This window comes from Mus caroli, unplaced genomic scaffold (genome assembly GCF_978045245.1).
Source record: "Mus caroli unplaced genomic scaffold, Mus_caroli_1 scaffold_7, whole genome shotgun sequence".
In the NCBI taxonomy this organism is placed as follows: domain Eukaryota; kingdom Metazoa; phylum Chordata; class Mammalia; order Rodentia; family Muridae; genus Mus; species Mus caroli.
Window position 1 is genome coordinate 33,705,630 of NW_028227262.1, and position 121,896 is coordinate 33,827,525.

The window sequence follows — 121,896 nt, forward strand, 5'->3', positions numbered from 1 at the left end:
ATGTGTATTTAATGTATAATATTCTAAAGATTTGAAACTAGAAGTGACTTGGTTTGGAATCTTGTCTTTACCTCTTGTAGATTTGTTGCTCTAAGTTTCTTAACCTTTTGGAATCTCAATTCCACTATGTATTGAAAAGGAAATTATGGCGTGTCCTCCACAGACTTAATGCCTAGAATTTAATGAATGACTAACACATGTAAAGGTTGGATAGGATCCACCCCTTGGTTAGGGCTTGACACATGGCAACTGTGTAGGATGGTGACTTATGCACAGCTGCCTCCATGTATGTTTGTGGGTGATGGTTAAGGGTATAAAGGCTGGGAGTCCAGTGGGTCCTCAGTCCATTTAATAATGAGATTGTCCCCAAGAAGAACCACACAAAAGGCTTATATTCTGTTGTCAATTCTGCAGGAGAAACAATGGGAAGAGAATGAAGCCTGGTTCCATTCTATTCAGCACATAGGATTTTAAATGATAGTGGAACGGCCAGAGCAGCAGCGGGGCAGGAGTGGTGAGCGGGGCAGCTCTGCAGCAGGCCAGCAGATCCCACCGAGTCAGAGAGCATCCTGTAGGTCCTGGTCTCCCAGGACTGAGTTTTCTTTGCTAGCACTCAGCAGTATTGGATTTTTCTTTTGTTTGGGGGTCAGTGGGAGATTGAGACAGAGTTTCTCTGTCTCACCCTGGCTGTCCTAGACCTTGCACTGTGTAACAGTCCTGGCCTCAAACTCAGAGATTTACCTGCTCGAGTGCTGGGATTAAAGGCATGCACCACCACTACCAGGATCAACAGCATAGGGTTTTAAAAGGTGTGTGTGTACATGCATGGGGGTGTGTGTGTGTGTGTGTGTGTGTGTGTATGTGTGCATATGTGAAGTTTAGAAGAAAACACAGTTTAGAATGTATGAACACAGAATAAATAAATAACTTCTGGGTGCACCTGACATTTTGTCCCGCATGAAGGTATATGTTGTGACAGCTTGGTCCTGTCTATTATGGTGTTGGGAGCTGGTGAAGGTCTGAAGAGGTAGGCCCAGTTGGAGGTTACTGGGACCCTGGTCCCTCTTTTCTCTTTCCCTCCCAGCTGCCATGAGCAGAGCCCTTTCTTCTGTCACAGTCTACAAAGCAATAGAGCTGGGAAAGGGGACTAATGGGACTGGGGGAGAAAGGAAGGGGACAAGGCCTGAGGAGGAATTGCTCAATGCAACTTGTACATACACTCATACACACACACTCTCACATACACATACATATACACACATATACATATCCTCTCACACACATACATACACATACATATACAATATACTCATATACATACTCATACATACCTACACTCACACATACATATACACAAATATACATAACACATACAATTATATATATATACATATATATGGAAATTAATTTTTAATTAAAATTTAAAGAAAGCAACTAAGGTTGCACTGTGTTCTTGGTCGGCTAGCACATAACCAGGCTTGAAAGAGACCCTGAGTGTGTGTGCTGTCTCCAAATGCACTATTGTCACCCTGCCCTTACGTAGTGACATGACCAGTGATGGAAGGAAGTCGCACAGAATTGCTTCTAAATTGTGGAATGGGAGCAAAGATTAAACAGCCCCGTGATTTACTTCTAGGTGACCTTCAGCTGAGGAGCCGCTAGTGGCACAGAGAGTGTGTCACAGGGCATTGTCATTTTGATGTCTGGGGCCAGTGGTTCCTCAAGCCACTATGTGGGTCTGATTCCCACTTGGTGAATAAACAGGGTGACATCATGGTGCCATGATCTCAAGGGACTGTTGGAGTTGGCCTGCTGTTTGCTGGTTGGGAGAGGCTGGCAGTGGTCCCTGGGGATGTTTGTCATCGCTACAGCTCATAGTCCTGTGGCTCTCAAGGGATGGGTGACAAACTGCCGTCTTTTGGTCCCTTCGGCCTCCTCATGGCCCTCTATACTTAGTCTGCTTGTCTCTACAGTCCAGCCAGAGTCCTAGCTGTGCTACCCCAGGAAACTTCCTGAGCATCTTGGGCCCACATTCTGCTCATATAGAGGGCAGAGGACACAGAGGCACAGACACACACAGACACACACAGACACACACAGATACACACACTACATTGCAAAAATTCTTCAAATGTCTATTAAATGGGAATGGCATTCAGTAACCAGTAAAGGGAGGAGAAGCCATACTCTCAGGTCCTGTTGGCAGAGTCTGCAGTAGCTGTTCATTAATTATGACATTGAAAACCAACACGTATCGAGCACCTCAAAGGGCAACAACACTTAGCATCTACTATAGTCCAGGTACTATAAAGCCCTGAAAGAACTTGTTTTTAACAGGAAAGCTAGAATTTGACTCCCAGATTACCTGATGACCAGTCATTATATGATGCTGGACCATGCTAACTAATATCACTCATGAGGATAAACAGGCATGAAGCAGGATCTACCTTGGGGAGGATAGATGTTTTATGAATGAAATCATGATGGGTTGTGCAAACAGTCTGGCAAATCTGGACCCTATAACCAGCAGCCCCCACAGGGTGAATGAGTCAGTTAGCTCTGCGCTGTTCAGTGGTGTGGCCAGCAGGGCAGAGCTCCTTAGAGGTTTCTCTGCGGCTCTGGGGTCTCTTGGCTGTGAGAGGATGGGTACTTTACCAAGCTGCCTTGGCAGTAACTGTTGAATGCAGTTTAGCAAAGGTGACAATGTCCTTCTCTTCAGGGGCAAGCTGAGCATCGTAGCTGGACAGAATCAAGTGTCCCTAACACTGGAAGGCTGGTGTGCTTGTCCATGTCCCTCCCCATCACCTGAAAAAGATTCTGTGCTGGTAAGTTTTTGTCAATGTGATACAAGCGAGGGCCATTTGGGAAGAAAGAGCCTCAGTTGAGAAAAAGTTTCTATTTGAGGCTTGTGGGCAAGTTTGTTTTTGTTTGTTTTTTGATTAATGATTGGTGTAGGAGGGTCCAGCCTACTGTGACTGGTGCCACCCCTGAGCAGGTGGCTCTGGGATATACAGAAATGCAATCAAATCAAGCCATGAGAAGCAAGCAGGTAAGCAATGCTCCTCCATGGCTCTGCTTCAGTTCCTGTCTGCTGGTTCCCATGAGCTCCTGCCCTGGCTTCAGTTAGTGATGAACTGTGATCTGGGAAATGTGAGCTGAAATCAACCCATTCTTCCCCAAGCTACTTTGAGCCATGGCATTTACCACAGCAATAGAAAGCTGCCTGGTGGCCTTGTTCTTTGGGTCACTCAGGGGAAGATGTCTGCAAAGCCCAGACTTATGATGAGACGTAGCTATGCCATTCTTTGCCAGAGCCCTAGATATTGTGTTGTCTGGTCTCTCTAACTAACTGTGAATGCCATTCCTAAGGCATCCTTTGCCAGCTTAGGGTAGGCATCTGGCCAGGCTGGGGCTGAGGGAACTAGGGAGGTAGGGAGAAGGGACCCTGCCAACCAGGCTCAGGATAGTAGGATTTCCCAGTGTTTCTCAGGCTTAGAGGACATACCTAGCAAGCTTCCTATGTGAGTAGTGTGAAGACTGGAGAGAACAGAATTTGAGTCAGATGTGCTCAGTTGCTGCTGTGGCTCCTCAGGAAAGTGTTGTGGATTGAGATGGTCCTCCGCACTTCAGCCTGGCTCTGTCAGGCCAGCTGTGCAGTCTTGGGGAAATAGCTGAACCTCTCTGAACATTGATTTGCTCAGATAAAAGATGGTGAGTGATAGCCCTGTCATCACAGTCATTGTAAAGGTGGACTTGGATCTCCCACTGTGAGACACTGAAGAGGGACATGGGATCTGATGTTAGATGCTTGGAGGAGGGAGGTGCTCAGGGTTTGGTTGTCAGGTCTTCAGGGTGTAGCCTCATGGTCAACATGCAGATGCCTGTGCAAAGATGGAGCCAGGGCCTTGGATACAGTTGGCTGGGTGAGTGCTTGTTTGCATGCAAGCGTCCTGGGTTCAGTCTCTGGAACTACCAAAACGACTACCAGATTTATAAAGAAGAGGAAGCAGGACTCGCATGCCTCTCCCTGCACACCTGGGGCCATGCACATGCACTTCCCACCTCCTAAATTATGAATCGAAGAAACCTTTCCTCTTCTTAAACCGTAAAAAGCTACACTTATTTATTCATGTGTGTGTGTGTGTGTGTGTGTGTGTGTGTGTATGTAGGCCAGAGGACAACTTGTACAGTTGGTTCTCCCCTTCTACAGTGTGAGTTCTGTGGATCAAACTCAAGTCATTAGTCTCAGTGGTAAGAACCTTTACCCAACAAACCCAAACCTTATTTCTTTATAAAATGGCCGTGCTTCTGACATTTGGATATAACAACAGAAAACTGACTAAGACACTTGGTTTAGGTCTTTTCCTCCTGAAAGCAACCAGTTCCTAAGACAACTTTTCTCTTCCCTTCCCTCCCCTCCCCCTCTCCCTCCCCTCCCCCTCTCCCTCCCCTCCCCCTCTCCCTCCCCTCTCCCTCCCCTCCCCTCTCCCTCCCCTCCCCTCTCCCTCCCTTCCCCCTCTCCCTCTCCTCTCCTCTCCTCTCCTCTCCTCTCCTCTCCTCTCCTCTCCTCTCCTCTCCTCTCCTCTCCTCTCCTCTCCTCTCCTCTTTTTTTCTTTGCCTTCTCTTTATTGTCATGTTCTCTTGTAGCCCAGGCTAGCCTTAAACTTCCCATGCTGCTGAGGATGGCCTTGAGTATCTGATTCTCCTGCCTCTACCTTCCCAGTGGTAATAAGATTACAGATGTTCACCACCACTCTCTCTGCATCCAGATGTTTACATCATCTCACTTCTCTTCCCACTCTTGGCATTCTCTGAGACTTTACTGAGCTAGAATGTGAATCTAAGCCCCAAGGCCTCAGTCACCATGTGTGTGTGTCATGGAGCTCTTTGCAGAAGTCAATGTTTATGAACATTCCAACCTAGGGGTTGTTTTACAGGGCTAATCCCAAGGCTAACTCAGGCTATATCCTGGAAAGTATTTTACAGCTAACTCAATACAGAGGATGCTTTGTTGAGATGGATGTCTAGGATGTCTTTGGTTCTGTGTACACAAGCTGAGATGTTCCAGTACCCTAACTGATGCTGGGCAGAACCAACTCTTGCCATCTTTAAGGCCAACATGCAAATAGTGAGGGGTCTCAAGCTGCTGTGGGTGTGAAGGAGCCATTCCTGCTGCTCCTAAAGGCTCATTGTGTTGGCCTGGTCATGTTTGGATCCGTAGACATTTCTTACATTATGAGATTGATTTATATTGAAGAGAAATATAAATAAACTTAAATATGTAGTTGGGAAAGAGAGAAGAAGGGAGGCAGAGAAGTAAAGGGGGGAGGAGGAGGGATGGAGGGCAGGATTGCTATCTCCTGGGAAATGCTTTTATCCCCCACGTTCATTGCTCCCTTCTGAATAAAACCCTGAGCCCTGAGTCTGTGAGAACCAAGTTCCCAGAAAGTACAGGTGGGAATGTGAGTGTGTCTGGCATCCTGCCTCAGTAGTAGGGCCCAGCAAGGGGTTGTGGTGGTGGGGGTTCATAATTTGGATCTTTGGGGGATAGGAATAGTAGCCTAGGCTGGCCTTGAAGTCATTTCTCCTCTCTCTGAGTGCTTTGCAAGCCTCCACCACCACACCCAGGTTATAGTCTAGATCCTGAAGTCTGCCTGGTGGCCCATGTTTTGAAGGCTTTGCTACTACTCTGTGGTGGTGCTGGGAAACTGAAGAACCTTTAGGAGATAGAGCCTAGCCAGAGCATTAGGAGTGTGCCCTTGCTTTATGTGTGTGTGTGCATGTTGGGACAGGGGTTGTGAATGTACCACAGCACACATGTAGAGATCAGAGGAAAACCTCAGGTGTCAGTTCTTGCCTCCTGCCCAGTTTGAGACAGAGTCACTTTATTGTTTGATCCTGTGAACATCAGGCTAGCCCGACCACAAGCTTCTAGAATTCTCCTATCTCCACCTTGCATCTTGCTGTGGTTGGTTACTAGGGTTACAGACATATGCTACCATGCCTGGCTTTAGGTGGGCCCTGAGGATTTGAATTCCAATCCTTTTAGTTGCACAGCAAGCACCTTACCCACTGAGTCATCTGCCCAACATATGGGATATGCCCTTGAAGGGGATGTTGGGACCCCAGCCCTTCCTTTCTCTCGTTGTGGTCTGTCATGAGGTGATAGCCTCTGCCACCATGCATTCCTGCCATGATATCTACACTGCCATGAGCTCAAGGCAACAAGGCCAAGTGACCATGCGCTAAAATCTCTGAATCTGCAAGTCAAAATAAATGTTTCCTCTTTGTAAGTCATTGTATGTGTTCATCACAGCATTAAAAGCTAGCTAGTGCAATGCTCAAAAAGCAGGAGAGAATATGCCATTGTGTGTGTGTGTGTGTGTGTGTGTGTGTGTGTGTGTGTATGTGCTGAGTGTATACATGTATATGTGTCTAGGTTCCCATATCTTATGTATGTATACATGGCAAGCACAAGGTATTAGTAACTTTTCTTGTATTTCTTTAAACTATTTAATTTCTTATTTCTAATTAGTTGTGTCTGTCTGTCTGTTTGAGGGATTTTACAGATGAGTGTGGGTGCTCTTGGGAAGCCAGAAGAAGGCACTGGATCCCCTGGAGCTGGAGTTACAGGTAGCTGTGACCCATATACTGTGGGTACGAGGAACTGAACTTGGGTGGATCCCCTGCGAGTGTGGCAAGCGCTCTTAACCACTGAGCCATTTCTTCTGCCCCCTTCCTCATTTTATTCTAACAAGAGCAACTTAAGCAAGGGAGGGTTCTTTCGGCTCATAATTTGTGGGTACAGTCCATCAGAGTGGGAAGGGTGTGACAGCAGGGGCATGGAGCAGCAGGTCACATTATATCCCCAGCCAGGAAGTGGAGGGCAGAGAATACCAGTGCTCAGCTCATGTTCCTCTTTTTCTTCAGTCTGGGACCCCAGCCTAGGGGATGGCACCACCCATAGACACACCCACTATGTGTTTCCATGGTGATTCTGAACTTCAAGTTGATAATGAAGATGAACATTTACATGTGTGAATGTCTATCACTAGCTTTGTGTGCATAGCTTAAAACCAAGATGAGTCCCAGAGATCTGTCCACAGATGAGTGACTGTACAGACTGTTGACACAACAGAGGCTTGCTCAGTAAGGGGATGGACGATTGATGTATATAACTGCATGGATGAATTTGCCAACCGATTACACAGAGACAAAGAGGAAAATCCCCCTAAAGACGGACCCCATCCTGCATAATTCCATAAATATAACATTTTGAAAATACAACATTTTAGAAATGCAGAATATATTAGTGTTTTCCAAGGGTCAGTGATGGTAGGAAGAGAGTGTGATTACATTAGGGGACTGGTTATGGTGGCACATGACTTTAATCACAGCACTCAGGAGGCAGGCAGGTGCATCTCTGTGAGTTCCAGGTCAGCCTGATCTACATAATGAAACCCTGTCACAAAGACAAAGAATCAAAACAACCTAAAGGCATATCAGGAATTCTTGAGCAACGAGCCATTCTATGTCTTAAGTGCTGAGATACATGTGTAGACCTATATATGTTGTGATGCTGTAGAACTGAACACATATGCATATACATATATATGCATATACATATACATATGTGTATATACACACATTATATATATACATATACACACATTATACATATACATACACATACACATATACATATACACTGCTGTGGTTGGCATATGTGTGCACCCATTGAAACTTACCCATCACAGTGATGGAATCAGAAGGTGGAGGCTTTCTGCAGTAACTTAGAACCTTCTTCTGTGAACTTAGGTACTGTGATATAATGAGTGTTAATCATCCACTTAAAATAATCTGGGATGACCTGGGAGATAGACCTCTGGGTATGCCTGTGGGGAATTATCTTGATTGCGTTAATTGAGCTGGGAAGAACGGCTCACTGTGGGTGGTACCATTCCCCTGGCTGCAATCTTGGACTGTAAAAGTAGAGAAAGGGAGCAGCAGCATTCATCCCATCCTTCTCTTCTCCTTGACTGTGGATGAGACAGGACCAGATACTTCCAGTTGTGTTGACTTCCCCACAATGAATGGGGACCATGAGCTGGAACCATGAGCTGGAATAAACTGTTTCTCTTAAGTTGTTTAGTCGGAGTGATTTATCACAGCAAAATATCTAAACTACTTAAGTAACAGAGTAACTTAGTTACTCAGGATCTTTATAAAAGGGCTTGAGAGTTATGAGTTCAGCTCTCCTGCCCTCCTGCCCGACACCAGGTGAACACAAAGCCAACAGGCATCATCTTGAAAGCAGAAAACAGGCCCTACCCTATTGGCCCACCAAGGCCAATGAGCCTTGACATTGGACTCCCCAGGCTCTTGTGAACTGTGTCAATGTTCAAGTCTTAGTTGTTTAGTTGTTAGAAAGTGGTACCCCGTGGGCACTGGGGGCGGGTTTATGGAATCTTAACTGCAATATTGTTTATCACAAGTATCTGTAAATCTAAAATTGTCTCCATTTTTAAAAAAAGCAGTGTGTGTGTGTGTGTGTGTGTGTGTGTGTGTGTGTGTGTGTGTATGTAGCAGTAGGGAGCCAAAAGCACTAGGAATCTGGGGTTTTATTTTAAGGGCTGTGGGCAACTGTTGAGGAATTTTTCTCAGGCATGACACATGTCTTCATTTAGCATCTATTTTCTGTCCAACACTAGGATAATATTATCCTGGCCTGACTTACGACTGTGACATTTAAATTTAAAATATAACACTCCCCCCCCCGCCCCCCCATGCCCTGTGTACTTTCCCAGATTTTCTAGGAAAGTAGTTTCAGGCTCCATGTACGAGCTTGGATTCTTTCTGCAGCAGAAATAACCAGGAAGGGTTCTTCCTCTCATTCCTTCCACAGACATTTCGTAAGCATCTGCAAGAAGCCAGGCTCCATGCCAGCCACCAGAGATTGCAGAAGAAATAAGACAGCCCTTCCTACAGTTCAGAGGCTGCCTTGTTAGCTCTCAGTGGAAAATAAAACAGGCCCCAGAAAGAAATGGATGGACCTGAGCCTCCTACATTCTAAAGTCAGGGGCAAAGTAGTAGAGTTAAGACTGTGGCCTTACAGGGTCATCAATGTCCCAGGTCCCAGGTCCCAGCATCTCTAATGGAATGTTTTCCATTCCCCATATGTTTCTTCTGACAGGTTCTCTCCTTAAAGATCAAGCTACCCTACTCTGGTCTTGAATTCATGGTAATCTTCCTGCCTTAGCTTGCCACGTGGGCATCTTAGTTCACAATTATAAGTGCATTCATATATTTTCTGATACTATAATGGAGTACTTGAGGCTGATAGATATGTTGATTTTTCAAGACAGGGTAAGGGTTTCTCTGTACTGTAGCCCTGGCTGTCCTGGAATTTGTCTTGAGATCAGCCTGGCCTTGAACTCAGAGATCTGCCTGCTTCTGCCTCCTGAGTGTTTGGATTAAAGGCATGAGCCACCATGTCTGGCTGAGGCTAGATATTTTATAAAGAAAAGAGGGTGCTATGCATCGTGTACACACCTGTAATCCCAACACTTAGAGAGTAAGACAGGAGGACTCTTAAATTTCAGGCTAGTCTGGACTATATGATCTCCTGAACAATATAGGAAATTCTGCCTCAAAAAGCCAAAGACTGGGGTTGTAGCCCAATTGTGGGGGTGTAGTTTACTTCTTGAAAAGCCCTGAGTTTTGGCCTGAGCACTACGAAAAATGAAGACTAAAGACTAGGAAAAAGAGAAGTAAGAGCCTCTCTTAGTCCACAGCTCTGTAGACTGGAAGTGCCTCATGAGTTCTACTGAGGACCTGAGACAGGGGCATTACAATGATTGCCAACAAACAACATGCTCCCTGACTTGAGATTCCTGGGTATAAGGAATAAAGGAATTTGGGCTTTTTGGAAGGGGTCACCCATACAATTAACTCAGAAGTAGAGTGACTTCCTAACTTGGCCCCGGTGGGCACAGCAGCCACTGAGAGCAGCGTACTCTTCCCACAGGGTGTTCTGGTCTGTTTGCCTTTGCTATAACTAAACACCTGAGTCTAGGTAACTAGTGAAGAACAAAGCTTTATAGACGTCACGGAGGCTGGAAAATCCAAGAGCAGGGCAGTGGCATACAGCTTGCCCCTGATTTGGGTTTTCTTGTTGCCTCTCAATATGGCCATGAGCTGGCCAGTGTGCTGACTCAGGGTTCTTCTGTAAAGCCCTGATGCCATCACCCGGGGCTTACCCTCCTGACTTCATCTAGCTCTTATTACCTTTCAAGATGCTGCTAATGTATGTGTGACCTTTCAGATTATGTTTTAGAGAATGAGTTTTTGGTGAGGAGACATGTCTAAACCTTAGCATTTGGCTGGAAGTTAGAGAGTTGGTTTCTGTTCAGTCTCTGTGGCCAACTGGCTCTATAAACAAGGGCATGAACAATAATAATCAGTAATATTGATTGACAGGGTTTCACTGTGTAGACCTGAATCTTACTCTGTAGATCAGGCTGGCTTCAGACTCACAGAGATTCTCCTGTCTCTGCCTCCCAAGTGCTGGGAATAAAGGTGTGTGCAACCATGCCCACTAACTCCCTCTTAATATGATTTCCTTAATACTTAATATGATTCCCCCGCCCCAAAATGGACATTATGATTTAATTGTGGTACTAGGACTCAAAACCAGGGTTTTTATTCAAAACTCCAAAACTTAGCTGCCTAACTTCTTTGTCACAATTTATGAAAATGGGGTTTACAAATAGATTCATAGGAATTTACGAGTTGCCTAGGGAAACCTTCCAATTTAGCTTTTTTTTTTTTTTTTTTTTACCTTTTTAAGATTTATTTATGTTTACTTTATAGGTATTGGTATTTGTCTGTGTACCATGCATTACCCCCAAAGCTCAAGTGAGCTGCAGACAGTTGTGACCCACCATGTGGGTGCAGGAAATGGAACCCTGGGTCCCCTGGAAAGGTAGCCAGTGTTCTTGACTGCTGAGTCATCTCCCCAGCCTCTCAATTTCGTAATTTTTATATTCATCTTTAAAGATTTGATATAGGCAAGTGCCAGGTCATGCAGAAAACTCCTCTGGCTGATTTCAGGCCTGGGTTGCACTGGCACAGGCTGGGCAGCTATCAAATGGGTTTTATTTGGTTGTTAGTGTGGGGTGGGTTTAGGCCTACCATAATAGCATATGTGTAGAGGTCAGAGCACAGCCTTGAGACAGCTCTCTCCTTCCACCATTACATGGGTTCCAGGGGATCGAACCCAGCTCCTCAAAAGGCCTGTTTCCCACTGAGCCAATCACAGACCCATGCTGAGCAATGTTAAGTATTCCAGCTAAACGATCAAAGATCACAGCTGGCTTCTTATAGGATGACTCGGGTGGAGAACAATCTCCCTAAGGTCAAGTTTGCACAGGAATGCATAAAATGTGCAAGGGAGCCTGAGAAAGGGATATGGAAGAGTTAAGTCAGTGAGGGCTCACAGTAATAAAAGGAACCTAACCAGGGTGTGGTGGTGCATGCCTTTAATACCTGAAAGTGGGAGGTAGAGGCAGGCTGACCTCTGTGAGTTTGAGGCTAGCCTGGTCTACACAGAGAGAGTTCCTGGACAGCCAGAGCTACACTGAGAGACCTTGTCTCAAACAACAACAACAAACACTACCCTTTCCCCCTAAAGAAACCCACATGAGCCCAGCTGAGTCACTCCTTCTTCACAGTTCTACACAGCAAGGGCACCTGCCATGTTCAGTGACCACTGAAGTCTGGTAGTTTGTGTCTATACTGTAACTATGTTTATGTTTTATAGGCATTTAAAAGCTGAAAGTCTCTGGGGTTTTCTCTGAGTTTTATGCTGTACATATTTGAGTTGCAGGCAAACAGAAATAGTAGGTCAGGCTAGAGAGAAGGCTCAACAGTTAAGAGTGCTTCCTGCTCTTCCTGAGGACCCAGGTTCAGTTCCAGGCCCTACACTGCAGTCTGTAACTCCAGCCCCAGGCGATCCCAGACTCTCTCTCCTTGCTCTAGCTTTGGTTGTGACCCTCTCCTGAACGTGTGGCATTTGGGAGCAGGAAGTTCGCTTTGTGCACCTCTTTCTTTGTAAGATCTGCACCTGGAAGCAAGTCTCCTCACCTTTTCTGACCAAATTACATAAAGACGTTGGGAAAAACCCTCTGCTGAGGATCCTGCAGGAGCTGCCCTCTTCCCTGCTCTCTCTGATGTGATGTCATCTGTTTCTCTTTCCTTTCCTTTCCTTTCCTTTTCTTTCTTTCTTTCTTTCTTTCTTTCTTTCTTTCTTTCTTTCTTTCTTTCTTTCTTTCTTTCTTTCTTTCTTCTCTCTCTCTCTCTCTCTCTCTCCCTTCCTTCCTTCCTTCCTTCCTTCCTTCCTTCTTTCCTTCCTTCCTCCCTCCCTCCCTCCTTCCCTCCCTCCCTCCCTTTCTCTCTCTCTCTCTCTCTCTCTTTCTTTCTTTCTTTCTTTCTTTCTTCCTTTCTTCCTTTCTTCCCTCCCTCCCCTCTTTCTTTCTTTCTTTCTTTCTTTCTTTCTTTCTTTCTTTCTTTCTTTCTTTCTTTCTTTCTCTCTTTCTCTCTTTCTCTCTTTCTCTCTTTCTCTCTTTCTTTTAGACAGGGTCTCATGTAGCCCAAGCTGGCTTCTAATTGGCTTTGTACCTGAGAATGACCTTGAACTTCCGGGTCCCCACCCTATTGGACCTCAAGCGCTGCCAGGGGAGTGGGAGGCACAAACAGAGAGAAAAGGGGACCAGAAAATGCTTTTGTGGTACAGGGGAGAGGTACAGCGCTGGTCCACACACTGTCCTCAGACCCTGTGTGTGTTCCTGTTCCTTTTATTTAGTTAGAAATGATTTACACATTTTTATTTCAGGGGCATGAGTATTTTCCCTGTCTGTGTACCATGTGTATACAGCACCCACATAGACCAGAAGAGGCTATCAGATCCCCTAGAGCTGGAGTTACAGATGCTTGTGAGCCACTATGTGGGTGCTGGGGTGGGGGAACCCAGGTCCTCCTCAAGAGCAGCCAGTGCTCTTAACCACTGAACCATATCTCCACCCTCTATTTTAATGTTTTAATGGTTAAGTGGAAAAGTTTAAACAGAGGTTAAAAGTAGACAGGACACCCTGTCCTGCACGCCTTCTTACACCCTCCTCCCGGTGCCTTTCTCAGAGCTCTGAAGAGGACCAAGCCAGGCCTGCTTCTCTTCCACACCTCTAGATACTCATCTTCTGAATTACATATACCTATTCTTTATGTATGTCCAAGCCAACCTTCGCTTATTCAGTGGGCTATGTAAGTAATACTCACGTACTTTTAAATTTTTTCCAATATTTTTCTTGAGTTTCTTAGACATTAAAAATGTAATAAGGACAGGGTGTGGTGAGATACACCCTGTTAGTTCCAGCACTCAGGTGGTAGAGGCAGGTGGGATATCTGAGTTTCAGGCCAGCCCAGGCTACATTGTCTCAAAAAAGGGACTGGGAGGCGGGAGGGGTTGGAAAGACAGCAGTTAAGCATACTCGCTGGTCTTGCAGTATTCCCGGCACCCACAAGATGGTTCACAAGCACCTGTAGCTCCAGCTTCAGAGAGCCTAGGCCTCTTCTGACCTCTTCAGGCACCATAGGCAGCTGATACACAGCCATACATTAAGGTTACACACACACACACACACACACACACACACACACAAGCATAAAACATTTAAAAACAGTAAAATAGATATAACAGTTCCCATTTTACCTTGTTGTTATTGATAAGAATGGGTCTTTTTGGGTCACCCAGGCTGGCATTGAATGTTTTTGCTTAAGGAATCCTCCTGCTTTAGTCTCCTGAACAGCTCAGATTACAGGTGTCTACCACCACACTCAGCTTCTAGCTCTAAATGGTGTTTTCATTGCACATATATACATATATATATATATATATATTATTCATACATGCATTTTATGTATCCTTGCCAAATTATTTTTTATTCCATTTGTAGCATTACCTGTAAGGCACTTTGCCACATGCCTAAGTTTGCCATTTAATAACTATTTCTGGCCACTGTGCACTGTCAGCCTGGGGCACTTAACACAGGACTTGAATTTGGTTCTATTTCTCCTGTTCCTTACAGATTCTCCCACCCTGTATTTTCCACGCACCTGCTTTCACCAACACAATGAAAACAGCCAGACTTAACACAGTCTGGAGGTTTGCCAGGCTTAAGTTCACTTCTGCTGATGTAAGGCAAGGAGGGAAATTAAACCCCGCCAAGGTCAAAGCTGGTCACATCCATGAGAAAAGCCCTTGGTCCCCATGATTTATCTGCAGAGCAAGGCTCCGTCTAGCCAGTGATGGAAATTAAAGATGCCCTTTAGACCTCTGCACCGACCCCAGAGGGAAATCAGTCAGCAGCCAACCAACACCAATGGTGTCATGAAGATCAAATGAGATAATGATGTATAGGGTCCTTTGCCCACCAGAGGCCAGAGTCTAAAGTGAGCCAAGCAGCTTAGAGTTCCAGTCAAGAGAGAAACAGGGAGATGGATCTTCACTGCATCCCTCTGCCTCTTCCTTAGCCCCTCCTGAGAAAGAAAGTAACAAGCCAGGGTCCTTTGTGGTCCAGGCTACTGCTGCCTTCTTGGGGCCCTTCCAAACTGCTCCTTGCTGCCTTCAACCCTTATTGGTGCATTTTGCAAACTTTCTTTATCCACTCTTTTTGGAGGTGTGTGGGGGGGGTCAGGAGGAGGGGGGTTGAGACAGGGTTTCTCTGTGTAGCTTTGGCTGTCCTGGAACTTGCTCTGGAGACCTAGAACCTGATCAGAGATCTGCATCCCTCTGCCTCTCTGGTGCTAGGATTAAAGACATGTGACATCACTGCCTGGCTTTTTATCCACTCTTAAGACCTGAACTAAACTAGAGTCTAAGTTTAAGACCATCTTTGAGAGGGAGTAAGGATGCTTATAGTGAAGTCTGAGACCTAAGTACTACCCTGCGTCCAACATAGATAAAGGAGAGAACCAACGCTTACAAGTTGTCTTTACACACACACACACACACACTCACTCTTAGAGAAAGTCTGGGAGCCTTCCTGGCATTCATTTATGATTTTCTTTTCAGGATTTATTTTTATTTTTAAATTATGTGCATTATGTGTTGTCTGTCTTGTGGGTTTTGCACATGTGAGTGCAGGTGCCTGCAGAGTCCAGAAGAGGGTGCCAGATATCCTGGAGCTGGAGTTGCAGACACTTGTGAGCCCCTGACATGAGTGCTAGGTATAGAATTAGAGTCTTCTGGAAGAGCAGCCAATCCTCTTTTTTAGATCCTGAACCATGAGTTTCAAAGGAGGAACTAGGAAACCTGAGTGTGGCCACACTCGAATCTTCCCACCTAGTGACTGTTGTACCTCATGAGGGGCCACAAGTCCCCAGCAAAATTAACTGTCCCACCTCTATTGTTATTCCATGCAGGATGCCTTATGAACCAATAACAGAAGGGGAAATAGCTTGGAACCTGGAAAACATTTTTTTTTTTTTCTCAACACTAAAGTAAGCTACTGATTGTTTTTATGGCGTCTTACAGTCCTTTCTCAGGGAAAGCCCTTGTGGTTTAGGCTGACATTCATTGTCTACAGCGTGCTTTCTGTACAGTCATCAACACTTGGTCAAAAGCAGCTGGGGAAGAAGGGGTTCACTTCAGTTTACAGCGTGTAGGGAAGTCAGGGCAGAGCCTGAATGGAGAGCTCCCCAAGGCTTGCTCAGCCTGATTCCTTATACCATCCAGGATCGACTGCCCAGAGGGGTGTTCCCACCCACCGCGGGGTGGGGGTGGGGCGGCTGGCACTCCCACATCAATCACTAATAAAGAAATGCCCCGCAGTCTTGCCCACAGGCCTTTTTCTCAATTGGGGCTCTCTCTCTCTCTCTCTCTCTCTCTCTCTCTCTCTCTCTCTCTCTCTCTCTCTCTCTCTCTCCTTTCTAGAGACAAGGGTTCGAGGGCAGCCAGAAGGCATGCAGGTGGAGCTTTGGTAAAACCAGCCAGAAGTCCAGCTTCCGTCTGTTTTATGAAGTTAGTGGCTGGTTATGCTAAGCAAATGTTTTCCTTAATTGTGGCAGTAAAAGAAAAAACAATGGAGAGCCCAGGGTTGCCGGGCGGGGGCGTGCCCGCTTCCCCCACCCCAAACATCTTCAGAGAATGACAGCTAAAAATTAAAACCAGGCCTGGCCTTCTCCGGGTCACGTGCCCTAGCCAGAACCTGCACCAATTGGAAGCATTTCCATTTCCCTCCCCCGCCCCTGCCCGTCCCACTGCAGAGCTGGTCGGTGGCCGCGCGAGTTTGCCCAGCGCAGCAAAGTACAACGCGCGCCCAGAGCGCCTTGTCCGCGGCTCGGATTTTCAAGCGTTTCCTCTTCACAGCTAGGGGGTGGGGAGGCCTCGCGTGAGTGTGAACGGGCGCGCGCGCGCGTGAAGTACTGGAATGGGAGGGAACCCAGCCGGCTCTGAGTGTTCTTATCCCAGACTGTCTTTCTGATTCTAAGTGGCACCCCGGCTCCCTACGTCCCAAGCCTGTGCGACCGCACTGTGCCTTCAGGTACGTGTGGCTGACTCCCTGTCGCGTCCCAACGGCTTTGGGCGTGGGGTTTGGTGACCAGAGAGTGAGGCTGCGTGTGTCCCCGTGTGGCGCCCCACGGAGCTGCCTCCATGTAGGTGCAAACGCGGAGCCTAGACTCCTGGGCGGTTACCGCCGCGCCTGCCCAAGGGCTGCAGAGATGCGGATCGGTGAGGGGGTCTGCGAAGGTGACTCGGTGCCTTGCGTGGCTGACTAAGCGGAATGATTACGGGAGTCAGGGGCACGAAGCGTGGGGAGGACAGTGGGGCGGAAGCCTGGTGTGAGCGCGTGGGGATGCGCCTGACTGGCGGCGGCGGGCACCTGGACACGCATCAGAGTGGCCGCCGGTGTTCACCTATGTGTCGGGAAGATGCGTCCGTGGGGCTCGGGGGCGTGGCGGGTGGGGAATGCTGAGAAATGCCGTGTCCACGTGCCCTCTGCCGCTGGAGCTCCTCGCAGGGAGCAGCGCGTCTTCAGCTACGTTCTGAGTCGGAGCTTTAGATTCCGAGCGCACGGCGCCGGAGGGTACGCGCCGCTCGTGGCCGTGCAGCGCGGCCCCGCGGGCTTACCTGGGCGCGGCTCCACCTGCCAGGCCTGAGGGGCGTGTCCGGGGCGTGCCTTGGGCGTGGCTCTGTCTGCCTGGAGGAGACCCGGCGCGGGCTGGCTGCGCCTCATTCCAGGGATTCCTCGCCCTCCCGAGCGAGCGCGCGTGTTGGAGAACCCAGAGAAGGAGAGAGAGGGAGCGCGTTCCCGATCCTGCGCGCCCCTGAGCGTGCTCCGCCTCCGTCTTTTGCGCCCCCGGCGGGGCCCGGCCGGCCCGAGGCGCTCAAGCGGTGAGTGCCGGGAAATCCTAGTCCAGGTCGGGTGACTTTAGGAGACAGGGAACCGACGCGGACCGAGGGCGCCTACTCACGCTCTCGGGACGGTCCAGCTCCAACTGACCCCGGTCCCGGGCGCGAGCACAGGCCCTGAAGCAAGGCATCCGCTGGGTCCGGGCCGCGGAGCTTCTGGGCTGCGCGAGGGCTGCGGGACCCGGCCTTTTCCGTACATTCCCTGCCCCTGCTCAAAATAGGGCTGCGCGATCTTTCTACACTGTGTGAGGCCTCCCCGGAAAGCTCCGGTCTTTGCCTTTTTTTTAGGGGGTTCTGTTTCGCTTTGCTCAAGAGTCTTGAATTCATCACACAGAGACATTGAGGTCTTAGGCGAGGATGACAGGACTTGCTGGGGCAGCCTGGTCGTTAGAGCTTTCCTGGCTCTGCGTTCACCGTTCTCAAGGAGATGATTAAAAAGTCGGTTTCACTTTGATCGTTGGTCCCGTTTGTCTGTTCCTCTTGTTTCCTCCTCTGGTTAATAAGAACCAGCAGCCTGATGTGGGGGAGGTGGGCGGTCTTGGAGCGTTTATCACAACCCGCTTTAACTTTTTTTTTTTTGAGACAGGATCTCTCTTTGTAGCTTTGGCTGGTCTGGAACTCGCTTTGTAGATCAGCTCCTCAAACTCAAAGAGATCCACCTGCCTATGCCTCTTTAAAGGCCTGAGCCACCACGTCCATCAGAACCCTCTCTTTGAAAGCTTCCACCCAGGCTATGGAGTTTTGACATTGTTTTTTCTAAACCCAAGAAGGTAGGCGCCAATTTGTTTGTTTGTTTGTTACTTTCTGAGAACGAAGTAATAAAACAATACAGGTCCATTTGCGATTTATGATTTGAAGGTCAGATTTGCATGCCATTCTGGCATGCCAAACTTTAACTCCTCTTCAGTCTCTGCGGTCATTGTTCCCCGCAGAAGCTAATTAGGAGTTCGCGCATGCCCACGAGGCCAAAAGAGTGGGACTAAGACCGTAGGGCTTGGTGGCGCTGATTCGGAGCTGATAGTGCATTCTAGCAAGTTCTCTCCCGCTCGCTCTTAAATGATGGATCTATGGGTACTATCCTCCAAAGATTCTGCACCCAAGATCGTTTGTAAACCCCCTCTCCTCCTTGTTTCAGTTATATTTGGCTGATAAGTTGTTTTCCTCGCTTTATGTTTTATTTTTTTTCAATTACTTATTTGGCTTTTCAAGACAGGGTTTTTCAGTGTAGCTCTGGCTACCCTGGAACTCCTTTTGTAGACCAGGCTGCCTCTGCCTCTCAGGTGCTGGGACTAAAGATGTGCCACCACACCCGGAATGCTTTGGGTTTTAACTTTGACAAAATTCATTTCAGGCAGATTTGCCTTGCCACCTGTGTGTGTGTGTGTGTGTGTGTGTGTGAGTGTGTGTGTGTGTGTGAGAGAGAGAGAGAGAATGCATGCGCGCGTGCGCGCGCTCCCCCCCCCCCCCCCCCCACACACACACGTGCTTAACATTTCTGGCCAGTCTGCCTTTGCTTTCGATTTTGAAGAGAATGTGAACTAATTTTTGTGTTGACCAGAGCACAGTTATGAAGACAATTCTGCTGTAAATAACTGCGTCTGCATTCCAGAACTGTGAATGCAGTAGTAAAAACAGCCCCAGCTCATTGTTTCTAGAGACTTGATTTCTTGCCCTGCCACTTGCTGGTTCTGCCCCAGTTAAATCCCAATATCCCAGATCTTTAACAGTCTGTATTCTTGTTTAATTAAACTTTTTGAAGATTTATGTTATATGTTTGGGAATTTTACCTGCATTTATACCTGTATACCATGTGCATGCAGTACTGGGAAGGCCAGAAAATAGCTTCACTTCCCTGGGACTGGGGTTGCAGATGGTTGTGAGCCATCATGTGGGTGCTGGGGATGAAACCAGGGCCTCTGCAAGAGCAGGCAGTGCTCTTAACTGCTGAGCCATCTCCAGTGCGGTTTATTTATTTATTTATTTATTTTCTGTGAGAGACTGATATTTTATTCCAGTACACCAGAGTTTCCAGAATTCCAGAAGAGTAATGTGCTTTGCTCAGACTTTGTGTCAGGCTTAGAAAGGCCTCTGAGGGGTTTAAAGTGCTTCATAAACTTGGTCCAGGATGCTGGTTCCCCAGCTGACTTCCCAGTGTCTCGAAGGTTTCAATACCTCTTGCAGACACGGCTTTGAGAGTAAAACTTTCACCATTAAATATTCTATAAGGGGAAGTTCCTTTCCCTCCTTCTGGAAGTCAGCCTTGTAACCTTCCTCTGGTGGTTGCCAAGACAACCATCCCAGCAGCAGAGTCCTCCTTTGTGTCTCCTAAGGGTGCCTTCTATAGATTATCTGTACAACTTTAAGAAGAAAAAAAAAAACCAGAAAAACGAATAATAATAATAAAAGCTGGGTTATGGGTCTGGGGATGATCAGGTAGGTGAAGGTCAGGTAGGTGAAGTCTTTACTGAAGGAGCGTGAGGACCCAAGTTCAGATCCCCAGTACCCATTTAAAAGTTGGGCATAGGGGCTGGAGAGATGGCTCAGCGGTTACAAGCATTGCTGCTCTTGCGGAGGACTGGGGTATGGTTCTCCACAGCTCCATGGCAACTTTCATATGTCACTCAAGTTCTAGGTGGTCAGATGTTCCCTTGGCTTCTGAGAGTCTAGCCAAAGATGGAGTTCTATACTGGGGGGCTGACTCTATCGTCAAAACAAACAAATTCAATTAGGAACTAGGAAGGTGCCCAAACATGAAACGTTTCCTTGGAACTTTGACTATGATTTTATAAAATAATGGCAGTTGTAAGTTCTGATAACAAGCCAAACATCTGGGAAATGTTCAAAGGGGATTAGGAACATGGGTGATGTTTTGTTTAGTGCCTGAGATAAGGCACTAACAGATAGGAGAACCTAGAGAAAGAGGAAAGTGTGGGTAACTTTCTGAAACTTGGTGTAGCAGCACACGCCTGTGATCCCAGCACTTGTCAGGCTGAGGAAGAAAAGCCTGTCCCCTGGGCTGCAGGTCAAGTTCTAGGCAACCTGGGTAAGGGAGACCCTATTTTAAAAAGTAAAACAAACAAGGAAACAGCCACCTCCAAAGGGACATGTCAGCTGAGGGTCGGTCGTGGCTCTAAGAGGGAACCTTTAGGGTTAATACAGACCTGCTTGTTGGAATTTGATAGATGACTAGGTGAGTTCAGGTGAGTGGTGCCAGCTGGTTGGCAGGAGTTTGTCCACCTGACAAACAAATAGCAATGAGAAGAGACTTAGGGCAAGGGATGGCAGACATTGCCAAGGAACGTAAGGAAGTGTTGACACGAGAGGGATGGGGCGGAAATCTGTGTGGGATAGAGTTTAATGGTTCTTTGGCAAAGGAGGGAAACCTTTCAGCATCTCCTTTGTGTGTCTTTTATGCCTCCTGTCTGGTAATGAGATTTAGCCGACTGCCACCATCCACACTTACACATTTGCCGCTCAACCGCAGTTTGTGTGTGACTGGCAGAGCCTGCACTGTGGGTAGGTGGAGGTCAGACAGGTTTGAGCCTCTCCAACTTCCCAAAGGAGTTTTAACTGGGTGATGCTCGGTCTTGTTCCAATGCTGGGTGAGCATGCCACGTTCTGGCCTGTGCTGGGGGGAGGGGCTGGTATGAGTACCATGATTTCTTCACTTTCCTCCTTTTTCTGGTGACTTGTTTCAAACAGCCTCTGAGCGTGATGGTGAGGGTGCATCAGGTCCTTCAGCTAGGGGGAGATGGTGTCCTTCCCCCCCCCCCCCCCGCCCCCGTGTGGAAAATGTGTCTTGTGAGAAAGATGAGGTTCTGGGATGTGTGGTAGAGCCAAAAGCTGTGAATTCCATGTTAATGAGCCTGCAGATGTCCAGTAAGAAGTGTTTAAGCAGAACTACACTTTGAAACAAGGCTGCCTATTAGTCAGTTGGCAAAATGTGTCTAGAGGCTGAAAGGAACCCCATTGAATATTTATGGAGTTTGACATTTTTTATTTGTTTTTATTTATGTGAAAATGTGTGCTTGTCTGTGTGTGTACCACATGTGTGCAGAGTCCATTGAGGCTAGAAGAGGGTGCTAAAGCCCACAGAACTAGACGTATAGATCATATGAGCTGCCATGTGGGTGCTGTGAACTGAAGCCAGGTCCTCTAAAAGTATGGAGTAAACTGCCTACTCAGCTCTCCAGCCCCAGTTCACAGTGGCTTCACAGAACTTCATTGTAGTAAGTTAAGAGAGCTAACTACAGTTACTAGTAGCCGTGGCCAGTATGGCCTAATGCTGTTGTAGATCCTGAGTTAGAAGACTTATCTAGGTTTTGACAGGCTGAGAATTGAGGCCAGAAGAGGGTGTGGGATCCCCTGGAGCTGGAGTTACAGGTGATTGTGAGTCATACAGTTCACTTTCATGTAGGCTGACGACAGTGTTGAAAAATGCCAAGAATTGGGAGTCTGCTCACGAAGTCTTCAGCTTTTAGACACAGTATGTCAGTGTGTGCCTGTCACATGGTGTACTCTCCATGGGTTCCCTGAGGGAGATGAATGAACTCCAGGCAGCAGAAAGAATGTATGTTGGCAGCAGGTAGCACTGCACAAGGGTCATGGAGTGTACTGAGTTTGGCTTTGCAGCTATGGCCACAATGGTTCAGGTGGCTCGCTGAATGAACTGTGTAGTCAGGGCTGAGCCGGTACCTTAGCTCAGGGTGGAACGGTTTCCTAGTGTACTTAAGGCCCTGGATTCTATGCTCAGCACTTTGAAAAAGCAGGGTGTTTTTTTTTTTCAGTGCTAATGGCATTGCAGTGACTGAGGTTGTTGGACATTGTATGGTAGCACTGTCTACAATCTGAGATCAGTGAGAAGATGAGACACAAGTCTCATCCCCTCCCTTTCTGTGGGGCTGAGGAATGCTGCAGAGTGGAGCCTTGGGCCACTGTAGCATGAGGAAACACTACGTACTTAAGCAGGACATTCCTTTAGGATTCTGGCCCAGAACAGTGCCCCTTTGTTCAGCCCAAGTGCACTGAGGTCTTCTGTAGCTAGGCAGTGGGAGGCAGAGACAACTATGGGTAGAGATGAATTGATGCAGAGTCTCCCTGAAGCTCAGCAAACCCTGCTAGAAGGGTAGGAGGGTGAAGCAACCTAGAGAATACTCATCTCCTGCAGAGGTGTCATGGGAGGGGCCTGGAGCCCTTGCAGGAAAGGGGACATACCTGGAGCAGCTGGACCACATTATAGGACCATGGGGCCCATTGCCAACAGTACTGGCTCGTGCTGTGCAGCTCATTATGGAGGTTAATAAGTACCTGGGAGAACCCTCATGAGGACTTTAAGTGTGTGTGTATATTTTAAATTCATAGGCCATGTGGGGATAATTCCTGTATTCCAGACATCTGCTCTGATGGATTTTCAGACATGATGATGTATAGACATAAGGAGATAGGTCTAAGTCAAAGCTGACCAATTCCCTGGCATCCCGGATGCTTCAAAGGATACCTATGTGGGTCAGTTGCCGTGCTTGGACATGCCCAGGGATGGAAAGCTGGGGTGTCAAAGGCTCCCCTGTAGATGTTCCTTAGTGGCACTCCTGCAGAAAGAGTGATTTTTAATAGGCTGTAATTCCATTGCGGAGATGGAGACAGGAAGATATCTGGCTAGCCAAGTTTAGCCAAATCAGCAAGGTCCAGGTTAGTGGTAAACCCGGTTTTGACAGGTAGGGTAGAGAGTGATTGCAGAAGACACCTGGTGCTGACTTCTGCCATGTGTATTGCATGGTCACCACACACAACACACACATATCTTAAAAAAAAATTAGTAAAAAGAGGAAGGGGTGGATGGGAGAGAATGGCTTGTGGGTACCAAGTTACAGAGGGGGAGTCATTCTGGTGTCCTGAGGTCTGACATTAAAGGTGAGTCCCACCATGCCCAGGCATGCTTTTAAGGGGCTGTCTTACTTTCCTGTTGCTGTGATAGCATATCATGGCTAGAAGCAACTTGAGGAAGAAAAACTTTATTTTGGCTTACAGGTTCAGAGGGCTAGAGACCTTGTTGCAGGGAAGACATAGGGGAACAGGAAGCCAGATGATCATGTGATCTTTTTTCTGTTTTGTTTTGTTTTGTTTTTGAGACAGGGTTTCTCTGTGTAGCCCTGGCTGTCCTAGAACTCACTCTGTAGACCAGGCTGGCCTCGAGCTCAGAAATCTGCCTGCCTCTGCCTCCCAAGTGCTAGGATTAAAGGCGTGTGCCCCCACTGCCCGGCGATGATCTTGTTTTTATCCACAAACAGGAAGCAGAGAGGACAGTAAGGTATGGCCACAGATCCTAGGAGCCCACCTCTCAGTGATCTGGCAAAGCTTGACCTCCCAAGGCTTCCAGAATCTCCCCGACCAGTGCTACAGTCAGGGAGCAAGTGTCAATGGGGTGTGTATGCACATTTCTTGTTCAAACCACCACAGGGACAGGGGGCCTGGAGAGAAGGTGAGGGGCTGGCCATCCCATTGGCTTTAGATATCTGCAGCAAAGCCTAGCACACACTGGCCTTTCTGTGATTAAACTGGTTTACTGATACTAGGCTGTGTTGACTTAACAAAGGGTAAATCATGAGAAGACAGGAAAAAGGGACACAAATAGGACATATATTTTTAGCAAGAAGAATAGAGAGGGGTGGTCTGAGAATGGCTGTGAACAGGGAGAGTGTGTGTTGCGAGGACTGTGGGAGCCGCAGTTGTCTGTGGTCTCTAGATTTGGTGACAGTTTGGCCATCTCTTCATCTCATCTTCGTTAGCTACCATGTGGTCCGCTGTGAGTATAAGCCACTCCCAGAGAGGGAATTCACCTTTTGGTTTCTGTGCTGTCTAAATCAGCTGCTATTGGATAGAAAGTGAAGAGGCCTGGCGAAGCCCTCTTAAGCTCTTGATGGCCCAGAAGGACACGGGCCCAACCAACGCTCCCACTCTGGCTTGTGCCACTGCTTCTGACTGGAGGAGGGTGAGCTGGCATCGGTCCTGGCAGAGGAATGGTTTAGACTGCTGATGGAACAGGGCTAGCAGGATCTGGGGGTTATTTAGCCATGTGCAGCTGGAGATTGGGGAAGCCATCAAGCATCTCCAGGACAGTTTCTAATGTGTGGCAGGAAATTCAGACAGCCTGACTGTAACTTCTGCCATTCCCATCTCCACCAGTGACCATGGTGGCTAAGGAAGGTTGTTCCAGGCTGGCAAATCTACATGGAAGGTGGACGTCGTCACTGGTGCTCCTTGGACAGAGCTAACCAGCTCCTTACCTTCCATTATGGAAATCTCCTGGAAACCTTCCATGACACATACCTTGAATTCCATTCCTTTACTTGGAAAAAAAAAAGTCAGATAGCTGTCATAATTCTGTTCCCAAGGCAGATGCTCCTGGCCCCTTTGGTGGCTGAAAAGGCACAGATTCTTATTTATTTATTTATTTATTTATTTATTTTGTGTTTTTGAGACAGGGTTTCTCTGTAGCCCTGGCTGTCCTGGAACTCACTCTGTAGACCAGGCTGGCCTCGAACTCAGAAATCCGCCTGCCTCTGCCTCCCAAGTGCTGGGATTAAAGGCGTGTGCCACCAGGCCCAGCAAGGCACAGATTCTTATTTTGGTGTGGAAGGGGAAAATGGCTTTCAGGTTTTGTTGTTGAACTTCACGTTAGCAATGAATACTGCTGAGTTTCAATCGCCAGCTTTGGAGTTGGAGACCCCTTCCTCTCTCACAGAGAGCTGACTGGGGATAAGACAGTCTTAGAAAATGAGTTGGGCTGGTAGATGAGCATTGGCTGTGACAGACAGACAGACAGACAGACAGATGGAAGGACACAGTATGACGCCATACATGTATGCTCCGTTCATCATGAATTATGCTTGCATTTGAGAGTAGCCCTGAGAAAGGCTACTGTCCAGAATGGGCTTTTGTTAGTGTCCACTGTGTTTTCTCACTTCACTGCTAGTCCAGGTGTCGGCACACCGAATGACGCTGTATTTGGTTATTACTACACTGTAGTGTAAGAGCAGGAGACAGCATTATGAGGCTGCACTTAGACTGTAGGCTGTGTTGCAGTTAGTTCTTGAGACTCCTGTGGGCTGAACTCAATTGTGGTTTGTGAAGGATGGAGATGAGCCAGGTAGCCACTCTGCTCTTGAAGCTGTTGGGCTGATGAAGGGTCCTCCAGGTTGTCCCTCCCCTGTCCTAATTTCTCCCATCTGTCAGGTCTCTGCCTCAACTCCCATGTTTAGGGGGAAAACCCTAGCTCACCCCGTGAGAAGCAGTCACTGATACTTGGCCTGATTTGTTAATTTTTCTCTGGTAGGGAATTATTTTCTCATTTTGTTTTTACTGAGTGCTAGGACATAGCCTTGCTCATCTGCTGACCTCCACACCCAGTCCTGGTCATCTACAGGAACATATGCTGGTATCCAGAGTTCATTTAATATTAAATACTTTCCTTTTGGTTCTTGTTTTGGGATAGGATCTTGGGTGACCCGGGTTGGCCTTGAGCTCTCTTCTTTTAAGAAGATTCTAAATCATCTCCAGGTGTGTGTGGCTGCTGTGGGTACATGCATGTGAATGCGGATGCCCACAGACACTGGAGGTGTTAGGATCTTCAGAAGCTCAGGTTACAGAGCTGTGGGTGCTGGGAACCACACTCAGGTCCTCTGCAGATGCAGTACAAACTCAACCCTGGAGGCATCTCTGCAGTCCTGAACTCCTAGTCTCTTGCCTTGGCCTCCCCAGGGCTAGGATGACAGTCTGCGCTCTCTTGTAGGCAAGCTCTGAAAGCCCACTCCTGTTTGCTCTTTTCTCTGTGTTCTCACAGATGTCCTTTTATTAGGCCGCTCAGCGGCTTTCTCCAGCAGCCTTTCAGAGCCCATCTCAGTCTCTCCAGGGCTTTGGCTCACGAACTGTTTGGAATGTCACACAGCTGTTTGTAATCCACCATCACCCTGGGCAATCTTCAGGTTAGCAGGGTGGCTGGTGGAGGTTGGGCAGAGACTCGTGAGCGGCCCTCTGTGCCCTGCAGAGGGTTCAGCAGCACTGGGACAACACAAGCAAAAAATCTGCTCCTCACCAGTTTGCTTCAGGATTCTCCAAATGAATTTATTGTAGAACACCCCACCTCCCCCCCCCCAACTCCCTGCTGTGGGTCAGCAAGATGGCTCAGCAGGTAGAGGCCCTTGCCATGAGACACGATGACCTGAGTGCTATTCCTAGGACCTATTCCCAGGATGGGGAAGACCAGTCCTCCTCTGACTTCCACATGTATTGCCATGGCCATGGGGTGGGAGGAGGGGAGGGAAGGAGATAAATGAATGTAGGTGCTGGGAATCAAACCTGGGTCCTCTGCAGGAGCAGCAGGTGTTTCTAACCACTGAGCCATCTCAAAGCAGGGCTTTGGAACCCATTCCTTAGCTTGAGTTCGAGGAGTGTCATGTGCCACACAGACCACAGACTCTGTGGAGGCAGCAGTTAGTCTTGGTCCTTTATTTAACACCAAGTACATATTCCGAATTTACCCAGTGAAGTCACACTGCAAGGTCAGGGACTGAAGCCTCCTTGGAGGCCTGAAGTATTTGTATTAGAAAGCAAAGTCTGAGTGCCAGGTACTGTGTGACCTTCATAGTAGGACGTAGTAAACGTTGACAAGTACTGAATAAATGCTGGGTGTCTAAAAGGGGCAGTTTCGAGCTTTCTCCCCTTCGTTCCTGAATTAATAGTGTGTGCTCCCATGATAATTGAATGTGTTTATTTGGTGGGGTTGTTTTATTCGGAAAGGGAAACTGATCAGAACCAGCCTCGTTCTTTAGGGATTTCTTCTCCCTATAAACCTCTTACAGTCTCTGCTTTTACAGTGGTGTCATCATCTATGGGAACAGTTCGTTCCACTGGAGGTCCAGTGTCATACAAGCATGGCAGTCTGGGCTGGGGTAAGGTCTGTGTAGCATGCCCGGCTGGGCTTCACTGCACAGGGCTGCAAAGCAAGCAGGCTCATAAAACACCATGCGCAGAAATTAGTGCCAGTTGTCACAAGGTATATTATATGACATAACACCTGGAGGAATTCTATTGGACTCAAAATTTGCTTTAACCCACCAGAAGGTTCAGCATTTTGGGCACAGACTGCAGATTCGAAGCTGCAGCTCTCTGGCCTTCCTGAGACCCTGGTAGTTGCTCCGTGTCTCTCAGCTAGGAAAGCGAAGGACAGAATAGTCCAGTTGTAGTTGTTTCTGCAAAGACTCATAAATGGCAGCGATGAGCGCCACCTCCAGACTCTCAGACTGGTGGCAATGCTGCCATCACAGACAGCTTTTGTTCCCCAGACTTATTTTTATGGGGTGTGTCTACACAGGCTCGCTATGAATGCACGTAAACATTTATAAACACTGGTGACACAGGGGTGAACATTCTCTCTCTCTCTCCTCTGAGCCCCAACAGGGCTTCTGGGCTTGGCAGTTTAACCCCAGTTTCCCTGCTGTCTGTCTAAGCTGTAGCAACTTTACTCTAGAAAAGAGGTTTGTGTTTGAGGGAGGAGGCGCTTGCTCGTTGATGGAGGAGTTTCCTTGCTGACTGCTAGAATTATCGTCAGTTCTCTTTTCAGTGCAGGGCTTGAACCCTGGGCATTGCGTGTGCTCAGCACACACTTCAGCTTGTAACCCCAGTGCGCTGTTAGCTACCAGAATTCCAGATGAGTCTTGCAAGTTCTGCTTATGTTGTTTTTGTTTTCCTGACCTATTCTTTTCCTCTGCAGGCTCACCCAGGAATGGAGACACCGTTGGATGTGTTGTCCAGGGCAGCCTCTCTGGTGCATGCAGATGATGAAAAACGTGAGTCAGGTCACCCGCTTCCTGCGCCGAGTTAAAACCGCCCACTTCTCTGCCCGGTTTTGTGACTGTGCTGGTGATTTTGGTTGCTTTTCCAAAAAGATAGTGGCATGTTGTCCTCATTCCCGTGCCCAAACACCCAGAGATGGCTTATTTGGCATCTTTGGGGGAGGTTTGGAGGATGGAACCCAGAGCCTGTTCATGCCAGACAAGTGCCTTACCTACCACCGAGCCTCACACCAGAACACATGTTTTAACTCTTTCTTTGGGTGTTAGGGCTTGAAATGTAACTTGCTCTCTGAGGATAATTCTTTCTTGAGACAGTGTCACACTTTGTAGCCCTGGCTAACCTGGTATTCATTGTGTAGACCAGTCTGGCCCGGAAGTCACAGTGCTGGGAAGAAAGGTATATACCACTCGGTACCTGATATTGAGTTTCATGTCCTTGTGGTGCACAGTGCTTGTTCTTAGCAGTTGGGCCAACTTTTCCAAGCCTGGTTCTATATAATCAAGGAGGGAAAGTGATGTCTGCCCATCAAGTGCTCTGCGGATTTGATGAGCTCGTATGTGTTGGTGCCAGCCTTTGCTTTTAGTCTCCAATGTCATCAAGGGGTCCTCTGTCCCCCTCCAGCTCCCCAGTCACCCAAGGTCATCATTTAGAGAAGTGATTGGACAAGATAGCCATCAAGTCACCATCCATCCGCTTACACAGTTCTCCATTATTGAGCGTTTGATTACTGGGGGCTGTGACTGAATGAATTGTGAGGAGGTGTAATTACCCCTCCCCAGGGGAAAAGAAGCTTTGGGATGCTGAGTGTCATTTCCAAGGCCACACCAGAGGCAGCTCTGGTGACAGGATTTTATCAGAACGTCAGAAAACTCCTCGGTGGCCTAAGATGGCAGCACACCAGGGTGACTTGACTAGCTGTCTGGGATGTGTTACATGCTGGCAATGGCTGATGGGAAAGTTCCCTCTAGGTTGAATTTGACTTTCTGTTAATACCCTAGGCTGGTATCATTCAAGACAGTGGTTCTCAGCCTTCCTAATGCTGTGGCCCTTTAATACAGTTCCTCATGATGTGGTGACCCCAACCATAAACTTATTTTTGTTACTACTTCATAGCTATAATTTTGCTACTGTGCTAAATCATAATGTAAATTTCTGTGTTTTCTGATGGTGTTAGGTGGCCCCTATGAAAGGGTCATTCTAGCGGCACAGGTTAAGAACAGCTGATTTAAGTCAATGATAAGTGTGACCCTTCGAGTGTACCCCTACCCGACCCTACTTCTTCTCAGGTCTCCCTCCTCCAAATTCATGAATCTTTGTTCTAGGATTCATTTTTTCAGGAACTTACCTACCTAGGTTCCAATTTCACAAACAATGCTTGTATAAGCGGGGACATAATGATAAAGGGACAGTCCCTTCTCTTGTAGAACGTAGGAACATATTTTTATAGAAGCTCAAATTATGGAGAAGGGGAGGTGAGTATACAGGGCAGAACCATCTTCTCAGAAAAAAAATTACTGCCAAGGGTGAGAGGACATCTTGCTTTCTGCCCACAAGGCCCTGTCCTGGAGGAGTTTCCCAGAATGAGAGTGTATCACATGGAGGGTGATCGGAGAGTAGACCTAGGAACAGTAAGGGACGTGCCTTCCTTCTGGTGACTCCCATTGGTTCAGGAATGGGCTGATCTGCTTCTGTAATCCTCTGTGTTCCCCACGTGGTTGTAGCTTGTTGGGATCAGGCTTTGCAAAGAAGAGGGGGCAAATGCAAAGATGTGTGTAATGGCCATTGACATGTAGACACTTCTTTTTGTGTGTGGTCTTAGGGAATGACCCAGGGAGCCTTACGGGTAGCACGCACTTTGCTGCTAAGCCACACTCAGACCCTGGCAACGTTTGGGAGGATTTTCTTGTGGTCTTGTTCTGTGTGGCACAGTCAGGTTGAAAGGACTCAAGACGTAGCATTGCATCTTCTACATCCATCCAGTACAGTAGTGGTGTATCCTTACGCGAGTGCCCGAGAGTTCCTGCAGCTTCGAGACACAGTGGACCCTGACACCCAGCGTCTCTCACTAGATTTCTTAAGACTTATCAGGCCCAGCCCAGTCGGACTCAGCTTACTCTGCCCTAGATTAATTCTATTTTGGCTTTTGTTATAAATTGCTCTTACACTCTAGGGGTGGTTAACATTCTCCCCAACACTTTTGAAAAGCCTTGTGTGTGTGTATAATCTGATTTGGGTGTCTCATTACGAGCACAGAGCTGTTCCTTGAGATCAGCTTCCCGGAGCATCGCTGTGACCCAGATGAGTCTCTGCTTTTCTTCGGCTCCCAGAGAACCGAAAACTTGGGGCCCTTTGGAGCCTATGATTGCTCTAGTGTTTGGGAACGAATGGAAGGCCTGTGGTACCTGATAGCTTTAAGGCTTCATGAGGTCATCCAGCAGAGAACAAAGGCAATATCCAAGGCACCAGCGAAAGTAAAGAGAGAAAGGGAGGTTTTGTAGTAACACAATAAATAGTAGCTTATCTGGGCAGCCTAGAAGGAATAAATTTACCCAAAATAATCATTCCGCCACTCATGAGACTTTGGTTAATTCCATGAGCAACCAGGGCACTCCTGGAATGTACTCAGTGCTCAGTGAAAATGCTATTCTTGTTCTCTCTGTTTGGGAGAGGCTCTCCTCTCAGGACTGTCCATGAGGCTGTCCATGAGGCTTTTTTTTTTTTTAGGTTTTTTTGAAACAGGGTTTCTCTGTATAGCCCTGGCTGTCCTGGCACTCACTTTGTAGACCAGGCTGGCCTCGAACTCAGAAATCCACCTGCCTCTGCCTCCCGAGTGCTGGGATTAAAGGCGTGCGCCACCACGCCCGGCTTTTTTTTTTTTTTTAATTCTTATTCATTTAGCAGTTTAAAAAAGTGATCAAAATAAAGGGACCAGGCACTTGACAGAATAATAGTACCTTTGTGTCTTTATTTTTGTATTTGTTTGTGTGGATATTTGTATATGTGTGAGTGTGTGTGTGCCACGGCACATATGTGAAGGTCAGAGGACGATGTTGTGGCTTTGTTTTTCCCCTTCTTCCATATGGCTTCTGGGGATTGAGCCCGATTCATCAGCTTGGTGGCAAGTGTCTTTTCCACTGCATTAGTTCTTCTATATTGCTGTGATAAAATATCATGACCAAGGTAACTTGTAGAAGAATGTATCTGGGGTTATGTTTCCAGAGGGTTAGAGTTCACAAAGGCAGGTACAGCATGGCAGCAGGAATAGGAAGCTGAGAGCTCTCATGTGGATGTGCAATTAAGCTGCAGAGAGTACGAACTGGAAAAGGGCAAGACTAAGACTGAACGCTCAGAGTCCACCCCCAATGACTCATTTCCTCCCACAAGGCCACACCTCCTAAACCTTCACAAATAGTGCCACCACCGGGGACCAAGTGTTCAAATGCCTAGGACCATGGAGAACATTTCTCATTCAAACTAGTACACCCACCATCTATCTTGCAGGTTCCTACTTTGGTGTCTTTTATATGGTACCTCGTCTTATTGGGATGCTTACAAAATGTGTGTTATTTTTTTCCTTGTGTATTTTAGAGTATAAGATTTCATAACTGGTTTGCTTTGATTGAAATCTTTTGGGTGACTCTTTTCTGAGAACTCTACTCCTGTGTTCTAGGGTGTGTCTTTTCTCTCTGAATGCCTCTCTTTCTCTTAACCCCTATGCTTAAAGAATGTATTAAACTATTTTAATAAACCCACCTCCACTTTAAAATAAAAGATCTTGCCAGGAAGTGGTGGTGCACTTTAATCCCAACAACATGAGAGGCAGAGGCAGGTGGCTCTCGGTGAATTTGAGGCCAGCCTGGTCTATGTCGTGAGTTCCAGGACAGCCAGAGCTATATAGTGCGACCCTGTCTCAAATAACAAAACCACCACCACCACCACCACCACCACCACCAAGAAAAAGAAGAAGAGGGGACAAAATGACAGATTGTGCCCCAGTGAAAATGCACTCGGCATCTTCTCAGCCTGGCCGATGGTGATGACTTGTATTAGCCCCCATATCAAACCAGCCCGTGCGGGGATGGTATTTGCCTCTTCCTCCTTGCTTTCTGCTCATTATCTTGCCTTTCCTCTCAATTTGTAGCTTTAGAGCAGTTTGAAGATGTTATACATGAGAGAGCAGTCCATGTCGTGCTTGACCCATGCCCTCATCGTGGGTCTGATCTGGGACGCTCTGTACAGTGTGGTTCCAGTAAGGTCCATTGTGATGAAAGTACGGTCCAAGGTAACAAACGGAGACCCACAGTTGGACAACCTTGAGGACATGTCTCTGCTTTAAGGACTTTGTCCTCTTACATACTAGGAGGCCTGACCAACATATGAGCTGTGGAAATGCTAACTGGGCCATGCAGCCTGCAGAAGTGGACCTGAGCAGATAGCCAAGTAGCCAGGAGGCAGTTTCAGTTGAGATGTAGTATACAAGAATTATATATAGGCACACCTGGGAGCTTGAACTCTGCCTGAACTCCGGCTCCCTGAAGTGAGGGGGAAAAATTGATCAGGAACCCCCAAGCTAGAGGGTGGCCATTTATTTTACTGTCTGTGTCTCGGAGTTAACAGAATCCTGGTTTCATTAATTTGTACTTCAGAGAAGTAAGATGTCAATATAGTGCCTTGTAACAAAAGACCTGGATCCTGAGAGTCCGTTGATTGGAACCTCTGCCTGCTGAGGGTGACTTCCCTTCTTTCTGCCTTATGTCCCAAGCAGAAGCACACACCATTTGGTGCATATGGTAGGCACTTAAGAAACATTCATTGGCAATAAAATTGCCACTGGAGTGTGACTCCTCTCTGTGGAATCGATTTTTTTAACACCCGTGAAACAGACTTATAGTAACCATTGCTATTCTGAGCCTCATCTCATTGTATTTCATAGCATACTGTAATTTAGGAAACATTTTCTTTTGATTTTTATTTTTTAATAGCAAGAACTCACAAGCAGGTTATCTTAGAAATGCCAGAGAAAATTAAGATTGTAGAAGCTAGATACCCAATTAAAGATTAAAACAAAAAAGAAAATCTCTCTCTCTCTCTCTCTCTCTCTCTCTCTCTCTCTCTCTTCCTCTCTCTTCCCTAGTACACCATCCCCACGAGGGGAACTACTAGCATGGAGTGATAATCCCAGTATTTTGGAGGTGGAGGCAGGAGGATCCGAAGTTGCAGGTCATTCTTGGCTACATAGCAAGCATGAGGCCAGGCTGGGCTACATGAGATCTGGTCTCAAAAAAACAGAACAACTGATAGATGAGGTTAGCCACTGCTGAGTATTGCAAAGTTCTTCCAGATTGGGTGTCACAGGGTGTTGAGGATCCATCTCTTGGTCTCTTTTATTTTTGGTGGTGTCTGGAGCATCTGCTATGGAGCTAGGCACACACTCCCATCACTGAACACCCCTCTACCTCCCAAGCTTCCTTTTGCTTCTTTACATAAACACAAGAGATGAGGTAGTGCTCTGAGCTTACTTAAGCCACTTTCTGGGCGTGGGCAGTTACCCTAATCAAATTTGCATCTCAGGCTGGGCATTTAATCAGAAGGGCTTTCCTCCAGAGGCAGCTGTTTAAAATCTGCTGTTTTTATAGTTTCATATCAGATCTGATTAGCATAATGAGTGTTAGAAATGGATCTGTGCTGTGAAGAAATAGAGTGGCTTGTTAATTAGCATAATGGGTGTAAAGAACAGCATTGAATGGCTCTTCAGACACTCGAGGCTGGGTTATGTTTCCTTTAGACAAATATTTCTCAACCTTTTAGAAACCCATGTTTTCCTTTACTACATATAAAACAGTTACAGGCTATTTTCATGTCATTTGCAATTCAAATGATAATATCAGGACCAAGGATCAATGGAAGAAGGCCTTAATTAAAAAATGTTTTTAAAACATTTTATTTTATATGTATAAGTGTTTTCCCTGCATGTCTGTTCATGAACCACATGCATGCAGGGTGCCCATGAAAGTCAGAAAGGTCCCTGGAACTGGATTACAGATGGCTGTGAGCCACCATGTGAGTGCTGGGAACTGAACTTGGGTCCTCTGGAAGAGCAGCCAGCACTCTTAACCACATAGCCATCTCTCTGGCCCCAGCGAAGGACTTTTTTGCCATTTTGTTGGCTGATCCCCCTCCTCTTGGTCTTTCTTCATCTTGAGGATCCTCTGCCTTAATCAGATCTGCCAGACCTCTCTGCTGTCTTTGTTAGATGCATCTTTTCCACCAGCTCTGGGCTGCCAGTGCCCCCTGCGGTACATGGTCTAGAAGTGATTTTAATATGCTCTCTGGTTAGCATGGTGTGCCCAGGACCACTTTGCCTTAAATCACCCCAGGGTTGGGGGTGGGGAGCAGAAGCACGGGCAGGCTGGTGCTCTTGCACAGAGACAGCCGTCTTCAGCTCAGCAATGTGAACAACCTTCTGGCTGTGTCTCAGTTAAGCTCTAGAGAGCTCAGGTCAGCTGTGGTGGGTGTGGCAAGGGCCTGGACCTGAATTTCCTTTCTTTTTGTAGAGACTGTCTGTTTATTTATTTATTTAGGTTTCATTTGCCAGCACACAGTGGCTCCAGCCAACTGACTTTTCATGGATTATGGGGTTAGTATTGTCAAATTGTGTAGTTGTTGAGGAAAATCTGTTTTCTATGCAAATGAGCTTTATGCAAAAATTATGCTAATTGATAAGTTTTAGAATTCTGTGAATTCTCTAGCCAGATTGGACTTCCTAAACTGGCTTCTGGTCTAGTCACAGAAGATAACAGTAGATTGTTTTCTTTCTTTCTTTTTCTCCCCCCCCCCCCCCCGCCACTTTGAAGTGCTAGGGATCAACCCTGGCCCTCACATGTGATTCAAGTGAGCCACCACTGAGGGAACCCTCAGTCCCAGTGGACTTCTCTTACAGCTCCCTCTTTTTATTTTCTCCCTGCGATAAGGTCTCATTACATAGCCCTGGCTGGTCTGGAAGACTCTGTGTAGACAAGGCTAGCCTTGAACTCACAGATCCCCTGCCCCTGCTGGTTTTAAAAGCAAGCCCGCCATGCCCAGCCTTACTGCGCTGTCATTGCATCCCTCCCATTCTATCTCCCCGACCTCCAAGTGTGAGTGATGGTGGCAGATGTCTAAGCATGGAAGGAAGATGCTCTGTGAGTCCTCATGTAACGCTGTTATCATCTCCATGAGGAAATTCATTCAGAGTGTGTGTCGGTATCTGTGCATGTATATGTAAGTGTGTGTGGGTGTGCCTTGGTGTTAGTACTGAGTGTGTGTCTGTGTCTGTGCATGTATGTGTGTGTTGGTGTTAGTATTGGGTTCAGTATCATGGTTTTAAGTATCCTAGGCCAACTTGCAGGAGTCGGTTCTCTCCTACCATGTGGCCTGGGGGTTGTCAGGTTGTCAGGCCTGGCAATAAACACCTTTTACCCACTGAGCCATCTTGCTGGCTTCAATTTAAAAAAGAAGAAAAAGAAGAAGGAGAAGGAGAAGGAGAAGGAGAAGAAGAAGTAGATGATGATTTTGATTTCAGAATTTCTACATAACTACATTTTAAAAGGTCAGCTCTTTCTACCCGTGTAGATCAAGCCCCTGCGCATCTCGAATGCGTGGCTTTCAGGTGCTAAGTCATTAGCTCCCCAGACTCGGAAATTAATTTTGCTGTTGCATATTTTTCCTTCCCATTCAGGTTTTTCTCTTGCTAAAAGACTAACGCTGTGTCCCCTCTTGTCTTTTGCTTTTCTTAGAGATGAATGTCACAGGCTCCCAGGATGCTTGTTGCCTGAGCGTTTGATGAGGGTATAATGTGTAACACTGTTACCTTCGAGTTCTCACTTGCAGAGAAATTGAATCAAGTCTCAACAATCGAACTGCTGCATCCTTCTTGGGCTTAGATTTACCTCAGCTGCCATTTCACTGAATTGAACTCTCGATTCCTTGTAAATGAAACGAATAAATCTTCGCCTTTCACCTTGGGTAAAGGGCCCAGGTTTGTTTCACACCGCCTTCTCTTCAAGCCTTCCTTATGCAGGGTGTTTCTCTCCTCCCTTTGTAAAATGGGGAGACTGATGGGCACAATGAACATGCTAGAGTTATACATGAAAGCATCGTCTTTCCTTCCTAGTCATTTCTTTCCTTCAGAGTGAAAAATGGGATGTCTGAGGCAGAGTTCCCCTGCATGGTTGAAAGCTATGAGCCCTATTCTTGAGAAGTAAACCCAGAGCTACGCATTCATTGCTCATGTGCTCATTTTGGTTGTAAAACAGTGTGGCCAGGGCCATGGCTTACTGCTACAGCACTTGCCTTACATGTGTGACGACCCAGGTTCAGTTTCCGGTGCCCCCCAACATTGTACTTTTCCTCTGGAAAGCCTTCATGTTCAGCATCCCTGTGTGTGGTCTCCGCTATTGGAAACCCAGAGGCCTGAGAAGCCTCAGGCCAGGGAAAGCACACAACAAAACAACAAAACGGAAGCCCATCTCTGCCTAATTCCCTCAGCCCTGTTTCTAGGACTGTGCCCTAATAGCGTAGTCTGGTATTTCCATCACTCACTGCAGAACTGGTAAAAAGGGAAAGACCCCTTCCAAAAAACACCCAAAACCAAAACTGTGTGTGATCCGCCTGCAGTGTTCTTGGGAGGCAGAGGGGGGCCCAGATCAGAGTGTAAGCCCAGCCTGGTCTACACTCACTGACTCTTTCTGTTCTCTTAGTTTCATATTTTCAGAAACAAAATTCTCAAGTAACAATCTTATTAATTATTATTTGAGAAGTGCAGATGCAGATTATGAAAAAGAAAGAACTTCTGAGAATGGGAGGGGTTCCAAGGGAGGAGTACCCTGTCATTATTGTTATTATTGAGAAAAGATCTCCAGTAGCCCAGACTGGCCTTGAAGTCACTTTGTAGCCAAGGATGACCTTGAATTTTCAGCCACCCTGGCTTTAAGTAAGCACACCTTTTTATAAAAGAAAATGGTTTATTTATTTTATAGGCATGAATGTTTCGTCTGTGTGTTTTCCTGTGTAGCACATGCAGGCAGTGCCTGCAGAGCTCAGAAGAGGGTATCGGGTCTCCTGAAACTTTAGTTTACAGATAGTTGTGAGCCACCATGCCGGTGCTGGGAGCGGACCATGAGTCCGCTCCATCTGCAAGCTCTGACTTCAGCACCTGGTTTTCTGTAGCACTGGAGATTCAGTCCAGGGCGTCCCGCATGCCAGGCAAGCAGTCCACCAATGGAGCTACATGCTTATTAGTGTTATATTAAAATGTTTATTTTTATTGTTAATTATTTGTATGTGTGCATTTGTGTGGGGGCATGTGCACAGAAGTGCAGCAGGTGCCTCTGGAGGCCAGGGGCGCTGGCTCTCCTGGAGATGGATGGAAGTACTGGTGGTTGTGAGCCCTCCTATGAGTGCTAGGAACTGAATTCGGGTCCTCTTCAGGAGCAGTCCAGACTCTTAACTTGCTGAGTTATCTCTCCAGCTCTCCCAAGACTTTTATGAACTGTTATTTTTATATCTTTTAAAAGGTTTGTATCAATTTACTGTGTCACAGACATTATTAATGGTTTGTATCAATTTACTGTGTCACAGACATTATTAATGGCCCCTGTGTTGGATATTTGATTTGCTTTTTCCCTTTTCTCTTCTCTTCTCTTCTCTTCTCTTCTCTTCTCTTCTCTTCTCTTCTCTTCTCTTCTCGTCTCGTCTCGTCTCGTCTCGTCTCTCTTTCTCTCTTCCTCCCTCTTTCTTTCTTTCTTTCTTTCTTTCTTTCTTTCTTTCCTTCTTTCTTTCTTTCTTAGAATTTGTGACTCAGTAGATAAAACATTCACTTGAATGCCTTGCTCTTTAGTTCTTTGTTAGTGCAATGAATGGCCTTTGGGTGCTATAAAGAGGGCTTTACCTGTAAGGCTATAGGCATTTTGGGGTTGTTCATTTTCATTGTCTGTGGGTTTAGAGCCCCAGAAGTGTAGCTAAGAGAAAGAGTGAAGAGGACCCAAGACAGTCCCTGAGTTGGGGAGACTGAAGCAGGAGGTCTGGGAGTTTGAGGTCATCCTTGGCTACATGGTGAAGCCTAGGTCAGCCTGGGCAACCTAGCAAGACTCTGTTCCAGAAAACACAGCAACAAAACAGGAAAGGAAAGCAGGCAGGGATAGGCCATGCCTTTTATCTCAGCACTCAGGAGGCAGAGACAGGTAGATATCTGCAAGTTTAAGTCTAGGCTCGTCTACAAAATGAGTTCCAGGACAGCCAGGGCTAGACAGAGACATCTATCTCAAAAACCAAAAAACAAACAGAAAAGGAAATGTATATGGTTTTCTTCTTTGTGTTTGAGAATTTCATTCACACACATAATATATTTTGACTGAGTCTCATCCAGTCCCTTGGCTCTGTCTCATTTGCCCACCCTCCAGCTGTCGCCTTTCATCTCAGTACGTTTTCTTTTTAAGCCATTGAGTCCACTCAGCTCAGCCAGTATGTGCACAGGACAGCGGTTTTATTGTTGTTATTGTTTTGTTTTGAGACATGGTCTTTTTATCTAGCTCTGGCTGGCCTGGGACTCACAGATATCCACCTGCCTCTGCCTCCCCAGCGTTGGGATTAAAGGCTTGTGCCCAATGGGAAAATGTATTTTTATGTAATGGAAGTGGGAAGAGTCTATTACGGTGCAGGAGTGAAATGTAGGGGTTATACACAGAGAATCCGAGCTGTTTACTGAGTCCAGCATTAACCTATTAGTACAAATTAGACTTTGAATAGGTGCTTCAGATCCACCCAGGGTAGTTTATGCCCTGTATCTGCTTTGATTGGAAATGATTAACCAAATGGTGTTTATTGCCTCATCTCTGAAAAGATCTAAAAATAGTTCCTATTGGCTATCCTGTCAGAGCAGTTGTCAGATGTTAGCCAGATTCCTTTTTGTAAGGTCGAACATTGTCTTATTTTGGGGCTGGCTTGCTTTGTGGCCCAGACAGGTCTTGAAGGGATTCTTAGACCTTTCTTCTCTTCCCCATTGTTAGGATTGCACGTGCGCTACCACACCCAGTGGCCCTTGTTCGGTGAGCTTCTGTAAAGGTTTATGGAGCAGATAACTTATATATATATAATACATTTATAGCTTTGCTTTCTATCCAGGGTTTTACCCTCCCGTGAACTGTTTACTTTTTAGCTAACCAGCTGGGGTATAACCAGGAACACAGCATGTTTCCTAGCTTGTCTAGGGCATGATGGATTGGATGTAGCCTGTGTACATTGTATACATTTATGAGAAGTCCAAGCTAGATCCCGAATTCAGTCCCCAGGACACAGTGAAGCTAAGTACCTGAGTAAAGCCATGAGCTGACTTCTGAGTCACCAAGCCAGCAGAGTCAGAGGAGCCGCACTGCAGTGCCTCAGGATGCTCCTCACAGCAAGTGCAGCTGAGCAGCAGTGGCCAGTGTGCTCCTCTGTACTGTGAAGAAACTGGCAGACATGCTTTGAAGGGCGTGTGACTTAGTAAGGAGTGAGGCTTCTCGCCTGATGCTACTGCGGTAGGATGCTCTGAAGCTACCTTGTAAACTCTAAGGCCTGCATTTCCAGCCTTTTCTCTCTGCCATTTTTGGGGACGGAACCCAGGTCCTCATGCTTGTTATGTGGGTGCACCCCACTAAGTAATGCCCCAGCCCTGGGATATCCTTTACTTCCTCACTATTTCCTCTTATTTTCCTCATTCCTTCCTCTTTACTTACCACGTTTTACTTTATCCTTTTAAATTTGGGAGACGGACTGGGGGGGGGGGGGCAACAAATGTTTATAAAGTCAGGAAATAAAGTATTGCCGGTCTTTCCTTTGGGGCTTTATGTAGTGGGTACATTGAATAGGTGGCTTGAGTCCAGTGGATGGCCGTATACTCATGCACATGTGGGCTGTGCTGATTGGATGAAGGGAAGTTGGGAGGGAGCTAGGATGGGGTGATGGGGGGCTGGAGGGAGGGCAAGATGGATTGGATGTAGCCTGTGTACACTGTATACATTTATGAGAAGTTCAAGCTAGATAAATGGCTCCACAGTTAAGAGCACCTGTTGCTCTTGCCGAGGACCCAAGTTCAATTCCCAGCACCCACCGGGTGGTTTATAACCATGGGTGACTCCAGGGGATCTGATGTCCTTTTCTGACCTCCAGAGAGCACCAAACATGCACATGGCATACATACATACATGCAGGCACCACACACATGTAAAATGAATAAATATATTTTTAAACGTGTATAATTAAAAAAATTGTGATTATTTTCAAAGAATAAAAAGTATTATATATTTTAAAGAAAATACCAAAACAACAAAAAAATTGTATCTGTGCTGAACATGTGTAGACTTTTTTCTTACTCACAAAGAATACAGTAAGAAACGATTGGTGCACAGTTTATACTGATTGAAGTTGTATTACCAGCCATTTAGAGACATCTCAGGTGCCCAGGAGACCTGCCATTATACCTAGCAGACTCGAGCACCTGTGGGTTTGGGTATTTCTGAGGAGTTCAGAATGCAGTCCCCTTCGGACAATGTCTGCCATCCACCCCGGGTTCATCTCTTTCTCAGTCTTCTGACGTAGTCCCTCCCTCCATCTTGTTACCCGTTTCTGTGTCCTGACCCTTCAGATGTCCGAGCCTCTGCTGCTGCTTAACACGCTGCTGAGGTTGTGTGTGTACCTGCAAAAGACTAATTGCCTGGGGTGGCCTCTGATGGCCATGTGACCCTGGAGAGTAATCTTTCTAAGCCTCAATTAAGTAAAAAGCCATGTCTGCTGCAAGATGGTATCTTCTGCATCAAACAGGGAGCTGCTCCCAAGAAATCTCAACAATGAAGATACCAGTAGACATTTCAGGGTGGGGGAAATATCACAAACTGCCCTCTAGATAAGGAGCGATAGGAAATTAATGGCTGCTAACAGAGGGGAGTCTTCTTCAAGGATGATTCCCCCCCCCCATCGGGATTCATGTGTGAAATTCTCAGAAAGAAGGAGAAAAAGGCACAGTAGCAGTGAACGGGGCTGAGGTAAGTTGAGGAGTTAAATGAGGCGGTGCAGGTGACTGTGGCTTCTAGAGTCGGAAAGGACCTACGTGGGGCTAGGCTGGTGTGCTTGGGTGACTATCATGCAAGCTGGGCTCTCTTGGGGTCCCTCTTCACCCTCATTCCCAGAGGTCCTTCATCATCTTCTGGGTTGGTGATTCAGGTTTGCTCTATTACGTTGCCTTGAGGAAGAGCAGAGGGAAGGCAGAGGCCTTTGAGATGCTCTGCTCCCATTGATTAACAGCTTGACTGAGCAGAGCGTTGTTGACAGCTTTCCTTCAGGACTGGATATATGTGAACATGGCATCTTCTCGCCTTGAGTATCTGTTAGGAAATGGGGAGCTTCAGACTCCTTTCCCTCCCTTTTTACACAGGTTTGATCCTGAGGCCCAGGTTGGCAGTGAATCTGAGGAGAGGAGAAAAAGATGGCTAGACTGGAAGCCAGCAGGTCCCTGCGATCCTCCTGGATCTACATCCTTTGGTGCTGGGGCTCTGCACATGAGGGACACCCTCATAGGGTACATGGGGCTTTTAGTTCTCCTCAGTTTTGAGTACACATTATATTTAACGTATAATACAAATATATAATTGAGTAATGTTAGAATATTATTTTGAGGGTAGGTGAGACAGGGTCTTACTAAGGAGCTCTGGTTTTCCTGGAACTCGCTATATACATCAGGGTGGCCTCAGACTCAAAGAGTCTCCACTTGCCTCTGCCTTCTGAGTGCTGGGATTAAAGGCTTGCACCACCATGCCCTGTGGTCTCCAATCTTTGAATATCTTGACTGTGGGTCAATGTTTATTTACTTGATGTTGGGATCAAACCCAGGGTCTCATGTGCGTGAAGCACATACTCTACCAATGAACTTCCCAGCCCTTTTGTGTGTGTGTCTGTGTTTAGGCACACAAGCATGCATACATGTCCACACAGATGCCAAAATATCACACTGCACATGTGTAGAGGTCAGAGGTCAGAGAACTTGCAGGGACTGGTTTTCTCCTTCTACACTGTGGGATCTTTGTCCTCAGGCTGGAGGGGTGCGCTCGAGAACTCAACCCATCTATTCTCTCGATTTTCTTCATTCTGCCTGAAATAATGGTACTTAGTAAAATAAATAAACAAATAAAAATTTTTCCCTCTTACTTAGGAGCACAGTTTGGCCAAGAAACATCTCTTGCTAGGGCAGATGTGTGCGAATTTGCTGTTTTATGTGATGGGTTCTGTCTACTTGGACAGCCAGCAACAGCTGCACAGTGCAGAACTCGAAGGGAGCCAAAGAAAGAGGGAGGTTCATAGGCAGAGAGATCGTTGGGTTGGTGGGGGTCAAGCGTTTTTACTAGAATTCTAGGCAGATGTTATTTTAGGAAAAAAAAAAATTCCAGGCATTTTTGGAAATCTGTTTCGAGAGGCATGTGGCTGGAATCCTGGGCTCCCAGCCAGGGTCTAGCTTTGTGGAATTTACCCAGTTGAATTTAAAACAAAACAAACAAACAAAAAGCAAAACCAAAAGGAAGGTTCAGCTCATAAACTCTCAGCGTGCGATCCCTCAGGGCGCTCACTGCCTCTCAGGGGCAGCCCCTGCCTCTGTGCTCAGAAGTGAGTCTAGGCTCTGGGTGGTGGCCTACTTGACACTGAGTCCCAAGAGTGGCTGTTTTGACAAGATCTGAAAATGATTATGTGCTGGAAACTCTGGGAAGTCCAGGGCTTTACCAAGGTAAGAATGCTTTTTTGATTTCCCCCACTGACTATTATTGCGAGATGGTATTTTGGTGTTTTCTTTCGGAGGTCTGGGGTGTTTATCTAAGTGCCCTCTTCTTCAACAGACTTCATTCATCTGTGCTTGAGGCCATATCGTAATCTTCCTAAGCACAGGATGGATCCTGGCTACTGCTGTGTAGGATCCACCAGAGAAGACTGCTCCGATGTGAGTGTAGGCCAGTAGAAAGTCTTAGCCAGAGGGCAACTACATCTCAGGAGGAGCTTTTAAACACAAAAACCATGTCTGGGTAGACATACTAAAGTTAAGAACAGTTAGCCAGAAGTGGAACTACAGAAGCTAAAAAGCAAGGTGAGATTTTCCCAGAATTATCGACTTTGATGGATTCGATCTTCATTTTCCTTTATGGCCTGGATGGTACTTCCACCATGGAGTGAGTTGTGCTACGGTCTGGGGCCCTCTTTCACTTACTGTCTTTAATTCACATTCACACTTTAACATACTTTCCTACCACCAAGGATGTGGGAAAATGGTATAGGAAGTTGACAAAAGTTATATTCATGTCCACTTTAATCGCAGAAAAAATAAGTGACTTTTTCTACTGTTTAGTAGAAGTATAATGTTCTTACTTGTATATAACATAGATTGAAAACCTGTCTGAGGCATGGATGTTCAAACACTTCATGCTGGGTCCCCAGTTACAGCACATTAAGTAGCACCCATGTGCACACATTCTGAAGGGGCCTCTGCAGCTCGGCGGGTTGGCGCTTTCCCACCCAGAGCTGGAGACACTTGAAAGGATAAGCATGTTATGCTGGAGGGAGCGGAAACATGTCTTATTTTAAATATAAAGAAACTGTCATGCACCTGGGTACTGTGGCTTGCGCCCATTATCATGGCTTCTTGGAAGCTGAGGCCGGAGGATTGCCTGAGATCAGGACTTTTAAGGCCAGCCTGGGTAATATAGCAAGTGTCTTTCTCTTAAATATGGGAGGCTATAGGTTGGATGGAGAAGGATGGAGAGAGAAAGGAAATGAGGTCTGGGGCTGATGGGATGCATCTGTGATGGGTCCTTACCTGGCAGAAGCAGGGCCCTGGGTTCTGCAGAACCAAACAGACAATGTGGAGGTTTCGCCTGCTCACGTACTTGCTTGGCATTGAGTTGACAGCAGAGGTTTAGAAAGTGGCTTCATGGAAGATGAGCTGGAAAGAAACAGCCGTGTAATGACGAATGTATGCTGTGCATCATGATGGATCAGTCTGTGTGAACCACAAGCCCAGCAGCAGTATGCACTGTGGCGTGATGGTTTAGTGTGTGTGAACCAGCAGCAGTGTGCATCGTGTCATGATGGTTCAGTCTGTGTGAACCACAAGCCCAGCAGCAGTGTGCACTGTGGCGTGATGGTTCAGTGTGTGTGAACCAGCAGCAGTGTGCATCATGTCATGATGGTTCAGTCTGTGTGAACCACAAGCCCAGCAGCAGTGTGCACTGTGTCATGATGGCTCAGTCTGTTTGAACCACAAGCCCAGCAGCAGTGTGCATCATGTCATGATGGTTCAGTCTGTGTGAAGCACAAGCCCAGCAGCAGTCCCAAATGATTATTAATGAAGCAGACAGATTCTTGTCACCTAGTGATGTTGGAGTCAGTCACTGATGGATTAACTCCTGACTCATGGGCTTGTGGTGACGCTGGTTTAAACAAGCCAACCATGCTACAGTTGTCTGAAATCACACAGGTACTGATGGGTAGTGGAGGAGATTTGAGGATGACGACTAAGGACCGTTACTAGGATTTTGCATTTACTGTACTTTTTATGGTTAGACTTTGCTCTTCTTACTTACTTGGGGGAAATTTTTATTGGGCCAGCAAGATGGCTCAGCAGGTAAACTGAGAACTTGAGCATTACCCCTGGGACTCACATGGCGAGAACTGACTTCTGTGAGCTGGCCTCTGATCTTCACACATGCACAGAGTTCAAGCCCAGAGGTTTAAGATTCAGAACAGATCTCTCTCTCTCTCTCTCTCTCTCTCTCTCTCTCTCTCTCTCTCTCTCTCTCTCTCTCACACACACACACACACACACACAGTCATAGGCAAACACTCACACACTCATAGGCAGACACACACACACTCATAGGCAAACATACTCAGACACACACACACACTCTTCCTTATTTATTTATATTTTTTGAGGCGCTCACTATATAGCCCTGTATGGCGTGGTAGGTGAATTCTCCTGCCTCTGCCTTCTGAGTGATTTGAAAACTACATTGGTGTAGTCTGTCTGGTTCCTTACTTTCCTTTCCTTTCCCCTGTTTTCCTGTCTTGCTTTCTCTCCTTATCTGTGATGTTTCCTGTAGTTTAAAGACAGGAAATCAAGATGGTAATGCAGACCTTTAATCCCAGCTCTTGGGGAGAAGAGACATCGGGGTGGATCTCCCTTGAGTTTGAAGCCAGCCAGGTCTATATAGTGAGTTCCAGGACAGCCAGGGCCATAGAGTGAGACCCTGTCTCAAACAAAACAAAACAACCTCCCAAAACCCAAACAAACAAACAAAACAAGCACCAACCAACCAAATAAACAAGCAAAAAACCAAAAGATAGGAACTTGATACCACAAGGACACAAGTCAGGAGAGTTCTGTTTGCAGGGAACCTTTGTTCTGGAATCAGATGACAAGCCAGTACTGGTGTCAAGCTCTAGAGTTAACCCTCCTCACCTGGCTTCCACGCTGGGCCTCCTCCTGTTGCCCCACCTGGCATCTCCAGCCGTGGCATCTCCTGTTCTGTTCAGTTGGTTTCCATGGACATTGTGTATGTCAGGCAGATGCTCTACCACTGAGCCTCGGCCTAGTCCAGTGCTGCATCTGTCTGCTGGCAATATACAAGAGTTACATTAAGACAAATCGAAATGATCCTGCCTGATTGTACAGCCTAGTGGGGAAGATAAAGCCGACAGATAAGAGGTATGCAGGATTCTGTCAAAGCACAGGCAGCCCTCTCTACCTTTAAGCAGGTTGAAGTGACACATTCTAAAGATGAAACATGTGATAATGTTATGCAAGACAGAGGGATGGTATCAGAAAACTCATCTGCCCTTTGTTGCTACAGAAAGGGGTACCAGCTATAGCTTCTGTCTCCAGCCACATACCTCTGGCTGCCGCAACAGACATTGGTGGAGGTGAATGGCTGAGAGTAGCTCCAAGTGGGTTGGAGATGCAGGATGAGTACCTGTATCCAGGATGCAGGTTCAGTATGTAGCGGAGGTCCAGAGAGAGTCTCTAGGGATGCCTGTGGCTCCTTTCTGCAGGGATTGTTGCTTAGAGCAATGGGAGTTGTTCAGTGAAAGAAGTAAAGGTGGGTAGGGAGGTTGGGCGTGGTGGAGCCACCTGTCATTCCCAACACTAGGGAGGCTAAGGCCAGAGGATTTCAAATTGAAGGGCAGCTACAGTGTACACCCTACTACTGAATACGTACCCAACCCTTTCTGTACTTCCTGAAGGTGACCTGGTACAGCAGAGGTGTCGAGGCTTCAGCTCTTCTACCCTCGTGAGTACCAGTGATACTCAAGCATACATTTAACAATGTTGCTGACCCATCCCTCTGGCTGGAGAGATAGCTCAGTGGTTAGGAGCACTTGCAGCTCTGGCAGGGAGCCCAGGTTCAATTCCCAGCACCCCTGTGGCTGTTTACTGTTTGTAACTCTGGTTTCAGGGGCCATGACACCCTCTTCTGGCCTCCTCAGGCACTGTACCCATGGTGCACATATATACATTCAGGCAAACGCTCATTTATATACATATAAATGAATTGAAGGGTTTTTTCTTTGCTGTTGTTAACAGAGCTCTGACAACTGGTAAATTTGCTGGCTCTGCCTTTGCATATGTCCCAAACCTGGCCACCTTTTCCTGCCCCCATTGTCGGCACCCGTGTTTTCATAAACCACCTCTTGCCTGCATGATTGCAGCAGCTTTCGTGATGCCCCCACTGCTTCTGACCCTATGCCCTTTCCCTCAGGTCTCAACACAAGCTACTCTAGAAATGTCGATCAGATTGTATAGCTCCTGCTCAGACGCTTCCTATGGGACGCCCAGGAGCTTCCCTTAGCTGTCTGTCCCACGCAGAGGCAATGCCAGAGGCCCTAGGTGATCTCTGGGCTAAGCTGACTTCTCTGCCACACAGATAAGCATCTTCCCCAGGGCCTCAGGGCCTTTGCCGATCAATGCTCTTTCACAGCTCAGAAAGTTCTGCCTTTACAAATCCCTGTAACTTTATGTGCCAGATGTCTTCGTGTGCTCCCTTCAAGTGCATCCTCTTATAGGGGCCCTCCTTGTCTCCCACTCTGACCCACTGCTGGAGCAGCATCTGTCTGGGATGCTGATCCTCTGCTGACAGTTGGTGTGCACAGGGAGGGAGCCAAGTTGGTTGCACCTTCCGGCTGCTCAGCTGGTGTTTCGCCCACATAGCGCTTTCTCACCTCTGGGTGTGGGCAGGCTGCGTGGTGCCCGGTGGCATCAGCAGGGCCGTGGGGTGGGGGTGGAGAGGGAGTGAGGCGTGTTGAGATCTGCACAGATGCGGATGTGGGCATCTCTTTGATTTTGGCGAGCAATGGTTAGAACTCGGTTTTTGTCAGAAATGTCATTTATAAAAAAGGTAACTATGAAGCACCTAAGGGGGAAGAAAAAACAAACCAACCTCTGGTGGCTCTTAAAAGAACACAAGGAAAGAGTGATGGAGGGCAGAGAGACTGCCGAGCTGTGAGGAAGAGGCAGAGAAGCACACGCTGACTGTGACGTAACTGTTCAGTTAGAGTTAAGATCGGTTTTCCTTTGTGAGAGTCATTTTGTGTGTGGTGCGGAGGGGACACATGCCCCAGCACCTGCGGAGGTCAGAGGACAGTTTTCAGAGGTCTGTTCTCTGCTTCCACCTTCCTGAGTCAGGGTCTCAGGCGGGCTTCTGCTACCGAGCTGTGTGCTTGGGGTCTATGAGCTCCACCCGCTGCTACTCTTCCTCCCCCCCCCCACCATCCCCACCCTCACCCCTGTCCTCCTGTCTCCACCTCCCATCTTTCCGCAGGAGCACTGGGATTGCAGATGCATGCTACTGCATGCCACGTTTTACAGGAGTCTCTGGAATTAAATCTGTTCTCTGGCTTGCACTCCAGAGCCTTTACCCACAGAGCAATCCCCCTGCCTATATAGCCCCAACGTTTAAATAGTACTCACTCATGTGCTATAGTTTGTGCTCTTCAGATGCTGAGATTCTCCTAGTATCCTGTGGCAGAGCATACTTGTAATCTCAGCACTTAGGAGGAGCTAGAAGCAGGAAGATCAGGAGTTCAAGGCCAGCTTGGACTACTGGAAACTGTCTCAAATATAAGACTGAAAACCCACATAAACCAAGAAGGAATACTGTAATGAATATTTCACATAGTATCTTTCTGTGGTTGTTTTTGATTCCCCTTTGAGTCAGGGTCTCAAGTACCCCAGGTTGGCTTCAAAATTACTATGTAGCCAAGGATGGCCTTGAATTCTTGATCTTCCTGCTTCTTCTCCTCTAGTGTGCTGGGATCACAGGCAGGTGCCATCACATCTGGCTTTGTTAGGGAGACTTTCAAAAAACTTTTTTAGGTTTGTTTTTATTCATGCGTGTGCCTGTTAATGAGTGCCACATGTTTGGCACACCCATGTTGGCCAGGGGAGGCCATTGGCTCTCCTAGAGCTGGACTTACAAGTAGCTGTGAGCCACCCAAGGTGGGTAAGCGGTTTCATCAGTTGAGCCATTTATCCAGCTTCCTGTGAGAGAGCTTTTAAAGCCACTTTGCTTAGAGGTGTGATACAAATAATGAAGATTTATCTTCAAGTAAAATATCAAGACCCCATGGCTGTATAAATGCTGCTTTGGTTGGGTCTGACGGTTTAACTTGATGTTCTGGCTAACGTAAAGAAATACAGGTTTAGGGCTAGTGGGGTGATTCAGGAAGTAAAATCACATATGAGTTCCTGACAACCTGGTTCAGTCCTAAAGGTGGAAGGAGAGAAAGACTCCATAGTCCTCTGACCTCTCCACCTGTGTGCCATAGCCTCCCTGGCCACACGTATCCACACACACATCCACACAGATAATAATAAGTGCAAACATTTAAAAAAAGCAATACAAGCATTTTTAGCTGTGCTTGGACACACTGTGTTTGGAATGATGCATGAAGATAGACCTGGTTTGGAAAGTTTGGGACAGGGTGACCTTGAGTCACCCTTGCCCCGAGCTGGACTGAGATAACAGATCCCCTTGTGATGGCTGGGGTTGGGGGTAATGGCGAGGAGGTCCAAGGAAGGCTGCTTATTCTGTGATGTTTCTCTGTGCTATGGCAACTCCTTGTGAAAGTACTTGTTTTGTGGCTGTCTTCTAAGTAATTGGAGATATTTTTATGTGAGGACTTTGATCTGACGAGAAAGTTTAATTAATATTCTGTTCCAGAAAAGCTCAGATACGTAAGAGTTTGTAGCAATGAGATCTTCGTGTGCTTGTGGTATGAGTGTGTGTGTGTTCACATGTATGCGTGTACGTGCATGCATGTGAAGAGGCCAGATGTTGATCAGTATCTTTTTTGATCAATTTCCCGAATCTAGATCTCGTGGATTTGGCTAGCTTAGCTAATCAGCCTGCCTTGGGGATCCCAGCTCCTCTGAGCATTGGAATTACAGGCAGGTCACTACACCCTCTCAGTCTTTCTGTCTGTGCTGGAGATCTGAACTCAGGTTCTTATGTTTATACAGTGGAGATTTCAGCCACTGGCCAACCCCGAAAGCCCCAGAAGCTGCTTCTGATAGGAACACTGTGCTGTGTGGTTATGTGTCATTGAACTGAGATGTTCACGTCACTTGGGGAAGGTGTCAGGATGTTTGTGTTGCTGAGATACCGATTTTTGAGGCGTCTCCTTCCAAGCATGACTGTACCCTGGTTGTACTTGGCAGACTCCTACGGCTTTAGAATGTCCGCCACCGCCTCCGCCAGTGGCTCTGATTCCCCTGCTGAGACAAGCCCTGCCTGTTGGAATCACATTTTTCTCCAGTGGAGTTTGCAGCTCACCTGGCACGCGGTGCTGCATGAGGTCTTGGCTTTGTTCCTGCCTTCCTCTCCTTGGTCTCAGTTACTACTGCAGCAAGGAGCGAGGGCCCCAAAGGTGAGACTCAGAGAGGCATAATCTCACTGGGAGGAGTAGGGGGAGGAGGGAGAAAGGATAGCTTGGACATACCAGGTCAGGGCCAGCAGGCATCCCATGGTACTGGGACATTTCTTTTAAGATGCCATGTCAGATTTATGCACCAGTTTTAAAAGATGGGCAGGCGGGAGTTCAGTGCCCAGTGCCATGTTAAGTGGCTTACAATTGAATATAACTCCAGCTCCTTGGGACCTGATACTGTGCCACCCTCCCCGTATACAAACCTACAAAACAAAAATAAAAATTATAGAGAGGATCGAGGACAAGTGTAGTTTGACAAAAAGAAGCCAGAAACATTCACTCAGTTGCGGTTTCAATCCAGCCCCATTCAGTTTTTTATGAACTTATTAATTGTACAGGCCAGGTTTCGTTATATTTCAAACATGCACATAATCATGTTGGTCAAGTTGTCCCCCCTTATAAAGATTTTTTTTTAAGATTTAAAAAATTTGTTTTGTTTTGTTTTTTGTTTTTGTTTTTTTCGAGACAGGGTTTCTCTGTATAGCCCTGGCTGTCCTGGAACTCACTTTGTAGACCAGGCTGGCCGCGAACCCAGAAATCCGCCTACCTCTGCCTCCCAAGTGCTGGGATTAAAGGTGTGTGCCACCACCGCCTGGCAAAAAATTTTTTATGTCTATGAGTATTTTGCCTCCGTGTATGTGTGTGCACCACATGTGTGTCTGGTGTCTGAGGAGGTCAGAAGAGAGTGTCACATCCCCTAGAACCGGAGTTACACACAGTTGTGAGCTGCCATGTGGGTTCTGAGAACCAAACCTGGGTCTTCCCCAAGAGCAACAATTGCTCTTAACTGAGTCATCTCTTCAGCCCTACGCTTCCTCTTTAATAAATACATAACTAAATAACTAACTAACTAACTAAATAAATAAAAATAGCAGTTGCACAGAAGGACCCTCTGAGATGGAGACATAGAGACACCTGCGTGGTTAACTCAGAATTTGAAACTAGTGTGAACAGTTGCAGGAGAGCATACTGAGGCGCTGAGGGAAGTGGCCTGAGAGTGACAGGCAGGAGTAGAGAGCAAGGTGCCTGGCATTGTGGGGTCTGCTGCCATCAGCACTGGGCAGGCAGTACTTTGGGGCAAAAAGCCTGGCTGGGATCCCAGTTTGCTACCTGGGAGCTAAAACCCCGTCAGGGTGACAGAAGGTTGTTTTAGATGCTGTGAAACACTGGTGGCATCAAGGGAGAATGGCCAGTCAGGTATTATCTTCCTTTTCTAGAGCTGGAGGGAGGATGTTACATCCCTGAGCCCATGTCATTTATTCTCACCTCCAGCACTGGACCTTGGGGGCTGGCTACCTTTGTGCTTTCAGTAACTTCTTGTGGTTTTTATTTTATTTTTAAAAAGAGTTATTTATTTATCACACACACACACACACATACACACACACGTATTCTGTCTTCATGCACACCAGAAGAGGAAATCAAATCCTGTCACAGATGGTTGTGAGCCATGATGTGGTTGCTGGGAATTGGACTCAGGACATGTATGCTCTTAACCACAAGCCTTCTCTTCAGCCCCAAGCCTTCTCTTCAGCCCCCTCTGTGGCCTTTATTGAGATGAGGTCTCTGTATGTAGTCCAGGCTGTCTGTGTGTCTGCCACCAGCCCTGGGTTCTCAGTAATGCTTGCTAACCCACTCACCCAGCTTCCTGGGAGAGGACTGTGAGTTAGCATACGTGCTTCATTGATGAGGCGCTCCATCTCCAAAGACTTGCTCCTTAACCCGCTCTGCAAGTCTGTTAAGGTCTTGGACGAGTGCCATTTTATTTATGAAATCCACACCCAAGTCCCTGTACAAAGTAGGCCTTCTCCCTCCCTGGCCCTTTAGTGTGTGTTTGTAGTTCTTGTAACACAGGCTTTGTATTCTTTCTGTCCGGACCCTAAAAGCTTCCAGGCCAGTGAGGTGAGAATTTTCTTCTCTGCAGAGCCAGAGTGGAGGCAGCTTCTCTCTGTCCACAGGCCCTAACTCTGTCATGTCTTCCCTGCCGTGCTTCGGGACACCAAAGTCGGCACACAGCCCTCGAAAACATGAAAATTGTCTGTGTCCTAGGCTTAGTACGTTCCAGATTCTCGTGTACAGCTTGATCCCGTTTAGGGTGAGTTTGTGACCAAAGCATGCAGGTAGGGTCAGGTGTGCTGTGTGCTGTGATCTTGCTGCTGGACTCAGCTACCTCCTCCTGTCTAATAGAAAACCTAATAGTCTAGGTGTTTGCCCGACTTTGAACTCTTTAAGATACGTTCATGTACACAGCAGGCTGTTGCACATTTCATGAGGGTACTTTGACCACCTTGCTCACCCAAGCTCACTTTCATGTTGAACATTAAATGTGCATTCACAAGGGGGAAACTGAGGGACTCGAGCTTTCTCTTTGATGAAGAGTCCTTGGCCACACCCCAGGCCAATAAAGTGAAAGATCCAGGCCGAATTCCCGCCTTCTTGTTCTCCGAGGCCTTCCTGGCATATTGAACTGGCAGCCCGTTTTTGTTTTTATTTTCATCTTAATTAGTCATGCTACTGAAAGCAGGCATGCAGCCGTGATCTGCCGAGGGTGTGGAAGGGTGCTCCTGGCTCAGCGATTGGAGGGAAATGGTTGCCGTATGTGTCAGCCTTCCCTGGGAGGACACGGGGGTGGGGGAGGGTAACCCCCTTCTTGGTGTTCCCAGAGCCAAGCTAGAAACTGTAACTAGGGCTTCGGTGGCAGCTGTGTCTAAATTTGGCGGCTTGGTTACCGCTTTGGGGAGGGGATGCCCTGAGCTTGCCCACACAGGCTGGGCTTTCTCTCCCCCCTTCCTTACCACGTGCTTTACGGAAGAGCAGGGCGGCGGGGGGTGGGGGGGAGCTTTTATCTGGGTGTAATGTGAATTGGAAGCATTGGGGTTATCGTTTCCTTGGGCATTGGGTACAATGGGAATGCTTATACAGGAACACTGTAGCTGGGAGCCTGGAGAAACCATTTCAGACAGAGTGGACGGTAGAGACATTCACAACTAACAGGATCTTCCCCGAAACGTGGGTTAGTGAAGCCCCTTATGGCCACTGTTCCCGGGACTGGCCTCATCCAGATATGTGTGCAACCAGTCCTTCATCCCAGGTAGCCATGTGTCACTCGGTGTGCCCTTCAGAGGGATACAGAACTTGCAGCTAACGGCAAACTATGGCTGCAGAGCTAACCTACCAGGAGTGCAAGCCAGCATCCTGTGTCTGTTATGATCAATACTCTCTTGGCACTGTCTCTTGGCCTGTGTGTTGTTCTCTCTGTCTTTCTTGGTTTGTAAGGAGAGCAGAGTGCTAATGTGCTCCTGTAGTAAGAAAAACTATGTAACCCAGCAGAAGGTGACGGTCACCGCTGTTCTATGCACCAGCATCTTGTGTCGGGATTCCACCTGGGTGCTGGTGGGGACAAGAGGCTCAGGAGAAAGAGGAGTTCCCAGACCTCGGGTTTTAGACAGGTGCAGGTAGGGTGCCAATGGGAGGGAACCTGATGTTCTGTACCCCAGTCTACAGGGGACTTTTCAGAGGACTAGAGAGAGGAGGAGAGGCTGGGCCAGAAGGAAGTCATGAAGGGAGGCGTATCTTCCATTACTACTGTCTACTTAAGTGACAGATGGGTGATCCGTGTGAGTCCTGGATAGCTGGCAGCTTTTCAGAGCAGTAATCTTACATTTTTCTGCGCAATCTACCTGAGGCTTAACGCCACCTGAGTGTTAGGGAAGCCGTTAAACGGGCAGTGGCAAGACCTTTGCTCCCGCTCTTTTCTCCCCCTTTTTTATGGCTGGTTCTGTTTGCAGTTCTTTGGGGCTGGGGGCAGGGCACGCCTATCACCCTAACAGACTTGGCATCCTTTATGGAACATGAGGAAACCATTGTGCAAGAAGAGCCTTAGCTCTGAATTCACCTGTCTGGCCCTAGGTAGCCCTGCATGGTTGGGGGGCGGGGTTCTGCCATGCTCATTTACATACCCGGAAGTCAGCAGTTGTGCAGTTACTTGATCGAGTGTCAGAGCCAGGCTGTAAGCCCAATCTTTCCTATGTTTAGGGCTCCTTTACCAGGAAGCCCCTGTCCCCTGAGATAGAAAGCAGGCAGAGTGTCCTGCTTTCTGCCTCTGGTGCTGCCTGCACTGTCCTTTGCATCCTCCTCCTGTTTGTCTTTCTGGGCTCAGTCTTCTATGCACCCTGATTGCTATTTCTGGAGAGTCGGCTTTCCTTACCAGGGCTACAGCTGTTATGGTTTTCAAAAACTGCTCAGAACCTCTAGGTTAGGGAGTGTGGCTCAGTGAGGAGTGCTTGCCTAGTATGCTCTAGGCAGGTCCTGGCCCACATCTCCAGTACTGAAGGTGGTATGGGGGGGCAAAGGAGACCTACTGTGTTTCCAAGGCTATCTCATGTGTCACTTAGCTGTGTGATGATTCTAGACTTGTGGCTGCCTATGAGGCCACTATGGTAAGAGCTTGCTCCCCTGTGCTGGGAGCCCACATGTGAGATTTGGGGTGAAGTCCTCCACTTCTTGAGAACTGGACATCACTGGACTTTCACTGACCCCTACAGGACTATGTTCTCACTGCAGCAAACACAGAAAGCCAGGAGCTGACAGAGTCTTCCCTGGAGGCTCTGCCCTGCAAGATGGGAGGACCCCATTGTTCTCCAGTGTCCTGGCTGTGCTGGATACCATCCATACACTTCAAACTTCAGGGCACTGCCACCCCAAGTGACTTGAATCATTCTGAACTTTGTGTGGCTTATGTACTTCATCTGTCTGCTATAGGCCTTGGGAAGTCTGCTCAATTAGTCTCCCCTTCTTTACATATTATGAACCTAGGGAAAAACTTTTTTTTAATGCCAGAAATAAGTCACAGAGTCATGATGTTCACTTGACCGTCCCTGCTTTCTAACTGTTTAAAGCGTCAGGAGCTTTAGGGTGTAGAAGACAGGGGCTCCTTTTCAGTGTCCTGGACTCAATCAGAAACACTGGCTGCCTCTGGGGCCTGGTGGCCACTCCTGCTTCCCTCAGTACCCAGATTAGATTTAGAGGTCTGCGTTCCAGTTTGTTCTCAGAAAATAGCTGGACTACCTAGCAGTGCCAGGTGTTGTTGTTAGGTTCTGGGGAAAGTGATGTAAAGAGAGACAGGAGGTGTGAATAGGAGGCCAATACTTGAGGGGTACAGCTGTAAAGAGACAGTGACCCCACTTAGTGCAGCCAGAGAAGACTGGAAATTCTCCACCAGCTTCCTGGGACCAACCGCTTCTGGGAGGGACAGGTCAACAGGAGAGCCTGCTAAGCCCAGTTCCCAGATGTAGTGTGTGTGTGTATGTGTTTTGCATCAGTTCTAGATGCCTCTGAGCTAGGAAGCCTATCTAAGATGACAGGCCCTTCCATGTAAAGGAATACTGAAGGCCAACATGTAAGGGGGATGTGGTGTCTTAGGTTGGCTCACAGTGCCCCCTGGTGGTAGTGACGAGCACTACACCTGTAAGGTTGGGCCTGCAGTCAGGAGCTTCCCACTAGGCCAGTAGTTCAGGGGTCACCCAAGGCCATCAGAAACACAGATAATATTTGCATTAATAGTCATCACAGTAGCAAAATAACAGTTATGAAGTAGCAACAAAAGTCATTTTATGCTTGGGTCACCACAGCATGAGAAACCTTTAATAGGATTGCATCATGGGGAAGGTTGAGAGCCACTGTTCTAGGAGAAGCATTTTAAAACTGTCTAGGTGTGTACTCGTAAATCCAAACTTCATCTGTCTGGGGCTCCCTGGGACTGGCTATAGATTTGGGGACTGGACAGTGCTTGGCTTAAAGGCTCCTGACTGGTTCCAGTGGGTGGGAAAACCACCTCTCCTTCCTTTGTGTTTTAGAAACAGGGTTACAGTGTAGCCCAGGCTAGCCTAAAAACATCTGCTCTTTCTATCTCGGGCTCTTATGTGCTGGGGTGACAGTTGTGGATTACAACAACCAACTCTAGAAACTTTGACTTCTATCATATTTACACACTGCTCGCCAGAGTTTGTGCTGTCCTTCCACCATATGGGGTCCCAGGGATGGAACTCAGGTTGTCAGATTTGGCAGCGAGCACCTTTACTCTCTGAGGTGCCTCCTAGGTCCCAAACTACACCAGTCTTGTAGATGGAATTCTGGTGGCCATGTTAGTGTCCATCTAAGCACAGCATCAGTAAAACCACTGCAGGGGTGGCTATAGGGTGACTCTGGCACATCCCTCTCAGAAAACCTGGGCTCGCTTTGTGAGAAGACTTGAACACTATTGGCCGTTATTTGGCTTAATGATATTTTCAACAGAAATGTTTATTTCTCTTCTACAGTACTGAATACAGCTGACAGGGTTGAAAGGTAAGAATGGGGCCTAGAGAGATGGCTCAGTGGTTAAGGGTGTTCTGTTGCTCTTGCAGAGGAGCTTGGCTTGGTTCTCAGCGTTCACATGCTGTTCACAACTGTCCATTACTCCAGACCGGGGAGGGGGAGGGGGGAATCTGGTGCCCTCTTCTGGCCTCTGAAGGCAATGCATGCATGTTGTGCACAGGCATACACTCAGGCACAAATATACACAAAATAAAAATAAATAAATCTTAAAAAGAAAAGAGACCTGACCTTACTCTTGACAATACCATTGAGAGAATTAAAATTGGAACTGGGCTGGGGTGCCGCTCAGGGTGCTTCCCTCGTGTGGAAGTCATTTTGTTGGGCGTGCACATTGTTGGGCGTGGAGAACTGTAGATGTAACAGGGTTCACTAGAGACCGCTCTTTCTGGGGACGGTAATTTATTCCCTTCCCGCAGCACTGATTCATTGTGAAGGTGGTGAGCAGCGGGGGCGGTGGTTGAAACAGTGTTCTCCTGCACAGACCACTCTGGACTGGACCTCATATCAGTCCTCCTCGGTCAGAGCCACAGGTGCTAGGATTATAGGCATTAGCATCACTGTCCTTGGCTTTTTCTAGGTATTTTAAACACTGGAGTGATGGCTCAGCGGTGAAGAGTATTGGCCTCTTTTTGGGAGGTCTGGCCTTTGATTCCTAGCACCCACATGGTGGCTCACAACCTTTGTAACTCCAGTTCTGGTGGATTGGAGCCCTCTTCTGGCCTCCTTGGGTACTGCATGTACATGGTGCACTGGCATACATGCAAGCAAAATACCCATACATGTCAAATAAAAGCTAAAAAAAAAAAAAAAAAAAAAAGCCACTATTCTGAGCATGTACTCATTAAGTTTGTTTATGCCTTGAGTTCATCTTGAAACCTGCTTCTCTTTAGTCACCTGCCACCAATAGAATTTGTTCTTAATAGTATTTTTGTTTTAATTTTTGAGATGTTTAATGAAGGTGAAGCTATTTGGTAAGAGGCATTTTCTCTTTTAAAAATTTTCAAGAGTCATTTTCTATGACTTGTCTAGGTAAAAGCAAGAGGCTGTTGTGTTTGAGAGAGTTTACACTGGCGACTGCACTTTTCTGAATTGCCAGTGTGATTTAAAATTGGCCCCTAGAGGGAGATGTTGTATTGAAATTTTACATCCTGTTTGAAGAGCTCTTTTATGTTGTTTTTTCCAAATTTCACAAATGTGTGTTAAACCCCTTTCAACAGTGCACAAAATGATCCTGGGTTAGTTAAAAGAAGTACTTAGAACTGGTACTGTTTTGCAGGGAACAAAAATTAAGACATAGGTTAATGATATACTTTATGCAACATTTTTGACACAGTACATTTTAAAGCAAGTCAGTTTAAGCAATTCCACATCGCAGAAATAGCCTGATACACTAGGGTCTTTCCTTGGAAGGACGTGCTATAGAAGGAACTTGACAGACAATTTACATCTACCTGGTCCATACTTAGGACCACTTGAAATTTGACTCTATCCCTTCCCCTATGGCTCAGGTCAAGGTGTCCTGCCAATCCAAATTCAACCTCCAGAGGCCAGGGGAAAGTGGAAGGAAAGGCGGCAGGGTTGTCATCTGACACCCCACTCTCCACCCCACCACTAGACAGAGAGACACACTAGTAAGAAATTTGATTCTTTCTCCTACATTTGGATAACAGGTGTGCACCTGTTTAAAGACTCCAACTCACATGTTGAAGACCTATTGTGTGCTGATTGGAATTTATGCATAGTGTGGCAGGTGAGAGCTATACAAAGCTCCTGTCTTGCCTTAGAGCTAAGTGCAGGATGGACCTCAAGAACATGGCCTGGACCTCTTAGTCCTTCCTTGGTCAGGGTTCCTAGAGGAGAGCTCCCACCAGGTCTTCAACTTTGCATCCTAAAGAAGTCAGTCTTAAGTGGTTTTCCTTTGTCATCAATGCAAGGGTATTGTTGTGGTTGTTTTTGGTGGTGGTGGTATGTGTGTATGTGTGTGTGTATTTTGAGAGGTTTCTCTGTGTTGCCCTGGCTGTTCTGGAACTCACTGTATAGATCAGGCTGGCCTCGAACTCAGAGATCAGCCTGCCTCTGCCTCCTGAGTGCTGGGATTAAAGGTATGTGTCACATGCCTGGCACAAGGTTTTAACTTAAAACTCTATGTAGCACTGTGGCTGTGGCTGACATTCTTGAGGCCCTGGTCCCATCCTGGGCACCACATGATTTCCGTCTTACAATGGCATTGTGGGTATTAAGATAGGTCAAGCCTATCTTGGCCCGCGCTGTGTCTTGGATGGTTGTTTGTACTTTGCTGAGGAATGTGCAAAGGATGTGAACATTCGGAGATGCCTGGAAGCCTGAGTTCTCACACATCCAGCTGATCAGTTGATGCAGGACACCAGCTCATTTCCTAAAATCATTTTTGGATTTTTTTTTTTTTTTTTTTTGCTTTTGTTGTTCACGGATCAGTTTAGACTGATTTTAATTGCATGAATGGTGATGGGGAACCACCTTTAGACAGAAACCATTGTCTAAATGTGGAACCACTGTGAATTTTAAAGAGAACAGTCGACTGGACTGGAGGCGGGGACCTGATAGCTCAGTGGGGGCTGTGTGTTCCCAGTCTTCCCAAACTTGATACAATGTTCCCTTCTCTGAAAGGCTCAAGTAGGAACATTTGATTCTAATAAGTATCTGAAAGTGCTGTCAGACCCCTGGCTTTTAAGCTGCCCGTGGGTTTGGCTGATGTAGACTAACTCAGTAGTCAGCTTTCTGGCAGGCAGAGTGATTGAGTGGTTAGCCTGGGCTTGTGTCTGTGGTGACGGCGCCATCTCTGTTCCACCAGGAGGCTGAGCCATAACCAATATTTGTAGAGTACCTATTGTATGCTGTGGTGAGACTTATACTGACGACAGCTGGGCCTTGGTTTTCGTCTTTTCCACAAGTAGTTTACTTTGGTCATCTGATACCAACTGATACTAGTATGTGACATAATCTGTGACTAGCAAGAACACACACACACACACAAACACACACACATCCCGTATAGACATTCACCTCTGCAGTTCTGAATGTTCATAGCTCCCTGTCAGCTTTGTGTTTTAAGTCAGGTGCTTCCATCTTGGTCCTTTGAGGGCCTTATTAATTGCTTAGAATTGTACTGCCTTTAGTTACTAAGCTTTAAAGACACTGCAGTTGGATGTGGTGGCCCACGGTTGTCGTCTTGATATCAGCAATGCAGAGGCAGGTGAATCATGAGTTTAAGCCAACCTTGACTATAAAGTGAGACCCGGTCTTAAAACAAAAACAAGATCTCCATCACCAACAAGAGGCATAGGAGCTGAAGGGACAACAGAGTGGTTCGTAGCACATTCTGCTCTTACGGAGGATCCTGGTTCCGTTCCCAGCCGCCACATTGGGCAGCTCATCACTGTCTGTAACTCTAGCTCCAGGGGTTCCAAGAACTCTTCTGGACTCTGTAGGTACCTGCATCACATGCACAGCCCCCACTCTATACACATAATTAAAAATAAAAATAGCTCTTTTAAAAAAGGACATATGTCTTCCCAGGGATTACTATCTTGCCTTTTCACTTTAAAGTGGAGAGCTTCCTCCTCCACCTTCATTACAGAAGGAGAACACCCCTCGTGGGTTGATGAGCATTGTGGAGAAATATGAAAACAGCCAGCCATTTAAAGCTGAGCGAGTCTGAGCAGGCATGGCGGCACACAGCTTTAACCCCTGCACTGGATGGGCAGAGGCAGGCGATCTCTGTGAGTCTGAGGTCAGTCACATCTACCTAGTGAGTTCCAGGACAGCCAGGGCTTTAATTTGAGACCCTCATCTTTGGCTGAGGGGGGGGGGGACACGGAAGCTGAGCGTGTCTGCATCTGACTTTTGGGGGAGTTTGTTCTTTCCTTTTACCACATAGGTCCCTGGGATTGAGCTTGGTGTCCCGTTGCCTACAAACCATCATATTTGATGTTGAGTCATGGAGGAGAAGTTGCTGAGCGTTTTGTGTGTATCCCTCCATCTGTAGGGGATTGCTTCAGTCTTAAAATAAGTGAAGGCAATGAAGTCTTGGGAGGGTGTGACGGAGCTTACTCAGCAGCCCAGAGAGGTCTTGGAACTTGTTTGTGGCAGTTCCTCTCCCTCTGACTCGGACTGCTAGAATTACAGGCTTGCACCACACTGCTAGGCTGCAGCAGAGTCACTCAGAGCAGGTCTTTTCCTTTCTTCCATGATGCTGATGAAGCTCAGCACTGCTCTGGATTTGAACTTGGAACATTTTTAAAGTTTCCATGATTGGTCACAACCTCCCAGATGAGTTTGGAAAACAGATTTTTAAAAAGTATTTTTTTGTACATGTTTTTTTGTTTTGTTTTGATTTTTGGGTTTGTTTGTTTTTGTTTTTGTTTTTTGCCAGCATGTCTCTGTGCCATTGCATGCGGTACCCATGGAGGCCGGAAGAGGGAATCAGGTCCCATGGAAATAGAGTTACAGGTGCTATGAGTGCTGGGTACTGAACTCAAGTGTTCTGCAAAAGCGGCCAGTGCTTGGAACCACCTCTCCAGCCAGCTCCCCACACCCCCGTTTGTGTGTGTGTGAGAGAAAGACAGAGAGACAGACACACACACACACACACACACACACACACACACACACAGAGAGAGAGAGAGAGAGAGAGAGAGAGAGAGAGAGAGAGAGAGAGAGAGATATCTGTAGGCCACTCACTTGTCCCCGGGTCTCAGTTTACTCTTCCAAGGACGGATTTGCCTCTGGTGTCCTGTCCATCTGTACAGCTACAGAGCTTAGGAAGGAAGTCACATGTACCACTGACTTTGAAAATGTAAACACTCGCTGTGTCCCTGGACATAATAAACCCATCTTACAAAGAAACAAAGAAACCTTGTACCAAACAGAGCACACCCGGGTGGAAGCCCTGGATCCCCAGCCCTTGCAACGAAGTCCCCGAAAGTTGAATTCCCTGTACTTTGCTTCCACAGCAGATTTTCTTTTCTAAACTTTGTGCTTAGCCTCCCCCACAAACAAAACACCCCAAAACTTGCTGGGGTTTACTTCCTCGGCCTCGGCCTCTGCCGGCCTCTGGCTCCGGAGAGGAAAGCCTCTCCTCACCCCCTGTGCCTCACTGCCCCCGCCTCTTTCTGCTTCCTGCTAACTCTGCAGCGCCTGGAGCCTGAGCCGAGGCTCCAGTGAGCATGCTCACAGCAACCCTCTCCCCCCTCCCAAAAGCAGAGGAAGCTGGTTTACATACGAGTCATACCAAGCATAGCCCGCATGTCAGTGCAGTCAGCTTGCAGCGGGCTGTGAGGGAGAGTGCCTTTGTCCTGAGAAATGTGCTTTGTGTTTTTCTTTTTTTACTGCTTTCTTTTTAAACCCCCAAGACAGGCTTGAGAAGACTTCTGAAATGATTTTTTAAAGCCGAATAGAAGACACAATCAGACACCTTCCACAAGCCCTTGACGGGTTTTGTTTGAGTCTGATTTTTGTGTGTGTGTGTGTGTGTGTATGATTTTTTTAAAACCTTTTACATACTTTGTTTTGATCTCGTGAGGCTGGGCCTCTGTCTTCCTGAAGTTTTAGGAGAGCCTGGAGCTACTCAGCTAAGACTGAGTTTGAAACTTTCTCTTTGGGGGTGAAAGCAAAGAACTGCTTTTCTTTGCTAGCCGGACAGATAAATGCTGTTTATGAAGATGGACCTGTTGAACTACCAATACTTGGACAAGATGAACAACAATATCGGCGTTCTGTGCTATGAAGGTAGATGTTCTAGAATGTACTCTTTGCTTTTGTGAAGGCCACTCCTCCTTTGGAGGGGGGCTCTGACTGGCTTATGAACATTTTCTTGTCTTTTTTGTGATGGTGGAGGAGTGGAAAGAGAGTTGTGTACCATTTCAGGACAGTTCGCTTTTGCCCGGCAGGAGGGTGGCAGCCGGGGAGGGCTGGAGGAGACACGCCGTTAAAAAGTTTACTTGCGATGTACTAGCAAGGTCTGACAAGATCGTTACATTATAAGTGATTTTTCTCTTTTGATTTTGTGGGCATTTTATGCATAAGCAGGAATTTACAGAAGTAAGGAGAAGTTAAACATGTGGGTGCTGGAGTAGAGGGGAGGGGCCTTGGGACTTATTTTTAAACGTAACCGTGTACAGTGTTCGGTGTGGACCCTTGCTCTGAATTTCATGTGGTAGAGGAACAACAGCAGAAAGCCACAGTAAGTTGTTGTTTTCCTGAGCCATTGTCTCAGGCATTGAGTGTTTTTTTTTTTTTTTTCCTGTGAGATTTGTGGGACTGGCAGGGCCTGGTGTCAGGGAGCCCAGGCCAGGCTCTTTGTCTGCCGCCCCATTTCCTGTGCAGAGAGCTGACAGTGAGACAGGCTCCCTCCAACCCCAGTCCCTGGCAATTACACCCTAAGCAGCCAGAAGGCTGAAGAAAGTGGAAAATACCCCCCACCCCTAGATTTGCCCATCACCTCCCCTTCCCCTGGGCACTCCCTGTAGTAATTTAAGCTTCTCTGGAGAAAACCCTAATCCCATCTTTTGGAATCTTACCTACGTGCGATTTGAGACCAGGGTAATGGGGCTGAGTTGTGGCACTGGCCGGGCAGGGAGAGCCCTGGGGCTGCCGGGGAGTCTTTCCTGGTTTCTTCCTGCTGTGGGCAGCAGGCTCTGGGCTCTCTCCCCGAGTAAGCCAAGAGGGTTTGTCTGCTTTTTCTTGAACAAAAGTTAAAAGAGGGAGCAGAGTCGGTTGTGTTTGTGTAAAAGTTTAAGATCTGCTTCTTAAGTTGTTGAAAACATATCCTTTCTCTCTCAAGCCTGCTTTAAAATTAACTCTATGGGGGAAAAATCTCATTTAAAGGGGTTTTGTTGTCGTTTTGCCTTTTAAAAAATAAGATATCACTTTACTTTGACAAGTTTCCTCTCCATATAAGAAGCACTTCAGCTTCCAAACCCTCTCATCTCAAAGGCTGGATTCTCCAGAGGCCACCAGACGCGATTTCTGCTGGGATTCATGTATTGTCTTAAAAAAAAAAAAAAAAAAAAAAAGAATCCACATCGAAGGCTTAAAACTTTTAATATGATTTCTTTGTCAACAAATAATCTTTAAAAAACAAAACAGAGTGTCTGGCTGGCCCGGGTGAGGCTGCTAGGACAGTGGTTCCTTCCTTGTGTCCCAGGAGGAAATTCTGCAGCCCCCCAGGTGTGTGGTTCCACAGAAAGCACAAATGCCAACAGTTAGCTGTCCTGTTTCCTTCGCTGTTTGGAAGAGCAGACCTAGAAGCTGAGAGCCGAGTGGATGCGTGGGATCCCAGGCTATCATCTGTTTAGTTTAAACATCTGCTCCTGTTTTCCTTATTATGAAAGGTAATATTATTCTAACACCAAAATAAATACACAGGAAATGAAGAAAAGCGCAGCAAAACCTGAGTAGTGCTCAGAGCCAGTTGTTTATGTCCTCTGGTTTCCTCGCTGTAAACACCACACACATCTGGTCTCCACTGCGAGGGCCGTGTGGAAGGATGGGTACCCAATCATACATGGCGTTCTCTCCTGTAAACAGCACGAACACAGCTAAGCCTGGAGGCGCACGCCTTTAATCCCAGCCCAGAGGAGGCAGAGGCAGGTGGATCTCTGAGTTACAGGCCAGCCAGTCTACACTCCAGGCCAGCCTATAGTGAGGACAGCCAGGGCTCTATAGACAGCTGTCTCAAACAAACAAACAAACAAACAAACAAACAAAGCAGAGGAGAAGTTGGTACAGTTTAAATGAGGTGTGCTGCAATTGTTTGCATTGAACCTGCCAAGCCCTCCAGCGTGCCAGGGCAGTGGTGTGGAACATGTGTGGATGGGGATAGGTGGCATTTGATTTCATCTGGGGCACAGGCCAGTCTCCTGCCTGTCAGCAGGGGACAGACTCAGTGTTTGCCCTGTTGGCTTTAGAAGTGAAAGTGTAGGTGGGGAGCTTTGCTTGTCCAGGTTGGTGCAACGACAACCCTGGTTGTGTCAGGGGAACTATGTCCTCACTGCCTTTCTTTTCTCAGTGGCCGTCACGAGGATGGGCCAGCCACCTACCCTGTAGCACACAAGAACCCCTGCATCTTACTTTTGAATCCACTCTGGATTGCCCGCCCTCCTTGAGGTCTTGGATCAGAGCTACGTTATCTTCCCTTTCTCCTACGGAGGAGCCCCATGTACCCAGACCTGTTCTAAATGGCTGGGGCTGCTCCCTGCATGGCAACCCCATCCTGATGCCTGCCTTCATAGTCACTTTGGAGGAGGATTGAAAGGCCAACAAAGGGAAACAGATAGCCCAGTGCTGGTTCTGGGGAGCCTGAGGTATTGAAACAGAAGATCTGTCTAACTTGTGAGAACCAGTTTCTGCGCTAATGATGAGTGACTTAGTAGACTTGCTTGTGTTGGTGAATAAGCTCAGAAGCCTCATGGCCTCTTACCACCACGCCCCACAGCTAACCACTACATCCTGCTTTATGCTTCCAGTTGATCCCATGGTACCTACAGAAGCACACTTTTGCCTTTGTGTCCGTAAAAAAGACATAGGGCAGCCCCAGCCAGCCCTCCCTTTCCTTTCCCCTTTGAACTCCCAAGCGAGTGAGCGAGTGTACCACCCCACTGGAAGGTCAGAAGCCTCATGAGGGCAGAGCTGCTGCCTTGGTGACTGGCACAACCCCAAGGCGTAGCTCAGGGCCTTCTTGGGCTCCAGGAAGTGGTAAAAGGTCTGCAGGCCTTCCCCCGGGCTGTGGTCACTGCTGTATAATGCAGTCTTTAATTATAAACTGTTGTGTTTTCTCTAATTAACTCGTCATCACAGAGCCAAGCAGGGCCTCAGACATCACTTCATACCTTCGCTTTATTTTGCTAATGAAACTGAGGGCCAGAGCGTCTCTCTGTTCAGATGGATTCATAGTTTGTAGCAGGGCTGAGCTGAGGTTGGAGCCCAGGGAACTCCACCCGTCTCTGGGCCTCTTCTTCCCATCCCGACCTTTCCAGAGTTAGTGTCTCTCCTCTGCTCACATCCTCAGGAAGTGATGCTGGAGGGCGGGGCAGGCTACTCGCAGCCCACAGTGCATTGTCCTGATGCCAACTGGTCCAGGTTCTGAGCCTTGTTTGATGTCCAAGGAAGAGTAGTGGTTCTGGCTGTAGATGACCAGCCTTCTAGAAGTTTCTCTCCCTGCCACTGTAGACGGTGGGGGTGGGATGGGGTTGGAGGAAGAAGGAAAGGCCCTAGCTAGGGGCCAGGTCCCCAAGAGTGAGTCCTTCAGGAAGCAGAGGAGTGTGGGATGTTTCAAGATGGTGGACAGCCATATTTACATAATTACTAAAAACTTAGATGCTAATAAATGCTCACGGTTGGCCGTGGCTGTAAAATGCTGTTAGTGATTCTTCAATTATGGGTTAAGAGCCATTAGTGTGTAATTTGGTAGAAGAATTCTCTCCTTTTAATTTAATAGTGTGATTTGTCTTGGGAGAAAGTAGGGAGAAAGTACGTATTGTGATGGGCTCGAAGCTCCAGAGATGGCATGGAGAGCTGCTCGGGGTTTAGAACCGTTGACTGTTTTAGAACATAATTACACTTGTTTCACCGCGGGCTGCACTCAGATCCATCTTCCTGGACCAGACCGGAAGGGAACGGACGCACTTGAGCGGCACAGCAGTTTGAGGCCGTGCAAGTCTGGGCACGGGACTCTTTGGTTTCTTGCCAGTCTACCAGCAACAGGTTGATGGAGGCCCAGCTTCATTATTCTTTGTCTGAGGAGGCTTGGGAGCCTCCAACGCTGTTGAGTGAAAAGGCCACAAGCGCCAGGCCACAAGTCCCAGGGCTGGTCCCCAGCCCTACCCACAGATCAAGTGACACGGTCTTTATCCAGCTGTGTTCCCTGGTGGTGCATCTGTAGCCATTTTACTGTGGAAATTTGTTCAACTTTAACATTTTACAGGTGTGTGTGTGTGTGTGTGTGTGTGTGTGTGTGTGTGTATGAACAGAGAGAGAGAGAGAGAGAGAGAGAGAGAGAGAGAGAGAATGGGAGGGATTGATAAAAGCCCAGGTGAGCGCAGAACACTTCTGTCCTTGTTCCTCCTAATTACAGTTTGTGCCTGGAAGGTGTGATTAGAGCCTCCTTCCTTCCAGCTCCACGCCCATAATTCCCAATCCCTTTCTGGAAGGATTGTTTGACTTGGCTGTTATCTGTGGGAGCCAGCATTTGGCTTGTTAGAAGGCAGCCCTAGAAGGCAGCGTTGTCCTCCCCCTTCCTCCTCTGCCTTGTGTTCCTGGGGTGTCTGGGTTCACTGCTGGGAAACAAGTTTTTAAAAGTCATGCAGTGTGGTTATAAAGAGATCTCTGGGCAGAGGAGATTGCTCGGTGGGTAAAGGTACTTAGAGCCGAGCCCAGTGATGACCCGGTTTCAATCCCTGGGACCCACATGGGGGAAAGAGAGAACTGTCTCCCAAAAGCTGTCCTCTGCCTTCCAGGACACGCGTACACCCCCCCCCCCCGCCCACTTCCTAAATAAATGTAAAAGGAAAGAGGGGGAGGGAAGAGTCTCCGTGGTGTGTTCAGAGCCTCTCAGTGAAGCTTAGTTCTGCTCCACTGCCAGAATGAGGCAAAAAACTGGGTTTTGTCATGAAGAAATTAGATCCAGATTTAGCTCGTTGCTTGTATACAAATATATATAAAAAAGTCTTCCCGGGGAATGTAGCTGGCTGTATCTGCCTCATCTCTATGTATTTAATGTTTATTTAATGACAGTTTATATTTAATGCTATTTGTATATTTAGCTCATGGTAATTATTTTTTCGCCTTGCTCAGCAGTAGAAGCTGGTAGTGTGAAGCAGGCCTCCTCCCTTTTTTATTTAAAAAAGAAGTCATGAGTGAGTTGTCCTCCTGCGACACGCCCCTTCCCCCACGCACGCACGCACGTGCTTCATTTTAAAAATGATTTCTCTTCTGTTGGTGCCACACTCACTCCCCTGCACACGCCTGCCGGGCTCTCGCTCCCAAGTGGATGTCACAAGCTTGCTAACTTTACTTTTATTTTAAAAAAAGGGACTGTTTTCTAATATACACTCATGGGTGTGTGCAAGCGCACACGCGCAGGTGCCCGAGGAGACCAATAAAGGGTGACCCCTCTATAACAGAGGGAGCTGGGGTCATAGGCAGTTGTGAGTGGCCAACATGTCAGCTGGGAAACAAACTCTTCCGTAAGCAGCGAGCAGCCTTAATCTCCACCACCTCTGAGCCCCAGGGATATTTGTCTGTTTATTTTGATTTTCAAATCATGCATATGATATGGGGCAGGGGCTTGTGTGTGCCGTGCCCATGGGTGGCAGTTGGAGGGCTACTTAGTGGGGTCAGCTTTCTTCTTCCACCTTTATGTGGGTCCCAGGGCTTGAGTGGCAAGTGCCCTTCCTGCTGGGCCATCTGCCCACCAGTGTTCTAGAAGTTCTGAGAATTCTTTCTGCCTGTTTGCCTCACTGTGCCGACTTTTTAAGAATTTTAAAGTCTTGTTTATATTAGACAATGTGTTTGTGTGTGGTTGGATGCTGATGGAGGCCAGAAGAGGTCGTCATCGCATCTCTCTAGCTGGGATTAAAGGTTGCTCTGAGCCACTGAGGTGGGTGCTGGGGAGCCAACTGAGGTCTGGAAAGCGTTCTTAACTGCTGAGCCATACATCTCACTCCTACATCAACCTTCAGATTCTGTGGGTTGTTTTAACTTTGGGTCTCGTGTAGAATATTTTTCAATAATAACATTGTGACTCACTGCGCATTGAAAGGGAAGTCCGTTTACCCGAGTAAAAGTAGAAAATCTAGCTGGGTGGTGACTCACGCCTTTAATCCCAGCACTCAAGGAGGCAGAGGCAGGCAGATCTCTGAGCTCAAAGCCAGCCTGGTCTACAGAGTGAGTTCCAGGACAGAAGTGCTATACACAGAGAAACCAGGTCTCCAAAACAAATCCCCCCAAAGTAGAAAGTTCGTTGTATTTATTTATTTGTGACAGGCTCTGTGGCCTAGAATCCACTGTGTAAACCAGGCCGGCTTTCAAGCACACACAGGTCCACCTGCCTCTCTAGCAGCAGAGTTCTGGATTGAAGGAGCACACCTCCATGCCTCAGCTGTGAATGGATTTTGAAAAATATTTTATTTTTATTTTTAAGTGTGTGTGTGTGTGTGTGTGTGTGTGCGCGTGGGCATGGCGCCAAGGGAGACCAGCAGAGTGCTCTTACCTGCTGAGCCATCGAGCCAGCCCTGGCAGAGGGGCTTTGTTTTGTCTTCTTTTGCTGTTCTAGCTGCATGTAATTGGAGTTTCTCTGCCTGCTGTCTTTTGGGGGTTGCGGAATACGCTGGGGGTGGAGGCCAGGGGGCTTCACACATGCACAGCACACGCTCTCACCCTGGGCTCTTGTGCCTTAATGAGATCTTGTGAAGTGGCTCAATGGCCCTGAAGGGCTGCTGCTGTCTTTCCCATGGGCAGCCAGGCTGCAGCAGGGAAGGCCGCCCCCCTCAGTTCTCGGATTGACAACGCCTTCCTGTTCATTCACTGGCTGTTAAACATCTCCTGATGCTCCAGTTGGAATTTTTTTCCCAGCTGGTATTTCATTCACATTCCCCACCACCTTTTCAAGTCCTTCTTCCTCCCATACTGATGGAAGGATGTACATCCAGACCATCTTGGAGAGTGCAGTTGGGTGGCACTTGGGATGATGCCAGTCGGGTGACACTTGGATGCCGGACTAAATTGGGACCTGAGTGGGGAGACTGATTATAGGCAGGTGGCTTGAAGCTGGCATGTGACAAGTCAGCTTTGCTGTAGCAACAGCCTCCTGTGGGCTGAGACACAGAAGAGCTTAGACAGAGCCATCTTCTGAACACTGCTCACTCAGCTTTGTGGGGGCAAGAAGGGGACATTGTTTTCAGCAATAGTTGTGAATTAGTCATGGTTTTATTTCTAGAGGAACAAAATCAAGCTATCCATCTGTCTGTCGGTCTGTCCATCTATCCATCCATCCATCCATTGGATTTATTAGAATTTCCAGGCTGACGTCCAGCTAGTCCACTACTGGCTGTCTACCAACAAAAGGTCTAAGAACCCAGTAGTAGTTCAGTGGCTCTTCAGCATACACTGGGGTCCTGAAGAAGCGGGCTCTAATGCCAGTGAAGGAATAGACTTGCCAGCAAGAGTGAGAGCAAGCAGGCAGAGAGAGCAGGCTTCCCCTTCCACTTTCTTTTTTATGGGCTGCCAACAGAAGGTGAGGGCCAGATGAAAGGAGGATCTCTGCATGTCAAAAGATCTGAATTAAAGGTGTAGCTTCCTAGTTCAAAGATCAGAATTGGAAATGAGTCTTTCCACTTCAGATGATTTAATTAAGGAAAAAAAAATCCCTCACAGGTGTGCCAGGCCATTTCGGGTTTTAGTTAATTCCAGATGCAGTCAAGTTGACAACCAAGAACAACCATCTCAAGCTCCATGCTTCTGCTAGAGTTATGAATGAAAAAGCATTATCCACATGCTTTGTTCTTAATCTTACGCCTGTTTCCCATGAAAACAGCGCCCGTTTTCCTCTTGGCTAGTGACTGGATTTTAATAGAACAAACTCTGGCATGTCATGTTTTCATGCAGATGTGTGAACTCCGGTATGTCTTGTTTTCATGCAGATGTGAGCTGCCAAGCAGTTCAACAGAGTTGTTTGCACTACCCATAATCCAGTTGGGCAGTGGCCATGTTCCCTCCCTGATAATGAAGAGGGCCATGAGTGCAGCTTTTGAGCAGTTTTTCTCATCTTCATTCTATGGCTGCACCATCCCAGAGTCGGGATAACTTGAATTTTTATTTTATTATTATAAGCACTTTTATTTACCCATGTTCTTTCATTCTTACTATGCATTTTAAAAACTATTTTCAGTGCACTTTTTTAAGCATGCGTGTGTGTGTGTGTGTTTGCATAGGCTTGCACAGGTACCCCGACTTTTGTGCAGAAGTCAAGGGACATCTTGCTTTCCCATCTACAAACTCCTTTGAACTCCCTCCTTCCCTCCCTCCCACCCTCTCTCCCTCCTCCTCTCCCTCCCTTCCTCCCCTCCCCTCCTTCCTTCCTCCTGACTCTGTGAAAGTCCAGCTTATCCACCAGGCTCATGGTCCCAACCCTGTGGGACTCAGGGATTAAGAGCTGTTTCTCCTTCCTCTCCTGTTTTTTCTCTTTGTGACTCCCTTCTCTGTACCCGAGATCCTCTTCAGCTGTGGGGGGCGTAAGACTCTGCTTTGCTGTCCGAGTTATAGGAAGGAGAAAATTAACTTAACGTCTGCTTGCATTCTGGCCCCTTGTTCCTCAATCCACTGTCATCTAAATATTTTTTTAAGAATTGTTTTTAGAGAGCTAGGCATCATAGTAGTGTGTACCTTTAATAATCCCAGCACTTGAGAGGCAGAGGCAGGAGGATATCTGTGAATTTGAGGTCAACCTGCTAGGACTACATAGAGAGACCCTGTCTCAAAAAGCAAACCAACAAACAGAATTGTTTTTCAAGGCTGAGGAGAGAGCCCGGTGCTTAAAGGGCTTGCTGCATATGCCTGAGGACCAAAGTTTAAATTGTTAGAAGCCAAGTGGGCATGGTGGCCCACTACTGGGACTAGCCATATTGGTGAGCTGAGTCTGATTGAGAGACCTTGCCTCTCAATGAATAATGTGGAGGAGTGCTTGAATGTGCCTATTACCAACCCCAGGCCTCCACATGCACGCAGACACATGTATACCTGCACACACACACACACACACACACACACACACACACACACACCACATTCAAAGAACATGCATATAACACACATGGCAATGGAAAAAGAAAAGGGAATATTTTGGTCATATGTATTGATTATGCACATTAACTGAGGCCATTGTGATAATTCAGTGCATGTTCTGTGATCTGGTTTCTGGTCACACAACAGAAAAAAAAGGGAACTATACAAATTTAAACATAAAAATTTTACAGCAAGCACAATTTTTAAAAATTAAAAAAAATTGTTTTTGAGTACCAGTCTTTGGTGAGGGTGGGGGCAGCAGTATTGCTGTTACAAAGTCAGATTCTTTTAGACATTTGTGAGACAGTACAGTTTTATGAAAGGGCAAACATGAGGTTATACTGCTGACTTTTTTTTTTTTTTACAGTTTTTGTAATTTTTGGACTCCACTTGTTTCTTTACCAAGACTTACTTAACCTATATGGTGAATTTTTAGGGGGCTGCTAGCTACCATCGTTCCTGAACCCAAGGAACCCACTGCTAACTTTTTGAGAAATATTTGTATGTTATTTTATTCTTAATTTTATGATAAAAATGTACTATTTTATTATACAGAATTGAGACTAAGACTGGGGGAGCAACCCCAGAATTACTTATTTGACCTCGGCTCTAAGTTGCTTTCATTTTTACCTCGAGCGAGTGACTGTAACATACATTTTTTTTTTTGAATTCATGAATAGCCTTCACTTTAATATTAATGGTAACATTTAGTTTTTGTATATTAAGCAGGCTCCTACTAGGTCTTGCCAGGTCACCAAATACCAGTTTAAAAGAATGAAAAGTACTAAGAATACTTGGAGAAATGACATTACAAGATGCTTGCGCCAAAGAAGTGGGCCTTGGGGCCTCTCAGCACTCATACTGGAGCCCACAAGAGGCTGTAGCCTCATGCTCTTGAGACATGGAACCAACACACAGGTTTTTATTCCTTGACATCAGGGGTCCCAGGCATCTTGAGCGTAATATGGGGGTGTCTCCAATAGGTGCTAGGAGTGGATCAGGTCCTGCAAGAGCAGCCAGTGATCAAAACTGCTCAGCCATCTCTCTAAACCCTCTCCAGCCTTCCTTAACTCTTTGAAGGCTGTTCCGGGAGGAAACCAAGCAGAAAGGGAGGTGTGCAGGTGAGACGCAGCAGGTAAAGGGTAGAGAGGGAGGTGTGTAGGCGCAGCAGGTAAAGGGTGGAGAATCTCAGTCTGTGCAGGAAGCATTGATGAACGCTGTTTGGGATGCAGTTGCCCTGCTTGTCCTGATGTCTAGTCTTGATGTTGATCCACCTGTAACTGACCGTGTTGTCTGTGGGAAATCGCTTTTGCTCAGTTGTGTGCCAGGCATTGTTTTATGTGCTGGGGGTACAGCTATTTACCAGATATATAAACTTTAGGATGCCAGCGTAAACTCCAGCGGTAGGGACAGAGCAGGCCTATGCAGGAGATTAGGGCAGGTGTTACCATTATAGGTGGATGCCTAGGAGCCGATAGACCATTGGCAGTTGGCAATAGTCACATACAAACTTGGAAGGTCATTAGTTTTTTTTTTTGCAAGCTATAGAACATAGAGATGAATGGACATCTCTATGGTCCTGTGAAGGTTTTTTAAACAAATAAACAAACATTAGAATCTTAAAGGTATGCGGTCTTTATTTGGTTTATTAACTGTGGCCACGGTCTAAGAGTTGCATGTAGCTATGGTGTTAGGAGGTAACATTTTTTGCAGTGGTAGCAACTTTTTGATTTTAAAAGGTTATATGATTCATCAGGACTCCCAGTGCATTGGGAACAAAATGCATTTAGAGTAAGAAAATTCAGTGAGCTTAAGAAGTCCCTAGAGGGCTGGTGAGGTGGCTCAGTAGGTAAGAGCACTGACTGCTCTTCCAAAGGTACTGAGTTCAAATCCCAGCAACCACATGGTGGCTCACAACCACCTGTAATGAGATCTGATGCCCTCTTCCAGTGCGTCTGAAGTCAGCTACAGTGTGCTTATGTATAATAATAAATAAATTAAAAAAAAAAGAAGTCCCTAGAAGGGTTTAGTTCTGTATTCTTCTCAGACCTTTAAAGATAATGCCTGACTCTTAACCTTTCCACTTCCTGTTCTGCATAGATCTCTGAACCTTGAAGGACTGGAGTGTGATAAAGACATTTCTCTGAAGTCTTTTACTGTGTACACATTGTCCAGTTGTGGGTCTCTGTGTTATTTTCCATCTACTACAAAAAGAAGCTGCTCTGATGAGGACTGAGTGCTTGACAGAGCTGTGCATAGAGCAGTTTGTCATTACAAGTTATTTTATTGCTGTGTTTGGCAGAATAATAGTATTTGGTTTTCCCTTTGGCCTATGGCCAGTGTGCGCTCAGGGTATTGGCTACTTTAGCAATGTCAGGTGTGGAGTCCTTCTCATGGACTGGGCCTTGAATCCACTAGAAACTGGTTGGTTACCTCTGTAACATTTGTGCCATGATTGCACCAATATATCTCACAAGCAGGCCACTGTTGTGGGTTACAGGGTGTGTAACTGGGTCATATTGATAGCTCCCTTCTCGTCCAGTGGATTGCAAAGTACCTTCCAGCACCGCAGATGCGAGTCAGTAGGGGTGACGCTTCTAGCTGGGCACCAGCTCGGCTGCTTCATATTTGATGACGTAAGTGTTTTCTTCACTGATAGGACATCATCATCATGGAGAGCAACCAGTAGCTTTGAGCAATAGTTTGTGATGTTTGGGGGTGGGGAGAGCATCATGGGACGCCCTGGGCCAGCAACTCCACAAACTATAATCCATTCCTAACCTAGCACTGGTAGTTTTACTTGGTGGCATAAGGTGTCTAGTTTGGAGCACTGTCTTCCTTTCTTATTTGGTGACACGGTCTAGATTCCTTTCATATATGTTTACATTTTAGGAAGTGTCCTTGTGGTTCTTCAAGTGACCTCTAGTTATCCTTCCCATATTCTGTTTCTTCCCATATTCGCTCTCTCCCATCTCTCTCCCTATTTAATCTCCTAGTTTCTAGTTGATTCTAGTTCCCCCTTTATCTCTCCATAATCTTGTACTTTATTGGTCCTTCTTGGGAGACCCTGTCGTTCTCCCTGATTCCTTACCAGGTACCTAAACCCCTGTAGTTATTCAGTTTGTGGCACACATAGCAAAAGCTGAAAAGCTAACACCCACATGTAAGAGAAAGCACGTAGGTCTGGTTAACTCACTCAGGAGGAGTCTTTTTTTTTTTTTTTTTTCCTGAAGGAAATGGTATCTTCCAGACACAACAGGGCTGGTGCACATCTGAACTCAGAGACTATGGCAGTATGCACAAGACCTTCACAGATTCCAGCCAGCCAGGGTCCCACCCCTAAGTAAAAAACTACATGCCAATGGAAAAACTGTTTCCTTCAATGGCATGTCACTGGGTGTATCAGTCACACACCAGGGCAGGCCACATGCCCTATGTTTGGCAATAATACAAAGTGAAGTCCGTGGTATTTCAGAGACTTTTTGATTTTGCTTTGGTATTTTTTTGTCCTATAGGTCTTTTGGTCGTTTGATTTCATTTTTGTTTTTGTGTTTTTTTGTTTTTGAGGAGTTGTGTGTGTGCGTGCGTGTGTTTCTTGTTTTTTGGTTTTGTTTCTTTTTATGAAAGAGAAAAAAGAGAACATATCATAAAATTGGCTGGGTAGGGAGGTGAGGAAGAACCGGGGAGGGGAAGTTATATTGAATGAAAACAATTTCTTCAATTAAAAAATATTAAAATGAGAAAGATTATGCCTGAGGTGTGTGTGTGTGGGGGAGAGGGGTGGTAATGCCCCTGTCTCAAGAGCTTACTCTAAAGATGCCACTCTAAGATTTTGGTGTTTTCAAAATGAAATGCAAATCCTAGGCTTCCCTTGGCTTCTGACCTGGGCTCTCCACCCGCGTGCCTTTCCTTCTTTTCCTGAGCTTTTATTGAGATGTCAGTAACTGCTCAAGGGAAGGCTTTATCACTTTTTTCCTCTCTTTTTCATTAAAAACAGCATCATATTACGTGAGAATTTTACTTTTACAAGTGTAATTATATTTTAATTATTTTGTGTGCATGTATGGCACACATGCTATAGCCTGTGGGGTGTGGGGGGTACTGAACTAGGTAATCAGGCGTGATTGCCAATCACCACTCCCCACTGAGCCATCTTGCTGGCCCATCAAGTTAGAATTTTGAGTTTGTTGTGACTGGGAGACCTCAAAGCAAGAGATGGCTGGAGTCTGACTTCATGGCATTGGGCGGCAGGTTGTGGATGGAGCTGTTTAGCCCTGGAGGTTTAACCAGGTTTGAGTGGAGCTGCCTAGTTCTGGTGAATCACGATAACTATCAGAAAGTTCACCTGGGGGTTTTGTTCAGGGTCATCATTAGGGGAAGTCAAATGACCCCGCTTTTCATTGTGAGTGCTTGGCCCTAGCATTCTAGACTGTGCCTTCTGTTTTTAAGTGATTATTTTACAGTTTATACACATTTATCTTAGTTGAGTATCAGACAGAGATAAAGGATCCTTTAGGCTGTGTATGGTTCCTTATTCTGTCATCTGAGACTGAGGCAGCAGGAGGCTGAGAACTTGCAGGGCAGCCTGGGATGCATAGGGAAAGCCTGTCTCATCCAGTATTTGTTCCCAAGAGCTGTGTGACCCGTCTTTGCCACAGGATGTCATTAAAGTCAGCTCCACCTGCTGTTGAGCTTCGTGGTAACACACTGGATCCACTCCTGTGACGAGGCACTCTCTGCCCTCCAGGAGCAGGGCAGCCTTGGAGAAGCGTTCCTATAAAACTGAATGGCTTTCTCTTTCTAGATTAGTCTGAGGCCAGATGCACAGGTGGAGTCTGCAATAGCTTGTGGCTAGTGATGATTTTCTTTGGAAGAAGGAGAATTCAAGTCACAGTAAAGTTGACTGTTTACATAATGGCAACCATCATTTGATTAGATCCACTTTCAGAGCTAAACCCTCTTCCTCTCCATCATAGCATCTTAAAGTGTTAAGTTTCTTGAAGACAGGTCAGTGAGAACAAAGCCTGGGCAGAGAGGGCCAGGTGGTGGTCTAGGAGGAGGACACATTGATATGAATCTATATGTTTGTGTGTTCTCTTTGCCAGGAGCACATGTGCAGCGCTATGTGCAAGTCAGGTCATAAGCAAGTGTGCAGGAGAGTGAGGTCAGAGAGTGCGCCCTCTGGCTACAGGGCAGACGTATCTGGGGTGTCACCCTGGGACCCCTGATGTCTTTGGCCTTATCTTTATCTTGTTTGGCTTGGCTCATTCACCCACATGTTGTGTAAAACAGTCAGCTGCTCAGAGCACCGGCTGCTGCTCCTCACCTCTCTTCACGGGCTTGATGATTCCCTCATATGTATCTGTGTGAGCGGCTTTCAGCTGGGTGGATGCAGAAAGCCCTGGCGGAAGAGATCCCACGGTGATGCTTAGAGGACAGGGAGTAAATGGCACCCTAAAATGCCTGTTAGTGTTTTAAAGGCTCTGAACACCCCATCTGTGCTAGATCTCTGTGATGGCTTGAACACTTGGTGCCCAGCTGGTAGTGTTCTTTGGGGAAGTTTAGGTAGCACAGCGTAGCAGGAGGAAATATGTCACTCCCTGGGCACAGGCTTCAAGATGAAAAGTTTCACCCCACTAGCTGTTTTCTCCTCCCCAAGTTCTGCTTGCGTTTGTGTTTACAGATGTGGTCTCTCGATTTCCGGCCTCCATGCCATGATGGACCCTCTAGAACCGTAGCCCAGATAAACTGTTTCTTCTGCAAATGGCCTTGGTCAAGGTGCTTTATCACAGCAACAGACAAATAACAATACAGCCCTTTAAGCAGGGAGGAGATCACCAGAACCTTTAGGGAAATGACCAGGGGTTGCATATGTGTCCACCCATGTAGGTGGGCATTTTGTTTTGACTGGTGGTAGTGGTGGGGGTGGCATGGGGGTGGGTGGGTAATGTGATTCATTTATTTTTGTATGATTTCTTTCTTTCTTCGGGTTGAGAAGAATTTCCCTGCATTAGTCATGTTCTGGGTTCAGCTATCATTACAGCAGCAGTGACAACAGCTGACATAGGAAAATGTCATGGTCCCAGGGGCAGTACCAGTGTGGTTTGTTATTGGTGTCTGGATGACGTTTTTAGTTCCACGATGTTTTGTATAATTCAAGGTAAAGATAAAACATTTCTAAAAATCTCAGAAGAAGGCGTCATCTAACCCAAAGCCGTGAACGATAGCACCAGACACTTTATAGTTGTGTTTCAGTTGTCGTGAAGCTAGGTTGTGGATCTCCAGATAGAAGTAAGATGCACTGCCATGGGGAATTTTCTAACTCATGTGGTCACACATTGCTATCACAAGTGATGCTTCTGTCCCCAAGGGATTTGAAAAATATTTTGGGTCAGAAGGTAAAGCCCTTGGCACTGTTGGGATTCCAGAGAGATGCACCTGTTTAGATGTGTTAGCTTTACAGCCGTGGTAGAGCATCTGAGAGAACACGCTTACTAAGGAAAAGGTCTACTTTGGGTTTCAATCCTGGTCACTTGGTCCTGTTGCACTGGGCCAGTGGTGAGGCAGCATGTTGTATTGGGTGCACATGGCGGCTAAGAAGCCATACCCCTTTCAAGGCCCAACAACCTAACTCCCTCCCACTCACAGACTGGGGATCCAGCCTTGACCACATGGCCTTTGAGGCACTTACCTGAATCACAGCATTTGCTGTGTCTTATCGCTCACTTCATAGCCACAGTCTGTAAGTATCACATCATGGAAGGAGGAGCTTCCAGAGGTGAATCTTCAGGGCCCTCACTCTGAGGAGGGGAGCAGCAGCTCTGTGGATGCTTTCAACATCATTAGGAGGTTAGCCGGAAGAGTGCCCTGCTTCCCTCTGAGTGTACCAAAGCTAATCTCTGAGTTAAAGCTTCCCTCTATCCCTGTGCCCATCCCTCCTGTTTCTGTGGATTCCAAGACACTGACTGACCAGAAGTCACAGACTCCTAGGGGCTTGCTCAGAGTGAATTATAGGAGTTAGATGACAGATTTTGCCTTATACAAAATAGGAAGCAGCTAATGTCAAACGTTGGCTCCAATTGGGGAGACTGTAGTATCAGCCAGGTAAAGGGAAGACACTTACCTAAGTTTCTAGTTATAAAAATAGAGGTAAACGTTTTAAAATGAGAATAATGTCTGATGCAGAGGCGATGGTGATGTGAGTTCCATGGGGAAGGTGGGGCTACAGATGTTTCACGGGCTAATGGGAAGATCTCCTAAAAGTATCATGACTACAGAATTCTGATGTCCCAGTGATAATTGTCATTGGGACTGGGATCAGGTATAAGAATATGCATCGAGCTCCAGCCTGTCGGGTAGTTCTTCTGTGAGTGGTCCTGGAAAAGCATTTCACTAAGCAAGAAAGAGGAGCCTTGCAAGGAAATTAACCAAGAACTATTTGGGCCTCACACAGGAGTGCTGCGGTCACTGTATGAACTCAGTGGATCCCAGGTCTTTAGAATCTTGCCTGTCCGACCCATGCAGATAGTCAGTGTGTCAGTGTGTGTGTGTGTGTGTCACATGCAGATGAACATCAGCACCGTTCTAGAAGATCTTAAGATCAAAAAGCTCATTTCGCTCTAGTGTCCAACACTCTCTTTAGCCCGCAGAGAGGCAGGGTCTTGACTGTGCCTGTCTGCGCACGCTCCATCTCCCCACCCCAACATTTTTGCATTTTTGTGAGAGAATGCACCCATGTGGGGTGTATGGGGCCAGTGGGATCGGATATGTGCGAGGTCACTCTCTCTGCATTCAGCCACTGTTAAGATCCATACCAGTGGATCTGCATAGAGCAGAAAAGTTGCTGTGTTTGCTATCTGAGGTGATCTGCTGAAATACATGAGTGTGAGTATAGTGGGTTGTTCTAAGATGAAAGTTCCAGTGGGAAACAAGGGAGAGCACAAGAGTCCTCAGGTGCAGCCCACTGTTGCTTCTGTATTCCAGAGGATGGGGTCTGTGATGGAGGATGCTGGGGATTGCTGCCACGGTGCCTAGAAAGCACGATTGAAGTGAGTTGATCCACCTGCTAGACCCTTGAGGTTAATAGTATAGAGAGACCAGAGATCCAGAGAACTCATTAGGACATAGCGGAGCCCCGTGACTGGAAACCACTCATCCATTTAATTTACCAGATGCTCATACACTAGAGCATCCCAAATAGAAACATTTCACTTTTGCTTTATTTCTTCATTAGTCTAATTCCCACCAATTTAGGATCATTGTAGCAAGGGAGATGTTTCAATAAGCTCTGTCAGGGAGGCTTTAAAGAAGAGCTGGAGGAGCACAGGCAGCCTCTGCAGTCAGTGACACTGGGGCGAAACATTGCCAGGAAGGCGTCTGAGCTGCTGAGATGTGGGAACGTCTATGGGGAGCATCTCTGTCATTTATTTTCCAGAGTTTTACCACCCATTTCTTATGGGTGGTGGGAATTTAGCAATGGACTGTGTGGGCCAGTCTCTCAAGAAACAGGGCAAGAGGATAATGACTTTATGCAAAACCTTAGACGCATATGCCTTGTAAAGAGGTAAAGAGGGTCTCATCCCTTGGAGGTCTTTGTTCCTAAAATGAGAGCTCAGAGTGCTGGAGGGATGGCCCAGGCAGTGGTTAGGAGTACTGGCTGCTTGTGCAGAGAGGCCTTGGTTTTAGTTCCCAGCACCCACATGACTCACAAGCATCTTAACTGCCGTCCCAGTGGATCCTCACGCCCAGCTCAGTCCTTGTCATTGGCTCTGAGGCTCAGCATACAAAGTACCCGTTTGGAGGTGTGTGTACTGAGACAGTGTGTGTCCGGCTATCCTGGAACTCATTATGTGGTCCAGATTGCCTTTGAGTTCTCAGAGATCTGCTTGCCTCTGGCTCCCGAATTAAAGGTGAACACCTGTGCCCAGCTAAATGGCAGCTTTTAATTAAGTTGGAGTGTAAGAGGGTTTTCATGGTGGCAAGTTTGGAAATGAGTGGAGAGAGGGCACACAGCAAGCAAAGGTGTGCTTGTCTCTACATCACTGGCCTGCAGGATCTGTTCATGGGCAAACTTCTGCTCCCCTGCTAAGGGCATGCTCTATCACACCCCCCTGAGGGGCACAGATATTGCAAATGTGATCTTTTGAGTCAGGCCTGGGTGGCATTCCAGGTTTTCATTTATCCAGAGTGTGTGACCATGGGTATATTATTGAGCCACTTTGGTCTCCATTTCCCTCAAATGATAGAACTTGCCTCGCCTGACAATACTCACCAACTACACATGCAATGCATGGAGCCTCCTCTGCTCTTAACAGCTCTAGAGAGACTCCTGGATGCTTCCTGGGGTTGAGTCTTCATTCTGAGCACAGTGGGCTGCTCTCTCCTCTGCATCCTCTGCATGGATCTTATCTTCCCTTAGACCCTGTCAATCTCCCCCAAAGCCGTCAGCGTGACTAGGACTGCGGTTAAGATAGTCTGAGTATTAAAGTCAGTCCAGGGAGTCAGTTTTAGGGAAGAGTGTGTGTGAGTGTTTAAGGGTCCAGTCACACTTCTGCTTCTGCAGCTCATGGATGCTGAGATGCAGGGGTGGGCAGGAATGGCTGGGATGGATTGGAGGTATCATGGGGGCCTCAGCCAGCCTACGTTTCTCACAGGGTGGCTCTGTGCCAATTCTAATGCAAAAGCTGAGGGCCAGTCCCAGGCCAGGGCAGCACGCTCACTAGCTCTCCTCATCAGACTGCTGGGAATGGAGACTTAGGACTGTATCCACCCACTCCCAGGGTTGACATGGCTTAAGCTGCCCGCTGTGAGGCCAACAAAAACCTGCTGTGATGGGATTGTGCTTGACACCTGAGGTGCCAACTTTTTCAAACTGTCCTTGGATCTGATTGGTTTTTTTTAAAACAAACAAACAAACAAACAAACCAACCCGGACCAGTATAGAAACAATGTTTCCCTTCTCCTTAGCCTATGCAGGCACCGCTCCTGCCTGTGTTACACTGTGTTTTGTAGAGTGTGGGGATGTGTGGCTGCAGGAATGTCTTCCTGTCCATTAAGAAGCAGCCTGTGCCTGCCCCACTACCCTGCTATGCACTTCTGAACCTTTGAAGTGGCCGCCAGCCTTTCATCTTCCGTCATTTTCACTTAATGACAGCCCAGCCTTTGATCAGCCCAGTTCTTGTCTGTCTTTGGCTTCAGGCTTAGTCACTTGGAGGTAAACGGAGACCTCAAATAGGCCTGAAAGTGCCCGGCTTTTATGAGCACAATGACTGCTTAACCTTCATATCTTAAGCAAATACACGGAAGGGGAGCTGGCCCTTCCTGGCCCCTCGGTGATAACGTTTGCTCGCTGGTAGTGTAAACTGAAAAAGAGGCCTGAGTGTGGCTTGAGGAGAGAGACCAAGAGCCAACTGCTGTCCCAGCCCCACCCCCAGCTCCCAGTTTCAAGTTACAGCTGCCCACCCCCACCCCAATCTTTCTGTTTTCCTGAGAGGCTTGCCTGCGTGTTGGGGAAGACTGCGTGGAAGCACCCTCAGTCCGTGTTGCTTTTCTCAGGACGGACTTTTTAGTTTATCATTTCTCTCCCAGGAGACATATCTTTTACATAATGATTGTAAACTTTGAGGTAATGTTAAAATCTTGAGAATAATCCATAGCTCATCAAAACATAGTTCACAGATGCAGTTCTATAGTGGAGTTTGCCAAATCACAAGTTCATGTGTTCTTTTTTTTTTTTTTTAATGTTCTGTGCTATGTTATTTTAATGGTATATGGGGTGTGTGTGTGTGTGTGTTTGTGTGTGACCTTGGATAACTTGACCCCCAGAGCCATCTCACTGCTGCACAATTATGTTATTGTCATTTTTATTTATTATTGTGTGTATGTGTATATAAGATGTGCATGCCACGGCATGTGTATGGAGATCAGAGGACATGTTTGTAGAACCAGTTCTCTCCATTCACCTCCCCGTGGGATCTGAAAGATCAAACTCAGACCCTCAGGCTTTCCTGGCAACTGCTTTTACACACTGAGCCACTACCAACCTCTTAACTCCTAGTAGGAAATCTATATTTATTCTTACTTGTATATAGAATTAGTTGTCTGCCCCCTCATATAAATTTTCATTGAGCATTTTAACTCTTTCCAGCTAACAAACATACTCTTACTTCTTTATTTTTTAATTTTATTGAAGGTATAGGGCCTCGCTGTGTAGCCCAGGCTGGCATGCCCCATTTCTGTGGTCCATGCTGACTACAAACTGCAGTGATCCTTTTACTTCAGCTTCTAAGTGCCGAGATCCAAGCAAGAGCTATGACAGGTCACTGGCAAGCCTTAACACAGCCCCTGCCACTGAAGACAAAAGGAGCTTTGGTGTGTCTGTGTGGAGCCAGTGATTATTACCTCCCCTCCCGCAGTGTGCTGAGCAGGGTCTCTCCATTCTAAGTCCGTATTCTGCCAGCAGCTCCACACCAGCCCTCTGGCTTTAGCTTTGGCCATCGAGAAGAAATGAGTCTTCCGCCTCAGCCACCCTCATCTTGGACACACAGTTGTCCTTGCTTGGATCCACCCCCACTTCCAACAATACCGACTGCTGTTATTTCCCAGAGCTAGAGTTGCTGCCTCGTATCTGATGTCCAGAGCCCCCCTCCCCCTTCCTCTCCTGAGTACTTTCCCTTCATGGTAATGTTTCAGAGCCGTCCCCCATTGCAGTTCGTAAGTGGGATATTGGTTTTCAGTGTTTCCGTGATGGGATACCCTGACAAAAGGCAAGTTATGGAAGAAAGGGTTTATTTGTATTGTGGCTTACAGTTCCAGAGGGGATACTGTGAGTTATGGGGACGAGGCACGGCAGCGGGAGAGTGAGGCTGGCCTGGCAGTCAGGAAACAGAGATCCAATTTCACTCACACACAGGAAGTAAGGTCGGGCTATAAAAACTTCAAAGCCCGGCCCTGATGATGTACTTCCGCCAGTGAGGCTCCACCTCCTAAAGGTTCCATTACCTCTCAAAACAGTGCCACTGGCTGGGGACCAAGCATTCAAACACATGAGCCCATGGGGGGCATTTTTCATGCAAACCACAGCATATGGTAACCCTTAAAATGCTTGTGGAAAGGGAAGCTGTTCCCAGTGATCTCTCCCCTGCGGTGGTGTTAATGCTTCCTTGAAAGGTAATCTGTATGCCCTGAATTTCCTCTGTTTCAGGAAGCCTGGGTGACCTTGGTGGAACTCTTTGCCCAGGAAAAGAGGGCAAGGATGGGGAGGGTGAGAGGTATCTGTCCCCCTGGACGCTGCAGACAGTCACGGTCACCTGCTGTACTCCTTGATGGTGTGTAAGCCAGCCTTAGCTTGTACTGGGCCATCATCTCTCCACATCCACGGGACAGCATTTTAGGGCTCTCTGGATGGCAGCATCCAGCACAGTGCTATGAGAATGGCTGGCCTGGTGTTTTGTTTATGGAGTCTTGACGTAAATGAATCCTATACATAGTCAATAACCACAGTCTCTAGAAGATATTTTAGTTCACACTTGGTTGATTGTGGGACAGGCTAGGGAGGGTGGAGGGCCCACTGTGTGCTGTCTTTTGAGGTCGCATCCTGATCAGATTTGCTGTTTCATGCAGTTTAGCCACAGCCTCTGGCATTGCCACCAAAGGCACAGGAAACATAACATCGGTGGCTCAATAAAGACAAGGGCATAGCCCCATGCTCTTAGTATGAAAAATAAAAATGTTGGTGTAAGGGTGATACGTTTGTCTGTCTGTCTGTCTGTCTGTCTGTTTTGGGTAGTGGAGAAGTGCGTGGTTACCACCCTCCCTACATGGTCAGCTCAGATCCCCACTGTGGGATGAGCTTATGTCAGGTGACTCTGATGCAGCACAGTTGGGAGTACTTGGTGTCACCTCTGTGGATTCCTGTCAGAGGTGTTTAACTGGAATCTAACCACGAGGAGGGGACCTGACTAGCAAAACACAACATGTCATAAAAGAAGAAGAAGAAAAAGACCAAAAACTCAGGACAGATGTGTTGAGCACTGTGTGACCATGCCACCCCGAAGGAGCAGTTCACTGACGACCTTTACATGTGAGCTGTTGACGGTCAGTGAGCTGTGCTGGGTAATAATGGTGCCATGGCTGTGCACCATTCTTAGACTGTTTGTGATGAAGTACTTAGAGACGTAGGTCTGTGTACTTCCAAGTTACTTTCAGAAATTACAGCCGTTATTTCTCGGGGAAATACTTAAAAATCTAGGCAAGGTCAGCTGTAACCCTGAAGTTTGACAAGTGGGATCATGTGTAATTGGCTTCTGCACAGCAAAAGAAACCGTCAACAGAGTGAAGGGTATGTGTGTGTGACAGAATGGGGGAGGGGCGTATTTGACAGCTATCCACCAGGCAGGGGGTTAGTACCCAGAATTGCCATCAAACCCCCAGAACTCCAATCACTAAATGGGCCACTGAGCTGAACACATAGTTCTTAAAAGAAGAAACACAAATGGCTAACAAACGCATTTAAGCATCTTCAGCCCTGTTATAGAAATGTGAGTTAGAACTACTGTGAGATCCCGTCTCATCCTGGTCAGGATGACTAAAACCAAGAAAATAAATGACAACAAATGCTGGAGATGATACAGGGTAAAGGAACCGTATTCAATGCTGGTAGGTGTAGCAGAATTTTCCCCCAATTAATTTAAATATGGTTACTGGGATTTGGGACCGCTGACCACAGGGGGTGAACGGCTGGGAATGTGAGAAGAATCTGCAGCAAGAGAACAGAGGTGGTGAGACCCTTGGGTAGAGAATGGCTGGATGTAGTGTGGAATGATGCCAACTTTTTAAATATTTCCCACAACAGGTGGGGGTATAAACCGCTGTAACCACTGTGGAAAGCAGTGTAGAGATCTCCCAAGAAATTGAAAATAGAACTGCTATATGACTCAGATATACTACCCCTGAGCATGTACCCAAACAAATCTAAGTCCTGTTACAGCGATGCTCACTCACCCTGTCATAGCGACGCTCACACATTCCTGCTCTATTCACAGTGGCTGGGAAATGGAGCAGCCCAGAGTCCTTCAGTAGGTGGATAGAAACCAAGACCTGTGGAACATACATGTGGTAGAATTTTATTCAACAGTGGAGAGAGATAAATCTGCAGACCTGGATACATGGAAATGGCTGTTAAATGAAGTAACTCATTCAGAAAAATTAATACTCTCACGTGGATGCTGGACTTTTATGTGTGTGTGTCATTGTGAGTACAGTCGACATTATAAATAGGACTATGGGGAGTGTTGGAGAGGGAAAGAGACTGACATTGGTGGGATTGGATGCAAGAGAGGAGATGACATCACTGAATAGGATTCCCGAGATATTCTGGGATCCCAAAGTCCCCTCTGAAGGCATGTTCTCCACTGATCTGTGGAGATCCCTTTAGGCTTTGCTGTCAAATGTCCTGCGTCTCAACATTGTCATCCAAGGGGACAATCTTTTTTTTTTTTTGGTTTTTTGAGACAGGGTTTCTCTGTATAGCCCTGGCTGTCCTGGAACGAAATCCTCCTGTCTCTGCCTCCCAAGTGCTGGGATTAAAGGCATGCGCCACCACCGCCCAGCTGGGGACAATCTTTTGATCTTAAACCTTTGGAGGCAAACCTCATCTTGGTTGGTCTGTGTATTTCTGGACCTCTGGGTTTACACTACCCTTGTCTCAGGTGTAGAGAATTCCCCACAAAGTCAGGTAGTTGACCCCAGGTCTGCTGCCCCAATCTGGCTCTGTGGAGTCACTCATTGTCCCCTGCTTCTTCTGGTCATGGTGTTCCTGGCCTTTTCTGTTCGTTGGGAGAAGCAGCCAACAGAGCAGGAAGTGAGTGTTGTCAGCGGGCTCTTTGGGGCCAGAGTCTTGTCCTCGAGTTGGGGCTGTGTCAGCCGAGAGCACCATAGACTCCCTGTTCTAGGCAGGGCAGCTTTCTTCAAGTTCCCAGATTGTCATGGTGAATGAAGAAAGGGAGGCTCGAGGGGTGACAGGACCACTGTGAGCACACTTGACATTTCAGAGCCTACTCTTTGTACATGTCCCTCTCCCTGTCTGTCACTGGATGAACGAGAAGCCCAGTGCCTCCCAGAGGCGACCTGACCACCTGGGCAGTGACACTCAGGTTAGGTGCTATTTGAAGGGTCAGTGTCCCATCCCAGGACATTGGAAAGACAGCAGTTTGGTGTTCCAGTCTCTCCATTTCCAAGATTCTCTGTTTCCCTCCTGTGGTCCGTGTGACCTGTGAGTCTACCTCAGATGCTAGGCCTGTATGTAGCAGAGGTTGTGTGGCTGTGTGTGGCAGGGAAGTGTGGCTGGGCAGCTCTGGGACATTGTGACAAGACAATTAGAGAAGGCCACCGCATTTCCACTGCCTGACCGTTCTGTCTGAGCATCATCCTGACCCTTAGAAGGTGGCCCTGGTGGGGAAGAGGTTTGAGCAAGGCCTTGCTGCTTTCATTCAGTCACCAGCACTTTCTAAACACTGGGAAATGGAGTCTGATTCCAGAACCTTCTGCAAATAGTTCTTCCCATAATTCCCTTCCTCCTCCTGCTCCTTTTTCTTCCCCTCCTCCCCCTCCCCTTCCCCAGCAGTATGTAACTGGTGCATATGTGCAATCAGTTCTAGATAGAAAAGGTTCCTGATGGACATAGAGCCTCCTCCATTGAGGAGGGCTCAGTGTACTGATATCGAAGGGGCCTGAGCCAGCTTTGTCTTGTTGGCACTTGTGGCCCATGGCAGGACACGTAACACATTGGACCATTGCCAAATGTTCTCTGGTTCAAGTGGACACCAAATCTGTACATCAATACAGAAGCCGGCTTGTCCACTCTACTGCACACTCTCCTGTGGACTCTCTGGGAAGGGAGAGGAGAACGCAGATAGAAGAAGATGCTGGCTAAGTGAGGGTCAGAAAGCAGGGGTACCAACAGGTGTTGAGTATTTTGAATTCCAGTTAAGATTTATGAATCCCACCTGGTGGTGGTGGTGGCGCACGCCTTTAATCCCAGCACTTGGGAGGCAGAGGCAGGCAGATTTTTGGGTTCAAGGCCAGCCTTGTCTACAAAGTGAGTTCTAGGACAGTCAGGGCTATACAGCGAAATCCTGTCTTGAAAGAAAAACAAAAACAAAAACAAAAAATCCCAAACTCAGCTTTAGGGCTAGACTTCGGCTTTGTAAGCTGTAGATTGTAACCCCATATAGGGTTGACCCCATGAATGTGGAACTGAGGATGGGGGCGGGAAAGTTTATCAACCATTAAAGGTGTCTGCAAGCATGGTGAATCTGAGGTGTCTCTGACCACATTTACCTGTGTCTCACCATGTGAGTTTACCGAGCCTTGGTTCTGAGCATATAATGTGTGGACTCCATCATGCGGACTCTCTATGAAGCCAGGAGACAACAGTAGCTGCGTTTTGCCCTTTTGCTATCCCCATCCCAAGGCCCCTGACTTTCTCCTCTTCCTCTCTTCTTCCATCCGACCTGGAAGTCCCGCCTACTCCCCCAGTGATTGCTTCCTTTATTCATTAGGAGATGGTTCTTGGGCCAAAAGGGTTTGTGAAGGGAAAGTTTTGAGATCTCTGGTTCTGTAGAAGTGGGCCAGTGGCTACATCACTAACCACCCTTGCAGAGGCCCAGAGTTCTGTTCACAGCGCCCGGGCCAGGTGGCTCATGACCATCTGTCACTCCAGCTCCAGGGAATCGGCAAATGCACACACATGACACTCACTCGTATTCACACACACATTCACACTCACACAAATCAAAATAATCAAGCCAAGCGCTGCCCTAGACAGCCTTTCCTGTTGCTGTTGCATGGGGGAGCTTCCTTTGTGGTACGGTGACTGGTGTGATGGGATTTTTTTGGTGGCAGTCCACCCAAGCTGTGCGTTATGTGCTTCTGGAGACATTGGTACAAGCCGTGAGGTCTGAAGGAGGGGAAGCGTCTTTGCTGTCACTCCTGGGACTACAAATGGTTTTGCATAGTGTAGACTTAATGCCCCTTCTAATGGCAGCGTCTGGGTACAATTGCCACAGCTTTGTATTCAACATATTTTAGTACCTTTTCCCTCAGTGTTTAAAAATGACTTTAGCATCTTCTACTTTAGTGTAGTAGAGGTTGATTAAGAACTATAGGTGTCATATGGTTGGGACTTTTTTTTTTTTCAAGATTTTTGGGCATATGTGTTTGTGCCATGCCCATGCAGTGTCTGCAGAGGCCAGAAGAGGGCATTGCATCTCTTGGAGCTGGAGTTATAAGGTGGTTGTGAGTCACCCAACATGGGTGTTGGGAACTGAACCCTGGAAGAGGAGGAGGTGCTCCTGACCTCAATGCCATCTCTCCTTTCCCTTGTTGAGAGTAAACAGAATCAAACGCTGTTGTCTTTTATCCTTGGTGGGATTATAGGTACTTGAAACTGCGTAAGACTGTAGAGACTCTCTGGTCCTCACGTGCCGGCTGTGCTCTGTGGGACTAGGTCAAGCTCAGAGCTTCTCTTGATCTCGGAGATCTGCTTGAAGCTGTCTTCAAATGTTCCCTGTGTCAGTCTGTCACTTCCCCTGTGGCCCTGCTACTGACCTTCCCCTATTGTTAGCTGAAGGCTACACGGGTGGTTCTCCACAGCCTTGATGTAGCTCTGCAACCAAGGCCTGCCCAGGGCTGGACCCTGCATGGCCACGCTGACCTGGCTGACTAGACAGGCATTGTTTGGCTGAGCTCAGCCTCCTGGTTCTAAGATCTGACTCTGAACACTGGACTTGTGGTTCTGAGCAGCAATGTGAAAGGTGTTTCTTATTATAACCAGAGGGACTCGGTCACTGAGCAGTAGAAGTATGGGCCAGCCTTGGGCCGTGGCAGACAGTATGTCACATCTTTTATCTCTACTGGCTTGGGCCTGCTCACCAAGTAGCCCAACAACCCTTCTTAAAAAAACAAAGAGTGACCCAGAACCCAATGGCCACAGCTGAACTGCTCAAAAGAGTCTGATTTCTTTGCACCTTCTCCTCAGCTGTTCATCTCTGTGCCGGAGACTCATTATTTAAAAGAAAATAAATGTACCTCAGCTGCCTGGGCCCCTGCCCCACAGGGCCCTGGGCCTATGAGAGGGTTGTGCAATGTTGCAGGGTAGATAGTGTACTGGGGTGTCTTCCCTCCCACCGAGACAGTGACGTCAGTCTGGTCACCACAGCTGTGGTCAGACAGGAGACACGCCAGTGCAGCCGAGTGGCTGGCATAGGGAACTGTGGTTTGCTGTTTTGACTTTAGGTTCAAACATGGCGGAGGGCACGTGGGGGATGGGAAGGAGACCAGGAAGCTGCGGGCAAGTTGGAAGTTAGATGTTGAAAACCAGTGCTTCTGTGGCTGCGGTGACATACTCCTGTGATCCCGGCTTGTCGAGACGATGGCAGGCAGAAGATGGGTTTGAGGCCAGCCTGAGCCACACAGCGAGACCCCATCTCAACCAGCAAGTGAGCAAGGGAATACACACTGCAGTTTTGAAAGTTAAGTTCTGTGTTTTGTTGACTGTAAAAGGCGAGAACGCAGCAGCTGACTGGCAGTGAGTCTGGCTAGTATCACGGTGTTTAGAGAGGGAGGTCTTAGAATCCTTCAAGTGCAGGATTTCAGATCTGGTCTCCCCCTGTCTGCGAGTTCCAATGTGACTTTGGTGTTGACTGCTCATATGTGACATCACGACATAACTTTGTCTTTTTCCTCCCCACCCCCGAATATGGGCTAGGGATGGCGCCCAGGACCCTGGGTGCCCTAGGGCAGTGCTTGGCCTCCAGCCCTTTCCTTTCTATTTATTTTTTTCCTTAAAATAAATATATGCTAATACTTACGATCTCTTAGGCCAGAAGAAAATCTTGTTTATTTGTAACTGGGAATGATGCTTGAGAAGCGCTTCTGTTCTGCAGTGCTGCTGTGAGTAGAAGCAGCAGGTATATAGCATTTGCATGTGTCTGGGGTATTCACCAATAGCCACACTAGGGATAGAAGTCAGGTATGTCCTCGGAAGGTGCCCTGCCCCCAGGCCCTGCTGAAATCATTCTTTGCTCTGCCACATACAAGAGCACAGCAAGTGGGCTTTAAAATATAAGCATTGGACAGCTTCCTTTGGCGTGGGGATGGACCCAGAGATGAACAAGGGGGTATCAGTGGCCAAACCCAGTCACCACTGAGGGTCACTGCCTTTCCTTCAGCTTTGTGATAGAGGTGTTCGTCTGATTAGCAGAGGGCATACTTCCCGTCTGTAGCTCACCTGTGCAAGCCATTCACGTCACCCTGGTCATACGTGTGATGAGACTTCAGCTCAGGGGACTCTACAGAGTCCTTTGTTCCCACCCCATTCCTGGGAAATCTCCTGTGGACTTTTTCTCCTCTGTGCTAGCCTCACTGAAGCTCAGCCACTCTGCCACATGAACTTCAAATGGAGGAGGCACCATCGTTGCTTTCTGCCATGGCCTGGGGGTGTGGAGTGGAGGGGTTTCCCCACCAAGCGTGTGTGCAGAGTAATCACTGAGCGACTGGCTTCTCTGTGGGTACCTTCCCAAGTGATGGGGGCCCGTGGGTGGTTTCTGCTCTGGGGCTGGGCTGCCCTATAGCTGCTGTCCTGAATGACTGCTCCTATTTTGGACCCCTTGGAACTTGTTGCTGTGGTGATTGTTTCCATAGCAATGTCTGTTGCCCCAGCAGGCAGCTGATGAAATGGCTCCTGAAACTCTGGGGTCCATGCTGAGCCCTTGTCCTCCCCACTCTATGGCCCCTGCCAGGAGTGTTGGGAAACACTGGGCACAGAGTGTGTGGTGTGGGCTGTTTTGGGGTAGGTTGGCCTGCAGGGGTGGTGACTTCCTCAGGCTTCATAGAGTTCTTCCTCTGCTCACCAGAGACTTAAAGAGGCATCCCTGCTCTGTAGAGTAAGAAGTCCAAGAAACAAGGCTGGGAAAGGAACAAGAGGCCAGGGAGGGAAAAAATCTTACACCTTCTCAAGGTCTGAGGATGAACAGTGCTTAACCAAAGGTTAACAGAAAGGAATCCAAGGCCTATCCAAACCAGCCAGAGTCTGTGAGTGAGGCAAGCCAGCACAGGATCCATGCTGAGTTACCCGTGCACTATGGAAAGTTCCAGTCTGCCCCGTGGCCAGAAGCTGTACAAGAAATCCCACTGGGGTGCCTTACAGGTCACTGTATATTTGCGAGTTTATATCTTGCTGTCTAAACTGGCAGGGTTTTTATTTTTCCTGGTGGATGCTCAGAAGGACTTTCCCTCCTTCCTTCCCACTAACAAAATCGCATTTGTCGCCTGTATGTGAAGCTGACGCCTGTTTGACGGCCAGCCGTGCATCAGTGGTGATATGAAGGGAAGTGAGTGGTCACAAAGGTGGCTTTTCTTGGGTACCACAGCGCCTCAGATGAAATTGACTTCATGCTAATATGATTCTTAATTGTGACTGGTAGAAATAAGATTGGTCAGGCCTCAGAAGCCACTGTGTAACTGCCCACCAGAAGGCTTTCTCTGTTTGAAAGAATTAGCTCCCCTTAGGACTTAGAATGTTGAGAGTTTTTACTCACAGTAATTATAACTCCTGTTATAAATTTTAGGAGATACAAACCTCTTAGTATTTGAAAAGCCATACTGTCTTGATTCACAACCAGGCACAAATTTGTCTCTCAGCTCAACAGCCCAAAAAGCCAGACTGACTGTCAAAGCAGATCTGTGTCACAGCCCTCATGAACACCTAACTGTGAAACACATTTTGAGAGTTGCAGCTTGGGACTGGAGAGGTGGCTCAGTGGTTGAGAGCACTTGTTGCAACATCCATGTTGGGCAGCTCATGACTGCCTGTAACTCCACCTCAAGGGGATCCAACAATTCTTCTGGCCTCCATGGGCATTGTACACACACACACACACACACACACACACACACGCACACACGCACACGCATACGTTTCAAAAAATGTAATAAAAACAGCAACATCAGCTTGACGACAGCAGTTTTGTGCACTTTCTTATAAAGGTATGGGGTTGAGTTCCTGAGAATCAAAGGGCCTTCCGGGTTTAGCGTCCCTGTGGGGATTGCTCACGATCAGCTTCCCTCTCTCTGCTGTTTATAGCAAGTTTTCGTTTTAAACTCTACCCTGAGGAGCTAGTGCTGGCAAACCTTGTTGATGTCAAATGTCCCCTGCTTGGCAGTGGCTGCATGCCCAGACCATGTTCTGAGAATGGCAGGCTGCCTGCTGTATTGCCAAAACTTTCCACACAGAGAGTTTTGCAAGGGGCCGGGCCAGACGCCAGGGAGCTGGGGGACCGTGGAGACCACAATGGGGCGCTCCTCCCGCCTTCCCGCCCGACTGGTGATAACATACTAATTTTCTTTGCATAGGTGAAGCTTCCCTCAGGGGAGAACCCAGGATGCAGACTCTCCCGGTGGCCTCTGCTCTCAGCAGTCACCGCACAGGCCCGCCTCCCATCAGCCCCAGCAAGAGGAAATTCAGCATGGAGCCCGGGGACAAGGACTTGGACTGTGAAAACGACCACGTCTCCAAGATGAGCCGCATCTTCAGCCCCCATTTGTAAGTTCCACCCTCTTTGGGATCTTGCCTGCTCTGGGCTGGGCTGTGATTCCCTTCACCTTTCCACACATCACATCATCATGATTTCCTTAGTTATTGATAGAGGACGTTGTTTATAAAAGATAGGTGGTGTTTATATGACAGGAAGGTGTCGAGCTGACTTTAGTGACTGGTGCAGAGATGGCATCTTATTTCTTTTCAACTCCGACAACCTCTCATGTTGGAGGGGAGCAGCCCTGAAGGTGAACTATGGGTGCTGTTTGGAAAACTTGGCTTTTGCTTGCTGGTCTCCTCTGCTGGCCATTATGCAAATCGATACTGGGTGTTTGTGAGCTACCAGAGTGGAAGGCTGTTGCATGGGCGTTCAGTATTGCACCCTGTTGTGACCATGCACCGCACTGTGCACTGTGCAGCTGCTGGTAGCCTGGAGCCATGGTGACATCTCTTGGTGTCAGATCCTTGATTGGCATTGCAATTGATTGGATTACCCTAGTGTCTTCTCTGATCCTCATTCTCTCTCTCTCTCTCTCTCTCTCTCTCTCTCTCTCTCTCTCTCTCCCCCTTCTCTCCCCCCTTCCCTCCCTCCCTCCCTCCCTCTTCCCTTTCTTTTTTTTTTTTGTCTTTTTCCAGATAGGGTTTCTCTGTATAGCCCTGGCTGTCCTGGAACTCACTCTGTAGACCAGGCTGTCCTCGAACTTAGAAATCTACCTGCCTCTGCCTCCCAAGTGCTGGGATTAAAGGCATGTACCACCACTGCCCGGCTTTCTTTTTTCTTTCTTTCTTTCTTTCTTTCTTTCTTTCTTTCTTTCTTTCTTTCTTTCTTTCTCTCTAACTTTATTTTCTTTCTTTTATTTTTTTAAAGATTTTATTTATTTTATGTGCATTGGTGTTTTGCCTGCATGTATGTTGATGGGTCTTCTGGAAGAGCAGCCAGTCCTAACTGCCTAGCCTTCTCTCCGGCCTATCTCTTAAACCCATTTTCAACGCGGAGCGGCTTAAGCTGGCGTTCTCTGAATCTGTGACATGGTCTGGCCGGCTAAGACAGTGTATGTCACATTGCACTTTCAGGACTTGGTGTTTGGGCTGTGGCAGTTGTGTAGCCAGTCCATGTCCCCATGTGCAGATGAGTGGTTTGTAGTCACAGGGCTGGCTGGTGCTGGCAGCAGCAGGTGCAGTGCAGGGTCCCTCCTGCAGACCGCGCTCTGTAGCTGGAGGCCGCCCTGGCCTCTGCTGCCTCAGCCCGCGTCCTCACATTCCGCGAATGCCAATCTGCCTGCTCTGTTGTGTTCAGTCATAAGACACTGACAGAGGTATTTATCCTCAAATAAATCACTGTAGTGTTAGTCAGAGGCTGAGCCTGCAGTCTGGAGCCTGGAATTTGCTACACTCAGGAATCCAGCAGCGGAGGCTGCGCAGAACAGCGCCCTCTCTCACTGCCTGGGAGGGAATCAGATGGCGCTCCTCGCAGAGAGGTCTGGCGTCCATGCTTATACTACCCTCCATCCAACTTTCCCAAACCCAAATAAGAGACTCTTGACTCTTTGTTTTACTTTTTCAAGAGAGGGGAAGGGGAGAAGAGGCGGCCTTGTGACTATGTAGACTGGGGTCATGCTTTAGTTGAAGCCCTCCTTCTGTGGCTTACCAGCTGTGAGACCTGGTGTTTCTGGGCCCCGTGTCCTTACTGTCAGATGGCAGTGATCGGGCTGGCAGACTGAGAATCTCAGAGTTAAATCAAGGAAATGCTCAGGTGGATATTATCATTTATAACCTCACTGTGCAGATGTTGGCTGTGGGGACAGTAGAAAACACGAGTATGATGAGTGTTTCAGAATGTGTGTCTTAGGCTGGGTACCCTGGCTCAGATGCCACCACCTTCTTGTCCCACGGGGCAGTGAGTATGCCTTCTCATTAGATTATTGTAAGGATCTAGTGCAGTGCCTGGTGGCCCGTCTTCCGTGACCCAGAGTGGCCTTGAACTCACTAGGTAGCCCTGGCTAGCCTTGAACTCTTGATTCTCCTGCCTCTGCCTTCCCATCATGGGGATTATAGACGGGCACCATCACCCCTGGCTGTAGTTAAAAACATTAGAGTATTAAAATAGTTGAGAAATCATTTTGTAACTCCTTGGTGATTGAAAACAAGAGCTTGAAATACCAGTCTGTGTCGACACTCTAAAGAGCTTTAAGCCTACAGGATGGTGAGGGGTAGCAGTGGTATGGCTGAATGGCAGCATCTGCCTGGTGCCCATGGTCCTCACGTAGCCCCCAGCACTGTGGAAATGAGAGAAGAATCATCAGATTTGGTGCTCAGCTCCCAGTTAGCATCATTATGCAAAGTTTGAAGAAAACTAGAAACTGTGCCCTCATTCTGCCAGGCTCTCTGGGCTCCCAAAGGAAAATCCAGGTAGGTGGATTTTCTCCATTTAAAAAAAATTATCGTAAAATACACATATAAATTCTGTGTGCATGTTCATGTATGTGCATGAAGGTACACATATGTGTAGGTATGTGTGGAGACCAAAGATTGACACTAGGTGTTTTCTCAATCTTGCTCACTCGTGTTGTTGGTACTTGGCATGTATGTTGATTGACTTGTAGATGTGTCTTGTTTGAGCTGTGGCGTGTCCCTCTTTATTTCGTGGCTAAGAGGACATTAGGGCCACTATCTATGGGGTCAGAAATGACCCTAGTGTATTTGTATCTTGAAAGAGAATGTGAGGTGTTCTGGCTTTCTAGAATTTGCTAATGGTGTGTAAGCAAAGCATGCCTTGTTTGCTTTATCATCAAGGGGATTGTGCTGATGCTGAGGAGGGCACGTTGATGAAACACAGTTTGAGCCACGAGCAAAGAGGGGCATGAAGATGTGGTCCTCTGACCCTGTGGTGTGATGCTGACCAGGGCAGGTAGGGCCAGTAAGGAGTTCTGAGGTACAGTGGGAGCTTTAGGGGGCAGGGGGCACCCCTCAGGATTGCTCTAGTGCTTGGTCCTTGTTACCTGTCTCAAGTCTACCCTGCCAATTTTCTTGCAAGACTGGTGGCTCTGAGGAAGACAATTACTTCTGAGAAAATGTGCTGAGAACATGGATGTCAGGGAGTTGGCTGGGTGGGGCGGGATTACTACCATGGAGGGAGGGGTTAGTATAGCCTGTCTTGGGGGTGGTATCCACTTTTCTTTTTGCCTATTCACAGAGCCCCATGAGTTCAATTCCATCTAGCCTCTCAGTTGTCCCTGGGTCCCACCTTTTTCTCCTAGCCTCATGGCCACTGTCTCAGGAAGCCCTGGTTCCTGGCAGGTGTCACGTGGTGATTTATTCTTAATATCAGGGGGAATCGAGTCTTCTGATACAATGGACACTAGCCACAGCCTGGGGTACAGAGAGAAAAGGTGGGGACTGGAGATGTGACTTAGTGGCAGAGCATTTGAAACATTTGTTTCAGTGCCCAGCTCCAAGATGTTTAAAAGTTAAATTAAGAAAACTTGAGAGTTCCACGTCCTCGGTTGCCCTAGCTACATTTTAAACTCAGGAGCCACTGTGGCCAGCAGTGTTTATCCTGGGCAGCCAGCACGAGAGCACGGCTATCCTCTCAGGGATCCCTGCCCAGCTCTGTGTTTCTAGACACTTGCCATTAAAAAGTCCCGAGTTCCCGTCAGGCATTGCCGTTCTATCCCCGCCCAGCCCTGTGTGTGCACTCCAGATGCTCTGCTCCTGGGTGCCAGTCTGTGGAAAACCCCAATAAGAGTTTGGTCCCTTTTCATGTTCTTGTGACTCCATCCATTCTTGCCCCTCCCCCCCATCAGTACGGTTTCAAGTATCCGTTGCTGTTTGCATTGAATTCTAGGTATTTTTCCTCACCTTTGCTGACTTTATATTATCTTGTTTGTTTTCTGAGACAGGGTTTCTCTGTGTAGCCCTGGCTGTACTGGAACTCATTCTATAGACCAGGCTGGCCTCAAACTAAGAGATCCAACTGCCTCTGCCTCCCAAGTGCTGGGATTAAAGAAGTGCGTCACTATCCACCACCGCTTTATTTTATCTTTAAGATATTACCCAGCTTGCAGCAGAAACTGTCTTAGAAAGTACACCTGGGCGAAGTGTGGCTCTATCCCCTGTGAGCCACCAACCTTCCAAAAGCAAGTGTGAGTTCTCACTTCCCTTTTCCTTACACTGAGCCACACAGCTTAGATGGGCATTGGCAACAGGTCACCGTGGCGACCCTTTACACCAGCTCCATGTTTGTGTTGGCAGCTGCATAGTGGTCCAGGCCCACACACTCCTGCGTTCACTGACTAGTCCCCTTGTGTCATTCCCAGCGTTTACAGAGTGATGCAGCCCGGGAGGCTGTGCACCTGCAGTGGTGCAAGCTTGCAATGCAGCTGTGCTAGGTCTCACTGGCTTTGGGGCTTGTCTTGGGCTGCATGGCTGGTGAGCCCTGGGGAGGGTCCTTTGCTGGCCAGGAAGCAAGGCTGGATTCGGCTGTCCATTTACAGCGGGATGTCCAGGTGAGCTGTTGAGTTAGCCACCTGGGAGGGGGCAGGAGTATTTATAGAGAGCTTACCGAAGGCTAGTTTTGTATTAGACAACCAGAATATTCCACCTCAACAGTAGACGTGACCTCTTTTTCACCATAGATGAACTTCCCTCTATCCACCTCCCTGCCTTCCTGCCTGCTAGCTTATTTGAGGTGTTTTTTGTTTGTTTTTATTTATTTATTTATTTATTTATTTATTTATTTATTTATTTTTGGTTTTTCGAGACAGGGTTTCTCTGTATCGCTCTGGCTGTCCTGGAACTCACTTTGTAGACTAGGCTGGCCTAGAACTCAGAAATCCGCCTGCCTCTGCCTCCCGAGTGCTGGGATTAAAGGCGTGCGCCACCATGCCCGGCTGTTTGTTTGTTTTAAAGAAACAGATATTGGGGGACTGGAGAGATGGCTCAGTGGTTAAGAGCACTGACTGCTCTTTCAGAGGTCTTGAGTTCAATTCACAGCAACCACATACCACATGGTGGCTCACAACCATCTGTAATGGCATCTGATTCCTTCTTCTGGTGTGTACAAAGACAGAATACACATACATACATACATACATTCCTACATATCCATTCTAATGACGGGCACATGGCACACACTGAGTGACTTCTGTGTACTTCTGTGTTAGGTTGTGGGACACCTCTACCCAGGTAGGCCTCAGGTGCAGTGGGATCCCCTTTTGACCACTGGGATGTGTGTGAAATATCCACCCTAGCCTCTGAGCAGGCAAAGCCCAGGGGCTCCTGCTGGAGCCAACGCCTCTGTTGAGCCCCTTGTCACCCCTGTGAGCTGCTGTCCTGGTGTGTTCTTGTGACCAGAGCTCTCACACTTTTCTCCACTTCTGACTTAGACAGATCTGGGGGCACACTTTGTAGCCTGAGGATCTTTTGTCTCTTTTTCTATCTGCTTCCCTTGGGGATCCACTGGGTGTTTACTCTTCTCTCCGTGGGGTGAGTGGAGAACATGTGAACCCCAAGCTGGGACCATTGGTGTGAGAGAAGGTTGGAGAAAGCGTTTGAAGGACCCTGCGTCTAAGGGAGAAGCAGATCACTGGCAAGGATGCTGTTCGTGTGTCCCTGTGGGTTTGCTTAATGGGGCAGGGGAGCCGTGGCACCCTCTGCTTCGCAGAGCCATGGTTCTGACTGTCCCACATAGGCTCACTGTGTGGCTTTGGGGCTTGTTCCCTGAGGCGACCCTGCTTCTTGTCTCCTGAGTCCCTTTGGTCCCGGTGTGTGTAACCAACTTTAAGACCGTGCTGAGTGGAGATTGAGCAGTTGGGCACATGTTGCTTCTTTAACTTTGCTCAACTGAGATTGGAAATCAAGGAGCCTTCCCAGGGCAGCTGGTCGGCTGAGGTGTTCTGCAGAGGGTGTGGATGTCCTGTCACTCAGCATGAGGCCGCTGCTAGAGAGGGCTTCTGTCGCAGCCATTGAGTGCGCTGGGTACCAGCCGTGTGCCGAATCATGGGCATGACCTTGTGTCTTCTTGTTCTGGGACATCCATGTTCCTGCTCTCCCCCTTTTAAGACAGCAGCATGGGACCTCTGTAACTCTATGAGGGTCCACCTCTGGCTGGTGATAGCCATGGCAGGCTTCCCCACCTTCCACTCCCGGCAGCTGCCTCACAGTGGCAGCTATGGCACATGCCTGAGTCTTAGCTCTGTCACGAGACTTTATTGTTGTCCCTTTTGGACAGGTTGACATTTCAGGACAATCAAAATGTAATTGCTGGTACTTTGGGGGGCGGGGTGACAGCTGCTCATGATGGCCCCACCCACAATGGCTGGCCCCTCCCATATCAGTCACTAATTAAGAACATGTCCTACAGGGTTGTGTAGAGCTTGATCTGGAGGCATTTTCTTAATTAGGGTTCCCTCTTCTCAGATGGCTCTAGGGTGTGTCAAGTTGACATAAAACCAGCACACACACACACACACACACACACACACACACACACACACTTTTTTTTTGAGGCAGAGTCTCTCCCTGAACCTGGAGCTCACCAGTCATTCCAGTATCCCTGGAGGTATTCTGGTGTTTAAGGGACTGTTTTACAGCCAAGATCTTAGTTCCCTGAGCAGAAACTCAAAAACCAAGCTACTGCTAAGCTGGGATCTTCTTTCCTTCTTTCTGGCTTACACATGATTGACTTGCCAACAGAAATTAGAAATTAGAAAAGGCTTCTTGACAGAGCAGTGTGATCTCGGAGCTGGCTTGCCTGCGGTTAACTGTGCCTTTCACACTTTAGTAAGAGCTGGGGAACTAGCCTGCACTGTGCTGGACAGACAGCTGATTTTTAGCAGTGGCCTGGGTGGTTATGGCCACACCTCCTGGGTTCTGTTGACAGCCTCTGCTAATGAAGTGCGGTACCTTTAAGTAAAGGTCACAGGCCTGACCTGGGCTGTGTGGGTTTCTTGTTTGTGAGGCTGGAGGCATTTTCTCATTTTCACAGTTGAGCTGAAAACAAAGGCCGCCTTATCCTTGCAGGGAGCTGCTCTCAGAGAGCTGACGTCAGCCTTTTCCTGGCCGGCCTCGCCTCTGCCTTAAGAGTCTCTGCAAAGAGCTGCTCAGGCAGGCCACCATCTTGCTCCTGGCATTTTCCTGGCTGAATAACGAATAACACATGAAATGAAGAAATGCCAAGGGTGTCAGGAGCCAGGGGACAGAACAAAAGCACTGTCAACCAAGTCCAATCCTGGCTGTGTGGGGACTAGCCAGCTTTGTGGCTGTAATTGGTCCTGGGGGGTTACAGAAGTGGGTCAGAACTTTGGGGAAGGGAGACTTGCCAGGAGCGAGAGTGTGTTCAGGGTCCTGTTCTAAAGGGTCACACCGAAATCAGCAAAGCAGGAGTGATTGATGCGTTACATCAAAGATATTTATTCAAAATTAGAAGGTCCCCTGCCCAGGCCCCAAGGCATTCAGCTGGGGACAGAGATTGCAGCTGTTTGGAATACAGATGGTTAATCTGGACATTGCCTAGTTCATAGAACTCTTCTTGCTGGAACACAAAGCCAGCCTGTCCTGAAATAAAGTGCTGTTCTCTTAGGTCTCTGAAAGATCCAACTGAGGAAAGAGGAAAGATAGAGACACTGCTGAGGGGTTGGCCAGGGTGTGGGTTGATGGCGCCTCCTCTCCTCCGAGATCTCCTACTCCCTACTCGCTGGGCCTCACTGAGCAGGAGGAGGCAGGAGGAGCTCTGGTGTCTACACTTGACCAGCACGACACTTGTCTCTTGCTTTGCTGTGTTGTTCGGTTGAAACACTTTTTATTTTTATAATATCTCCCGAGCATACTCAAAGAGCTTAAAGCTGTCCTGGGGTCTGGTGACAGAGAGAAGCCTGCCCAAAGGACGGTCTGAATTCTGGAGCCTCAGCTCCCTGGCTGGCAGAGAAGTCTGGCCTCTGCTGTTCCTGCTGATTGGCTTCTTGTTGCCTCCCTTGAGGAGACCTAAGAGACGGCCCGAGGATGCCAGGCCCAGTGGTACATGCCCTACGACCCAGCACGTGGGATGCTAAAACAGGGGATTGGAGAGTCCATGGCCAGGCTGGGCTACATAGCAATAGTCTCCAGCAAAGGAAGGGAGGGTGGGAGCTCATGGATGGTCACAGGAACATTTTCAGCACTCAGTGTCGTGGGAGTCCGTTGGCTCTCATTAGATTAGTTGAGGAGACGAAAGTCAGGGGCTCAACCATTGCTGAGGTTGTCCGTCTGAGGAGCTGCTGGGTACATGGAGGAATGACTGTGCAAATTTCCAGGTTCTGGGTCAGACACAGTTTTCGGCCCAGAGTTTCTCCAAGGGAAAGAGCTCTGGGGCCTGTGGTTGTCTGGCTTGTGGTCCTTCACAATCCACGTGTTGAAGCCCCTCTCCTCCAGTGCGAAGGTCTTTGGAGTTCTTATGGTTAGATGAGGTTAGGAGGTGAGCCCTGCTCATGTGGGGTTAATGCTCTGGAAAGAAGAGACCACAGTGCATTGTTCCTTCATTCTGTATGAGGACTCAGAGGAGGACAGCGAGCGTCTATGACTTGCCAGCGGTGCTACACACGGGTTGTAGGCCTCCAGGGACTGCCGTTTAACATGTGTTGTTTAGATCTTCTGTCGATTCACTGTGGAGCAAAACTTTTCTCAGAGATGTGGCCCGACTGTGGAGCAAAACTTTTCTCAGAGATGCGGCCCGACATAATGAGCAGTTGATTTCAGAATTCCGTTGTAAACTTCCAGACCCTCGAAGCTTAACTTGGAAAATGAAGTAGCTGGTCAATTCCCTGAGTGCCCCCCTTTAACAGAGGGAACTATCAGGGTGTCCACTGAGGGCCGAGAGATTGAGGAAGCAGGGCCAGGTTCCCCCTGATGCTCTGCCCACAAGGTGGCAGATTTGGGGGACACTTGTAATTCCATGTTGTGATGACTCTAGAAGGAATCTCTTTTGGCTGATCCTCCTATGACCCTTATTTTTGTGTTCCCCTTTCTACCTTGGGAGCCACTCTTCCCGAGATTTTCCTTCCTTCTCCCCACACCCTTTAAAAAAAAAGAGAGATTTTGGATGCAGCGCTAGCTATTCTGGAACTCCCTATAAAGACACAGGCTGGCTTCGAACTCACAGAGATCTGTCTACTTCTGTCTTCCAAGTGCTGGGATTTGTGTGTGCTACCATGCCCTGCTATCCAGAAACTTTAAGAGGGATTCTGTTGCTATGACAAAATACCTAAACCTGTTTAATTTACAATAAAAAGAAGTTTATATAGCTCACTGCTCCAGAGATGGAAGTCTTAAGATTTTTGGCTGCTTCTGGCGAGGTCTGTGTGCTGTGTCCATGGAGTAGAGGAGCAGAGGAGGAAACAGAAGGCAGAGGCTCTTGGGAACTAATCCACTTTCCTGAGAGCTACTGCAGCCTCTGGAGAAGGAGATGGAATCTTCTTCAGGGCACTCCCTCCCCACGCCACCACATCATAGCCAGCTTCGGAGTCCAGCGACAGATAGCCTCTACGTATGGCATTTATTGTTATCTCTGCTTCCAGGCTCCACCCTTCTCATTGACTGACCCTCTAAGTGATGTCATGCAAGCTGTGGCTTACATTGCCTCTATACATGGAAGAGTCTCATTGTTATGTATGATGAAAACCCACAGGTCACACATATCTGCCTCCTTTTGCATGTACACATGTAGGAATTTCTCCATGTGACACTCCTCCATGTTCATGGTTGATAAAGAGCTTTCTGTTTACCTCAGAAATTACCACCTGTCTCCTGCCCCCATCTCCATGTTGTATTCACTGCCATGTTCTGCCAACTCTTTTCTATATAGGCATTGGCCTGGGTCACACTGTAGAGTAAGCATGGCCTGGGTCACACTGTAGACCCCCTGCCCCCATGCAAACCTCCTTTCTGGGTCAGGTTTCTGAAGTATTATCTTTGTGGCTCTTGGTCAGCTCTAGGAAATCGCTGTGCAGACCTGAGTCTCTAGGCTGCAGTCTGCCTCAGGGCCTCACTTGCCCTTACTCGAGGACTCCTGAGCCATTCAGAAGCCCCTCCTCCAGAGATGGCAAGTTAGCAGTCTTCCTAGAACAAGGTGGAACGGTGTGCCTCTCTCTGCTCACTTCTGATTGTTCATCTCTATCAGGGCTGGGCCTTGTTCAGTCAATAGCTCTGTACCTAGTGTAATGCCAGATAATCCTTGGGGCTAGGTCATTCTTGGAATAAGAATGGAACGAGAGAGAGAGAGAGAGAGAGAGAGAGAGAGAGAGAGAGAGAGAGAGAGAGAGAGAGAGACAGACACCTTGACCTTGAAGCTGTCTTCCTTTTGATGGAGTTAAATTTTAATCCCACCACTCAGAGGTAGAGGCAGGCAGATCTTTGTGAGTTCAAGGCCAGCCTGGTTTACATAGTTAGTTATGTACTGTCTAAGGTAGCATTGCCTAGGGTAACTCCTGTGTTCTGCAGCCATAATGCTCATTTCCAGGCTGGGACAGAGTCAACTACAACTGCCCTGTCCCCCCTCTTCCCTGCACCCCATCTTCCAGAACAGAAATCCCTGGGTCCCCTTGAACCTGTGGAGGCACCTCATTCAGTCTGTATCATGGGCCTGCTTGGTCTCTTATCCTGGGTTACTGTGTGAATAAAATGCCTTTTTTTTTTCCATCCTTCTATTTACGTTTCTTTTTTTTTTTCTGCTACTGGCACCAGGCCGGGTAGGCGTGAGGTGTGTGGAAACCAAGGATGGAGTATGGCAGAGTGAAGAGTGCTGGTGTGGCCCAGGAGTTGCAGATCAGCAACACAGTCCAACATCTGAGATTAAAAAAAAAGGGAAAGGGCTGTCTATGTGGCTGGAGAGATGGCTCGGTCGTTAAGAGCACTGACTATTCCTCCAGAGGACCAGACTTTAAGTCTCAGTGCCATGTGATGCTCCCTTTCTGGCCTCCCTTCGTACCATACATACATATAGATATACATGGTTCATATACATGCGTGTGTATGTACATACATGCAGGCAAGCACTCATACACATTATCTTTTTGTAATCTTAAAAAAAAAAAAAAAAGGCTAGACAGACACTCTCATCTTGGGAAGACGAGCAGGTCTGCCCCCAGGTGTCCTTCACATTTGCCGCCAGCCACTCTGTCAGCGCCCCACTTTCTAGCAGATTCGCTGTGTTCATTTGCTTGAGTGGCAGGCAGCTCAGGACCAGTGCCAGGCACTGCTTACCCTCCCACCCTCCTGCTTTGAGTCATGCTTGGTCATGGGTTTCTAGGCAGAGCTGTGAGCGGGGCAGATGAGAACTGGACCCTCCGAGCCACCAGGAGCTGCCCCTTCACTCCTGTGCCTCGGTGTGGCCAGACAGGTCTTCCTCCAGAGCCTGTGTGCGTGACACCACTGGGTCTATCCATGGGCCGTATCTCCTTGACTACTGAATAAAAGCCACGCTCCTTGTGTGACCTTCAAGGATGGAGGCGCCCATTGCAACAAACTCCCTTCCCAGTAAGCACCTCCCTGGACTTTCACGGAAACACCGTGGTTAAATTTTAAAAGAATTCATGGAAATCTCTACCATCCCTCACTTCAGGCCAACTAAGCATGAGATGAGAGTTGTGGGCCTGTGTGACAAGCAGCTCTGACACAAGTCAGGGCCAGTACACAGGATGGCCCCACTCCCCTTTGTGACCTTCACTGTGGCGTCTTAATGCAGTTGTCTTCCGCTCTCACCCGGGCCAGCTCTGGTGGTGCCACCCTTGAGGGTTCCTGGCAGAGAGCTCTCCATACATTCCACAGCCTCAGATTTAAGTCAGGTTGTTGTGGTCTATCTATCCAGCATTTACCCTTCCCACTCATCCCCACGTCCCCCACGGTGACACTCTGTATTCTGGAAAGCATTTATCCTTGTGAGCAGGCTGCTGGTAACTGTCCCATGTCCCAGCACCTTTGTTTACTGTGCATAGATAGTGATGGTCTGTCAGACCCTTCTTCACTGTCAGTGGCGCCTTCTACAGATTGCCTTGTCTGTCTCTGTGTAGTCTATGTAGCCTAAGATTCACAGGGCTTCTGCCTCAGCCCCTTCCCCCACCCAAGGAGCTGGGTGACTCATGGCTTGGTTTTTTTGTTTGTTTGTTTTAGCTCTCCAAAAAGGCTTGTTCTTAAGTTTATTCATTTTTTAAAATCGATTTTTAAGGGCAGGATGCAGTTACAAACATGTTGCTTCGGAGATTTTTATATAGGAGAGCTGTTCTAGAAAAGGTTTGGTGGTAGGACCCAAGAATTGTCCTGGAGGGTCAGTGCCCACGAACTTTCCTGTTGAACCAATGGCAGGGGCTTCTTGTCCATCAACACCAGGGTGAGACTTATCCCTATTAACCGACCCACTGTGAAGTAAGGATGTGGCTCTCCGCCTGCTTCTTGTTTTAGCTTCTCAACAGAGCCACTAGGGCTGCGCTGGGCACTTTGGTTTGCAGGTGCCTGAGAAGTCACTACACAGTGCCAGGCCAGGCCAGGGAGAGCAGAATTCAACACCCAAAGTGCAGTTCCTACTGAGTGTACCCTCCCTTTACACTGCAGAGAAGCTGGGGACCCTCTGCATACAAAAGGATTTAGGGCTTGTGTGTGGTCACCATGTGGGGGAGGCTGAGCTTCAAAGGGGGCACAGGGGAAAGCCAAAGAGAGAGGTCTTGGAAGAGGCAGGTTTCAGGGTGCACTGCTGAGAGGCCAGGGTAAACTCAGCAGCTCACCTCTGTCCTAGGGTGGCTCCCTCACCTTTCCATAGCTCGACCAGTGCTCCAAAGGCCACCGTGTCCAGCCAGCTAGTTAGACAGTTTAACTTAAACAAGCAAACAAAGTCCCAAAACAGTGCTTTTATTTATTTGTGGCAAAGGTTTCATTTCCTTCCTAATCCAATCAAAATTGCTTTCCTGTCGTCATCAGTTGCTTACTCATTGATAATTCATTTGAAGCTCAGGTTAATGCCCCCTCCCCCTTTCTTTGTCCCTGCCTTGCTGGAGATGGGACCTGGTTAGACAATCTGAGCTATAACCAACCCTCCGGTGGAGTCTGTAGACTGAAAGCTGGAAATGTGGGCATGTGTGTACTGGGGAAATGTGTGCATGTGTGTACTGGGGATTTTGAATTTCCAACAGCAGCAGCAGCAGCAGCACACTTGATAGGTAACTGATATGACGACGACAACGACGACAACGACTTCTCCTCCTCCTCCTCCTCCTCCTCCTCCTCCTCCTCCTCCTCCTCCTTCTCCTCCTCCTCCTCCTTCTCCTCCTCCTCTTTTTCCTTCTTCAGAGAAGAAACTGGCCTCAGGTTCACTATGTTGTCAAGGGTGACTTCTGATCCTTCTACCTTTATCTCCCTAGGGTTGGGGTCTGATGATTGAGACCCCAACAGGCTTCAGTCATGCTGGGCAAGTGTCTTACCACCTGAGCTATACCACCAGCCTTTGCATGGTCTCAGGACTTTGGGCTTGTTTGTCATGTTTCTTTCATGGGGCTGTAATATGTAATATGTGAGCATGTTCCCCAGTGCTGGGAGGGGGCAGGGATAGGGGCATTTCTTCCGAGATTCCTTCAGTCCTCCTCAACTTTCCTTTCTTTAGCGATTGCATCTATAAGAGTTAGCATCCTCACTCAGAGCCCTGCAGCTCTCCGGGTGTGCCTGCTAGCCACGTGTAGTTTGTGACTAACTGTCCAGCATGTTCGATCTTCCGAAGTCTTCCAAGTATTTACAGTGTTTGTAAAAGAAAGACCTTTCAGGCTATGATAATAGCTCAGTTGGTAAATAGTACCTACTTTGCAAGCATTCGGACTTGCGTTCTTCCATCCCAGAACCACGTGAGAAAGCTGGTTGAGGGTGCTCATACTAGAACCCCGCACTGAGGCAGCAGTTCCCTGGAGCTCCCTGGCTGGTCAGCAGAGCCCATGAAAAAGACACAGTCTTTAAAGAACAAAACAAAACAAAATCAATAGCAGCAGCAGCAAAAAAACAAGTCCAAGGTTGATGGTCTGAGGTGAACTGAACAGCACTGGAGCCTGACCTCTGTGCTGGCATGCACAGAGGTCACACACACACACACACACACACACACCCCTCCCCAATGTTTTGTTTGGATGCGGCTGGATCACTTACTAGATCTTTTTCTTTAGCAGGAAAACCTTCCAAAAGTATTGTAGAAAGGACTGAAGTGTGTTGAGAACACCCACACCCCGTGGCTAGGACGGGGCCATTGTGACTGCTCAGGACATGTCTGTGACGGAATGCAGGAGCTTTATGTGCATGGGCCTCTGTGCTCTGTGTATCTGTGCTCGTCCTGATTGCTTCCACACTAGAGGTGGTGGGAGCTTGAGGGATTTAGCCCTGGGGAGAGAGGTGGGCTGTGACTGTGGAGTGGAGCTGAACAGGGCTCCTCACCCCTTGGTCTGCATCCGAAGCTGTCACTGTCGTCCCTCCCTCCCTCTCCCTTCCAGGACCTTTGCTGCTGAGCTGAACTGGGAGTGTGTGAGACTTGTCTCTTGTTGGGTATCCTTAGTAAACTCTGAAATCAAAAATGCAATTGTTTTTATTTAACCATTTTCCCAGATGTTCCCTTGGGCTTGATGGATGCAGCCTTTACTAGAAAGTTACACTCCTGAGACACAGTGTTGTGGACACGGTTGCTATAGACAGTGACAGTTGGCAGGTTTGGAAGACAGCCTTAGCATCTTTTCTTTTCTTTCCTTTTCTTTTTTCTTTTTAAATGTGTTTTCCTCCCACAAGAACTGCTCTTTCATTGGCGCGTTCATCCTCTGTGCTACAGATCTGGCTTAGGAGAGCCTACTTGATATAAATGCAGTTCTGTTGTGGTGTGAAAGGAGCCAGCAGGCCCATGCATGCCGCAAGGAAAACTCCTTAGGATCTGAAGGAACCAGGCAGGCAGGTGACTCCCCTAGAAATCAAGCCACTGGCCTGGGATAAGGTTCAGAAATCTGCAGATGGGAGCAGATAATGTGCTCACCGGAGCTAACTGGCCTCCAGCACTTGTAACAGAACAGCCTCTCAAGTGGGGTTTGTGAGAAGGGCAAGAGGACCAGAAAACCCACAGAAGCTGAACTGCAGGCCTGTCCCCTCCCTCCTGCCTCGCCCCTTCCTGCCAGCATTTCCTTTGGCCAAGTTGTAGAGTTTGCTAAAAGCCTGATGTTATGGAAGGTAGGGAAACAAAGAAAGAGGAAGTGACTCGCTGTAATTCTGACAGCAGATCTGTTTTCTCTGAAAATGGAACTGCAGCGATGCATGCAACGTTCTTGGCAGGCGGCACTCCGTAAATAACGCCTCCCAGGAGTTCCCAGCCTCTCCCAGGCCCGCAGGAAGCTTCCCCTGCAGCGCGGGGCAGGCGGCCCCGCACCTCACACCCTCCTCCCGGGGACTCTTATTCTGACGGGGTGCGCGCCCGCCTTGCCTGCCAAGTTTGTGAGGCCCCAGGCTTTCTTGTGGGAGGACGCTGGGCTGTCTTCATGCTCTTTGGCAATGATTAAAGTGAGGTTAGTACCAAAACCCCCTTTCATTTTATTCCCTTATCCTGCCGTTTTCAAAGCAGATGGCAGCGCTGTATTTTCAGCTGTAATTAATTTAAGCTGGGGGAGGCAGAACTGATGGGCGCAGCAGGGATGTTCCCTGGGTCCCTGTCTCTTGGCCACCCGCACCTTGTCCCAAGCCGAGCCATGTAATCACCAGATCTTCCTGCTAGGGCGAGGGGGCGGTCACAGAAGAGCAGTGTGGAGGTAGCTGGCAGGATTAAGGAGCACCCAGGTTCAGGTGAGGCTGTCACGTGAGGGGGCAGATGCTGGGGGCCCCTGTTCCTTCTCAGCCCAGACGCCAGGCTTGTGCTTCTGCTCTCAAGTTTATTCGTAACAGAAGACAACGAGAAAAGCACTTGGCAGAGTCTAGAGTCTCTGACCTCAGCCTCTTCCCCCTGGACACACCACTCAGGTTCCCTTGTCGCTCATCATCAACCAGCGACCTCTTGACCTCTCAGGTCTGATAGAAACTCTGAGGAGTTTGCACCATAGCCCTACCAAGTTCTACCCTCATCCACTCTGAGACCTGCACCCCAGCCAGCTAAGCTGCAATCGTGCCTTGCCCCTGGGAGCCCAGAGAGGGACCTGCCGGTTAGAGTGCCCTTGTTGTAGGAGTGGTGCAGACACACTGAGGACTTGGTCCCGCCAACATACTGCTGCCACACAAGTGGTAGCTATTACTGTTAACATTTAGCCACCCTCTAAAGACTTAAAGCAATTGTTCTGGGCTCATAGTGAGAAATGGGAACCACAGTTATGTGGCTGCGAGTCTCCCAGAAGCTCACAGCTGATCACAGCCACAGTCCGCACTGTCTTGTGTCCTGGTGGCAGGGAGGAGGGTGTGCACTAACTTCTGTGGGGGCATGTTCACAGTGTTTGGTGAGTGTCGCTCCCACAGCCCAGGACGGCTGTTTTATGATGGCTGATCAGTTCTGTGCTTGAGGACCAGCTCTGTGCTCCAGCCAACCGTTCTTTGGTTTCTCTGTCGTAGTAAGGAGGGACAGGTGGTGAATGAGAGACCCAACCTGATAGACTGCTGGTGATCTGTCAGAACTTCTAAGGACTGGGTGTTAGAGTGAGAACCACACTGTGACCCAACAGCTCCTCTTCTGGGAATTTACACAGAATGATTGGAAGCAGAACATACTAGGTCCTGTTTGAACACCTAGACTCACAGTAGCTCTGTTCACATAGTCAAGACGTGGGAACAGCACAGGAGAATGCCCACTAATGGGGGGGGGGTGGCTAAAAGCATGGGTCTCCGTGTTACAGTGGAATACATTCAGCCTTAAGAGGCAGAAAATGCTAACACATACTACCACACATGGGTGAAACATGAGGATTCGCCGAGCAAAATAACCCAGAGTCAAAGCACTGATGGTATGACAGGGCCTCTAGCATGGAGAACGGTTGGTTTATCATGAGGTAACGTGGAGTGGCTGCTCCCTGGACTGGCTGGCCTGGGGTCTAACATGGTAGCTAACAACAACCTGTAGCTCCAGTTTTAGGGGATTCCATACCATCTTTTGCAGGCAAACACTTATTCACAAAAATTAAGGGAAAAAATTAATGGTATTGTATCCCTTACCATAACACAGAAATAAACTGCAGTGCTGTTTGGTTCAACCAAAGAGCACTCATGAGTGTCATGGGGAAGCAGTGTCTGGTGCTGAGGGAGGGAAAGCCAGCTGTCCAGTGCCGGATCCTGCCATGCACAGGTAAAGTGGGAGGCCTCCGGGGCAGTGACTTCAGTTGAATGGGTCCTGAAGCGGAACCACTGGAACCTGGCTCTTGTAGAGCGGACAGGGGTAGGGCTAATCCTCTGCATGGGTCAAGGGCAAATGCTACATCAGCGTTGAGCAGGAAGTCGGGTCCCATGCTATGGTTTTCCCTCTTCAGAGCTCCAAGGTAGCTCTAAAGCTGACCATAACGCCAGGGCATTGCTCAGATGTGAGCAACCACCCAGGAAAGCAAAGTGCGCAGCTCGGGGAGGGAGAATTCTAGATGCTGACGAATGCTTACTCTAAGGGAGGTTGAAGCAAGAGAATCTCAAGTTGGAGGGCAGCTTCAGCTACATAGCAAGATCCTGAAGTGGCAGTCGGGAAGGGCACTTTTGAGACTGAGAGATGAAGTAGGCCTTTAAGTGATGGCCTCTGTATTTATGGGGAGCTTCTAAGCTTGGAGGAGACCAGCCAGGTGGAGGTGGTGCACATCTTTAATCCCAGCACTTGGGAGGCAGAGGCAGGCGGATTTCTGAGTTCGAGGCCAGCTTGGTCTACAGAGTGAGTTCCAGGACAGCCAGGGCTACACAGAGAGACCCTGTTTTGAAAAGCCAGAGGGGGTTGGGGGGGGGGGGAAGAGAGAGAAAAGAATGGAAAGTCTTGAGTGGTAACCAGCCTAACCAGTTGCTAGCATACTGGAGTATTTCCAAGGACCAGGGTAACTCTCAAAACCCATCTTTGCCTAAAGTAATTTAAAGCTTATTGCTAAATTCCATAGATGTATTAAAAGAAAAAGAGTCCTTCTCTTCTCCAGTTTTTAGAGAGGTGGAGTTCAGCAAGGACAAGCCAGGCGCTTGGAGGCAATCACAGCCCTAAACACTGAGGGTCCGTGTGGTCCAGACGGGTGGCCTTGGGACCCTTCCTTTATTGATAGTATTAATATGGAAATCATGCTGTGTCAAAGATCTCTTCTTGGGTGCATATCTAATTGCCAACAGTAGAATCTCAATACCTAAGGTTCATGGAGCTCGCTCTATGGTGTGTTAATGGCTGAGTTTTTGTTGCTGTTATTCTTGGTTGTGGTTTGTAATTTCTAAGGTCAGTCAGGGTTATAGGTGACCTGAGAAGAAAAACCTCCTTTCTAGGTTTTTTTTTTTTCCTTTTTAAAGATTTATTTTATAAATGTGTGTACACTACTATTGCTGTCTTCAGACACACCAGAAGATCCCATTACAGATGGTTGTGAGCCACCATGTGGTTGCTGGGAATTGAACTCGGGACCTCTGGAAGAACAGTCAGTGCTCTTATCCACTGAACCATCTCTCCAGTCCTCCTTTCTGGTTTTTATTCAGTATTGAATCAATGTGTGAAAGAGACCCCACAGAGTAATTTGGAACCTGTTACCCCCAGCCACAGACTGCTAGCACTCCTGTGCAGGGCGTGGCAGTGTGTGGTGGGTGTGCAGCCATGTGGACTACACACGTATGTGGGATGCAGGGTGTCTGCCCCAGAGCAAGTCTCAGGTAGAGCTGAATAAAAAGGAAGGTTTGTATGCCCTCACCTTTCTTTTTAGATTGTTACTTTTAATTTATATGTGGGTGTTTGGTGTGTACAGTGCCCACAGAGGCCAGAAGAGGGCGTCAGATTCTCTGGAACTAGAGTTACAGATGGCTGTGAGCTGCCATGTGGGTGCTGGGAATTGAGACCCAGGTGTCTTCACCTTCTTATGGGACACGGGCACAGAGCACTGCAGGCCTGGGCTAATCCTCATGCTGCTCGTGTCCCTACCTATCACATGTCCTGATCTCCAGCTCGGAGACTACCACTGTGCTGAAGGAGCCAGGTCTTCTCCTGTGCTCGGGTCCCGTGCGTGGCTGACTCCTCTACAGTGATGGCCAGTGCCAGGTACTGCTGTGGGACGACTGGTTAGTGGAGTGTGCAGAACTGCTGATGGACTGGTGTTTGAATCCTGGCAAGGCTGACAGGGGAAGACTTTTCTGGTAGCTGGAAGGGATAAAGTTCCCGGGTTTTTCCAAAAGGGAGACGTGGCATAAAGACGCGGTCTCTGGCGGCACCTGCCACCCATTTGAAGGCAGGCTTTCTGCTGAAGCATTTCTGTTCTGAGTGGCTTGTCTGAGGAACGAAGTCACATCCCAGCAGCCATCTGTGCAGCCATCTCCGTGGCTGCTGCACGCGTGTGTGTGCCCACCACAAACCTTGGGTAGGGCGAAGCTTCTGATGTTCCCACCCAAAGCGATTTGCTGCAAACACGCCGAGGAGAAGCTAGAAGTGAGCCTTCCTAAGATTTAGCTCGAAGCTCGGAAAGACCTTGTAGCAGCGGCACAGCAGTGGGGAGTGTGGCCATCTCCAGACCTTTCCTCTCTGTGGATGTGTCATGGTAGATGATCCTCCTAGAGTTTCCCCTGGAACCCTGATGGAGGCTACCCTGTCTGCCCAGCCTTATGAGCCCCTTTGGGGCTGAGTACTCCCAAGAATAGGTTTGCTCTTTGAAAGCCGGTTCATTCACACAACTGCCTGTTCAAGACACCGGCTGGTCCTACTCTGGTTGCCTCCCTCTTAGTGGCTGGAGGGACTGTCTCTCCCCTCCTGGTCAGCCATGACCTTCCTAAATGTTGGGAGCTTTGGAGCGGCGTACTCTACGGGAAGCTGAGGGTGGGAGATGGAGGCAGAGGGGCGGTGGGCTTCCAGGTAGGTCTGCAGGGAACTGGTACTGCATGTCTGCTCCCAGCCTCTTCCTTCACCCTGTTCTTCAGTCTTCATCCCAGAGTCCTCCCTAAAGCATAACAGTATAAAGGCCAGCCCAGCAGTTCCTGTCGCTGGGTGGAGAGGGAGTGGTCTAGAGATTTCTGCCCATGGCAGATGGGGCAGCTGGATTTCGGCAGGAAGAGCCTGATGCTTTCCGTCCCTCTCTAGTTTGAGGGCTGCCTAATGCCAAAAACATGATAGTGGTTGTACTTTTTAGTATCATTCATTGAGAGACTGCATAATGACAAAAACAGCTGTGCACCCAGGAACAGCAGGGATCTTAAATGAACATTTATTAATCTCAGCAGCATCTCCATTCATTAGCATCTGAGTGTGCATGTGTGCAGCACATGATCTGCGGGCTCTGTAAACCGTGCTTGGAATGCACATGGGTTCTTGGCCCATTTGTGTGCAGTCCCTGGGGGCTTGTGGCCACAGGTGGACCAGTTCTTGCTTGGCTAACACGGGGAGAGCATGGTGTTCCACCCCCCAGTCTCAATGCAGACCTGATTCTCAGGCTTCCGTTTCTTTCTGTTGTCTCATCTAATGATGTAAAACACATGCAGACAGTTCTGGTCTGGGGAAACTGGGGCTGGAGGCAGAGTGGAGCCCCAAGTATGAGGCCCAGCCCAGGGAAGCTGGGAGAGCTCGGCCTGTGAGAGGGACTGCGCCTCTGTGACACAGAGCCAGAGCCACCGTGGAGTCACCTGGTTATTTCACATCTTTTTAGTACAAGGGGTGTGTGGCTTTTGGGCGACACGGGGGGGAAAGGAACTATTCCTGGACTGTCCCATGGTTTGCACTGGGAGGAAGGTGAGCAGAAGACTGCCTCAGTGGGGCAGTGCACTGCACCTTCCAAGAGGAGTTCTTGTAAGAGCCCTGCGTTGCTGTCACCATGACAGGAGGAAGTCTCTGTATGGTGCTACAGACAGGTCTCTAAAATCGAATGGAATTTCTTCTTGTCCTCAGTTGAGGCTTGGACTTCAGCTTCCAGGAGCTTTACCTGGGTGCTGCAGCTCTGTGGCTGTTGGTCACAGCTCCTAGGTGTCCTTGCCTGTTACCTTGATCTCACGGGATGCAGGTGACTGCAGGTGATGCTGGAGGGGTCAGAGGAGCAGGGTGGTGGAGGAGGGGACATCATGACACAGCTAGGCTCCTTCATGACTCCTGGGCTCAGTCATAGAGACAAGTGACCTGGTCCTCATCAGAAGGGTGGCAGGGGTAGGTGGCTCAGGCTGCTTGACCCAGCAGCCCTGCACTGTTGCCTGTCTGTTCTGGGACTTGGGCAGATCTATCCCTCCTCTACACCCCCGCCCCCATGGTTTAGCACTGTGGAAAAAGTGGGGGGCAGTGCTTCCCAGCTGTGGAAACCCAGGCAAGGGCATCCCTTCCAGTGCCATCCAGAGTTGTTGAGCTGAAGATCAGATGAGAGCCAGCACCAAGGTATTCAGCCCCTCTCTATGCAGGCAGTGGGTGGCTCACTGGCGTCTGGAGTGGCCAGGCCCAGGGCCATGTGCTCCTTAACCTCACTGACTGGTCTTGGTCTCCTGGCCTCATACAGCAGGCCATGGCTCAGTGCACAGCAGTGTTCCCTGAGGGCCAGTGAGGCCTATGGTCCTTGCTGTTATAGGACGCTAGAGTGAAGCTTCCCGACCTGTGGGTCACACACCAGGTATTTACATTACACTTCACAACAAGCAAAAGTCCAGCTATGAAGTAACAACAAACCAGTGTTATGGCTGGGGGTCACAGCAACATGAGGAACTGCATGACAGGGTCACAGTGACAGCAACGTGAGACCCTCCGCTCTAAACCTCTAAAATGCTTTTGCATTAATTATAAGTCAGTCAGCAGAAAGCATCACTGTAGAGAATTTCTAGAGATTTATAAAGCAGTGGAGTTCCAGGGGTGGTGGCAAGGCAGTACAAAGTCAGGGCTGTGAGCCCGAGAAGCTGGCCATTGTCCCGAAAGGCGGGTGCATCCCGAGGAATGAGCCCGTAGGTGACTTCACTGTGGCACCTCCTCAGGACACTGGGCTTGCAAGGCAAGTAAGCTTTTACCCTCTGAGTCATCTTGCTGGCTCTAAAATTTTAATTTTTACAATTTTTGAGTTTTATAACAATTAACATAAAATTATTATACAGCTGGACCAAAAAAATGTTTTCTTCGTACCTTTATAAGCTTAAAAACTTTTATGACTTTTTTGTTAAAACTAAGGCACAAACACATTAGTAGAGGCTAGCCCAGCATCTGGCTCCCCACAAGCACTGGTTTCTAGCCCTTTTATCTGACATGCTGAACTGGACTACACAGCGGCTCCAGGCTTCTTTTCTTGTAGATAGAACTATTGAAGGCTGCCCATGGTGCCTTTATTGTCCCCACAGACCTATGAACTCCCAAGGTGACAGTGCCTTCTGGAGCCTTCCCTCAAGTCCCTATCTGAGGCTGTTTTGCAGCATATGTATTGGCATACTTCAGAATAGTCAGGAGTATGGGCAAATCATAAGCCAGGTGCCATGACACTCTGAGGGCCATTCAAGATAGCTTTCTTCAGCTGGCTTTGGTGCACGCCTTTAATCCCAACACTGGGAAGGCAGAGGCAGGCTGATCTCTGAGTTCAAGGCTATCCCCATAGAGTGGTTTCTTCTGAAGGAGGCTTTCTTATTGACACCCCCCTGTCTCAGCACCATCTTCCCATTGAGTGCCTGTTATCTTATCCACCCTCCAGTGGCATTGAGTTGTGGCTCAGGTGACCTCATCTTATTGGCTCTGGTGACCTCATCTTATTAGCTCTGGTCACATAACATCTATCTGTGATAGAGATTAAAGGCAATTCACAGGAGAAAGTCAAATGCCTTGTTGAGAGATGTATAGAAACAGTTCTCTACCCCATGGAGAAAGGGAAGGTTTTAGAGACAGTGAGCTGTGTGCTGGCGTCCTTGACCGGTCCTTGACTGAACGAGCATGGTAACTTCAGACTGTGCCAGGCCCCTCTGAAGCTCTTCCCATTGTGGAGTCCATCATGGTAAGGTCTGAGCTCTCAGCAAGGATGGAAAGGCCACTGTCGTGAAGAGCATGGGCCATCTTCCCCCTGGGTTCTGCTGCAGCTGGAGGCTTCCCAGCCGGGACAGGCCTCAGCTTCCTGTGAGAGAACATGAGGTGTGTGTCGGTTGGTTAGTTCCTTGGAGTTGAGTTTTAAAATTGCACTGAGCAGAAGGTGAGAGAGCAGCATCTTTGTGGGCAGGGGACAGATGTGTCAGGCAACTTCATGGTGCCCGTGCTTGGCTTTGAGGTAGAGGTAGTGGCATGGCTTTCTTCCTGATTGTCAAGGGATGGGAAGCTAGGGTTGGGGGCACAGAGGATATGGTGTGCACCACCATGTTTCCACTAATGACACAATTCCTGGGCAAAGCAGGTGGCCTCTAGGTTGGTCATGGTTTTGGGAAGGTCTAAAGGCTTAGCTTCTGTCCCCACAACTATTAGCGCTTGTCTGTGGGAAGGCTTGGGACTGTCATCCAGGTTCCCAGGGCACAGTGCAGTGATGACAGCACAGATTAGCATCAGGAAGGCTCACTCTATCACCTCCAGGATATCCTGTGTGTTGTGGGAAGCTGAGGCTGGGTGGGTCCTTCCTAACTCTTCTGCCCTGCCAGTGTACCATGATTCCTGAGGCTGAGCAAGATGATGCATGAGGCTAGCCTTCCAGTCTGTACCTGGGTAAAGGCCAGACACTTGTTTTACCACCATGTTTTCTTTGGAATTGTACTTCCTGGGATCTAGTCTGTTTTTCCCAAATTCTATTGACATTTTGTCTTCAGAGCTCAGAGAGTGGTTGGGAGCACATGGTGACTGTCCCCAGAAAACCCTGCATTGGATGAGTGTGGTGGTCTCTCTCTCCCTATCCACCTTTTGTTTCTTTCTAGAAGTGCCAACCTATAGGCAAGGTTGCATGTCCTAGGCAGCCCTGGAAGTCCTCTAGGCTCCAGCAGGGCTAGCATTGGGTTTTTCCACCAACTTGGTCTTTAAGGAGCTGCAGGATGTGTGTGGTTTGGGTTAGCGTCCTGACAGCACAGGACGCACTGGGCTGTGATTCATTCAAGGGGGAGGGACATGGAAAACAATGTCTGTCTTTAAGCTCCAGGAACCAGGAAAATGAGCTGGAAATAAAGTGATGTGTAATTTTACTAAAATTAACTAGCACATTCCCAGGCTTGCTCTGTGTTTCGTGGTATTTTGTGTGATGTACCATGCCCAGTGCCTGTTGACTGATTTCCTAGGCATGGTCCTGGAGGCCCCTCTTGGTACCACCCAATTCTGGTCTCTCTGTGCATCTCATCACTGAGGTTGGTGCTTGCCCATGTGAAAATGCTGTGGGGATGGAAGGTGGGAGGTGATAAGGACTGGTGACCTGAAGGTTAAAGGGACAAGTGATATTAGCCTGCCTGAGTCTTCTTGCCGTCTATAGGGTCTTCCTCAGATCTCCCCACCCCCAGCCCTCCTTGTGTTGGGTTTTTCTGCACCCATTTCCTGCCACAGGGTCTTCTGGGAACCACGATGCTCCTTGGGAGTATAGAGTCGTGTGAAGGCTATGGATGCACTGTGGTCCACGGGCCAGCCCTGGTTCCCCATGAGTCTGCCCACCCCTAGTTTTGTACTCTGAGATCTTCCTTTCCCTGTGCAGATGGTCTGCAGCTCAGGGCAGGCAGGATTCCATCTCCCCAGTGGTTTCAGTGCTAGTGTAGGACAGGCAGAGGTGACCAGCAGTGGTGTGGTGGCTTGTGCCCTGAGGGTTGCACTGGAATTCAGGGAGGACAATAAGGCTGCAGCTTCCCTGAGGACCAGCAGGTGGTTATGAATGCTTTGTGGCCAGAGCCAGCAGTGAGCATGGACAGGCAGTCGGGAACAGTAGATGGAAAGGTGTTGGCTGCTGACATGTGCTCTCTGTAAGGTCAGATTTGCTCTGAGATGAATACAGGGAAGCCACAGAATGATGGGGCTGAGTGGGTGTGACAGTGTAGTTTTACAACAGTGAGAAAAAGGGATACTGGGTACCCAGGAAGTGCTGTGTTACTGCTTACAATTGAAAGTAAAGTGGTCACTAATAAAAGGTGTGGCTGTCACATGTGTGGTATGACCTTTGGTGGTGTTGCATTTGGCTGGCCCAGCAGGCAGGCATGGCTGCCTTTTGCCCCATAGGCACATGACCTGCTTCCCTGATGGCAAAGAAAAGGCCCAGCAGGGGCTTAGAGAATAACCTAGAATTTCCAGAAGTCTTGGGAACCATCTTCCACTTTCCTTTCAATTTTAAAGTTGAACAGCTCTGCTCTGGCAGTTAAAGAGGGACAGACCCAAAGGGGTTCTAGAATCCCCAAGGGGTTCTAGAATAAGTGGCTGGAGGGAGGACAGAGCTGAGCTTGGAACACCTTGTGTTAGCTGGGCCTTGCAGGCTTTCATGCCATAGCTGTATTGACACTCTCCACAGGCGCCCGCGTAGAGGCGGCTGCACTGAGCAGCTGGCCTGTGGTCCATGGGGCATCTGCCACATTCAGTGCCGGCACGCACAGCTCCAGGGAGCTACTGCCCTCTCTGCGTGTCTGATGCTGTGGCTTCTGGGTACAAGTGCTGCCCACTGGCTGCCATCTTACACACCGAGAAGCAGAGCCATCACAATGGTCACCAGTGTCCTCTCTGGACAGAGGTAGAAATGGCCTCTGCTGCTTAGGAGCAAACATCACTCTCCAGAGCTGGCTTATAGGATTGCACCATTTCTCTGGGTCATTCCTACCCTTCAATGACCCAACTGTGCCCAAGCTGACCATGAAGTAGATCTCGTGTGTAGGCAGGCAGCAGTGTCTGCCAGCAGGAAAGGAGGGAGGCCACAAAGCCAGCTTCGCCCACAGGTGCCTCTCCTATACTCAGGGCGTGGTTCCTCAACTCACCTGTTGGTCCTGCCCTTAGCGTTAGTGTAGGAATGTCATGGAAACACCTAGGAGAAAGCACATGGCTCCTCACCAGGGCCCCCTTTGCCCGTCACCCCCCCTCTGAGCATGGCCCTGTCTTTCAGGAATAAGACTGTCAACGGAGACTGCCGCAGAGATCCCCGGGAACGGAGCCGCAGTCCCATTGAACGGGCTGCAGCCCCCGCCGTGAGCTTGCATGGCGGCCACCTGTACGCATCCCTCCCCAGCCTCATGGAGCAGCCTCTTGCCCTGACTAAGAACAGCAGTGACACAGGCAGGTCAGCTGTGGAGCGGCAGCAGGTACGGATATGTCATTGGGAGGTGGCCATATCAGGCTGGATGTTGGGGACCAAGAGCTCCATGGAGAACGCCGAGCAGAAGTCCTGAAGTGAGGGGATGTTGGTACCCTCACTCCTTTGGCTTCCTCTCTGCACAGTGCAGGGTTGATCCAGATGAGTGCCTGGCCCTGGCTTGGATGTCCATCTTCCCTGGCACCGTGCTCCTCAGGGTCAGTGTAGCAATCCTCCTGAGATGCCGGCCCTTCCCCCATCTGATCTCATAAGGCTGAAGTTAAATGTCAGTGCGTTGCTGGGGGCTTGGATCCTATAAAGTTAGTGGTCATAAGCCTGTGGTTAAAGCAGGCCATTGTTGTTATTGCTATTACTTCTACTAAAGGAAAATAAAATTAATGCTATTTAAAAAACAAGGCCAGGCCTAATAGTATAGGCATATAATCTCAGGTACTTGGAAGGCTGAGGCAGGAGGATTATAAGTTCAAGGCAACTTCATAAGGCCTTGACTTACAAAGAGCAAGATAGGTAGAGGGAAACTGAGGACATGGGCACTTGCCTAGTGTGCGAGTCTTCGGCCCCACATAGAAAGCCCCATAGACAACAAAAGGGTAAGGTTTCTAACAAAGACTGTAGTAAGAGACTTTAAAAAGCACACAGGCAGCATGGGAGGGGTGGGGTGGAGTGGTGGCTCTGTGTGACCCTTGATGGACTCTGAGCCTCTGGGCCTGTGATTCCTAGGTTTCTGGTCAGTGTTTGTACACACTCACTAACAGGGAGGGTGGGGCCTGGCCATTAGGAGATGCTGTGTGTTGGGGCTCACCTGCAGGTGCTGGAGAAGGGGACCCCACCTCAGTCTAGTCTCCCCCTCTAGACCTGCTGTTGTGTAGCACAGAGGGCCCGAGGAACAGGGAAGGTCCCTGGCACGAGAGCTGGGCTCGCTGGCAGCACCGCTCAGTAGATGAGGAGTTGACCTGCTCTCCCTCCTGCAGAACCGGCCCTCCGTGATTACCTGTGCATCCGCGGGCGCCCGCAACTGCAACCTCTCTCACTGTCCCATCGCACACAGTGGCTGTTCTGCGCCTGGGTCTGCCAGCTACCGGAGACCACCCAGTGGTAAGTTTTCCCCCATAGCCTGAGACATGTGGGGACCCTGGATTAAGCTATAGGCTGTAACCTCTCTTCCTAAAATTTACTTAGTGGTGAGTTTAGGTTTTTTTTTTGTTTTTTTTGTTTTTTCGAGACAGTGTTTCTCTGTATAGTCCTGGCTGTCCTGGAACTCACTTTGTAGACCAGGCTGGCCTCGAACTCAGAAATCCGCCTGCCTCTGCCTCCCGAGTGCTGGGATTAAAGGCGTGCGCCACCACGCCCGGCAGTGGTGAGTTTAAAAACACTGTTTTAGAGCACGTGTGCATCTTGAGTTGGCCATGATTCAGGGGGCATAGAGAAAAGGACCTCTGTCCCTGGCCCCTCTGGGCTCCAGGATTCACCATTGTTATTTAGTGCCACAGAGACTCCTGGGCTTTACCCTTTAATGGCGTGGTTAAGCATCACTGACTGGGTCCCGGACCCACTGATGCAGCTATCTGTCCTCTGTCCCCTCCTTTGCAGCGACTGCCACCTGTGATCCTGTGGTGGAAGAGCACTTCCGTCGGAGCCTGGGCAAGAACTACAAGGAGCCAGAGCCGGCGCCTAACTCGGTGTCCATCACTGGCTCAGTGGATGACCACTTTGCCAAAGCACTAGGTGACACATGGCTTCAGATCAAAGCAGCCAAGGACAGCGCATCCAGCAGCCCAGAGTCAGCCTCACGCAGGGGCCAGCCAGCCAGCCCCACTGCCCACATGGTCAGCCATAGTCACTCCCCCTCTGTGGTCTCCTGAAGGGGGAGCCACCCCTCGACCACACAGGAATCTGCATGGTTTGCCTGAGCTTTGAACAGTCAGTGCTTAAAAAAACAGAAAGAAAAAAAAAATCCTGGGGGGAGGGTGGGTGGGTGGTTTATTCGCAAAACCATGTTGTCGGAACTTCTGTTCTGCTCTGTTTTATACTTGCTTGGTGTTCATACAAGGGGCCTCAGTGTGGCAACAGAACAGCACGGAGCATTAAGTCCAGCAGAGCATCCTTGCTCCCTGCCCTGGTTACCAAAGAAACCTCTGCAGGTCTGCCACCTGGCAGCCGGGACCCTGCGGCCCTTTCTCAGTCACAAGCCATGACGACATGGGGATCCGGACGCTTTGTGCTCTTAGCTTCTGTGGCCGGGTATGCAAAGCTTGGCTTCCACCTGGGCCTGGCTCAGTCTGCATTTGCATGTGTCTGCCTGAAGACAACTGTCCTGATTTGCACTACGGAGGGCAGAGCTGCCTGCTGGGCAGCTGTCTGAGATGCCAGTACTGAGGGCAAACTGCTAGGGAATACTTCTGACCATGTGTGCTTGCATTGTTGCT

The 121,896-nt window shown here is 48.1% G+C and overlaps 1 protein-coding gene across 8 annotated transcripts; it reads left to right on the forward strand.

Moving 5' to 3' along the window:
* Positions 1–2,806: 2,806 nt before the first annotated feature.
* Vgll4 (vestigial like family member 4) lies at positions 2,807–121,440 on the forward strand. Of its 8 annotated transcripts, none has more exons than XM_085840151.1 (6): positions 2,807–2,825; positions 28,236–28,311; positions 92,957–93,146; positions 119,264–119,459; positions 120,442–120,565; positions 121,061–121,440. In XM_085840151.1, exons 2-6 carry the CDS (start codon positions 28,248–28,250, stop codon positions 121,330–121,332), a joined length of 846 nt encoding a protein of 281 aa, XP_085696277.1. In that variant the 5' UTR covers positions 2,807–2,825; positions 28,236–28,247; the 3' UTR covers positions 121,333–121,440. The 8 variants fall into 8 exon arrangements, with proteins under 8 accessions (XP_085696277.1, XP_029334672.1, XP_021020723.1 ...); XM_029478812.2 differs by lacking the exon at positions 2,807–2,825 and adding an exon at positions 16,331–16,598; XM_021165064.2 differs by lacking the exon at positions 2,807–2,825 and adding an exon at positions 17,253–17,449.
* Positions 121,441–121,896: the final 456 nt, after the last annotated feature.

What these genes read in the sequence shown, in the direction of transcription:
- Vgll4 (XM_021165063.3), top strand. Translation starts at nt 62,413, where the DNA reads ATGCTGTTTATGAAGATGGACCTGTTGAACTACCAATACTTGGACAAG. An exon ending in CGGCGTTCTGTGCTATGAAG is followed by an intron (nt 62,495 to 92,956) that starts GTAGATGTTCTA and finishes TTCTTTGCATAG; the next exon opens with GTGAAGCTTCCCTCAGGGGA. An exon ending in CAGCTGTGGAGCGGCAGCAG is followed by an intron (nt 119,460 to 120,441) that starts GTACGGATATGT and finishes TCCCTCCTGCAG; the next exon opens with AACCGGCCCTCCGTGATTAC.